This window comes from Somniosus microcephalus, chromosome 9, assembly GCF_052327205.1.
Source record: "Somniosus microcephalus isolate GS21.2 chromosome 9, FLI_Smic_1.0, whole genome shotgun sequence".
Classification (NCBI taxonomy): domain Eukaryota; kingdom Metazoa; phylum Chordata; class Chondrichthyes; order Squaliformes; family Somniosidae; genus Somniosus; species Somniosus microcephalus.
In genome coordinates, this window is record NC_140995.1 from 79561655 (window position 1) to 79705833 (window position 144179).

General features: G+C 48.2%; 2 protein-coding genes across 2 annotated transcripts; one reads left to right on the forward strand and one right to left on the reverse strand.

The window, feature by feature from the left end:
• Positions 1 to 4542: 4542 nt before the first annotated feature.
• On the forward strand, positions 4543 to 119330 carry LOC147112494 (adhesion G protein-coupled receptor F5-like). Its single transcript, XM_085998187.1, has 8 exons — positions 4543 to 4578; positions 71465 to 71638; positions 94702 to 95458; positions 100630 to 101252; positions 111586 to 111622; positions 111708 to 111764; positions 116722 to 116772; positions 119266 to 119330. The coding sequence occupies exons 1-8, from the start codon at positions 4543 to 4545 to the stop codon at positions 119328 to 119330; spliced, it is 1800 nt and encodes a 599-aa protein (XP_085854313.1).
• Positions 74744 to 82126, reverse strand: LOC147112495 (uncharacterized). Its single transcript, XM_085996796.1, has 2 exons — positions 81355 to 82126; positions 74744 to 79317 (listed from the first exon to the last, which is right to left on the reverse strand). The coding sequence occupies exon 2, from the start codon at positions 77556 to 77558 to the stop codon at positions 76611 to 76613; it is 948 nt and encodes a 315-aa protein (XP_085852922.1). The 5' UTR covers positions 77559 to 79317; positions 81355 to 82126; the 3' UTR covers positions 74744 to 76610.
• Positions 119331 to 144179: the final 24849 nt, after the last annotated feature.

A 144179-nucleotide genomic window follows, 5' to 3' on the forward strand; every position in this document is an offset into this window, starting at 1 on the left:
TCGACCTTCTTCCACTGTTCTCCAGGAGCGAGGTGATGCATTGTTGCAGGTAGGTTCGAACTTGCTTGTCGCCACTGTTATGTCCGTGTATCTTAATGTTGTGTCCTTCAATAATCAGACAACAGACTGCAGGGAACGATTCAACAGGTGTTTACTGAATGAGGGTTACTCTAGAACTAACTGTACAGATCACTACTCAGGGTTTATATACAGGTGTGGTCACTGCCGGTGCTACAGTATACAAGAGCTGTAAAAAGTAGTTCTCCCCTTAAAGGTACATACATTACACCGCTGTGTGCCTTTCTCTACAGTGTGGGAGTCTGTCTGAAGGAAGATAAACACCAGCAGTTTACTTTTAAAACACTGGGGTGTTTCTTTGCTTCGGGACAGTGAAGATCTCGTGAGGCACAGAGCTGGCATTGCAGTGGTGAGCATATATTTTTCTGACCTTCCACAAGGCAACTTAGGATAGGCATAGGGGTGGGGAGTAAAGTGGGATTTAGTTAAAATTGTGATTTTAGTCGTTTTCCCTCGTTATGCCCGTTTTTCCTCCCCTATCTTAGCAATTTTACCGTAATTACATTGATCATGTGGTGTAGTTTATTTAGTTAATAAAGTTTGACTTTCTTACATCCAGATCATTTGTCCGTTTTTAATATATCATTAATTATAAGTTCCTCCAGTCAGAACTGGAAGGGTGGGTTTAGCGATTCGAAACCGCTGATTGGTATTGGTCTCAGTCTGTGAAACAAAAGGCTGCCTGACCAGGTAAATTACCGTAAACCAGGTAAAGGAAGGTAAATTACCATAAACCAGGTAAAGGATGCCCCCCTACAGTATAGGCATTGGAGGATAGAGCAGATGAATGCGTGGCTAAAGATTTGGTGCAGGAGGGAGGGCTTTAGTTTCTTGGATCACTGGGTCTGCTTCTGGGGAAGGTGGGACCTGTAGAAGTTGGACGGGTTGCACCTGTCCTGGAACGGGACCAACATCCTTGTGTGGAGGTTTGCAAGTACTGTTGGGGGGGGGGGGTTTAAATTAATTTGGCAGAGCGATGGGATACGGAGTGGAGCTATAGTAGGGGGTGATGCACAGTCAAATATAGAGGAAAAAACAAGTCAGCCTGGAAGGCAGAGCAAATATGTAATGGCACAAGGGAGTATGGCATGGCAGGATGGCATTTATTTTAATGCAAGGAGCCTTGCGAGTAAGGCAGATGAATTGAAGGTGTTGATGAACACATGGGAGTATGATATTGTTGCTATCACAGATACATGGTTGAGGAAGGGGCAGGACTGGCAGCTCAATATTCCAGGGTATAGAATCTTCAGGTGAGACAGAGAGGGGTGTAAAAGAGGAGTGGGTGTTGCAATATTAATCAAGGAGTCAATTACTGCTGTAAGGGAGGATGATATCTTAGCAGGTTCCTCTAATGAGGCCATATGGGTAGAACTTAAAAACAAAAAGGGGCAAGCACTTTGCTGGGAGTGTACTATAGGCCCCCAAACAATAAGGGGGAGATAGAGGAACAGATATGTAGGCAAATCTCAGAGAAGTTTAGAAATAATAGGGTAATAATAGTAGGGGATTTCAACTTCCCCAATATTAACTGGGATAGTCAGAGTGTGAAAAGACTTAGAGGGTGCAGAATTCTTAAAGTGCATCCAGGAGAGCTTTTTGAGCCAGCATATAGAAATTTCTACAAGAGAGGGGGCAGGACTGGACCTAATTCTAGGGAATTTAGCCGGGCAAGTGGTAGATGTGTCAGTAGGAGAGCATTTTGGTGACAGTGACCATAATTCGGTGAGATTTAAGGTAGTCATGGAAAAGGACAAAGATGGACCGGAAATAAAGATTCTAAATTGGGGGAAGGCTGATTTTAATATGATAAGGCAGGATCTGGCCAAAATGGACTGGGATCAGCTACTTGTAGGAAAATCCACATCAGAGCAATGGGAGTCTTTCAGAAAGGAAATAGAGAGAGTACAACGCCAACATGTCCCTGTAAAGGTCAAGGGTGAGACCAACAAGTCCAGGGAACCCTGGATGTCAAGGGATATACAAGAATGGATTAGGAAAAAAAGGGAGGCTTTTGGCAGATACAAAGGACTAAAAACAGTGGAAGCCCTAGAGGAGTATAGAAAGTGCAGGGGGCTACTTAAAAAAGAAATTAGGAGAACGAAGAGGGGGCATGAAAAAACACTGGCGGGCAAAATAAAGGAAAATCCCAAGGTGTTTTATGAGTATATTAAGGGCAAGAGGATAACAAGGGAAAGAGCAGGGCCCATTAGGGACCAAAGTGCCAATCTGTGTGTAGAGCCGGAAGATGTAGGTGAGGTTTTAAATGAATATTTTGCATCTGTGTTCACTATGGAGAAGGGTGATGTAGGCATACAAATCAGGCAGGGAGATTGTGATATACTTGAACAAATTAATATTGAGAGGGAGGAGGTGCTAGCGGTTTTAGCGGGCTTAAAAGTGGATAAATCCCCAGGCCCTGACGGGATGTATCCCAGGCTGATGTGTGAGGCAAGGGAGGAGGTCGCAGGGGCTCTGGCACAAATTTTCAGAACGTCTCTGGCCACAGGGGATGTGCCAGAGGACTGGAGAACAGCTAATGTAGTACTATTGTTCAAGGAGGGTAGTAGGGATAAACCAGGGAATTACAGGCCATTGAGCCTAACATCAGTGGTAGGGAAATTATTGGAAAATATTCTGAGGGACAGAATTAGGGGTTGATTTTCATTGACCCGTGGAGTCGGGATTGGAGGCATGCGGGAGGTTAAAGTCCCGAATTCGGGGGTCCCGATACCATCCCGCCCCCAACCCGTCTCCATGTAAGTTTCAAAGGAGGCGGGTACCCGCCCCGCACTGGGACCCGCCTACCCGAGGCGGGAAGGGATTAGTGCCAATTAACTGCCTGTTAACAGGTAGTTAACAGGCAATTTTTAGCCTAATCCCTATTTTAAAGCTTGAAGTGTGGGATTCCCGACGGCTCCAAACCACGCCAAGTTAGAAGAGTCGGGCCGTCGGGTTGAAGGACTTGGAGGGGTCGAGATGTCGGTGTTCAGGTGAGTGATGGGTGCATGAGTGCAAAGATAAGTGTGTTTGGTGTGTCTAAAGTGTGTAAAGATGTTTAAATTACCTGTGCTTACCTTTAAAGCCTTCCTTCCTCTAGGTTTCGGGAGTCCATCACCTAACCGGCACAGAAAGCAGAATGGCTGCGAACTGTCAAAAGTGACAGCCTGCAGCTTTCTGTGCTAGTGAGATTTCTAACTGAGTCTGTGTAGAATGACTCAGGTTAGAAGTAAGACTGTCAGTGTTTGACAGCTTCAAACAGCTGTGAAACATTGATATTTCATTTGTCAAAACATCTTGACAGATGAAATTTCAGTCTGTGACTTTACATGTTGCCGGGTGGCCCTTAATTGGCCTGCTGAGCCCACTGGGCGGGCTCAACAAGGCCAATCAAGTTAAAATCGCGTGGATTGGCCGCATCTCAATGGAGGCGGGACTACAACCCCGAAAGTTGTAGTCCCGCCTCCTCCTTCCCGACTTCTGAATGAAAATCACGCCATAGTCTCCACTTGGAGAGGCAGGGATTAATCAGGAATAGTCAGCATGGTTTTGTCAGGGGGAGATCATGTCTGACCAATTTGATTGAATTTTTCGAGGGGGTGACTAGGTGTGTGGATAAGGGTAGTGTAGTTGATGTAGCCTACATGGATTTCAATAAGGCATTTGACAAAGTCCCACATGGGAGATTGGCCAAGCAGGTAAGAGCTCATGGGATCCAGAGCAATTTGGCGCATTGGATCCAAAATTGGCTTAGTGGCAGGAGGCAGAGGGTGATGGTCGAATGTTGTTTTTGTGACTGGAAGCCTGTGTCCAGTGGTGTACCGCAGAGATTGGTGCTGGGTCCTTTGCTGTTTGTAGTGTACATTAATGATTTAGATATGAATGTAGGAGGTATGATCAGTAAGTTCGCAGATGACACGAAAATTGGTGGAGTGGTAAATAGCGAGGAGGGAAGCCTCAGGCTACAGGACGATATAGATGGGATGGTTAGATGGGCAGAACAGTGGCAAATGGAATTTAACCTTGAAAAGTGTGAGGTGTAGGATTCTCAAAATTAACAGATCTCCCAAAATGAAGGAATACCCTATTAAAATTGACTTTGGATATGTTCTGGCTTGTACAGGAAAAAGGCTGTTACAGAATTTGGGATCTACATCTGTAGTAGACAGTTTGAGTATTCGAGATAGGCAAACTGTTGGGGGGAACCATAAACGTCACTCAGCCCCGTGTTGTATTTTCTCTCTCGAATAAAGATCAAAGTTTTCTTGCACCAAAACCAATTCTCTGCTGCACTTTTGTCACAACCCCCAAATAAAAGTCCAAGGTCTAGAACCAATTCGAACTGCTCATAAGTCAGAGGTGAAGCTGACCCCAAACACCACCCCCTACATAATGGCGACCGCGGCAGGACCTTGGCAAAAGGGATGTGATGCAGTAAACACTGTTTTTGAGGAGAGAACAAAGATGGAAGAGAGGATTTCCTCTTCTGTATTTGAGAAGGTAAATATCACCAAGAAATGGGTGCTCAATCTGTTGCGCGCTGAGCGTCCCATGGATGCTGCAGCCAAATGGACTGAGAGCAAGGATCATAAAAAGTCTGTGGAGAAAGCCATCTGGTTGGTCTGCTCCCAGCAACAGATCTAGCTTTTAGATAAGCACATTGAGGCACTAACGGAAGAGCTGCGGGAGTCAGCTCAGCTGTCTCAAGCAAGGGCTCTAGCAGGGGAAGGATTATTGAAAGAATTAAACGCCCAAAACCAGGAAAAGAGGCAGATAGTGGAAAAGCATAGGAACATACAGGAATACTTTCGGTGTCAGGTCACCGAGGCAAAAAGTAACGAACTAATGTTACAAGAAGAGAATGCCCACCTTGCCAGGCAAATAAAAGAACAGGAGGAGAGGTTGAGAGGTGTACAGGCAGCTTATAAGATAGCAAGCACTAGAGGGTTTGAAGTGGGAGATCACGGTCCCTGTCAGAAGCAGATCCAATGTTTAAACCTTGCTCTGTCCAGGGCAAAAGGCATGGTGTGCCTAATAAGCCCGGGTGCAGCCCGGGTGGACCTGGAAGTGCAAGGGGAAACTGTTCGGACACCACCTGTGGCGCCGGGGAATGACCCGGTTTGGCAGCAGGAGGGATAGACGATTTGTGAGGCCGGCAGGGAGTGCACACCACCACCACCTGTGGTGCCGGGTTTTAACTCGGTTTGGCAGCAGGGCGGGGTGGGCGAACCAGTGCAGGAAAGGTCGGAGCCGGGGCTGATGTGCCCGGTCCGGCAGCAAAAGTTTGGCCCGCCCGGTGGTGGTGGGGGTCAAGGACTCCTTGAAAGCCAATTCGTAGCTCCCCACGGCACCCAACAGCTTAGGGCTATGGTAAACCACCTGAGTAATCTTACCCAAAAGGGGGACCCCTCGGTCCACTTCATGGAAGTGGAACAGGCAGCAGGCATTAACGAGTCCAATGTCTCTGAGATGGCCAAAATGCTCCTTTTCTCTCTGGGTGGCAAATTGTACCAGTCCCTCTCTGCGGAGAGCAAGAAAGGGCAGGGCGGGTACGCTGCCATCCGGGAGGAAGTCCTGGAGGCCATGGGTATGAACGATGATTGTCCTTTCTCCCGGGTGGAGAAGACAACACAGCTAGCAGGGGAGACCCCACAGGCTTTCGCAGACCGACTGTGGCCTGTGTACAAGAGTGCCTGTAATGGAGATCTCAACTGGGCTCACCTGAACCAGGACGAGCTGGCCCACTGGCTCCGAAGCCTGGTGGCAAACAGCTTGCCGCAGATCAGAGTCAAGGTTGAGCTGTGGTTTGACGCAAAAGGCCCCCAGGTTACCGAGGAGAGAGTGGTCAGACAACTGACCCTGGCTTACCGCAACGGTAGAGGGATAGAAGAACACCCACCAAAAGGAAAAGTACATGAAATGAAACCTAGTAATAAGAAAGAGTGGCACCTGGAAGGGGGTAACCCTTCTGACATGAAGCGTAACTGCTTCAGGTGCGGGAAGAATGGGCATTGGAGAAGGGACTGTAGGAATCCATGGAAGGATAACATAGGAAAGAACTCCCCAGCTCCTGCCCCAAGAACTGAAACACCGGCCTCTACCCCCACATTAGACTCAGTCGTAGCTGCGATCCGAGCTTTATTAAATGGCCCAGGGAGGGTAGCCACCGCCAATGATGTTTTAACCCCACCTGCCCCATACAACCCAGACCTATGACTAGAACCAGCGCAGCCTATCTACCTGTGTCCCCTTGAAAGACGCGCCCAGGAAGTGACCTCCCGTAATATGGGGGAATACCTGCTGTGCCAGGTTACGGAGGCCAGGTTAAATGAGCAGGCCTTATGGGAGGAGAACGCAAGATTAACAACGAGAGCTGATGGTTTGGAGGGTCAGCTAAGGGAGATTAAAATAGTTCATAAGGTAGCTAGACGTAGGAGTTATAAAGACTCTGATCACGGTCCCTGCGAAGAAAGGATTAAAAAATTGATCCAAGCCTTGTCTGAGGCCAGAGGCATGGTCTGTTCAATGGCACAAGGGGAAACCCGGGTGGAGTGGGACGAGGAGGGTCAGGAAGCAGAGGATAAGGTTAAGGATAGAGATCCTCAGCCAGCAGCTGTGGCAGATTCACAGACCACACCGGTGGGGGCAGTGGCTTGTGTCACTGGAGGGGCCATCCCACCAATTATTTGGGACACTCCCCCAGTAACCGGAGCCCTAAGAAGGTCTCCTTGCATACCACAGCCTAAACCACCATGGTCACCAGTGTACCAGTTTAAACGGTTTAGCCCCGGAGGGGTCGCAACCCGAAAAAGAATGCCCAAGGTCAGGGATCAGTCTAGAGATGGGGATCCCCAGCCTGCAGCCTCCAATGATGAGGGACTCACAGGAGAGGTAGCGGTGGGCAAAAAGAACGAGAGTGGTCCCCAGCCTGCGGCCTCAGGCTGCAAGGAACCCACAGGACAGGACAGGGACTCAGCAGTCACACCGAAGAGGGTAGTGTGCTGCAGTACAGGAGGGCACACTCCCCCAATCACCTCGGATTCAGGGAAACTCCCAGTTGTATTAAGAAGGACTCTCCGGGTCCGGTGGCACAGGCCACCTTACGTCCAGGTGTACAAGCTGCCCAGAGGCCACAAAAGACAGAGGCCAAACAAGAATTAGCCTGGCCGACCGGAGATGGGCGGCGGATGTATATATCTTTTCTGATGAATGTTAGGTGTTTTTACAGTTTTGGTAGTTTTAGGTTTATTATTATTTAAGATTTTACAATAAGTGAGTTTAAATTTAGGGACTCGATCACTTGTCAAGCCAGAGAACCTTCTCGGGACATGGCTATCTGTTTTGTGTGTCCCTACAGAGAGGAAATCGGCATGAGGAGGGTTCTGCTCCTGCTCGCCCTGGTAGGGGTGAGCATCGGTGACCGAGGTGACGTGGAGGACTCCCAGATCTTTGGGTGCTTGGGAGAGAGAGCATCGATCGTTGCCACTGAGGGTGGCGACCCGGGTGTGGAGGAGCTCGCTATTTACTTCCATGAGGGAAGGTGGCCAGGGTGGCTGGGGTCTAACTCGACACAATACTCCAGCCAGACTGGGTTCACCTACAGGGAGGCCTCCAGCCCGTGCCCCAGGGTACAGGTTGTGGCCACATGGATCAGTGTCACTGAGGGGAAACGTGTGTGCCTCACGTGTAAAGGACGGATTCCTCTGGATAGGTGGTGGTGGCTCAGGAAGCTGAGCAGGGACATAGGGGACTGTACAGCCAACTGGGAACGACTGGGGTACAACACCCACTAGACGATCACAGGGACCCAAGGGGGAGTGAGTTTGTGTTGGGATAAGTGGTGGGAGTCGGAACAGAGAATCTATATCTGCATGTGGGGATCAGCGAGAGCCTGCCCCACAGGCATATCCATCATCTTCTCCAGACAATGGCAAGATACTGGGAAGGGGATGGGGTGGGATTCTAGCCTGCATGCGTGCGCACTCTCACACTCACCGATCCCAGTCAACGCCACCGAACTCGTAGCACGCACCCGAAAGCCCCTGCCCATGACCCCGACATCACAGACATTAATAGAGAGGTGTCCTACCACCACCAAGGAACCAAGGAATGGGTTAGTGCTAGTGCCGACCGAAAAGGTACTATACCAGGGGGTACACTATGCAGTAGCTTCAGTTATCCTAAACCTTACCGAAGTACACTTACCTGAATGGTGCCCTAAGGAGACAGAACAGTTATACCAGGCCCTACTAAAGGAAATGTTTAGGAAATTTTACGAATTTGACTTTGCCAACATAGATAAAGCAGAGCTGTACACTTTACACGCTGAGCATACTATGGGCACGGGGAGACAAAGAAGGGGAACCTGGAACGATATTTTCACCACTTAAAATACAGGACCCTCAGTAATAAATAGCCTGGACGATATAAAACTGCAAACACAGATAAATGGTTTAAAAACCCAATTACGAAAGATCCTAACAGAGGAGAACACAGTGGTAGGCTCAGAGCTACACGAGGACCAAGCTCTGACAGTCCATTTAAAGGAGATCATTGCCGAGCTAGAAAGACACACAAAAACAGTAAATGCACTCATACGGGAGGATAGGAATGCTTCGGATCAGGCTACACAGAATGAGGTGTGTGTGCTATACGGAGCATGGTTGCTGGGCGAGGGCCATAGCAACCTGGAGGATTTAAAATAAGGTTTAGTCCCTTCCTGGATTAGCAACAAGCACCTCGCAGCCCTCCACCCGTTTAGCAATTCGCTGGGCCCGTATCAGCTCCGTCTAGCCTCTGAAGCCTACCCTGTCCCAGTAGATTGTGGACGTTCCAATCACACTATCATGGGGATAATAGTGAGGATGCCGGTCATGGGTGGGACAGCACGACCTGCACCGGTATACAGGGTGGAGAACATTGGAATCATTCAAGGGGGTGCACACGTCCATTTCGCAGTGGTCCCACCTTATGTCATAAAGTGGGAGCACGCTATGACAGGTACAGACCTCTCTGGGTGCCGGAGCCGGGGTGCACACATAATACTGTGTCCCCAGCACTTGAATGCCTATTCTACACCACAGTGCGGTTTAAAGCTGCTGGCGCACAACCTATGAACTGTACCATGGAGGTAATGGTACAAGACCATGTTCCCCCACAGGTAGCATTCATAGGAGGTGCGACATATTGTGTCACCAAAAGTGCGGCCCACTACCAGCATGGACAGCACATCTGGTGTCCGGTAAGTGACAGCAGTTTCTGTTTTAAACCCAAGGCAGAAGTTCAAGTGGCCCAGGAACGGATTGTCCCCATTCCTGAACCCTCCACTGTTCACCTTACTGTAACTGAAAACATCACCAACCTGCAAAACTATGTCACACATTTCGGCTATGAAATTCCCCCTCTACCCGAACATCTTACCGCCCTGCTAAAAGCAGTTGTTATATCACAAAAACATTTCTACACATTAGAACAGAGGACAGTCGAGATAGGGGCCAAGATCTTGGATATCGTAGTTCCACCCTGGTGGGATATTTTTGAAAATATAGAGGTCCCTTCTTGGATCAAAATGGCTTCCCACATTTTAGTAGTCTGCCAGCTCGGTATAGTTTTCTACTTACTATGCACAAAGTGCAAGGGGAGGGATAGAATGCTCCGATCCTGACATGAGAGAGCATGGGACAAGCATCAAAATAAAGTCTATAACCAGGTATGAGATGAGCCTTAATCGTTATTAAAAATAAAGATTGTGACCGTTGTAGTGTATGTAACCGTTCCACCTTTAAGAGAACTATTTTAAGGGTTGCACTACTTTATCTTGGCTGCTGTATACTGTAATACCGGTGGTGACCACACCGGTATATAAGTGCTGTGTAATGATTTATTGGGCAGTTCCGCCCTGACCTTCGACTAGTAAAGACCTGTTAAATTTTACTCTTGTGGTCTGTGTAGTAATTCTCAATATAACACACAGACTTAACAGTGGCGACGAGTACGATCTTACCCTGCGGCAGAGATACATCCATGGCAGTTTAACGGGCGTCGAGAGGAGGCATCCGCCCTCATCATTCTGCTGAGAAAGACTCGGGTCTGCAGAGCAAAGGAAGAATTCTGACACGAAGCCTTCCATCAGCAACAGGCAGTGATCATCCCTTCTATCACGGTGGTGGGTAAGCCGATCAGCGACGAGCAGCAAGTCGGCCACGTTGACTGTGAGTAGGGGAGAAAAAAAAAACGGAGGATATAAGGACGGAGAACTTGACCACGGCCGGGGAAAAGAGCCGGACAGAAGTCGGGGCCAGAGGCGCTGAGACTGGGGCAGCGTAAGGCACGGAAGCCGCGGTGAATGCAAACGCAGCCGGTGCGAAAGACCGGGCTGCAAGTGGGCTGGGAGACGCAACAGCGTCGAGAGAGAGCTCGACCGCGACCGGTGAAAAAGGCCGGGCAGCTACCGAGGCCACGAGGCACAGCGACCGGGTCAGCGTAAGGCGTGGGAGAAAATAAATTTTAAAAAAAACCGCGGAGAACTCAGCCGCAGCCGGGGGAAAGGACCGGACTGCAAGAGGGGCTGGGAGGCACGATTTGAAAACCGCTGGGGGAGGGCGAACACAGCAATACGGCAATCACCATTACAGCCAGCGGGGGAGAAAGGCAAACGCGGGAAGCCGCCATTTTCGGAGGCGGGGGAAGAAGACAAGCGCGGGAAACCGCCATTTTGAAAAAAAAAAATAAAAGAAAAATTTCTTTTTGTTGCTCAAGAAGATTGCGAGGATGCCTAAGCGTGGTAACATCAACGATTTTGATCCCGATGTTGAAGATTGGGCCACGTATGTAGAACGCATAGAGATATATTGTAAGGCAAATAAAATATCAGATGAAGATAAAGCACTAACCTTACTAAACTCAATGGGTGCGAAGACATACGGGCTATTGAAGCATCTTCTATCACCAGCTAAACCGGCGGATCAGACTTTCGCTAAAATTGTTGCTGTCCCGAAGAATCATTTGAACCCCACACCGCTGATGTTAGCGGAACGATTTAAATTTTATGCGAGAACGCAACTGAAAGAGGAAAGCAACGCGGAGTATTTAATTGAACTGCGTAAGCTAGCGAAATACTGTCAGTTTGGGGAAAGCCTGACAGAGGCACTGAGAGACAAATTCGTGTGTGGGTTGTCGAAAGAAGGAACACAAAAGCGGCTACTTGAAGAGAATGATCTTACACTTGATAAGGCTGTCACTATTGCAGCATCGCACGAAGCCGCAGCGAGAGGCACTGCAGAAATGCAGCTGAAGGCAGCGGTACTCAACGTAGATCAAATGGCTTTGGGTACAACGAAATGTTATCGTTGTGGAAAGACAACACACGATCAGAACCAATGCTGGTTTAAAAACCAGGAATGTAGAAAATGTGGCAAGCTTGGTCACATAGCTAAAGTATGCCGGTCAGGAAAGAAGACCAGCAACAAAAAGTCACCACAGGAAAAGTGCAGAAAGGTACATAAAGTGGCTGAGAAGAGTTCGGATGAACAGAATTCGGATTCAGACTCCAACAGCAAGGAACTGGGTAGTCTGAGAATTCACAACGTGAGTAAGGAAGCTGACCGACAAACTATCTGGGTCACACTGCAGATAGCAGGGGTCCAAGTGAAGATGGAATTGGACACCGGATCGGCATTGACGGTCATGAATAAGCAAGATTACAAAAAGTTATTCAAACATATTCCCCTACGGGATACGGAGATAGTATTGCAGACATACACGGGGCAAAGAGTATACCCCATCGGAAAGATAAAAGTCAAGGTGATACACAAGGGCAAAGAACACCAAGGAATGGACTTATATGTACTACCTGAGGGAGGTCCACCACTTCTGGGACGGGAGTGGATCAGGAAAATAAATATGGACTGGCACTCCCTAAACGCAATAACGGTAGATTCCGGAAAAAAAGATGTCAAACCTGAACGATTGTCCAGAATATTGGATGAGGCTAAAGAGGTGTTCCAACAGGGACTGGGAACACTGAGAGGAATTAAGGCAAAAATCAAGATTGCAGAACATGCAAACCCAAAATTCTTCAAAGCCAGACCGGTACCTTATGCGATACGACCTGCTGTGGAAGCTGAGCTGGAAGGGCTGGAACGTTCAGGAGTATTGTCTAAGGTGGACTGGAGTGAGTGGGCCACGCCCATTGTTCCCGTCATGAAGCGTTCATCGAGTAACAAGCCAGGGGAACTGGGGAAGGTCCACATCTGTGGAGACTTCAAGATCACAGTTAATCCGGTGCTTCACACGGTGCAATATCCGCTTCCGCGGATTGAGGATATCTTTGCTTCATTGTCTGGCGGGAAACGCTTCACCAAGATAGACCTGGCACAAGCATACTTACAGATGGAAGTTGAGGAAGAGTCGCGCCAGTATCTCACAATCAACACGCACAGAGGCTTGTATCGATATAATAGATTGGTTTTTGGAGTGGCTTCGGCTCCAGCAATTTGGCAGAGGGCCATGGAGCAGGTATTACAGGGAATTCCAAGCACTCAATGTTACTTGGATGATATCCCGATTACAGGAGATGACGATGAGGAACACCTTGCAAATTTGAAACTGGTGCTCACCAGGTTGAAGGAATATGGCCTTTGAGTTAATCGCCAGAAATGTGAGTTCTTTCAGAAACGGATCTCGTACTGTGGTCATGTCATTGACCAGGAGGGGCTGCACAAGTCACCTGACAAGATCGAAGCTGTTGTGAAGGCTCCCGCTCCGGAAAATGTATCCCAGTTGAGATCGTTCCTAGGGTTGATTAACTATTACCATAAGTTTCTGCCAAATCTATCCACGGTGCTGCACCCGCTGAATGCTCTTTTGCAGAAAGAAGTACCATGGAAGTGGAGCGAGGACTGTAGAAGGCCTTTTGCAAAAGCAAGACATTGATCACCTCAGAGGAAGTGTTGGCTCACTTCAACCCAACGCTACCTATTCGTTTAGCTTGTGATGCTTCTCCTTATGGTATTGGAGCAGTACTCTCACACAAGTTGCCAAATGGCTCGGAAAGGCCAGTCGCATTTGCATCCAGATCATTGACCTCCGCTGAGCGCAACTATGCTCAGATAGATAGGGAGGCTCTCAGCCTGGTGTGGGGAGTAAAGAAGTTTAATCATTACCTGCAGGGCCAGAAGTTTACACTGCTGACAGACCACCAGCCGTTGGTATCCATATTCAACCCTAAAAAGGGCGTTTCCATTATGACAGCGCAAAGGCTACAGAGGTGGTCCCTTTTCCTAGGGGCACACCAATATGACATAGAATACAAAGGATCAAAACAGCATGGGAATGCTGACAGTTTATCGCGCCTACCGTTGCCAACGGTAGAAGAGGCGCCTACAGTGGACCCAGTGGAGATGTTCCACTCAACCATAGTGGAATGTCTACCAGTAACAAATTCTACGATCGAAAAGGAAACAAGAAATGACCCGACTCTCTCATGAGTCTACGATTTAACGGTGAAGGGATGGCCAGCACATGGCGAACCACTGTTGCCAGCATTTTCGCAAAGAAGAGAACAGCTGTCAGTGTGCCGAGGAACTTTGATGTGTGGATCCAGAGTGGTGATTCCACCCAAACTCCAGCATAAAGTGCTAAAGGAGCTTCACGAGGGGCATCTGGGTGGAGTGAAAATGAAGAACCTAGCCAGAGCGTTTGTGTGGTGGCCAGGTATCGATGGAGACATCGAAGAAATGACCAAGAGCTGTCTAGGATGCCAGAAGGTCCAAAACGCCCCACCACAAGCTCCTCTGCATCCATGGGAGTGGCCCTCATCTCCATGGCAAAGGGTACATATCGACTTTGCTGGTCCATTTATGGATTCAATGTTCTTAATCGCGGTGGATGCACACTCCAAGTGGCCGGAGGTAATAAAGATGTCCTCCACCACCACGGAAAAAACCATCACAGTATTAAGGACCATATTTGCCAGGAATGGGCTGCCGGAACAGACCTGTTCTGATAATGGACCGCAATTTGTGTCCGAAGAATTCAGGAAGTTCTTAAAAAACAATGGGGTTAAGCACTACACGTCCGCCCCATACCATCCCGCCACCAATGGATTAGCTGAAAGGTTTGCCCAGACCTTCAAGAAGGCCATAAAGGCCATGGGTAATGAAGACATAAATCTACAACATAAGGTAGATAACTTCTTGTTGGCGTACAGGAATGCAACACATGCGGTCACAAATCAAACTCCCGCCATGATGTTTTTCAATAGAAGCCTAAGATGCCGGCTGGATTTGATCAAGCCAAACATCAGAAGGGACGTAGAGAACCGGCAATTTCAAGGCATGAATGAAAGGCCAACTAGAACCTTCCAGATAGGTCAACAAGTTTTGGCCCGGGACTACCGTACCGAGAAATGGCAGCCTGGAACTATTTGCACACGACTAGGACCGCTGATGTATACCGTGGACATTGATGAAAGCATAATAAGGCACCATGCTGACCAGATCATAGCATCATCCGAAAAGGGACAACCTACACCACAACTCTATAGGCCTAATGATGAAGCAGAGATACCCATAGTATCTAACTCCGATCCGGTGATACTGGAACCAGATGAACCCGACACTGGCATTCAAGCCGAATCGACCTTGCCAAAAGAACCTACTACACCACCGAAAACTACTACACCACCGAGGCGTTATCCGGGCCGAGTCAGGAAGCCTCCAGAGAGACTGAATCTGTGAACTGTTTTTACATGAAGTTGTATATATATGTTATGATGTTATGTTTAATGGGAATATATACTGTTAACCTAAAAAGGGAGGATTGTAGTGTATGTAACCGTTCCACCTTTAAGAGAACTATTTTAAGGGTTGCACTACTTTATCTTGGCTGCTGTATTCTGTAATACCGGTGGTGACCACACCGGTATATAAGTGCTGTGTAATGATTTATTGGGCAGTTCCGCCCTGACCTTCGACTAGTAAAGACCTGTTAAATTTTACTCTTGTGGTCTGTGTAGTAATTCTCAATATAACACACAGACTTAACAACCGTGTATTTTTCTTTTCTACGTATGTATCATGTGTTTTTTCTTCCAAGTGGTGCAGGGGTGTTGGACCCCTCCGCGCTTGGATATGAATGTAACCGAATTTTCTTACCTTTGTACGTATCTGAACACTACACCTAAAGGGGAATGTGTGTTTTGGGGTTTTAGATCGGTAAAATACAGGGCGGGGGGGGAGGTTGGCTCTCGGGGATCAGAAATTTTGCTCACCCAGTATGATACTCTAACGAGTAAAGTATCACAGTGGGGACTGTAGGATTCTCAAAATTAACAGATCCCCCAAAATGAAGGAATACCCTATTAAAAATTGACTTTGGACATGTTCGGGCTTGTACAGAAAAAAGGCTGTTACAGAATTTGGGATCTACATCTGCAATAGACAGTTTGATTATTTGAGATAGGCAAACTGTCAGGGGGAACCATAAACGTCACTCAGCCCCATCAAGAAATTTACATGCTAACAATAGACCCACGGAAGAACAGCCTTACAGGGCCCATCCAAATACATGCATAAAACAAATCGCTTCGCCAACCTACAAAGAATCTCAGGCCCCACAGGAAACTCAAAGCCTGAGGACAATTCACTACAATCAAGTAATAGTTCAACAGCTCAGGATACCATCCCGAAACCACTTCACACATTCTTAAAAACTTCAACAGCCCATGGAACCATCCTGAAACCACTTTAAACAACTTAATATTAATGAGCCCGCCAAAATCTAACAATAAACCTAGACTGATTTGGCACGCAGATTAGGAGGCCCCAATTAGTATAATTGAAGGCCTGTTTTCTCGAGAGTATAGTACAGTTCTGCAAGGTGGGAGTTCAAGAAGTACAAAGCCTGTTTTCTAAAGACAGAGAAGGCAAGAAGTTCGAAAGACTCGTTCAGCAGTTCAGTTCAGCAGTTACACAGTTACAACAAGTTCTCTACAAGCTCTACAATTTTTTGCAGTTCTCAGGAGTTTATCGAGTTCTAAGAAGTTCTCAGTTGTGGAAGCAGGTCAACACACAAGAAGAAACCAGAGCAACAGCTTCAGTGACCATCAGACGCCTCGCGGCAACAAGGGCCTTACGAAACAACCAACCGGGATACGGCAGGCACCAACCAACATATCCAGCGCACCCCGAAACTGCGAACCAGCCCAACTGTCAAGGATTCATTTGGTGAGCATTATCCCTGGTCCTTTAGAGTCCAACTTAGCTAGTAAGGTGGGATTGGGAGGGGTGAGGTATTTTTCTACTGTAATTCCCTCATGTGTATCAAAGTGTTCCCCATTTTATTAGAGTGTTAAGATTATTGTGTTGTATTTTCTTTCTCGAATAAAGATCAAAGTTTTCTTGCACCAAAACCAGTTGTCTGCTGCACTTTTGTCACAACCCCCAAATAAGTCCAAGGCCTAGAGCCAAGGGAGTGGTAGCGATTCGAACCGCTCATAAGTCAGAGGGGAAGCTGAGCCCAAACACCACCCCCTACAGAGTTGATGCATTTTGGGTGGACAAACAAGGCAAGGGAATACACAATGAATGGTAGGATCCTAGGAGGGACAGAGGATCAGTGGGATCTTGGTGTGCATGTACATAGATCCCTGAAGGCAGCAGGACAGGTAGATGAGGTGGTTAAAAAGGCATATGGGATACTTGCCTTCATTAGCCGAGGCATAGAATATAAGAGCAGGGAGGTTATGATGGAGCTGTACAAAACGCTAGTTAGGCTACAGCTGGAATACTGTGTGCAGTTCTGGTCACCACACTATAGGAGGGATGTGATTGCATTGGAGAGGATGCAGAGGAGATTCACCAGGATGTTACCTGGGCTGGAGCGCTTCAGCTTTGAAGAGAGACTGGACAGGCTGGGGTTGTTTTCCTTAGAGCAGAGAATGCTGAGGGGGGACCTGATTGAGATGTACAAAATTATTAGGGGCATAGATAGGGTAGATAGAAAGGAACTTTTCCCCTTAGTAGAGGGGTCAATAGCAAGGGGCATAGTTTCAAGGTAAGGGGCAGAAGGTTTAGAGGGGATTTGAAGAAAAACATTTTCACCCAGAGGGTGGTTGGAATCTGGAACTCACTGCCTGAAAGGGTGGTCAAGGCAGGAACCCTCACAACATTTAAGAAGCATTTAGATGAGCACTTGAAACACCATAGCATACAAGGCTATGGACCAAGTGCTGGAAAATGGGATTAGAATAGACAGGGCTTGATGGCTGGCGTGGACATGATGGGCCGAAGGGCCTCTTTCTGTGCTGGATAACTCTATGACTCTATAAATGTCTGTCTAATATCTACAGGTTCATTATTTGTAGTTTTTAATATTTCAGAAAATAATCCTATGCAAATCACATACTATGCTAACTTCACATTTGATGGAGCTGAATTTAAAGTTGCTGCTGGTTATTTATGCAAATTTCTTTTCCCTTCACTTAACAAAGCTGAATTAAACATTGCCCTGAATATCAGTCAAATTAACATCATTATGAGTACATACAATCTTGATGTCCTCGGGCAGATTTTAACTATAGGGTGTCCGATGGGTGGGGCATGCCAGCTGGCTGCACCATAGTGCCGGTAGGTGGCTCGGTCCATTTTGACGACCGACCCTGATTACCATGACACTGACCGGCTGCGGGCACCAAACTGGTGCAATATCGGGTGGCCCAGAGACTGGCCTAGCCATCAGCAAGTTAAGTCTGGGCGTGGCTGATCACAGAGAGGTTGGTCGGTAGGGGGAGGGTGGAGACCAGCACAGCAACATCCCAAACAATTCTTGTGGAGGTGGGAGGAGCATTCCAGCTCCTCCTGGCCCCACAAAAATCAATTTTCAACTAAATTCATTGGCTGTACTACTGGGTAGAATTGGGTAGAGATTGCACGGTGCACGCTCCACTCAGTTGTCTCCCAAAATTTTAATAGGAGCCTACGTACATCACAGGAGCCCAAATTTGAATATTTAAAGAGCCCTACTACTTCAAAGAGGCAGACGTTCCGGCCGCTAAATAGAATGCCTCTTTCTGGATGGCGTTGGCCGGATTGGGTGCGGGAATCACAGAAATCACAGAAACCCCACAGTGCAGATCGAGGCCATTTCGGCCCATCGAGCCTGCACCGACACATATCCCACCCTATCCCCGTAACCCCACGTATTTAATCCCCCTAACACTAAGGGTCAATTTATCATAGCCAATCAACCTAACCCGCACATCTTTGGACTGTGGGAGGAAACCGGAGCACCCGGAGAAAACCCACGCAAACACGGGGAGAATGTGCAAACTCCACACAGACAGTCGCCCGAGGCCGGATTCGAACCCGGGTCCTTGGTGCTGTGAGGCAACAGTGCTAACCACTATGCCACCGTGGGAATAGGATGGTAAGTTTGTTCCTGTGATATTTAGGGCACTAGCGCCCTGATCCAACCCGATAAACCAGTGAAAATCACATTCCCCCCCGCCAACCCGGCCCCAATTTAACCAGCAAGAGTTGTTATTTAGTGTAATGTTCTGAATGCTGTTTTACTTTGCAGTAACATACAATATAAGGTTCTAGGATATAAGTCTGGACTAGATAACATTCTTAAGACAACAATTGCTATTATCTTTGTGAAATATCTTGAATTTTTAACGTATTTTTTTGTACTCGTTAATATTTCAGGACCTGTACAAAGAAAGTGCACCTTAACCTTGTTGAACCGTTCACCAGAACCCATTTCACTTTCTTCTAAAATTACTGTGTGTAAATACATGAAAAATGGTAGGTTATATTTACTGCTATATAAAAGCAAGAATTATTATAATTTGCTGAGAAACCACTTTCTTTTTCTCTACAATCCATTACTGTTAAATCCGTGAATCTTTAGGTATGGTGTTCTTCAATAAATAGACGGAGACTGCAGAGGAACAATCAACAGGTGTTTACTGGATGAGGGTATTCTAAAAACTAACAGTGCAGATCCCTACTCATGGTTTATATACAAGTGTGGTCACTGCCGGTACTACAGTATACAAGAGCTGTAAAAGTAGTTCTCCTCTTAAAAGTACATACACTACAATTTCTCCCCTTTTAGATTAACAGTACCATAACATTCATTTAACAGTTAACACTTTTAACATGCACATTAACTGAAATAGTTCATTTATAAATTCAGTCTTTGGGGCGGCTTCCTGATCCTTTCTGGATAGCGCCTTTCCTGAGTGTCTTGCTCTTGGTGCGGAGGCGATTCTGGCCCCCTGTCGTCGGTTAGTTCATCAGCTTCCGATGCTACTGTTTCTGGGGTAGATGCTACCGGTATGTCGGTTTCATCACCAGGTACGCGAGACATGGGGTTGACTCGTTCCTGTGACGCTAGGATCTGGTCGACATGGCGTCTCATAATGTTCTCCCCAACATCCACTGTGTACATTAGTGGCCCCTGCCGTGTGCATATCATTCCTGGTTGCCATTTCTGTAGTGTATGTGCCTTTAAGAGCCCCTGTGTACTGTAATGCCGGTAATGGCCACTCGGGCTATATAAGCCTGTATATTGTGTTGTATCAGTTAGTTCCCCTCCAGACTTTGTTCAGTAAACACCTGTGAAACCAACTCCTGTCTTCAGTGTCTCTATTAACACACGGACACAACAGTGACGACGAATTGGAAACGAACTTACCTGCAATTCGGCAGCACCTCAAGAACATCGATTCCTCTGGCGTCCAAAGTTGAAGAAAATCAAGAAAAAGAAAAAGCTGTGGTTTCACCAGCTAGCCAAGCTGGTGACAGGTACTGCAATAATCCTTCCTGGGCATCGGACTGGGGCTCCAGCGGCTGGCTCTGCAGCTAGGCCAAGCAGCGAAGGCGGAGGCAAGCAGTAACAGATGGGGAGGGAGCACTCGGGAGACGGCCGGCGCTGCAAGCAGGTCGGCGTTCAGACCTAGAGAGAGAGTCCGGCGGGAACGAGTCTCCAACTGTAAATAAATAAATAAAAAGAAGGGAAACCCGCGGGAAACAGCGTTGTCATCGGCAGCAGTGGCGGGGAAGTGCGGGAAGCACCATATCTTTTCTGCAGAAAAGAAAGAAAAGCGCGGGAAGCGCCATTTTTTTTCTAGGATGCCTAAGTCTGGCAATATTGAAGCTTTTGATAACGAGATAGAGGATTGGACCACATATGTGGAAAGAGTGGAGGTATATTGCACCGCAAATGGAATAGAAAATGAAAAAAAAGCGTCAGTACTTCTAAATCTAATGGGTGCAAAGACATACGGGCTGTTACGAAACTTAATCACTCCAGCCAAACCAAAGGACAAGAATTTTAAAGAAATTGTTGATACCCTACAGGAGCACTTAAACCCAACACCGCTGCTGATAGCGGAACGATTCAAATTCTTCAAGAGGAATGAACACAAGAATGAAAGTAACGCTGATTACCTCACCGAATTAAGAAAGCTATCAAAGCACTGCCAATTCGGGGCAGGACTATCAGATTATCTTCGAGACAAAGTCATCTGCGGTCTCCTAAGTGAAGGAACACAGAAAAGGCTGCTTTCTGAAAAAGATTTAACACTGGACAAGGCTTTCAGTATGACTGTATCATACGAAGCAGCCGCAAGAGGAGCTGCAGAGATACAACAAAAGACACAGGACTTTGGCACCCATGAAATGACACAGGGTTTCGAGAGATGTTATCGCTGCGGCAGATCCAACCATGACCAGAGGGACTGCTGGTTCAAGGACAAAGCATGCAGGCAATGCGGAAAGATTGGACACATTGCACGGGTATGCCGATCTGGACAAAAAAAATCCACGGACAGGAAAAAAAAAATCAATAAAGAAAAGTACAGAAAGGTACAAATGATGACGGACAGTAGCTCCGAAGACCAGAAGAGCGATAGCGACTCCGAAAAAAAGAGACTAAGCTGTCTCAATGTAATTGCCAAAGAAGATTACCAGACCATTTGGGTTACCCTCACGATAGCAGGGTCCCCAGTTAAAATGGAGCTAGATACAGGATCAGCTCTGACCGTCATAAATCGACGGGATTACGACCGGCTATTTCCGCATATACCTTTAAAAGACACATCCATTATTTTGAAAACATATATGGGGCAGAAAGTATACCCCAAAGGAAAAATAAGGGTGTCTGTTGTATACAACAGCAAGGAAATACAAAAGTTGTATTTATACGTTCTACAAGATGGTGGTCCACCGCTGTTGGGACGTGAATGGATCAGGAAAATACGTTTAGACTGGCACTCCATTCAGGCACTGACGATGACCAGTAAGGAAAAAAACGATGATGACGTCATACCTGAACGATTAAAAGACATCTTGGCCAACGCCAAAGAAGTGTTTCAAGAGAAACTAGGAACCCTGAAAGGCATCACCGCCTCAATAAAAGTGGAAGATGCGGCAATTCCCAAGTTTTTTAAGGCAAGACCGGTGCCATACGCAATTCGTCCAGCAGTCGAGGCAGAGCTGGAGAATTTGGAAAAGGCAGGCGTATTATCCAAAATAGATTGGAGCGAGTGGGCAGCACCCATCGTCCCAGTCATGAAGAAAGCATTGAATAAGGATAAATCTGATGAACAGAGAAATATTCGCATCTGTGGGGACTTCAAGGTGACGGTAAACCCAGTCCTTCACACGGTACAGTATCCTCTTCCGAGGATAGAAGATATTTTCGCCTCACTATCTGGAGGGAAACGTTTCACCAAAATTGACTTGGCACAGGCATATCTAGAGATGGAGGTTGAAGAGGCCTCTGATATACCTATCAATTCGTCCAATGAAAAGCGACGAGTTAGGAAAGTAACTATAGGTTTTTATTGACTAAATAACAGAGCCCACCCTCATGGGTGATCGGATCCAGCAAGGAGGAATACCAGCCAGTCGACTACCTTTATACCTGGGCAGGTAGGTGGAGCCATGGGCGGAGTCAGTGATGGTCAGCCCAGGTATAACAGTGTGACAAGAGGCGACCTCGTATAGTGATACAACAGTGAGAACAGTGAGAACAATATAACAGTGATAACTATAGTGTAACGATAGTGAACGATAAAAGTGGTTTACCACATTCACCCCTTCTTTAGATTTGAGTCCGGCGGGGTGAAGTGTACTACCAGTTCTGGTATGTCAGTCTGTCCGGAGGCCTCGTAAGCCTCTCCGATCGTCGCAGCGGCGGTGTTGCATTATCCGGTGTTAATGCTGGTGTCTGCGTGGTCGGCGAAGGCTCGTGGGGTTCCGGCATGCCGTCTACCTGGGCTGGAATTGGGGGGGTGGTGGGGGGGGGTAAAGGTGGTGTCTCCGGAGTGCCCGAGGGTGCGAGGTCTCGTAAGGAGACAGTATCCTCCCGCCTGTCTGGGTAAGCCACGTAGGCGTACTGGGGGTTGGCGTGCAGGAGGTTCACCATCTCGACCAGGGGGTCCGTTTTATGGGCCCTCACGTGCTTTCGCAGCAGGACGGGCCCCGGAGAGGTCAGCCAGGTTGGTAGAGTGGTTCCCGTAGTCGACTTCCTGGGGAAAACAAACATTCGTTCATGGGGGGTGGCGTTAACGGCAGTGCAAAGTAGTGACCGGATGGAATGCAGCGCTGTCGGGAGGACTTCCTGCCAGCGGGAGGTTGGGAGGCCCTTAGACTTTAAGGCTAAGACGACGGCCTTCCAGACAGTCGCATTCTCTCTTTCCACCTGGCCGTTCCCTCGGGGGTTGTAGCTGGTGGTCCTGCTTGCTGCAATACCTCTCGCTAGTAGGAACTGGCGGAGTTCCTCGCTCATGAAGGAGGAGCCCCGGTCACTATGTATATAGTTCGGGAACCCGAACAAGGCGAAGAGTTCGTTCAGGCATTTAATGACCGTGGTACTGGTCATGTCTGGGCAGGGGAAGGCAAAGGGGAAACGGGAGTACTCATCAACGATGTTGAGGAAGTACACATTACGGTCGGATGACGGTAGGGGCCCCTTAAAGTCGATGCTGAGGCGCTCGAAGGGGCGGGTGGCCTTGATCAGGCTTGCTTTGTCCGGCCTATAGAAGTGCGGTTTGCACTCGGCACAGGTCTGGCAGTTCCTGGTCATGGTCCTGACCTCCTCGATGGAGTAGGTCAGGTTGCGGGCCTTAATGAAATGGTAAAGTCTGGTGACCCCGGGGTGGCAGAGGTCGTTGTGGAGGGTCTGAAGTCTATCAATATGCGCGCTGGCGCATGTAATTCGTGAAAGAGCATCAGGGGGTTCGTTCAGCTTACCTGGCCGGTACAAGATCTCATAATCGTAGGTGGATAGCTCGATTCTCCACCTCAAGATCTTGTCATTCTTGATTTTGCCCCTCAGCTTGTTATTAAACATGAAAGCGACCGAACGCTGGTCGGTGAGGAGGGTAAATCGTTTGCCTGCCAGGTAATGCCTCCAGCGTCGTACCACCTCCACGATCGCCTGGGCTTCCTTCTCGACCGACGAGTGTCGGATCTCAGGGCCCTGTAGGGTCCTTGAGAAGAAGGCCACCGGCCTCCCCTCCTGGTTAAGGGTAGCGGCTAGGGTGAAGTCGGATGCATCGCTCTCCACTTGGAAGGGGATGGACTCATCCACTGCGTGCATTGTGGCCTTGGCTATGTCTCCCTTAATGAGGGAGAAGGCCGCGCACGCCTCCTCCATGAGGGGGAAGGATGTGGACTTCATGAGGGGTCTGGCTTTGTCCGCATAATTGGGCACCCATTGGGCATAGTAGGCGAAGAGTCCCAGGGTTCTCTTAAGTGCCTTAGGACAGTGGGGGAGGGGTAGCTCCATGAGGGGGTGCATTCTTTCGGGGTCGGGGCCGATGACTCCGTTCTCTACTACACAGCCGAGGATAGCATGGCGTGAGGTGTTAAACACACATTTCTCCTTATTGTAGGTGAGGTTCAGCCATTGGGCCGTACGGAGGAATCTCTCCAGATTCACATCATGGTCCTGCCGGTCGCGGCCGCAGATGGTGACGTTATCTAGATAGGGGAATGTGGCCTGCAGTCCGTTCTGGTCAACCATCCGGTCCATCTCCCTTTGGAAGACCGACACCCCGTTGGTGACACCGAAGGGGACCCTAAGGAAGAGGTAGAGGCGCCCGTTCGCCTCGAAGGCGGTATACTGGCGGTCCTCCGGGCTGATAGGGAGTTGGTGGTAGGCCGACTTAAGGTCGATGGTCGAGAATACTCGGTATTGTGCAATCTGATTGACCATGTCAGATATGTGGGGAAGGGGGTATGCGTCCAGCTGGGTGTACCTGTTTATGGTCTGGCTGTAGTCGATGACCAAGCGATTTTTATCGCCGGTCTTAATGACCACGACCTGGGCACGCCAGGGGCTGCTGCTCCCCTCGATGATGCCCTCTTTCAGGAGGCGCCGCACCTCATAGCTAATGAAGGCCCTGTCCCCGGCGCTGTACCGCCTGCTCTTGGTAGCGACGGGTTTGCAGTCGGGGGTTAGGTTAGCGAACAGGGAAGGTGGCGGGACCTTGAGGGTGGATAGGCTGCAGGTGTTACGCGGTGGGCGGTTTAACATCCGCTGGTTGTCGACTGTGAGTGGGGGGAGGGGTCCACCGTATGCTAGGGTGACACTTTGGAGGTGGGATTGGAAGTCCAGCCCTAGTAGGACGGCAGCGCAGAGCTGGGGGAGGACGAGGAGTTTAAAGTTTTTATACTCCGTACCCTTAACCGACAGGGTCACAACACAGTAGCCGCTGATGTCCGTGGCGTGGGACCTTGATGCCATCGAGATTCGGTTGCGCGTTGGCAGGACGGGGAGGGAGTAGTGGCTCACCGTGTCTGGGTGGATGAAGCTCTCCGTGCTTCCGCTGTCGAACAGGCAGGTCGTGGCGTGGCCGTTTACTTTGATGTCCATCATCGACTTGGACAGGTGATGCGGGCGGGCTTGATCCAGAGTGACGGAGGCTAGTGTGTAGCTGAGCGAGTCGTTGTCGTCTGCGGGTGAGGCGGTCGTCGGGTCTGGAGGCACGGTGGCAGTCGAGCGTGGTGGGTAAAATGGCGTCTCCCACGAGGTTGGACAAAATGGCTGCCCCCATAACTCACATGAGGCACTATTGGGGTCGGTTGCCTTGATCAAAGATGGCCGCCCCCATGACTCACATGTGGGGATGCTGGCCTCTGTTGCCTTGAAGGAAGATGGCCGCCCCCACAGTTCGCATGAGGCACTGCTGGCCTCTGAAGATCCACTTCTGCAGGCCTTAGCAAGGTGGCCTTTCTTCCTGCAGGTTGAGCAGGTGGAGTTCCTAGCTGGGCAGCGCGGCCTCGGGTGTTTCTCCTGGCCGCAGAAAAAGCAGCCGCGGGGGTCTGATGTCGGAGCCGGTACCGGGGGTGGCGGTCCCGATCGGGTCTGGGACGCCGACGCTGAGGTAGGTCCCGGGGGCGGCGCGGTGAAGGGTACTGCGGTAGGGGTCGGGCCCGAGTCCCAGGGTCACGAACAGTACCTGGAGAACGCCTCCTGGTCCCGATGGGCCACCTCCAGGGAGAGAGCAAGGGCTGCAGCTTTGTCCAGGTCGAGGTCCTTTGCTTCCAGTAATCGCTGCCATGAGTAGTCGGACCGTAGGCCTTTCACGAAGGCATCGCGGACGTTGTCTTCCGTATTTTCTGCCGCCGTTACTGCTTTAAAGTTACAGTCTCTGTCGAGTGCTTGTAGCACCCGTAAAAATTCCTCCACCGGCTCCCCTGGCAGTTGCGGGCGGGACCTTAGGAGCTGCCTGGTATACATGGGGTTTACCGGGGTTTGGTACTGTCTTTTCAGCCGGTTGATGGCGTCCTCGTATGTTTTAAGGTCCCGGATGAGCGCGAATACTTTAGGGCTCAGTTGGGCGTTCAGAACTCTTAGCTTGGATCTCTGAGGCACGTTGGACTCTTCCAGGTAGGCTTCAAAGCAGCCCAGCCAGTGATCGAAGTCGAGGGCTGCGTTCGCTGCCCGTGGATTTAGATCCAGGTACGGTGGTCTGAGGGCTTGCAGCCAAGCCGGCTGTTGTGATTGTTGCGGCTCGGCGTCTGAAGGCTGCTGTGGCTGTTGTGGCGGGGCATCTGGATGAGACATCTTAAAATTTAGTCAATAAAATTGATATACCTATCAATTCGTCCAATGAAAAGCGACGAGTTAGGAAAGTAACTATAGGTTTTTATTGACTAAATAACAGAGCCCACCCTCATGGGTGATCGGATCCAGCAAGGAGGAATACCAGCCAGTCGACTACCTTTATACCTGGGCAGGTAGGTGGAGCCATGGGCGGAGTCAGTGATGGTCAGCCCAGGTATAACAGTGTGACAAGAGGCGACCTCGTATAGTGATACAACAGTGAGAACAGTGATAACAATATAACAGTGATAACTATAGTGTAACGATAGTGAACGATAAAAGTGGTTTACCACAGCCTCTAAAAAGTATCTCACGATAAATACACACAAAGGTCTGTACCAGTACAATCGACTGGTTTTCGGAATAGCATCCGCTCCAGCTATCTGGCAAAGAGCTATGGAGCAAGTCCTCCAAGGGATTCCGGGGACTCAATGCTACCTAGGCGACATCCTTGTAACAGGAGAAAATGACAACGAGCACCTTGCCAATTTGGAGCAGGTGCTCACTAGGCTGAGAGAACGGGGCCTACGAGCAAATCGCCCCAAGTGCAAATTTTTCCAGAATCAAATATCATATTGTGGCCACATAATTAATAAGGTAGGGTTGCATAAGTCACCTGAAAAAATTGAAGCGGTCATAAAAGCCCCAGCACCTGAAAATGTTTCACAATTAAGGTCGTTCCTGGGATTAATAAATTACTATCATAAATTTTTACCGAACTTATCAACTCTTCTGCACCCTCTTAATGAACTGCTACAAACAGGAGTAATTTGGAAATGGAGCGAAGGCTGTAGACGTGCCTTCCATAAATGCAAAGACTTAATCATGTCCAAAGAAGTTTTGGCTCATTACAACCCATCACTGCCAATCAGATTGGTGTGCGATGCATCCCCTTATGGCGTAGGAGCAGTATTATCGCATAAATTCCCTGATGGCTGGGAACGGCCGATAGCTTTTGCGTCACGCTCATTGAACTCAGCTGAGCGTAACTATGCCCAAATCGACAGGGAAGCACTCAGCCTGGTATGGGGAGTGAAGAAATTCAACCATTACCTACACAGACAAAAATTTACCTTGTTGACTGACCATCAACCCCTCATCTCCATATTCAACCCTAAAAAGGGTGTTCCCATTATGACAGCGCAAAGGCTACAGAGGTGGCCCCTTTTTCTAGGGGCACACCAATATAACATAGAATACAAAGGATCAAAACAGCATGGCAATGCTGATGGGTTATCGCGCCTACCATTGCCAACGGTAGAAGAAGCACCTACCGTAGACCCAGTGGAGATTTTCCACTCTACCATAGTCGAATGTCTGCCAGTAACAAATTCTGCCATTGAAAGGGAAACTAGAAATGACCCGACTCTCTCACGAGTCTATGATTTAACAGTGAAGGGATGGCCAGCACATGGCGAACCACTGTTGCCAGCATTCTCGCAAAGAAGAGAACAGCTGTCAGTGTGCCGAGGAACCTTGATGTGTGGATCCAGAGTGGTGATTCCACCCAAAACTCCAGGATAAAGTTCTAAAGGAGCTTCACGAGGGGCATCTGGGTGGAGTGAAAATGAAGAACCTAGCCAGGGCATTTGTATGGTGGCTAGGTATCGATGGAGACATCGAAGAAATGACCAAGAGCTGCCTAGGATGCCAGAAGGTCCAAAACACTCCACCACAAGCCCCTCTACATCCATGGGAGTGGCCCTCATCTCCCTGGCAAAGGGTACACATCGACTTTGCTGGTCCATTTATGGACTCAATGTTCTTAATCGCGGTTGATGCACACTCCAAGTGGCCGGAGGTAATAAAGATGTCCTCCACCACCACGGAAAAAACCATCACAGTGTGGCGTTGCCACATTGGGGAAACACTGTGTGTATGTAGATAAACCTGTATAATCCCCTTTTAACTGCTGTATTCCCCTCCCCTCGCAAGACAGTTGCAAGCTGAGAGGAATAAGGCACGTTCAGACTTGCCTGCTGCTTAGAGAAGGAAAACCAATCAGGTTCCAGCAGGTGACCAATCCGTGAGTCATCACAGAGTCGCAGGCTTCACAAATTCAGTACTGTATTTTGAGAGTTGGAGTAAAGACCTATTTCTTGTAGCTCGCTGTGTTGCCTATTTCTTTACGTGGGAGACCATAGTCCCCCACAACAGTATTAAGGACCATATTTGCCAGGAATGGGCTGCCTGAACAGATCTGTTCTGATAATGGACTGCAATTTGTGTCCGAAGAATTCAGGAAGTTCTTAAAAAACAATGGGGTTAAGCACTACACGTCCGCCCCATACCATCCCGCCACCAATGGATTGGCTGAAAGGTTTGTCCAGACCTTCAAGAAGGCCATAAAGGCCATGGGTAATGAAGACATAAAACTTCAGCACAAGGTGGATAACTTCTTGTTTGCATGCAGGAATGCAACACATATGGTTACAAACCAAACTCCCGCCATGATGTTCTTCAATAGAAGCCTAAGATGCCGGCTGGATTTGATCAAGCCAAACATCAGAAGGGACGTGGAGAACCGGCAATTTCAAGGCATGAATGAAAGGCCAACTAGAACCTTCCAGATAGGTCAACAAGTTTTGGCCCGGGACTACCGTACCGAGAAATGGCAGCCTGGAACTATCTGCACACGACAAGGACCGCTGATGTATACCGTGGACATCGGAGAAAGCATAATAAGGCGCCATGCTGACCAAATCATAGAGTCATCCGAAAAGGGACAACCTACACCACAACTCTATACGCCTAATGATGAAGTAGAGATACCCATATCTACCTCTGACCTGGTGATACTGGAACCCGATGAACCCGACATTGGCATTCAAGCCGAATCAGCCTTGCCAAAAGAACCTACTACACCACCAGAAACGACTACACCACCGAGGCGTTACCCGGACCGAGTCAGGAAGCCTCCAGAAAGACTGACTTATAATTAATTAACTGCAGCAATGTGTAGACTATTTTTCTTGTAACATGTAATTAATGATTACTTAAAATATTATGCACTGGTTGGCTAAAAGGGGAGGAATTGTAGTGTATGTGCCTTTAAGAGCCCCTGTGTAATGTAATGCCGGTAATGGCCACTGGGGCTATATAAGCCTGTATATTGTGCTGTATCAGTTAGTTCCCCTCCAGACTTTGTTCAGTAAACACCTGTGAAACCAACTCCTGTCTTCAGTGTCTCTATTAACACACGGACACAACAATTTCTCTGTTCGGTAGTCGCGGGCCAAGACTGGTTGTCCTACATTGAAGCTCCTTGTTGGTTTCTCATTGATGTGCTGGAATTGCTTATTCTCAACATTTCTTCGGACATTTGGTCTGAGCAAATCCAGACGAGATCTCAACCTTTGGTTAAAGAACATCATGGCCGGGGTCTGGTTGGTAACTGCATGTGTCGCATTTCTGTAGGCTAACAGGAAATTGTCCACCTTATGCTGCAGTGGAATGTTGTCATCGCACATGGCCCTTACCGCCTTTTTAAAGGTTTGTACGAACCTCTCAGCCAATCCATTTGTGGCTGGATGATACGGGGCGGATGTGTAATGCCTTACCCCATTCCTTCTCATAAATTTCCGAAACTCTTCGGACACAAACTGTGGTCCGTTATCAGAGCAAATCTGCTCTGGCAAGCCGTTCCTGGCAAACATGGTCCGTAGGACTGCAATCGTTTTCTCCGTAGTGGTGGAGGACATTTTGATCACCTCAGGCCATTTCGAGTGCGCATCCACTGCTATTAAGAACATTGAGCATGGACCAGCAAAATCAATATGCACCCGTTGCCATGGAGAGGAGGGCCACTCCCATGGGTGTAGAGGGGCATGTGGTGGTGCATTTTGGACCTTCTGGCATCCTGAGCAGCTCTTTATTAGGTCCTCGATTTGTTGATCGATGCCCGGCCACCACACATAAGCCCTAGCAAGGCTTTTCATTTTCACCCCTCCCAGATGGCCTTCATGAAGCTCATTGAGCACTCTCTCCCTTAACTTGGGTGGAATTACCACTCGGGATCCACACATCAATGTCCCCTGGCATACTGACAGCTGTTCTCTTCTGGATGAGAATGCTGGCAACAGTGAGTCACCATGTGTTGGCCATCCCTTCACCGTCAAATCATATACCCGAGACAGTGTCGGATCATTTCAGGTCTCCTTCTCTATATCCGCGTTAGTTACTGGCAAGCGTTCAATTATAGTTGAATAAAATATTTCGACAGGGTCCACTGCTGGTACTTCCTCTGCAGTAGGCAGTGGCAGGTATGATAGCCCATCAGCTTTTCCATGCAGTTTTGTGCCCTTATACTCTATTTCATATTGGTTCGCCCCTAGAAAAAGGGACCATCTTTGTAGCCATTGCGCAGTCATCACCAGAACGCCCTTCTTTGGATTAAAGGTGGAGACAAGTGGTTGGTGGTCAGTCAGCAAGGTGAACTTCTGCCTATGCAGATAGTGATTGAACTTTTTCACTCCCCACACTAGGCTGAGGGCCTCCCTGTCAATCTGGGCGTAGTTGCGCTCGGCTGAGGTTAGTGACCGAGACGCAAGGCTACTGGCCTCTCCAAACCGTCCGGGAATTTGTGCGACAGTACCGCTCCAATACCATGGGGTGATGCATCACACGCCAACCGAATTGGTAGTGCTGGGTTGAAATGAGCCAACACCTCTTTTGATGTGATCAATTCTTTGCACTTCTGGAAAGCTCGTTTATATTCGTCATTCCACTTCCATGGTACCCCCGTTTGCAGTAGGGTGTTCAGTGGGTGTAATACTGTAGACAAATCTGGCAAGAACTTATGGTAGTAGTTCACCAGCCTGAGGAACGATCTCAGTTGTGACACATTTTCCGGTGCTGGAGCCTTGACTACTGCCTCAATCTTTTCAGGGGACTTATGTAACCCCTCCTCATCAATAACATGGCCACAATACGAGATCTGCTTCTGGAAAAACTCGCATTTGTGGCGATTAGCTCGGAGCCCATATTCCTTCAATCTAGCGAGCGCCTGCTCCAGGTTGGTGAGGTGATCACTGTCATTTTCGCCCATGACCAGGATGTCATCTAAATAACACTGGGTCCCTGGAATCCCTTGCAGGACTTGATCCATTGCCCTTTGCCAAATAACCGGAGCTGATGCTACCCCGAACACCAGCCGGTTGTATTGGTAGAGACCTTTGTGAGTGTTGATCCTGAGGTATTGTTTCGAGGCTTCTTCTACCTCCATTTGCAGGTACGCCTGGGCCAGATCAATCTTAGTGAAGCATTTTCCTCCAGATAGCGAGGCGAAAATATCTTCAATCCGCGGAAGCGGATATTGTACCGTGTGAAGGACTGGGTTCACTGTCACCTTAAATTCCCCACAGATGCGAACCTTCTTTGGTTCCGCAGGCGTATTACTCAACGACCTCTTCATTACAGGAACGATGGGTGTAGCCCACTCGCTCCAGTCCACTTTGGACAGTACTCCTGAACATTCCAAACCTTCCAGCTGTGCTTCGACGGCTGAGCGGATCGCATAAGGCATCGGTCTGGCCTTAAAAAACTTTGGGCTTGCATTTTCCTCCATTTTGATCGTCGCTGTTATGCCTTTTAGTGTTCCGAGTCCCTCCTGGAACACTTCTTGTGCGTCAGTTAGCATTTTTGACAGTCGTCCAGGTGTGACGTCGTCATCCTTTTTGGCCTCTACTGTCAGTGCTTGTATGGAATGCCAATCTAACTGTATCTTCCGGATCCATTCACATCCTAGTAGTGGTGGTCCTCCATCTGGCAATACATATAGGGCCATTTTTGGTGTTTCCTTGCCATTGTATATCACGTTCACCCTTATTTTTCCTTTGGGGTAGACATTTTGCCCCGTGTACGTCTTCAAGACAATCTGTGTATCTCTCAAGGGTATATGTGAGAATAGCCGCTTGTAGTCCCTTTGGTTTATAACTGTTAGGGCTGATCCTGTGTCCAATTCCATTTTCACTTGGACTCCGTCTATCTTGAGCATGACCCAGATAGTTTGGTGATCCTCCATTTTGATTACATTATGTAGTTTCAGACAACCCACCTCCTTGCTTCCGGAGTCTGTATCACTTTTCTGTTCGTCTGAACTACTCTCCGTCACCTTATGTACTTTTTGTACTTCTCCTGTGGAGATTTCTTGATGCTGGTTTTCTTTCCCGACCTGCAGACTCTTGCTATGTGTCCTGCTTTTCCACGCCGTCTGCACACTTGGTCCTTGAACCAACAATCCTTCTGGTCGTGTGCTGTTCTGCCGCAGCGATAACACTTCACTGCTCCATATGACATTTCATTGGTTCCATATTCTTGCGGTCTCCGTTGTATCTCTGCAGCGCACTGTGCGGCTGCTTCGTGTGATACTGCCATGCTGAAAGCCTTGTCCAGCGTAAGATCCTTTTCTGATAGAAGCCGTTTCTGGGTTCCTTCACTTTGAAGCCCACACACAAACTTGTTCCTTAACGTATCTGCTAGTCCCATTCCAAACTGGCAGTGTTTCGATAGCTTGCGCAGTTCCGTTAAATACTCAGCATTACTTTCGTCTTTATGCTGGTTCCTTTTGTGAAACTTAAATCTTTCTGCTATCAGCAGCGGTGTGTGGTTTAAGTGGTCCTGTAGGATTGCCACTATGCTTTCAAAATCCTTATCCATTCCCTGGGGTTACTAGGTTTCGCAGTGAGCCATACGTTTTTGCACCCATGGAATTCAACAATACCAGTGCTTTCCTGACATCTGGCACTTCATTCGCCTTGCAGTACACATCAATGCGTTCCACATATGTCGCCCAATCTTCGACTTCATTGTCGAACGCTGTGACACTGCCACTCTTCGGCATCCCTGGGTGTGGTTAGACTGGCTAAAATGGCGTCTCCCGCGCTCTCCCTTCTTCTACGCTGGCTCAAAATGGCGTCTCCCACGCTTCCCTTTCTTCCCGCGCTCGCCCTTCTTCTCCGCTGCGGCTTCAAAAATGGCGTCTCCCGCGCTTCCTTTCTTCCCCCGCGGACGCTGCTCAGCCCTTGAGCACTGGCTGCGCTCTGCGCGTTTTCCTGTGCGCCTCTCTCGTTGACGCCGCTCGGTCCTGAACCCCAGCTGTGCTTTACCCTCTCTCTCTTTTTGTTTTCCGTCGACGCCGCTCGGTCTTCAACCCCCGGCTGTGCCCTGTGCGCTTTACCCTCTCTCTTACCCCGTCGACGCTGCTCGGCCTTTTCTGTGCCGTTGGTCGGCTCCAGCCGCTGCTGTCCGGGAAGGGTCTGCGCCGTACCTGTTGCCAGCCTGTTGAGCTGGATCATCGTGACTGGAGAACCAAGCCCAGCTCTCAACAGCCTCCCCTGCGATGCTCAATCTCTGCTGGATGACTGGGCGGTTGCTCGTGGTCGACGCCCATGCTTCTGGCCTCGACTTTCTTCCACTGTCCTCTAGGAGCGAATCCCTGGGAGGAAATGCAGAGTTACATAGATACATAGATACATAGAGATAGGAACAGGAGTAGGCCATTCGGCCCTTCGAGCCTGCTCCGCCATTCAATGAGATCATGGCTGATCTTACCAGTTCAGTACCCCATCCCCGCCTTTTCTCCGTAACCCTTAATCCCCTTAGCCTTCAGAAATATATCCAATTCTCTCTTGAAAATATTTATTGAATTAGCCTTCACAGCCCTCTGTGGCAGGGAATTCCACAGGCTCACCACTCTTTGAGTGAAGAAATTCTTCCTCATCTCTGTTTTAAATGATTTGCCCGCTATTTTTAGACTGTGGCCCCTGGTTCTGTGCTCCCCTGCCATTGGAAACATTCTCTCTGAATTCAGCCTGTCCAGGCCTGCCATAATTTTATATGTTTCGATGAGATCCCCTCTCAATCTTCTAAACTCCAGTGAGTACAAGCCCAAACTATTTAATCTCTCTTCGTAGGTCATTCCCGCCATTCCAGGTATCAGCCTGGTGAATCGCCGTTGCACTCTTTCCATGGCAAGAACATCCTTCCGCAGATGGGGCGACCAAAACTGTACACAATACTCCAGATGCGGTCTCACCAGCACCTTGTACAGCTGTAGTAAGGTATCCCTATTCCTATACTCGAACCCCCTTAATATGAAGGCCAACATACCATTTGCCTTCTTAATCGCCTGTTGCACCTGCATGCTCTCCTTCAGTGACTGGTGCACAAGAACACCCAGGTCCCTCTGCACTTCCCCATCTCCCAATCTATTGCCATTTAGATAATAATCTACCCTCCTGTTTTTACCCCCAAAGTGGATAACCTCGCATTTATCCACATTATAGTGCATCTGCCACGTATCCGCCCATTCCCCCAACCTGTCCAAATCGCACTGTAGCCTCCTGACATCCTCATCAGAGCCCACCCCTCCTCCTAGTTTAGTGTCGTCAGCGAATTTGGAAATATTGCATCCAATTCCCTGATCCAGATCATTTATATATATTGTGAACAGCTGGGGTCCCAGGACAGATCCTTGCGGCACCCCACTGGTCACTGCCTGCCACTCCGAAAACGAGCCGTTTATTCCAACTCTCTGTTTTCTATCCGCCAGCCAGTTCTCTATCCACGTTAATACTTTGCCCCCAATTCCATGAGCCTTAATTTTGCATGATAATCTTTTGTGTGGAACCTTATCGAAGGCTTTCTGGAAGTCAAGGTACACCACATCCACTGGCTCTCCCCCATCTATTTTACCAGTTACTTCCTCAAAAAATTCCAGCAGATTAGTCAAACACGATTTACCCTTTGTAAATCCATGTTGACTCTGTCCGATCCTTTCCCCATTTGTCAAGTGCTCCGCTATTTTATCCTTAATAATGGACTCTAGCATTTTGCCCACAACCGATGTAAGGCTTACTGGTCTATAATTCCCTGCTTTCTCTCTACCCCCCTTTTTAAATATTGGGGTAACATTAGCTACCCTCCAATCCACGGGTACTGTTCCCGAGTCAATGGAGTTCCGGAAGATGATCCTTAGAGCATCTGCTATCTCCAGGGCCACCTCCTTAAGTACCCTAGGATGTAGTTTATCAGGCCCCGGGGATTTGTCGGCCTTCAGTCCCCTCAACTTACCCAACACCATATCCCTAGAGATACTAATTTCTGTCAGCTCCTCCCTCTCATTAGTCCCCATGTTTGCCGATATTCCTGGGAGGTTATTTGTGTCCTCCTTTGTGAATACAGAACCAAAGTATGAGTTTAATTGGTCTGCCATTTCCTTATTCTCCATTATATATTCTCCCGAATCGGACTGCAAGGGACCGACTTGGGATTTTACCAGTCTTTTCCTCCTGATATACCGATAAAAGCTTTTGCAGTCTGTCTTTATGTTTGCTGCAAGTTTACTTTCGTATTCTATTTTCCCCTTCCTGATTAATCCCTTTGTCCTCTTTTGCTGTATCCTGTACTGCCCCCAATCTTCCGGTCTGGTGCTTTTTTTTGCCAGTTGATATGCCCTTTTTTTTGATTTTATGCTGTCCCTAATTTCCCTCGTTATCCACGGTTGAGTCACCTTTTTAGGTTTATTTTTATGCCAAACCGGTATAAACCGGTATAAATACCGGTTGCAGGTAGGTTCGAATCTGCCTCGTCGCCACTATTAAATCCGTGAATCTTTAGGTATGGTGTTCTTCAATCAATAGACGGAGTCTGCAGAGGAACAATCAACAGGTGTTTACTGGATGAGGGTATTCTAAAAACTAACAGTACAGATCCCTACTCAGGGTTTATATACAGGTGTGGTCACTGCCGGTACTACAGTATACAGGAGCTGTAAAAGTAGTTCTCCACTACAATTACTGTGTGGAAAATGTCATCTTGATGTGATAAACTCCAACTAACTTCTGATTGGGTGCTTCAGCTCACCTTTGGCAGTAAGTTAAGATGTAATCAGTATTAACGTTTGCAGCATTCTGCAGTTATATCATTAAAAAAGAGATGAAACCTACCATTTTGAGGGTCCAAACCAGGATCAAGGCCTGTTTAAAAGACGGTTGCATCCCTTTAGTAGCTGCACCAGGCCCAATATCCTGCTCCCAACCTGTGAGCTCTTCGCAACTGGCAGATCCCTGAATGGAGCTGGCTTGGAATGACAGGACACTGGAAATTAAGAAAGGAACGGCCGTGCATACCTCAGGTGGGTTCAAAGCCCACTGAGTACTGTTCCCACAGCTGGAGCATGGCCAACAGAAAGTCCACCCCTTGAAGAATTTATACTGCACAAACTTGCAGAGGAACATCCCATGGTGATTATTCTGTTCCAGGGCTTTTAAATCATGCAGCATGACATAGATACATTAACATAGTAACAATGCTCCCTGAAGTCAACTCAATTTTTGATTCTTATTTTACCTTTGAAAGTTAAGTAGGTAATATTTGATCTTTATAGGATAGTCGAGGTGGGAGATACAGCAAGCATGAGTTGCTCAAATAATCAGAATGGAACATTGAGAAAAAGGTGCCTCCCAAATGGAACGTACGGTGCAGAAGGAGACTTTTGTATTTCGCCTGAAATCGACAGCATTCTGCAGGTACTATACATTGTAATTCATTCAGTTCTTTCTCTTACAAGAAATATTTCAGAATACGTTTTGATTTAACTGCTTTTTGTCGTTACATTTGAAAATATTTCCACGGTATAACAAATGTAAATATTTCTGCATGAGGCATTTTATTGAGGCGGGGACATTCCTTGGAGCTGCTCCCACTCTGTTAGTGTAGCCTCGCTATGAGTGCGCTTACAGAGCCCTGGTTAGGCCACACCTGGAGCACGGTGTTCAGTTCTGGGCACCGAACCTTAGGAAGGATATATTGGCCTTGGAGGGAGTGCAATGTAGATTTCCCAGAACTGTTAAGTCCGTGAATGATTGAGACACGGACAAGCAGGAGAGAAACAAAGAGATCTTTACTGGTGAAAGGCATAAACGAAACTAAACAACAGAGGCTCTCTAGCGCCTTTTATACAGGGGTGGTCACTGCCGGTACTGCAGTCTGAGACCAGTTATTCTCTTAAAGGTACATACACAACAATTCCTCCCCTTTTAGATAAACAGTACATAACATTCATTTAACAACTAATGATAACGAATTACAATCACAATTACTGTTGCTAGATACATTGGTTAATTTTAAGCAATTATAAGTTCAATCTTTGAGGAGGCTTCCTGATTCTGTCTGGATAACGCCTCTTTGGAGTATCAGGTTCTTCTGGCAATGTTGAGTCGGAATCAATGTCGTTGTTTGGTTCATCTGCTTCCAATATTACCGGTTCTGCGGTAGCTGCAATTGGAACGTCGATTTCATTACCAGGTGTATCAGATCGTGGTGTGGAGTTGACGTTTTCCAGTGACTCTAGAATCTGGTCAGCATGGCGTCTTACAATGCTCTCCCCAACGTCCACGGTATACATGAGAGGTCCTTGTCGTGTACAAATCGTTCCTGGCTGCCATTTCTCAGTGCGGTAGTCCCGGGCCAAAACTGGTTGACCTATCTTAAAACTCCTGGTCGGCCTTTCATTCATATTCTGAAACTGCCTGTTCTCCACATCTCTTCGGACGTTTGGCTTAACCAAATCCAAGCGGCATCGTAGTCTTCGATTGAAGAACATCATGGCTGGAGTTTGGTTGGTAACCGCATGTGTCGCATTCCGGTAGGCAAACAAGAAGTTGTCCACCTTGTGTTGTAGGGGTATATCTTCATTACACATTGCCTTGATAACCTTCTTGAATGTTTGGACAAACCTCTCGGCCAATCCATTAGTGGCTGGATGATATGGGGCAGATGTGTAATGCTTAACACCATTGTTCTTTAAGAACCTCCGGAACTCTTCAGACACAAACTGTGGTCCATTGTCAGAGCAAATCTGTTCAGGCAGCCCATTCCTGGCAAATATGGTTCATAAAACTGCGATAGTTTTTTCCGTGGTGGTTGAGGACATTTTTATTACCTCTGGCCACTTTGAATGTGCATCCACCGCAATTAAAAACATCGAGTCCATGAAGGGACCAGCAAAATCAATGTGCACCCTTTGCCATGGAGATGAAGGCCACTCCCATGGATGCAGAGGAGCTTGTGGTGGGGCGTTTTGGACCTTCTGGCATCCTGCACAGCTCTTGGTCATCTCTTCGATTTCTCTATCGATTCCCGGCCACCACACAAATGCTCTGGCTAAGCTCTTCATTTTTACCCCACCCAGATGACCCTCATGAAGCTCATTGAGCACTCTATCCGTCAACTTAGGTGGAATTACTACTCTGGATCCACACATCAAGGTTCCTCTGCACACTGACAGCTCTTCTCTTCTTGGCGAAAACGCTGGCAGCAGTGGTTCGCCATGTGCTGGCCATCCCTTCACCGTTAAATCATAGACCCGTGATAGTGTCAGGTCATTCCGTGTTTCCTTTTCTATGTTTGCATTCGTCACAGGGAGACATTCGACTATGGTCGAGTGGAATAACTCCATTGGATCCACTGCAAGGTCTTCTTCTTCCACCGTCGGCAACGGTAGACGTGACAATCCATCAGCATTTCCATGCTGTTTAGTTCCCCTGTACTCGATGTCATATTGGTGTGCCCCTAGGAAAAGGGACCATCTCTGCAGCCGTTGTGCTGTCATTATCGGTACGCCCTTCTGAGGGTTGAAAATGGAGACAAGAGGTTGATGATCGGTTAGTAGAGTAAATTTTTGACCGTGCAGATAGTGATTGAACTTCTTCACCCCCCACACTAGGCTGAGGGCCTCTCTGTCAATCTGGGCGTAGTTACGCTCGGCAGAAGTTAACGAGCGTGACGCAAAAGCTATCGGCCTCTCCAAACCATCAAGGAATTTATGTGACAGTACCGCCCCAATGCCATAGGGAGACGCATCACACGCCAGCCTGATTGGCAGTGCTGGGTTGTAGTGAGCCAATACTTCTTTCGAAGTGATTAAGTCCTTACTCTTCTGAAAAGCACGCTTACAATCATCGCTCCATTTCCATGCTACCCCCGTTCGTAGCAGGGCGTTCAGTGGATGCAGAATTGTCGACAAATTCGGCAAAAACTTATGATAGTAATTCACCAACCCGAGGAATGACCTCAGTTGCAACACATTTTCAGGCGCTGGGGCCTTAACAACGCTTCAATTTTGTCAGGGGACTTATGTAACCCCTCTTCATCAATCACGTGGCCACAATACGATATCTGTTTCTTAAAAAATTCGCACTTGGGGCGGTTGGCTCGCAGCCCATGTTCCCGTAGTCTAGTGAGCACCTGTTCTAGGTTGTTAAGGTGTTCACTGTCATCTTCACCTGTTACAAGGATGTCGTCCAAGTAACACTGAGTCCCCGGAATCCCTTGCAGGGCTTGTTCCATCGCTCTTTGCCATATCGCCGGAGCCGATGCTACTCCGAATACCAATCGATGATACTGGTAAAGACCTTTGTGAGTGTTTATCATGAGATACTTCCTAGAGGACTCTTCAACCTCCATCTGCAAATATGCTTGTGCTAGGTCAATTTTTGTAAAACGCTTCCCTCCAGACAGCGAGGCGAAGATGTCTTCTATCCTTGGAAGAGAATATTGTACTGTGCGAAGGATAGGGTTCACCGCCACCTTGAAATCCCCACAGATGCGAATCTTCCTTGGCTCTCCGGACTTATTGGTTAACGTTTTCTTCATGACAGGAACGATGGGTGTCGCCCACTCGCTCCAGTCGACCTTAGACAACACGCCCGCCTTCTCCAGATTCTCCAGCTCTGCCTCGATGGCTGGGCGAATTGCATATGGTACCGGTCTCGCTTTGAAAAACTTGGGAACAGCATTCTCTTCTATTTTTATCGAGGCGGTTACGCCTTTAAGCATGCCCAGTTCTTGTTGAAATACCTCTTTGGCGTTAGCTAAGATTGTTGACAATCGTCCAGGAGTGACGTCTTCATCTTTTTTACCATCCACCGTCATTGCATGAATGGAATGCCAATCTAAGTTTATCTTCCTGATCCATTCCCATCCCAATAACGGTGGTCCACCATTTGGCAGTATGTAGAGATACAATTTCCGTATTTTCTTGCCATTGTATTCGACAGGCACCTTTATTTTTCCTCTGGGGTATACTTTTTGCCCCGTATACGTCGTCAAGACGATGGATGTCTCTCTCAAGGGTATGTGTGAAAATAGCCGCTCGTAGTCTCGTCGATTCATGACGGTTAGCGCTGATCCTGTATCCAATTCCATTTTAACTTGGGACCCTGCTATCGTGAGAGTGACCCAAATGGTTCGGTGATCCTCTTTTGCAATTACATTGTGAAGTTTGAGACAGCTTAGTCTTCTGTTTCCGGATTCACTATCGTTCATCTGGTCTTCGGAACTACTGTCCGTCATCTTTTGTACTTTCTTGTACGGTTCCTTAGTAGCCTTTTTGTTGTCGCTGGTCTTCTTCCCAGACCTACAAACTCGTGCAATGTGTCCAATCTTCCCGCATTGTCTGCATATTTTGTCTTTGGACCAGCAGTCCTTCTGGTCATGGTTAGTTCTGCCGCAGCGATAACATTTTGCAAATCCCCGTGTCATTTCGTGGGTGCCGTATTCCTGTGGTTTTTGTTGAATTTCTGCAGCTCCCCTGGTTGCTGCTTCATACGATACTGCCACGCTGAAAGCCTTATCTAGCGTCAGCTCTTTTTCTGCGAGTAACTTCTTCTGTGTTCCTTCAGTCAGGAGTCCACAGACAAATTTGTCCCGTAGGGTATCTGCCAGTCCTGCTCCGAACTGGCAGTGCTTTGATAGCTTGCGTAGTTCTGTAAGATACTCAGCATTGCTCTCATCTTTGTGCTGAGTTCTCCTGTGGAATTTAAATCTTTCTGCTATCAACAGCGGTGCAGGGTTTAAGTGCTCCTGTAGAACAGCAACAATTTCGTTAAAACTCTTCGCCTTCGGTTTGGCTGGAGTAATCAGGTCCCGCAATAGGCCGTACGTTCTAGCGCCCATTAAGTTTAACAATATCGATGCCTTTTTCCCCTCCGCTATCTCGTTTGCCTCGAAATATACCTCGACTCTTTCCACATACGTGGTCCAGTCCTCTAATGTATTATCAAAAGCAGTGATACAGCCAGTCTTCGGCATCTTGCAAATCTAAAATGGCGCCTCCCGCGCTTTGCCTTCTTCTCCAATTTAACAAAATGGCGCCTCCCGCACTTTTCCTTCTTCCCCGCTGTTGTTAGCGCTGCTTTCCACGGTTTCTTGCGCGTATTCTTTTTCTTTTATTATTTTCCCGTCGTGGAGCGGACCCTCTGGGACACTTCCCTCCCTCTTCTGAGGTCCGAACGCTGCCCAGCTTCGAAACACTGGCCGCGCCCTGTATGCTCCACCCTCTCTCTCTCTCCTTGCTTCCCGACTCGCTGCCCAGCCCCGTTGCATCCCAGGAAGGATCAGAGCACGACCTGCCACCAGCCCGATTAGCTGGGAAACCACGGACCGAGGAACCCAGCCTGGCTCTGGACAGTCTCTCCTGCAAGTTTTGAAATCGATGATTGACGGTCGACGCCCGTTTCTCGAGTTTCAATGGCCTATTTTTTTTTTTCTTTCTTCTGGCTCCGACCTTCAACACGTCGTCGGAGCTGCTGCTGAGTTGCAGGTAAGTTCGTTTCTAACTCGTCGCCAGTGTTAAGTCCGTGAATGATTGAGACACGGACTAGCAGGAGAGAAACAAAGAGATCTTTACTGGTGAAAGGCATAATCGAAACTAAACAACAGAGGCTCTCTAGCGCCTTTTATACAGGGGTGGTCACTGCCGGTACTGCAGTCTGAGACCAGTTATTCTCTTAAAGGTACATACACAACAAGAACAATACCTGGACTCCAAGGGTTAAATTACGAGGAGAGATTACACAAACTGGGGTTGTATTTCCTGGCATTAGAGGGTTGAGGGCTGATTTGATCATAGTTTTCAAGATATTGATGGTATCTGATAAGGTCAATAGAGAGAAACTATTTCCGCTGGCTGGTGATTCTAGGACGAGGGGACATAGCCTAAAAGTTAGAACCCAGCCTTTCAGGAGCGAAGTTAGGAAACACTTCTACACACAACGGGTAGAAGTTTGGAACTCTGGTCTGGAAACAACAGTTGCCGCTACGTCAGTTGTTAATTTTAAATCTGAGATTGATAGATTTTTGTTAACCAAAGGTATTAAGGGATATGGGCCAAAGGCAGGTCTATGGAGTTAGGTCGCAGATCAGCTGTGATCCCATTAAATGGTAGAACAGGCCTGAGGGGCTAAATGGTCTCCCTCTGTTCCTATGTGGCCCAAACTCAAATTTTAACTCTGGCTGGTTTTGGGCAGGTGGGTGCTGAGCTGAGTTTGAAAACTCGCCCTCTGCTGTGGAAAGCACGCCCAGGTTACTTTAACTCCTGAACCACACCACCATGTCACTGGTCCACTACCTACCTGAAACAGCCGGGAGTGGGCAGGAAGTGGCTGCTGTCCTCCAGAAAATGACCGCCCCTGGCATGTAGGTAGATGTGAGGAAGGGAGTTCTGAGAGGGTTTTGCAGGAGGGAATACAGGCAACGGATGACTAAACTTTACTCATGAGGCCGGGAGGAGCACTTCTCCTGGGTAGAGCTGTTGCTTGAGTGTTCATTATTCTGTAGAAGTATAATCAAAATATTGCTAAGACACGCAGTGAAGTTATTTGAGGTGTCAGCCTTGGCTCAGTTGGCAGCACTCTTGCCTCTGAGTCAGAAGATTGTGGGTTCAAGCCCCACTCCAGAGACTTAAGCACAACATTCTAGCCTGATACTACAGTGCAGTACTGAGGGAGTGCTGCATTATCGGAGGTGCTGTCTTTCGGATGAGACGTCAAACCGAGGCCCCGCTTGCTCTCTCGGGTAGATGTAAAAGATCTCATGGCACTAGTTCAAAGAAGAGCAGGGGAGTTATCCCTGGTACAAAAGCAAAACACTGCGGATGCTGGAAATCTGAAATAAAAACAAAAAATGCTGGAAATACTCAGCAGGTCAGACAGCATCTGTGGAGGGAGAAACAGAGTAAACGTTTCAGGTCGATGACCCTTCATCAGAACTGGAAAAAGCTGGAGATGAAACAGGTTTTTAAGCAAGTGCAGGGACAGGAAAAGGGGGGAGATGAGGAAAGAACAAAAGTGAAAGTATGTGATGGGATGGAAGACAGGAGAGATTAAGAGACATTAAGAGAGATTAAAAGATGGTGCAAGGCAAAAGGAGATGGTAATGGGACAAGTTAAGAAACAAAAGATGGCTCTAGATGAAGTGTAAATGGCACTGGCAGAATGAAAGACAGCTGCCATGTGGGAGAGAGAATTTTTTGTTGTTGAAATAAATGGGAAAAAAAGGGGAGGGGCAGAGGTTATGGTCTGAAATTGTTGAACTCTGTTGAGTCCAGAAGGCTGTAAAGTGCCTAATCGAAAGATGAGGTGCTGTTCCTCGAGCTTACGTTGAGCTTCATTGGAACAATGTAAGAGGCCGAGGACGGTGAGGTCAGAGTGGGAGTGGAGCGGAGAATTAAAGTGACAAGCGACTGGAAGCTCGGGGTCACCCTTACGGACTGAATGGTGGTGTTCCGCAAAGCGGTCATCCGATCTGCGTTTGGTCTCCCCAATGTAGAGGAGACCGCATCGTGAGCAGTATACTAAATTGCAAGTAGTACAAGTATATCACTGCTTCACCTGGAAGGAGAACATAAGAACATAAGAACATAAGAAATAAGAGCAGGAATAGGCCACTTGGCCCCTCGAGTCTGCTCTGCCATTCAATAAGATCATGGCTGACCTTGGGCTCAAAGCCACTTCCCAGCCCGCTCCCCATAACCCTTCACTCCCTTATCTTGCAAAAATGTGTCTATCTCCACCTTAAATGTATTTAATGACCCAGCCTCCACTGCTCTCTGGGGCAGAGAATTCCACAGATTTACAACCCTCTGAGAGAAGAAGTTCCTCCTCATCTCAGTTCTAAAAGGGTGACCCTTTATTCTGAAACTGTGCCCCCGAGTTCTAGATTTCCCCATGAGTGGAAACATCCGCTCTGCATCTACCCTGTCGAGCCCCCTCAGTGTCTTATATGTTTCGATAAGATCACCTCTCATTCTTCTAAATTCCAATGAGTATAGGCCCAGCCTGCTCAACCTTTCCTCATAAATTTAACCCCTCATCTCTGGAATTAACCTAGTGAATCGTCTCTGAACTGCCTCCAATGCAAATATATCCTTCCTTAAATAAGGAGACCAAAACTGTATGCAGTACTCAAGGTGTGGTCTCACCAATACCTTGTACAGTTGTAGCAGGACATCCCTGCTTTTATACTCCAACCCCTTGAAATAAAGGCCAATATTCCATTTGCCTTTTTGATTACTTGCTGTACCTGCATGCTAACTTTTTGTGTTTCATGCACAAGGACTCCCAGGTCCCTCTGAACTGTAGCATTTTGTAATCTCTCTCCATTTAAATAATGGTTTGCTTTTTTATTTTTCCTGCCAATGTGGATAACCTCGCACTTTCCCACATTATATTCCATCTGCCAAATGTTTGCCCACTCACCTAGCCTGTCTATATCCCTTTGCAGATTCTTTGAGTCCTCTGCACAACTTGCTTTCCCACCCATCTTTGTATCATCAGCAAACTTGGCTACATTACACGCGATCCCTTCATCCAAGTCATTAATGTAGATTGTAAATAGTTGGAGCACCAGCACCGATCCTTGTGGCACCCCACTAGTTACCGTTTGCCAACCAGAAAATGACCCATTTATCCCGACTCTCTGCTTTCTGTTAGTTAGCCAATTCTCTATCCATCCATGCTAATATATTACCCCCAACTCCGTGAGCACTTCTCTTATGCAGTAACCTTTTATGTGGCACCTTATCGAATGCCTTCTGGAAATTCAAATACACCACATCCACTGGCTCACCCTGGTTGTTACATCCTCAAAGAACACCACCAAATTTGTTAAACATGATTTCCCTTTCCTAAAACCATGCTGACTCTGTTTGACTGCAGTATGCTTTTCTTAATGCCCTGCTACTGCTTCCTTAATGAAGGACTCCAGCATTTTCCCAATGACAGATGTTAGGCTAACTGGTCTATAGTTTCCTGCTTTCTGTCTCCCTCCTTTCTTAAATAGGGGTGTTACATTAGCGGTTTTCAATCCGCTGGGACCTCTCCAGAGTCCAGAGAATTTTGGTATATTGCAACCAATGCATTCACTATCTCTGCAGCCACTTCCTTTAAGACCCTGGGATGCAAGCCATCTGGTCCTGGGGACTTGTCTTTTAGTCCCATTATTTTACCGAGTACAATTTCCTTAGTGATAGTGATTGTCTTTAGTTCCCCACTCCCTGTGGCCCCTTGATTATCCATTATTGGGATGTTGTTAGTGTCTTCTACCATGAAGACAGAGGCAAAATATTTGTTCAGAGTCTCTGCCATTTCCCTGTTACCCATTATTAATTCCCCAGTCTCATCCTCTAAGGGGCCAACGTTTATTTAGCTACCCTCTTCCTTTTTATATACCTGTAGAAGCTCTTACTATCTGTTTTAATGTTTCTTGCCAGCTTACTCTCATAATTCATCTTCTCTTTCTTTATTATTTTTTTAGTTATCCTTTGCTGGTTTAAAATTTTTTCCCAATCCTCTGGTCTCCCACCAATCTTGGCAACATTGTATGCCTTCATTTTCAATTTGATACCATCCTTTACTTCCTTAGTTAGCCACGGATGGTGCTCCCTTCTCTTAAAATCTTTCTTTCTCACCGGAATATATTTTTGTTGAGAGTTATGAAATATCTCCTTAAATGTCCGCCACTGCATTTCAACTTTCTTACCCTTTAATTTGTTTTTCCAGTCCACTTTATCAAGTTCTGCCCTCATGCCATTATAATTGTCTTTGTTTAAGATCAGGACATTGGTTTGGGATTCAACTTTCTCACCCTCCAACTGAATTTGAAATTCAACCATGCTATGATCATTTGTTCCTAGATGATCCTTTACTATGAGTTCACTTATGAATTCTGTCCCATTACATAGTACCAGGAATGTTTGGGGTCCTGGACAGTGGGAAGGGTGGAGGTAAAAGGACATGTGTTGCATCTCCTGTGCTTGCAAGGGAAGATGCCGGACGAAGGGGAAGGGGTGTTGGGGGTGATTGAGGAGTGGACCAGGGTGTTGCAGAGGGAGCGGTTCCTTCAGAATGCTGAAAGGGGAGGTGAGTGGAAGATGTGTTTGGTGGTGGGATCACACTGGAGGTGGCGGAATTGGTGGGGAATGATCCGTTGAATGTGAAGGCTGGTCGGGTGAAAGGTGAGGACAAGGGGAACTCTATCGTGGTTCCGGGAGGGAGGGGAAGGGGTGAGAGCAGAAGTGCGGGAAATAGAACGGACATGGTCAAGAGCCGTGTCAACCACAGTAGAGGGGAAACCTCGGTTGAGGAAAAGGAAGACATGTCGGAAGCACTAGTATGGAAGGTGGCATCGTCAGAGCAGATGCGGCGGAGATGGAGAAACTGGGAGAATGGAATAGAGTCCTTACAGGAAGCGGGGTGGGAGGAAGTTTAGTCCAGGTAGCTGTGGGAGTCAATGGACTTGTAGTGAATGTTTGTCGATAGCCTATCCCCAGAGATGGAGACAGAGAAGTCGAGAAAGGGAAGGGAAGAGTCGGAGATGGGCCATGTAAAGGTGAGGGAAGGGTGGAAAATGGAAGCAAAGTGAATGAAATTTTCTAGTTCAGGGCGAAAATAGGAAACAGCACCCTTACAGTCATCAAGGTACCGGAAAAAGAGGTGAGGGAGGGGACCTGAGTAGGACTGGAACAATGAATATCCCACGAAAAGGCAGGCATAGCTGGGATCCATACGGGTTCCCATAGCAACACCTTTAATTTGGAGAAAGTGAGTAGAGTCAAAGGAGAAGTTGTTCAATGTGAGAACACGTTCAGCCAGGCGGAGGAGGGTGGTGATGGATGGGTGCTGATTGGGCCTCTGTTCAAGGAAGAAGCGGAGCGCCCTCAGGTTATCCTGGTCGGGGATGGAGGTGTAGAGGGATTGGACGTCCATAGTGAAAAGGAGATGGTTGGGGCCAGGAAACTGGAAACTGTTAAAATGGCGGAGGGCGGAGGAAGAGTCACGGATGTAGGTGGGAAGAGACTGCCCAAGGGGAGAAAAAATAAAGTCGAGATAGGAAGAGATAAGTTCCGTGGGGCAAGAACAGGCTGAAACAATGGGAACGATTTTCTAAGCCCCGAGGAGGCGGGTTTGGAGGTGGGAGTGGTGGGAAAATTGCAGAATCTGGAGGCAGGAACCCATCCCGCTCCCAGCTCGCCTCCGTGCCAATGTCCCAGGAGGCGGGTACCCGACCTGTGGGAGCCGCCTCCCCGAGGCGGGAAGGGGATTAGTGCCAATTAACTGCTTGGTAGTTAACAGGCAGTTTTTTGCCTAATCCCTCTTTTTAACCCTGAAATGTGGGCTGTCCAACGGCTCCGAACTACGCGAAGTTAGCGAGGCGGACCGTCGGTCTGCAGGGGTTGGAGGGGTTGAGATGTCTGGTGTGCAGGTGAGTAATGGGTGCATGTTTGCAGAGGTAAGTGTGTGAGCTAAGTGTAAAGTGTTTTAATAAGTTTTACTTACCTTTACTTTTTCCTGCAGGCTTCCTTCCTTCAGTTCTCGGGAGTCCCTCATCTCACTGGCACAGAAAGCAGAATGGCCGCTGCACTGTCAAAAGCAGCAGCCTCTGCTTTCTGGTCTGGAGAGCTCTCTAACTGAGTCCGAGTAGAAGGACTCAAGTTACAAGACAGATTGCCAGTGTTTGACAGCTTCACAGAGCTGACAAACGCTGATTTGTCATCTGTCAAAAGCTGACGTCACCAGTAACCAGGTGTCCCTTAATTGGCCTGCTGAGCCCGCTGGGTGGGCTTAACAAGGTCAATCAAGGGAAAATAGCGTGGGTTGGCCACAAGTCGATGGAGGCGGGACTACCACCCAAAAAGTGGGAGTCCCGCCTCCAAAAGCTCCACATTGACAAAATCGAGCCCGATGGGTCTACCAGGGCAGCCCTGTTTGTGGATCTTGGGAAGGAGGTAGAAGCAGGCTGTGTGGGGTTGGGGAACTATGAGGTTGGTGGCTGTGCAGGGAAGATTTCCAGAGGAGATGAGGTCAGTGACGGTCTTGGAAATGGTGGCTTGATGTTCGGTAGTGGGGTCACGGTCCAGGCGGAGGTAGGAGGAGGTGTCGGAGAGTTGGCATTCAGCATCCGCTAGATAGAGGTTGGTTCGCCAAAAAACAACAGCACCACCCTTGTCAGCAGGTTTAATGGCAATGTTGGGTTTGGATCTGAGAGAATGGAGTGCTGCAAGTTCAGATGATGGTAGGTTGGAGTGAGTGAGGGGAGCAGAGAAATTGAGACGGCCGATGTCAGGCCGGCAGTTAGCAATGAAAAGATCTAGAGAGGTTAAGAGGCCAGAGGGCAGGGTCCAGGTAGAATGAGAATTCTGAAAACGGGAGAAAGGGTCAGCCGTGCGGGGGGAAGACTCCCGGCCAAAGAAGTGGGCACAGAGATGAAGACGGCGGAAAAAGAGCTCAGCATCATGCCGAGTTATCCCTGGTGTCCTGGCCAATATTTAGCCCTCAATCAACATCACTAAAACAGATTATCACATTGCTGTTTGTGGGACCTTGCTGAGCACAAATTGGCTGCCATATTTCCTACATTACAACAGTGACTAAACTTGAAAAGTACTTCATTGGCAATAAGGAGCCTTGAGTCATCCTGAGGTCATGAAAGGCGCTATATAAATGCAAGTCTTTCTTTTTATTTGAAGGTAAGCAGCTTCTCTTACCTCGTTGTCCCGCAATCTGCTGCTGCAAACTGCAGCTTGAACTGTCTTTTTAAAGGCTGCATAGGAATTTCATAAGAGCATAAGAACATAAGAAATAGGAACAGGAGTAGGCCAATCGGCCCCTCGAGCCTGCTCCGCCATTCAATAAGATCATGGCTGATCTGATCCTAACCGCCAATCCACTATCACAGACCATCTCCTGAATCTAACAGAATTAGACACACGAAATAGGAGCAGGATCAGGCTACACGGCCCCTGGGCCCGCTCCGCTACCCACAGGGCCATGAACGATCCGAACCTAGACTCATGTCCAAATTCCTGCCCGCTCCCCGTAACCCTTAATGCCCTTTACTTCTGGAAACTGTCTATTTCTGTTTTAAATTTATGTAATGATGTAGCTTCTACAGCTTTTTGGGGCAGCATATTCCATGGACCTACCACCCTCTGAGTGAAGTAGTTCCTCCTCATCTCAGTTTTGAAAGAGCAGCCCCTTATTCTAAGATTATGCCCCCTAGTTCTAGTTTCACCCATCATCGGGAACATCTTCCCCGCATCCACCCGATCCAACCCCTTCACAATCTTATATGTTTCAATAAGATCGCCTCTCATTCTTCTGAACTCCAATGAGTAGAGTCCCAATCTACTCTACCTCTCCTCATATGCCCATCCCCTCATCCCCAGGATTAACCGAGTGAATCTTCTTTGTACTGACTCGAGAGCAAGTATGTCCTTCCTTAAGTATGGACACCAAAACTGTACGCAGTATTCCAGGTGCGGTCTCACCAATACCTTGTACAACTGAAGCAATACCTCCCTATTTTTATATTCTATCCCCCTAGCAATGAAAGCCAACATTCTATTGGCCTTCTTAATCACTTGCTGCACCTGCATATTAACCTTTTGAGTTTCGTGCACCAGGACCCCCAGATCCCTTTGTACTTCAGTACTTTCCAGTTTCTTGCCATTAAGATAATAACTTGCTCTACGATTTTTCCTGCCAAAGTGCATAACCTCACACTTTCCAGTATTGTATTCCATCTGCCAAATCTCTGCCCACTTACTTAGCCTGTCGATGTCCCCTTGCAGGTTTTTTGTGTCCTCCTCACTCACTATTTTCCCTCCCATCTTAGTATCATCTGCAAACTTTGATATGTTACACTCGGTCCCCTCCTCCAAATCGTTAATATAGATTGTAAAGAGTTGGGGACCCAGCACTGACCCCTGCGGAACACCACTAGTTACTGATTGCCAGTCTGAGAATAAACCATTTATCCCAACTCTCTGCCTTCTGTTAGATAGCCAATCCTCTATCCATGCCAGAATATTACCCCCAATCCTGTGATTTTTTATCTTAAGCAATAATCTTTTGTGTGGCACCTTGTCAAATGCCTTTTGGAAGTCTAAATACACTACGTCCACTGGTTCCCCTTTATCCACCCTATACGTTACTTCCTCAAAGAACTCCAGCAAATTTGTCAAACATGACTTCCCCTTCATAAAACCATGCAGACTTTGTCCTATTAAATTATGATTATCCAAATGTCCTGTTACTGTCTCCTTAGTAATGGACTCCAAAATTTTACCTACCACAGATGTTAGGCTAACCGGTCTATAGTTTCCAGCCTTCTGTCTACTGCCCTTTTTAAATAAGGGTGTTACATTAGCAGTTTTCCAGTCTGCCGGGACCTTTGCCGAGTCCAGGGAGTTTTGGAAAATTATTACCAATGCATCCACAATCCCTACCGTCACTTCCCTCAAGACCCTAGGATGTAAGCCATCAGGTCCAGGTGATTTATCCGCCTTGAGTCCCATTATTTTACCGAGTACCACTTCCTTAGTGATTTTGATCGTGTTTAGCTCCTCCCCCCCTTTAGCCCCCTGTTTGTCCAGTGTTGGGATATTCTTAGTGTCTTCTGCTGTAAAGACTGGTGTAAAATATTCATTCAGTGTTTTTGCCATCTCCATATTTCCCACCATTAATTTCCCGGTCTCATCCTCTAAGGGACCAACATTTACTTTAGCCACCCTTTTTCTTTTTATATAACTAGAAAAACTCTTACTATCTGTTTTTATATTTTTTGCTAATTTACTTTCATAATCTATCTTCCCTTTCTTAATCAATCTTTTTGTTATTTTTTGCTGTCTTTTAAAGTTTTCCCAATCCTCTATCATCCCACTAGATTTGGCTACCTTATATGCCCTTGTTTTTAGTCGAAAACTATCCTTAATTTCTTTACTTAGCCACGGATGGCTGTCTTTTCTTTTACACCCTTTTCTTCTCAGTGGAATATATTTTTTTTGGAAGTTGTAAAATAACTCCTTAAATGTACACCACTGATCATGTATCGTCTTACCCTTTAATCTATTTTCCCAATCCACTCTACTCAATTCCGCTCTCATACCTTCATAGTCTCCTTTATTCAAGCTTAGCACGCTTGTTTGAGATCCAACCTTCTCACCCTCTAATTGAATATGGAATTCAACCATGTTATGGTCACTCATTCCAAGGGGATCCTTTACTAGGACATTTTTAATTAATCCCATCTCGTTACACAGGACCAGATCTAAGGTTGCTTGCCCCCTGGTCGGTTCAGTTACATACTGCTCAAGAAACCCATCCCTAATACACTCAATGAACTCATCCTCAAGGCTGCCCTGCCCAATTTGATTTGTCTAATTAATATGATAGTTAAAATCCCCCATAATTATAGATGTTCCCTTATTACAAGCCTCAACTATTTCCTGATTGATACTCCGTCCAACAGAGTTGCCACTGTTCGGAGGCCTATAGACTACGCCCACTAGTGTTTTTTTCCCCTTATTATTCCTTACCTCCACCCAAACTGTTTCATTATCCTGATCTTTTGACCCAATATCATTTCTCTGTATTACAGTGATTCCTTCCTTTATTAATATAGCCACCCCACCTCCCCTTCCTTCCTGCCTGTCCTTCCTGATCGTTAAATAACCTGGTATGTTTAATTCCCAGGCATTGTCACCCTGCAGCCATGTTTCTGTAATGGCCACAAGATCATACCCATATGTAGTTATTTGTGCCATTAACTCGTCTATTTTGTTACGAATGCTACGTGCATTCAGATAGAGAACTTTCAAAGATGTTTTGTGACACTTAGTTCCTGCTTTTGCCCTTTTTATTACTTTACCTTTTACTCCATACCTTCTGCCCCTTCCTGACACGCTCTGGTTTTTAATTTCCCCACTGCTACCTAAGTCTATGACCTTCTCTGTTGTCATTTTTATTATTTGCTCTCTAGGAACCTCCCCCCGCACTAGTTAGTTTAAAGCCCTCTCTACAGCCCTAGTTATATGATCCGCCAGGACTCTAGTCCCAGCACTGGCCAAGTGAAGCCCGTCCCAACGGAACAGCTCCCTCCTGCCCCAGTACTGGTGCCAGTGTCCCAGGAAGCAAAACCCATTTCTCCCACACCAGTCTTTGAGCCACGCATTTAACTCTCTAATTTTATTTGTCCTAGCCAAATTCGCTCGTGGCTCAGGTAATAATCCAGAGATTATTACCCTTGTGGTTCTGCTTTTTAATTTGGTCCCTAGCTGCTCAAACTCCCTCAGCAGAACCTCCTTCCTTGTCCTATCTATGTCGTTGGTACCAACATGGACCACGACAACTGGATCCTCCCCCTCCCACTCCAAGTTTCTCTCCAGTCCAGAGGAGATGTCCTTAACCCTGGCACCGGGCAGGCAACGCAGCCTTCGGGACTCTCGCTCTCGGCTGCAAAGAACTCTATCTATCCCCCTAACGATACTATCCCCTACCACTACAACATTTCTTTCAACTCCCCCCACTTGAATGGCCCCCTGCTCCACGGTGCTGTGGCCAGGTTGCTCATCCTCCCTGCAGTCCCTGCTCCTGTCCCCACAGGGAGTAAGAGCCTCGAACCTGTTGGACAAGTGCAAGGGCTGTGGCTCCTCCAACACTACCTCCTGGATCCCCGTACCTGCCTCACTTCTAGTCACACCATCCTGGCCCTGGCCACGGACTACATCTGAATTAATTAATCTAATTGGTGTGACTACCTCGTGATACACAGAGTCCAGGTAACTCTCCCCCTCCCTGATGTGTCTCAGTGTTTGAAGCTCGGACTCCAGCTCCTCAACACGGAGCCGGAGTTCCTCGAGCAGCCAACACTTACTGCAAATGTGATCACCGTGAGCATCAATGGTGTTCACCAGCTCCCACATATTGCAGCAGCAACACATCACCTGATCTCCCATTCTATGTAATTAATTAAATTTATTAATATTATTCTTAAATATCCTCTGCCCCGATTTTAGATGGTGAATATCACACCTTAGAAACTATAAACCAAAGAGATTTAAGCTTAAAAGGGAGAAATACTCACCAACCAATCACTTACCCGCTTTCTGGTGACGTCACACTTGGATTACTTTTTACCTCTCTCCTTCCAGACTGGAGATTGGTACGCCTTACCTGGTCTCTGGGGCCTTTTATAGCCCCGCTCTGCCGCTCGAGATTCCCGCCGATGCTGTGAGGCCTTACCTGGTCTCTGGGGACTTTTATACCCCGCTCTGCCGCTCAGGTTTCCTGCCGACGCTGTGAGGCCTTACCTGGTCTCTGGGGACTTTTATACCCCGCTCTGCCGCTCAGGTTTCCCGCCGACGCTGTAGTTCAGCTGCTTCCACGCATTTTACACCCGTTTTACGCCGATGACTGCACCGATAGGATTGCAAATGAGCAGACCCAGGAAAACCACATCTAACTCCCTCTACAGGCTACCAATGGGGGCAAATTGTCTCTTTAAATGTGCAAAGGGGGCATAATTCACTTTGAGAAAATTCTAGGCCAGTATTTGTAGGATCCCAAAGGCAATTTTCATGATAATATAATTAACTACCATTCATCCAGTGGCCTTTATAATTCACTATGGTACTGCCCTTCACAGTCATTCAATATAAATACGAACATACAAAATTCCAGACAGGAAAACAACTGGTCCATCAAGCCTGCCCCACACATGATGGGTGAAGCATCATGACTAACACTCCCTGCCCCGCCCCACAGCTGGGTCATCTCCTGGGAGAGGCAAACGAAGAGAGAAAACCCAGGGCCAATAGGGAAAAAATACTTGGGAAAATTCCTCTCCCACCCCCTCAGGCAATCGAAACCAGTCCAGGTGATCACCTGGATCAAGTGTTCTCTATACAGACACTATGGGCTCAATTTTCCCAGCCCCGAGGAGGCGGGTTTGGAGGCGTGCGAGTTGTTAAAATCGCCAAAACTGGCGGGCGGTACCGTTCCTGCCTCCATCCCGCCTCCAAGCAATTTTCCCAAGTGCGTGTTTTCTGACCCGCTTTCCAACCCGCCTCCAAGAGGCGGGATAGGCACTTAAGGTCCTTAACAACCACTTAATTGCCTCTATAATCCCATTTTAAGAGGCCTTTCTGATTTTAACACATTTCCCCCATTCTACACGCCTCCTCTGGAACATGCCAGGTAATGCTGGTGGCCTCACTAGTGGATTGCTTATGAACAGCTGCAGCTCCACCATTACAAAGGAATTTTCACCGATGATCATTTGCAGGTGGCAGAACTTTGTTGTCTCAGGTCTGGGGGAACTTTTAGCAGGCATACTCAGTGTTGTGGAAGTTTCGAGCCTGACACCCATCTCCAGTGTGACCTCCTTGGAAAACCCTCTCCCCACCTTGACTAAGCGCTTCCTCAACTGGGGCATATACCAGAAACATGGTGACCATTTAATTCCTTTCCTCCTGGACATCAGATTCAGATGAAGACCAGCCGCGGCAGCAGCAGAACCATGAGCAACAGCAGCACCAACAGTAGGAGCATCAACAGGAGCGCCAAGCTGCTAGTCACCCACCTGAAGATGCACAGGCCAGAAGGTGCCAGAGCGCCACCATATTGCTGCCCGGGATGCAAGGGATGCACTCATCTTGGCCAGATTTGCTTAGCCTGCACAATTAAACACTTTATTCTCGCTCCTTCTTACCAGATCATCGACAATGGAGAAGAACCTACAGAATCCTGTCACTCTGACCACCATTCTGATAATCGCAAGGCGGCCTAAGCCCTCAATGTGAAAGTCCCATTTGCGAACTGACACAGGCCACAACTTCAACAGTTTGCCATCAAAACACTTTATAATACAATCACAATGATGGCTGGTCCAAAAACAAAACAACACAGCACCCAAGTGACTACTTGTGCTTTATCTTCCTCTTACGTGTGCTCCTATGTGGTGCTTCCCCTGTGGCTTCAGCAGATGTGAAATCCCCTTGCTCGCTTTCTTGCTGCTCCTGTCTCGATGCCTTTGGCAGGCATCCTCTGGGGTGGCGAACCTGTGAGGGCTCGCCAACAGTCTGCTGCTCCTACGGCTGTGCAGGGGCTGAGATGCCCATCTCATTTGGATGAGGACTCTGGTGGGGCTCTGACTGAGGACTTTGCTGTGGCATGGTCATGTGAGCACTTGGAGAGGAGCCCCCACTTCCTTGTTGTCTGCCACCAACATCCCTCTCATGGGTCAGCCCCACTTCAGAGGTAACAAGTGGCTTGACAGCACCTTGCTGCACTGCAGGGGGGCCATGTGGACCCATTTCTGCACTGGAAGTCCTACTCCAGGGGACTTGCATGAAGGTCTGCTTTGTTTGCCCAATAGCTGACCATCGCTCCTCAAGAGATGTCATTCTATTCTGAACAATTACCATGTTTTCAATACCCTTGCGACTAAGCTCCTCCATGGACCATGGAAGGAGTGAGTGTAGTGAATGCATAGCATAGAAGGATACAAAGGACCCTCCCTGTGTGTTCACACAGAATCACAGAAACCCCACAGTGCAGATAGAGGCCATTTCGGCCCATCGAGCCTGCACCGACACATATCCCACCCGATCCCCGTAACCCCACGTATTTACTCCCCCTAACACTAAGGGTCAATTTATCATAGCCAATCAACCTAACCTGCATATCTTTGGACTGTGGGAGGAAACCGGAGCACCCGGAGTAAACCCACGCAAACACGGGGAGAATGTGCAAACTCCACACAGACAGTCGCCCGAGGCCGGATTCGAACCCGGGTCCCTGGCGCTGTGAGGCAACAGTGCTAACCACTATGCCACGGTGCTGCATTAAGATTAAGATACATGGATATAACACTTACAACCGTGTTGTAAGTGTTATATCCATGTATCTTAATGTTGTGTCCTTCAATAATCAGACAACAGACTGCAGGGAACGATTCAACAGGTGTTTACTGAATGAGGGTTACTCTAGAACTAACTGTACAGATCACTACTCAGGGCTTATATACAGGTGTGGTCACTGCCGGTACTACAGTATACAGGAGCTGTAAAAAGTAGTTCTCTCCCTTAAGGTATACATTACATACATTACAATTCCTCCCCTTTTAGATTAACAGTACCAAAATACTCATTTAACAATTAAAATTTTTAATATACAATGTTATATGAAAATAGTCCATTCATATATTTAGTCTCTGGGGAGGCTTCCTGATTCTTTCTGGATAACGCCTTTCCTGAGTGTCTCGTTCTTGGTGCGGAGGCGATTCTAGCACCCTGTCGTCAGTTGATTCATCAGCTTCCAATGCTATTGTTTCTGAGGTAGATGCGACCTGTACGTCGGGTTCCTCACCAGGTACGTATGGCCGAGACATGGGGTTGACTCGTTCCTGTGACTCTAGGATCTGGTCAGCATGGCGTCTCACAATGTTCTCCCCAACATCCACTGTGTACATTAGTGGCCCCTGCTGTGTGCATATCGTTCCTGGTTGCCATTTCTCTGTTCGGTAGTCGCGGGCCAAGACTGATTGCCCTACATTGAAGCTCCTTGTCGGCTTCTCATTGATGTGCTGGAATTGCTTACTCTCAACATCTCTTCGTACATTTGGTCTGAGCAAATCCAGACGAGATCTCATCCTTCGGTTAAAGAACATCATGGCCGCGGCATGGTTGGTGACTGCATGTGTCGCATTTCTGTAGGCTAACAGGAAATTGTCCACCTTATGCTGCAGTGGAATGTCATCATCGCACATGGATTTTACTGCTTTTTTAAAGGTTTGTACGAACCTCTCAGCCAATCCATTTGTGGCTGGATGATACGGGGCGGATGTGTAATGCCTTACCCCATTCCTTTTCATAAATCTTCGAAACTCTTCGGAAACAAACTGTGGTCCGTTATCAGAGCAAATTTGCTCTGGCAAGCCGTTCCTGGCAAACATGGTCCGTGGGACTGCAATAGTTTTCTCCGTGGTGGTGGAGGACATTTTGATCACCTCAGGCCATTTCGAGTGCACATCCACGGCTATTAAAAACATTGAGTCCATGAATGGACCAACAAAATCAATATGCACCCATTGCCATGGAGATGAGGGCCACTCCCATGGGTGTAGAGGGGCATGTGGTGGTGCATTTTGGACCTTCTGGCATCCTGAGCAGCTCTTTGTCAGGTCCTCGATTTGCTGATCGATCCCCGGCCACCACACATAAGCCCTAGCAAGGCTTTTCATTTTCACCCCTCCCAGATGACCTTCGTGAAGCTCATTGAGCACTCTCTCCCTTAACTTGGGTGGAATTACCACTCGGGATCCACACATCAAGGTCCCCTGGCATACTGACAGCTGTTCTCTTCTGGATGAGAATGCTGGCAACAGTGAGTCGCCATGTGCTGGCCATCCCTTCACCATCAAATCATATACCCGAGACAGTGTCGGGTCATTTCGGGTCTCCTTCTCTATACCAGCGTTAGTTACTGGCAAGCATTCAATTATAGTTGAATGAAATATTTCGACAGGATCCACTGCTGGTGCTTCCTCCACAGTAGGCAGTGGCAGGCGTGATAGCCCATCAGCGTTTCCATGCTGTTTCGTGCCCTTATACTCAATTTCATATTGGTGTGCCCCTAGAAAAAGGGACCATCTTTGTAGCCGTTGCGCAGTCATCACCGGAACGCCCTTCTTTGGATTAAAGATGGAGACAAGTGGTTGGTGGTCAGTCAGCAAGGTGAACTTCTGCCCGTGCAGATAGTCATTGAACTTTTTCACTCCCCACACTAGGCTGAGGGCCTCCATGTCAATCTGGGCGCAGTTACGCACGACTGAGGTTGGTGACCGAGACGCAAAGGCTACTGGCCTCTCCGAGCCGTCCGGGAATTTGTGCGACAGCACCGCTCCAATGCCATAGGGTGATGCATCACACGCCAACCGAATTGGTAGTGCTGGTTTGAAATGAGCCAACACCTCTTTGATGTGATCAATGCTTTGCTCTTCTGGAAAGCTCGTTTACATTCGTCACTCCACTTCCATGGTACCCCCGTTTGCAGTAGGGTGTTCAGTGGGTGTAGTGCGGTAGACAAATTCGGCAAGAACTTATGGTAGTAGTTCACCAGCCTGAGGAACGACCTCAGTTGTGACACATTTTCCGGTGCTGGAGCCTTGACTACTGCCTCAATCTTTTCAGGGGACTTATGTAACCCCTCTTTAACAATAACGTGGCCACAATACGAGATCTGCTTCTGGAAAAACTCGCATTTGTGGCGATTAGCTCGGAGCCCATATTCCTTCAGCCTAGTGAGCACCTGCTCCAGGTTGGCGAGGTGATCACTGTCATTTTCGCCCGTGACCAGGATGTCGTCCAAATAACACTGGGTCCCTGGAATCCCTTGCAGGACTTGTTCCATTGCCCTTTGCCAAATAGCCGGAGCTGATGCTACCCCGAACACCAGCTGGTTGTATAGGGAGAGACCTTTGTGAGTGTTAGTCGTGAGGTACTGTTTCGAGGCTTCTTCTACCTCCATTTGCAGGTACGCCTGGGCCAGATCAATCTTAATGAAGCGTTTCCCTCCAGCTAGCGAGGCAAAAATGTCTTCAATCCGTGGAAGCGGATATTGTACAGTGTGAAAGACGGGGTTCACTGTCACCTTAAAGTCCCCACAGATGCGAACCTTCTTTGGTTCCGCAGGCGTATTACTCAACGACCTCTTCATTACAGGAACGATGGGTGTAGTCCACTCGCTCCAGTCCACTTTGGACAGTACTCCTGAACGTTCCAAACCTTCCAGCTCTGCTTCGACGGCTGGACTGATCGCATAAGGCACTGGTGTGGCCTTAAAAAACTTTGGGCTTGCATTTTCCTCTATTTTGATCGTCGCTGTTATGCCTTTTAGTGTTCCGAGTCCCTGCTGGAACACTTCTTGTGCATCAGTTAGCATTTTTGACAGTCGTCCAGGTGTGACGTCATCATCCTTTTTGGCATCTACAGTCAGTGCTTGTATGGAATGCCAATCTAGCTGTATCTTCCGGATTCATTCACGTCCTAGTAGTGGTGGTCCTCCATCTGGCAATACATATAGGTCCATTTTTGGTGTTTCCTTGCCGTTATATATAACATTCACCCTTATTTTTCCTTTGGGGTAGACTTTTTGCCCCGTGTACGTCTTCAAGTCAATCTTTGTACCTCTCAAGGGTATATGTGAGAATAGCCGCTTGTAGCCCCTTCGGTTTATGACTGTTAGGGCTGATCCTGTGTCCGATTCCATTTTCACTTGGACTCCTGCTATCTTGAGCGTGACCCAGATAGTTTGGTGATCCTCCGTTTTGATCACATTATGTAGTTTCAGACAACCCAGCTTCTTGCTTCCGGAGTCTGTATCACTTTTCAGTTCGTCTGAACTACTCTCCGTCACCTTATGTACCTTCGTGTACTTCTCCTGTGGAGATTTCTTGCTGCTGGTTTTCTTTCCCGACCTGCAGACTCTTGCTATGTGTCCTACTTTTCCACACTGTCTGCACACTTTGTCCTTGAACCAGCAATCATTATGGTCGTGTGTTGTTCTGCCGCAGCGATAGCACTTCACTGTTCCATATGACATTTCATTTGTGCCAATTTCATGCGGTCTCCGTTGTATCTCTGCAGCACCCCGTGCTGCTGCTTCGTGTGATACTGCAATGCTGAAAGCCTTGTCCAGCGTGAGATCCTTTTCTGATAGAAGCCGTTTCTGGGTTCCTTCACTTTGAAGCCCACACACAAACTTGTCCCTTAAAGTATCTGCTAGTCCCGTTCCAAGCTGGCAGTGTTTCGATAGCTTGCGCAGTTCCGTTAAATACTCAGCATTACTTTCATCTTTATGCTGGTTCCTTTTGTGAAACTTAAATCTTTCTGCTATCAGCAGCGGTGTGGGGTTTAAGTGGTCCTGTACGATTGACACTATGTTTTCAAAATCCTTTTCTACTGGCTTCTCTGGGGTTACTAGGTTTCGTAGTAAGCCATACGTTTTGGCACCCATTGATTTCAACAATACCAGCGCTTTCTTGTCATCTGGCACTTCATTCGCCTTGCAGTATACTTCTATGCGTTCGACGTATGTCGTCCAATCTTCGACTTCATTGTCGAACGCTGTAATACTGCCACTCTTCGGCATTTTTGGGTGTGGTTAGACTGGCTTAAAATGGCGTCTCCTGCACTTTCTTTTCTTCCCCGCTGCGGCTTAAAATGGCGTCTCCCGCGCTTTCCTTTCTTCCCCGCTGCGGCTTAAAATGGCGTCTCTCACGCTGCTGCCAACGCCACTCTCGGCGGTCCTCGTGGCAAATGGCGACACCCTGTGGGTTTCGTGCGCTGCTTCTGCGCTGCTGCCAATGCCGCTCTCTGCGGTCCTCGTGGCAATGGCAGCGCCTCGTGTTTTCCTGCGCGCCTCTCTCCCCCATTGACGCTGCTCGGCCCTTGAACACCGGCTGCGCTCTGCTCTCTCTCGCCTCTCTCCCCCGTTGACGCTGCTTGGTCCTGAACACCGGCTGCGCCCTGTGTGCTCTGCCCTCTCTCTCTCCCCCGTCGACGCTGCTCGGCCTTTTTCTGTGCCGCTCGGTCGGGCTCTAGCCGCCGCTGTCCGGGAAGGGTCTGCGCAGTTCCTGTTGCCGGCCCGTTTCGCTGGACCACCTTGACTGGAAAGCCAAGCCTGGCTCTCGACAGCCTCCCCTGCAATGCTCAAATCTCCGCTGGATGACTGGGCGGTTGCCCGTGGTCGACGCCCGTGCTTCTGGACTCGACCTCCTTCCACTGTTCTCCAGGAGCGAATCCCTGGGAGGTGATGCAGAGTTGCAGGTAGGTTCGAATCTGCATCATCGCCAATGTTATATCCGTGTATCTTAATGTTGTGTCCTTCAATAATCAGACAACAGACTGCAGGGAACAATTCAACAGGTGTTTACTGAATGAGGGTTACTCTAGAACTAACTGTACAGGTCACTACTCAGGGTTTATATACAGGTGTGGTCACTGCCGGTGCTACAGTATACAGGAGCTGTAAAAAGTAGTTCTCTCCCTTAAGGTATATATACATTACATACATTACAGTAAGTTGTTGTTGTCATGGCATCACAGTGATGGGAAGTGTGAGGGCTGCATGGTCGAATAGTTAAGTGAATGTTACCATAGAGAGAGAGGGAATGGGTAAGGGTGCAGGGATGTAAGTGTCAAGTGGCATGTGGAGGAAGAGGTTGGCAAAGCAGAGTGCTGGTGAGGAGAGGCGATGGGGATCAGATTGAGGGTGATGGGATCGTCATACTCACTTTTCTGGTGCGGAAAAGGTCATGAAACCTCTTCCTGCATTGCAGCCAGGTTCTGCGGCTCATTGAAATGGAGTTGACAACCTGGACCACTTGTAGCCACACAGCTTTTGTCTGCTGGGGTGACTTTTTTCTCCCTGAGGAATGGAACAGCACCTCCTTATTACAGCTGGCTCTGTACACCAGAGCTTGGAGGGAGGGCTCATCAAACCAAGGAGCACACTTTTGCTTGATCGTTGACATTTTCCACAATTCAACTCCTTCTTATAAATTGCAGAGCCTTTGCAGTCTCCAGAAAACTCAAGGCTGCTTGCAGGCTTTAAATCCAACAGCATTGATGATGTCATCGGAGGCAACTTTCTGTATGAAAAGACTAATTGGGCCAGGGGTTTCCACATATAGGAAATCAAATGGCCAATTGGGTGAAAATCGCACTTTTTCAACACTTCACTTAGGAGTCGGGGTCCTGACACGATTTCCACCTGACACGCCCCAGCCCGCCCACACTGACAAAATCCAGCCCTATGGGTGTGATCTTGCCAGCCCTGGGGAGGCGGGTATGGAGGCAGGACTGCCGGGAAAATGGCAGAATCAGGGGGCATGTGCCCATCCCACCCGCCTCCATGCCATCTTGCCAGGAGGCGGGTAGCCGACCCGCGCCGGGTCCCATCTCCTTGGAGGCGTGAAGGGGATTAGTGCCACTTATCCGCCAGTTAACAGGTAGTTAACAGGCAGGTAAGAGGATTATTCCCATTTTACCCACTCAAGTACGGGCTTCCTGAACACTGCGAACCCCGCCAGGGTCACCGAGGTGAGCAGTGGGTCTACGGGGGTTGGTGGGGTGCAAAAGTGCACTGTGAATGTAAGTGATGGGTGCAAGTGTGGAGAGGTGAGTATGTGAGGTAAGTGGAAAGTATTAGTAATAGTTTACTTACCTTTGTTTCTTCCTGCAGGCTTCAAGAGTTGGGGATGCAGAGAGTCTCGCATCTCCACGGCAGAGATGACAGATGGCTGCTGCATTTTCCGATGCAACAACCATCTAATTTCTGCTAAAGAAAGAGGTTTGATGAGTCTTGAATTCAAAAACTCATCAAACTATAGAGAATGTCAGTGTTTGACAGCTTCTCAAAGCTGTCAAACAATGACAATTCATTCGTCAAAATTTTTTGACAGATGAAATGTCATATGCTGACGTTCTCTGTAACCAGCTTTCCCTTAATTGGTCTGCTAAGCCCGCTGGGCGGGCTTAACAAGGCCAATCAAGGGAAAATTGCGTGGGTTGGCCAGAAGTCAATGGAGGCGGGACTAAAACCCGACAAGTGGGAATCACGCCTCCAAAAGCTCCCCATTGGCAAAATCCAGCCCAACGGGCTTAGCAGGCCAATTAAGGGAAAGCCAGTTGCAGAGAACGTCAGCGTATGACATTTCATCTGTCAAAAAATTTTGACAGATGAATTCTCATCATTTGACAGCTTTGTGAAGCTGTCAAACACTGACATTCTCTGTAGTTTGATGAGTTCTTGAATTCAAGACTCATCAAACCTCTTTCTTTAGCAGAAATTAGATGTTTGTTGCATTGGAGAATGCAGCAGCCATCTGTCATCTCTGCCGCGGAGATGCGACACTCTCCGCATCCCGACCGTTTGAAGCCTGCAGGAAGAAACAAAGGTAAGTAAACTTTTACTAACACGTTCCACTTACCTCACATACTCAGCTCTCCACACTTGCACCCATCACTTACCTTCAGAGCGCACATTTGCACCCCACCGACCCCCGCAGACACACTGCTCGCCTTGGTGACCCTGGCAGGGTTCGCAGCCTTTGGGAAGCCCACACTTATGTGGGTAAAATGGGGATAATCCTCTTATCTGCCTGTTAATTCACAGAAATCACAGAAATCACAGAAACCCCACAGTGCAGATAGAGGCCATTTCGGCCCATCGAGCCTGCACCGACACATGTCCCACCCGATCCCCGTAACCCCTACACCAACACATATCCCACCCTATCCCCGTAACCCCACGTATTTAATCCCCCTAACACTAAGGGTCAATTTATCATAGCCAATCAACCTAACCCGCACATCTTTGGACTGTGGGAGGAAACCGGAGCACCCGGAGAAAACCCACGCAAACACGGGGAGAATGTGCAAACTCCACACAGACAGTCGCCCGAGGCCGGATTCGAACCCGGGTCCTTGGTGCTGTGAGGCAACAGTGCTAACCACTATGCCACCGTGCTGCTACCTGTTAACAGGCAGATAAGTGGCACTAATCCCCTTCCCGCCTCCAAGGAGACGGGACCCGGCACGGGTCGGCTACCCACCTCCTGGAAAGATGGCATGGAGGTGAGTTGGGGGAGGGATGGGCACCCAATTAAGGTTCATAGTTTATAAAGTTTAGAAGGCCTTAATTTTGTGGTTATAGTTTTTAAGGTCTCTGTTGTGTAGCGGGGAGTGCTAGGAAACAAGGGCCCTTGAGTATATCATTTAATTGTAGTATAATTGCTGGTATTGATTTAATTAAAATTAATTAAAGGGTAAGTCATGGCAGCAAAGCTCGGCCCCATGGCATGCTCCTCCTGCTCTATGTGGGAAATCAGGGACACTTCCTGTGTCCCTGACAACCATGTGAGTGGGACGTGTATACAGCTGCAGCTACTGGCAGACCACATTGCGGCGCTGGAGCTGCGAATGGATACATACTGGAGCATTCGCGATGCTGAGGACGTCGTGGCTATCACAATTAATCAGTTGGTTACACCGCAGGTAAAGGCGGCACAGGCAGGAAGGGAATGGGTGACCGCCAGGCAGAGTAGTAGGCGCAGGCAGGTAGTGCAGGGGTCCCCTGTCGCCATCCCCGTCTCAAGCAGATATACCGCTTTGGATATTGTTGGGGAGGATGGCTTATCGGGGGAAGGCAGCAGCAACCAACTTCCTGGCTGTTGAATCCGTGATTCTTAAAGTATGATGTTTTCCAATAACTAGACGGAGGCTGTAAATTAACAATCAACAGGTGTTTACTGGAGGAGGGTAGTCTAAAGACTAACAGTACAGAGGCATGCTCAAGGCTTATATACAGGTGTGGTCACTGCCGGTACTACAGTATACAGGAGCTGTAAAAGTAGTTCTCTCTTAAAGATACATACACTGCAATTCCTCCCCTTTTAGATTAACAGTACCCATAACATTCAAATAACAGTTAACACTTTAACATGCACATTTAACTAAAATAGTCCATTTATAGATTCAGGGCTAAAAATTCAGTTTGGGGCGCCAAGCTCGCCTGGGCGCAGGAATTACCGCTGCGCGCGGAGCCACTTGCGCCATCGGGATATTCAGTTTCAGCGCCCCAAGTGGAAGCCGGCCGCTAAACAAGGCTTTCGGCGCCCCGCTTGGGGCACTGAAACTGAATATCGGCGCGCAAAGTGCCGCAGCGCCACCCGCTGCGGCACGGCAGGCTGCGGTACTGCAGGCCTTCCTCCCACTGTTAAGGGGGAGGTGCCTGCAACAGCGCGATCCCCGCTCGCGAGTGCCGGCAAATGAGCCCGGCACCAAGGAGAAGTGCCGGGCTCTCGGGAAACAGCCGGCAATGCCGCGGGAGGGGGGGTGTAGGAGGCCGGGGACGGAGCTGCAGGCAGGCGGCCGCCGAAAAAGCAGCCGGCCGCACCTCCACCTTAACTCGCCCCACTACCGCCACAGGTAGGCCCCTGTGTACCGGTCGCTGTTTGCGGCTGGTGCGGAAGAGGCGGGGCTGACCTAATATGGTGCTCGGGGCGGTAGCGGGGCGCTGCGCACACCGATGACGTCATCGGTGGCAGCGCAGCGCTACAGGCTAACGCCGCCATTAGCACCCCACTAAATATCGCGGTGGTTGTGGCCAGAGGCGCTAAAGCCTCTGAGTGGCCTCTTTGGGCGCAAACTGGTGGCGCAAGCAACTGAATTTCTAGGCCTCAGTCTTTGGGGCGGATGCCTGATCCTTTCTGGATAGCGCCTTTCCTGAGGTTCTTGTTCTTGGTGCGGAGGCGATTCTGGCACCCTTTCGTTAGTTAGTTCATCAGTTTCCGCTGCTACTGTTTCTGAGGTAGATGCTACCGGTATGTCGGGTTCATCCCCAGGTACGTGAGACATGGGGTTGACTCGTTCCTGTGACGCTAGGACCTGGTCGACGTGGTGTCTCACAATGTTCTCCCCGACATCCACTGTGTACATTAGTGGCCCCTGTCGTGTGCATATCATTCCGGGTTGCCATTACTCTGTTCGGTAGTCACGGGCCAAGACTGGTTGTCCTACATTGAAGCTCCTTGAAGGCTTCTCATTGATGTGCTGGAATTGCTTATCCTCAACATTTCTTCGCACATTTGGTCTGAGCAAATCCAGACGAGATCCCAACCTTCTGTTAAAGAACATCATGGCCGGGGTCTGGTTGGTAACTGCATGTGTCGCATTTCTGTAGGCTAACAGGAAATTGTCCACCTTATGCTGTAGTGGAATGTCATCATCGCACATGGCCCTTATTGCCTTTTTAAAGGTTTGTACGAACCTCTCAGCCAATCCATTTGTGGCTGGATGATACAGGGCGGATGTATAATGCCTTACCCCATTCCTTCTCATAAATTTCCGAAACTCTTCGGACACAAATTGTGGTCCGTTATCAGAGCAAATCTGCTCTGGCAAGCCGTTCCTGGCAAATATGGTCCGTGGGACTGCAATTGTTTTCTCTGTAGTGGTGGAGGACATTTTGATCACCTCAGGCCATTTCGAGTGCGCATCCATTGCTATTAAGAACATTGAGTCCATGAATGGACCAGCAAAATCAATATGCACCCATTGCCATGGCGAGGAGGGCCACTCCCATGGGTGTAGGGGGGCATGTGGTGGTGCATTTTGGACCTTCTGGCATACTGAGCAGCTCTTTGTTAGGTCCTCGATTTGTTGATCGATCCCCAGCCACCACACATAAGCCCTAGCAAGGCTTTTCATTTTCACCCCTCCCAGATGGCCTTCGTGAAGCTCAGTGAGCACTCTCTCCCTTAACTTGGGTGGAATTACCACTCGGGATCCACACATCACTGTCCCCTGGCATATTGACAGCTGTTCTCTTCTGGATGAGAATGCTGGCAACAGTGAGTCGCCATGTGTTGGCCATCCCTTCACTGTCAAATCATATACCCGAGACAGTGTCGGATCATTTCGGGTCTCCTTCTCTATATCCGCGTTAGTTACTGGCAAGTGTTCAATTATCGACGAATAAAATATTTCGATAGGGTCCACTGCTGGTGCTTCCTCCACAGTAAGCAGTGGCAGGCGTGATAGCCCATCAGCGTTTCCATGCTGTTTCGTGCCCTTATACTCTATTTCATATTGGTTCGCCCCTAGAAAAAGGGACCATCTTTGTAGCCGTTGTGCAGTCTTCACCGGATCGCCCTTCTTTGGATTAAAGATGGAGACAAGTGGTTGGTGGTCAGTCAGCAAGGTGAACTTCTGCCCATGCAGATAGTGGTTGAATTTTTTTACTCCCCATATTAGGCTGAGGGCCTCCCTGTCAATCTGGGCGTAGTTGCGCTCGGCTGAGGTTAGTGACCGAGACGCAAAGGCTACTGGCCTCTCCATTTCGTCTGGGAATTTGTGCAAAAGCACCGCTCCAATACCATAGGGTGATGCATCACACGCCAACCGAATTGATAGTGCTGGGTTGAAATGGGCCAACACCTCTTTTGATGTGATCAATTCTTTGCGCTTCTGCAAAGCTCGTTTACATTCGTCATTCCACTTCCATGGTACCCCTGTTTGCATCAGGGTGTTCAGTGGGTGTAATACTGTAGACAAATTTGGTAAGAACTTATGGTAGTAGTTCATCAGCCCGAGGAACGACCTCAGTTGTGACACATTTTCCGGTGCTGGAGCCTTGACTACTGCCTCAATCTTTTCAGGGGACTTATGTAACCCCTCTTCATCGATGACGTGGCCACAATACGAGATCTGCTTCTGGAAAAACTCGCACTTGTGGCGATTAGCTCGTAGCCCATATTCCTTTAATCTAGTGAGCACCTGCTCCAGGTTGGCGAGGTGATCACTGTCATTTTTGCCCGTGACCAGGATGTTGTCCAAATAACACTGGGTCCCTGGAATCCCTTGCAGGACTTGATCCATTGCCCTTTGCCAAATAGCCGGAGCCGATGCTACCCCGAACACCAGCCAATTGTATTGGTAGAGACCCTTATGAGTGTTGATCGTGAGGTATTGTTTCGAGGCTTCTTCTACCTCCATTTGCAGGTACGCCTGGGCCAGATCAATCTTAGTGAAGCGTTTACCTCCAGGTAGTGAGGTGAAAATATCCTCAATCCGTGGAAGCAGATATTGTACTGTGTGAAGGACTGGGTTCACTGTCACCTTAAAATCCCCACAGATGCGGACCTTCTTTGCTTCCCCAGGCGTATTACTCAACGACCTCTTCATTACAGGAACGACCACTCACTCCAGTCCACTTTGGACAGTACTCCTGAACGTTCCAAACCTTCCAGCTCTGCTTCGATGGCTGGTTGGATCGCATAAGGCACCGGTCTGTCCTTAAAAAACTTTGGGCTTGCATTTTCCTCTATTTTAATTGTCGCTGTTATGCCTTTCAGTGTTCCGAGTCCCTCCTGGAACACTTCTTGTGCGTCAGTTAGCATTTTTGACAGTCGTCCAGGTGTGACATCATCATCCTTTTTGGCCTCAACCTTCAGTGCCTGTATGGAATGCCAATCTAATTGTATCTTCCGGATCCATTCACGCCCTAGTAGTGGTGGTCCTCCATCTGGCAATACATATAGGTCCATTTTGGGTATTTCCTAGCCTTTGTATGTCATGTTCACCCTTATTTTTCCTCTGTAGCTTTCAAGGGTATATGTGAAAATAGCCGCATGTAGACCCTTCAGTTTATGACTGTTAGGGCTGATCCTGCGTCCAATTTCATTTTCACTTGGACTCCATCTATCTTGAGTGTGACCCAGGTAGTCTGGTGATCCTCCACTTTGATTACCTTATGTAGTTTCAGACAACCCAGCTCCTTGCTTCCGGAATCTGTATCACTTTTCTGTTCGTCTGAACTACTGTCCATCACCTTATGTACCTTTTTGTACTTCTCCTGTGGAGATTTCTTGCTGCTGGTTTTCTTCCCTGACCTGCAGACTCTTGCTATGTGTCCTGCTTTTCCACACTGTCTGCACACTTGGTGCTTGAACCAACAATCCTTCTGGTCATGTGTTGTTCTGCCGCAGCGATAACACTTCCCTGCTCCATATGACATTTCATTGGTGCCATATTCTTGCGGTCTCCGTTGTATCTCTGCAGTGCCCCATGCGGCTGCTTTGTGTGATACTACCATACTGAAAGCCTTGTCCAGCATAAGATCCTTTTCTGATAGAAGCCGTTTCTGGGTTCCTTCACTTTGAAGCCCACACACAAACTTGTCCCTTAACGTATCTGCTAGTCCCATTCCAAACTGGCAGTGTTTCGATAGCTTGTGCAGTTCCGTTAAATACTCAGCATTACTTTCGTCTTTATGCTGGTTCCTTTTGTGGAACTTAAATCTTTCTGCTATCAACAGCGGTGTGGGGTTTAAGTGGTCCTGTAGGATTTCCACTATGCTTTTGAAATCCTTATCCACTGGCTTCTCTGGGGTTATTAGGTTTCGCAGTAACCCATAAGTTTTTGCACCCATGGAATTCAACAAAACCAGTGCTTTCCTAGCATCTGGCACTTCATTCACCTTGCAGTACACCTCAATGCGTTCCACATATGTTGCCCAATCTTTGACTTCATTGTCGAATGCAGTGACACTGCCACTCTTTGGCATCCCTGGGTGTGGTTAAACTGTCTAAAATGGCGTCTCCCGTGCTTTCCTTTCTTCCCGCGCTCACCCTTCTTCTCTGCTGCAGCTTCTAAAATGGCATCTCCCGCGCTCTCCCTTCTTCTCCGTTGCTCAAACGGCGTCTCCCGCACTTCCTTCCTTTCCCCGCGGACGCTGCTCAGCTCTTGAGCCCTGGCTGCGCTCTGCACGTTCTCCTGTGCACCTCTCTCATTGCCGCCGCTCGGTCCTGAACCCCGGCTGTGCTTTACCCTCTCTCTCTTTTTGTTTTCCGTCGACGCCGCTCGGTCTTCAACCCCCGGCTGCGCCCTGTGCGCTTTACCCTCTCTCTTACCCCGTCGACGCTGCTCGGCCTTTTCTGTGCCATCGGTCAGCTCCAACCACTGCTGTCCAGGAAGGGTCTGTGCTGTACATGTTGCCAGTCTGTTGCTGGATCGTCGTGGCTGGAGAACCAAACCCAGCTCTCAACAGCCTCCCCTGCGATGTTCACTCTCTGCCGGATGACTGGGCGGTTGCTCGTGGTCGACGCCCGTGCTTCTGGCCTCGACTTTCTTCCACCGTCCTCCCGGAGCGAATCCTTGAAAGGAAATGCAGAGTTGCAGGTAGATTCGAATCGACCTCGTCGCCACTGTTGAATCCGTGATTCTTAAAGTATGATGTTTTCCAATAACTAGGCGGAGGCTGTAAATTAACAATCAACAGGTGGTTACTGGAGGAGGGTAGCCTAAAGACTAACAGTACAGAGGCATGCTCAAGGCTTATATACAGGTGTGGTCACTGCCGGTACTACAGTATACAGGAGCTGTAAAAGTAGTTCTCTCTTAAAGGTACATACACTACACTGGCACCATGGGTGGTTCTGCTGCACGGGACGGGAGGAAAACATGCGAGAGAGCTATAGTGATAGGAGATTCTATTGTAAGGGGAATAGATAGGCATTTCTGCAGCCACAAACGAGACTCTAGGATGGTATGTTGCCTCCCTGGCGCGGGGTCAAGGATGTCTCGGATTAGGCTTATATTCACTAGAGTTTAGAAGAATGAAAGGGGATCTCATTGAAACTTATAAAATTCTAACAGGACTAGACAGACTAGATGCAGGAAGGATGTTCCCGGTGGCGGGGGAGTCCAGAACCAGGGGTCACAGTCTAAAAATAAGGAGTAAGCTGTTGTGTATGTAACCTGTTCCACCTTAAGAGAGCTTAAGCCTGTTCCACCTTAAGAGATGTACTACTTTCTCAGGCTGCTGTAGACGTAATACCGGGGGTGAACACACCGGTATATAAGCACTGTGCAGTAATCTTGTATTCAGAATAGTCCCTACCTCCAACCAGTAAAGACCTGTTTTTGATTGTTATTAATTAGTCTGTGTCTTAATTAACTAGATAACTCACAGATTTAACATAAGCCATTTAGGACTGAGATGAGGAGGAATTTCTTCACCCAGAGACTGGTGAACCTGTGGAATTCTTTACCACAGAAGACAGTTGAGGCCAATTCATTAAATGTATTCAAGAAGGAGTTAGATATATTTCTTAAGGCTAAGGGGATCAAGGGATATGGGGAGAAAGCAGGGACAGGGTACTGAATTTGGATGATCAGCCATGATCGCATTGAATAGCAGAGCAGGCTCGAGTGGCCGAATGGCCTACTCCTGCTCCTATCTTCTATGTTTCTATGCCCCCAGATTCTGCCATTTTCCCGGCAGTCCAGCCTCCATACCTGCCTCCCCAGGGCTGGCAAGATCGCGCCCTATTTGAAATACTATGGGGGTGAATTTCCATGAGGGTCCTCCCATTCTTCTGCCATTTTTTCCCTTGCTTTCCGCGGTTTCTTCACCAAAGCTACGGCGGATAAGTGGGAAATGCCCTGCGGAAATTCGACGGTGTGAGTATTTCTGAGATACTTAATAAGGCGATAATATTTTAAAAAGCCCTTTCTAATATGTGCCAAAGCACAACATTGGTTTATCCTTAAAAATATGTTTTATTCATTTTTTAGTCCACTAAAAACTCAACTGAATTAGCAAAGAATCTTCCCAATCTGGTTGCGCAATTAGCCAACATTTCAATAGGCCTACCAAATGCAACACCTGGAAACCTCGGAGCCACACTTGATATCCTCACGGTCTTTTCATCTGTAACGAATGTTTCTCTTAACCAGTCCATAATGGAGGTAAGAACTGTGCATTGTATAGATCAAAAGTCAAAATACCCGAATATGATGTTAATTATTGCTAAAACTCACTGAAAAAGATAAAGTTCATTGTATTGTGGAGGACCATTGATTCTGCTGTTTCAACCTCAGATCTAATGTTCTTCCTATAACCACGAATATGGTGGCCTGTTTCTGGAGACTCCTTGTGACAATGAGTGATGAAGCAGTGGAGTACTGATTCCAGGACCCTTCACTGTCCATCCACTCACGATGCAGAGCGCACCACAAGTGCACTTCAGCCTTGAAGCCACCAAAGTGGCTGCATTTTCTGTGGAGTCTTACTGAAATAATTTGGAGCATTCTGCCAGCAAGTGTTGCATGGTGCTATTCATTGCAGCTTCATGATAAACAGGAAAGCAGAATATTGCTCCAGGCCTCAAAGGCTTGCAGCAGCTTAAAGATGCCAGAATCAATTTTACTCTTCTCCCTTATGGCACGCAGAGCGCAATCCCCACAGCTACACTGCGATTGCACCCACTATTGCCCTCTAGTGTTGACTCTGCTGTAGTATGCAAAGTCAGTAGAAGGGCACCTGATCTGCATGGAGCCAGTAGGTGCCTGCACCACTAAAGGTGTATCTTTGGCGCCAACCTGCTCCACTGTTGCTGGAAACTTTGCCGCCCACCTGCTCCTCCGGGGAGGAATGCCACGCCCCACTCCCAAGACATGCTTCACGGCCTCTTTCAGCATCCTTACAAAGGGGGCTCATATTACAATTTAAAAAAGGACTAACTGTACCAGCCTCCAGATATATGCAGGTTCCCAGGGAAGTAGGAACTTTCAGCATGTGGGATCCCTGCCCTCGACCTACCCCTTCTGCCCCTTTCGAGGACGAGTGGGAAATCCCAGTTTAGGTCAGGATCGAGATATAATGGCTCGGCCTTTTCTCTGAGCTATTCTGCCAGACTCCCACCAGAGTTGTAGCCAATTTAAGTCGGCCCCCACTAATTTTGATTGCCACGCATCAATAAAAATACCATTTGATTTCTTTACAATATCATCAGGAACTCATAGGTCAGTTGTTCAGCTCATTACCTAGCTTGATTTAAAATTAAAATAGAAAGCAAAATACAGCAAATGATTTTGTTTTCGACTGAAAATTAGCTTTACCTACTGCAAGTGGACCTCTGTCAACCAACCACAGCTGGATGGAGACAAAGATTGGCCAAGAAAACAGTAAATGAGCAATGGCAGGCCTTCGGGGCAGAGATAGTTTGGGTAGAAGCCAAACATATTCTGTTAAGCAGGAAAGATGGGTCATCCAATGCTAGAGATCCCTGGATGACAAAGGAAATAGAGGTTAAAATAAAACAGAAAAAGGAGATTGATGAAAAATGTCAGGTACAGAATACAGTAGAAAAACAGGCAGAATACAGAGTTTGCAGCGGGAAATTGAAAAACGATACAAGAAGAGCGAAGAGAGAATATGAGAAAAGTCATAGGCCTAGAAATTCAGTTGGTTGCGCCAGCCGTTAGCGCCTTAGGAGGAGTAGATTTCGGGCGCTAGGCGGCTAGCGCCCGGGCGAAGCGCGAACTGCGCCTCGCCCCAACTTCACTAGAGATTTGGTGGCGGCGCAAAGTCTTTGCGCGCGCTCAGCTGCGCGCGCAGATCATGACGTCATTTCCTCGTGCAACGCCCTTTGTGCGCCCCCAACCGGAACTTCAGACGCGCCGCCCCATTGTGCGCCTGGCGCCCCTAGCGACTGTTAAGTGGAACGGTGCTCAGCCGATGCGGGGCACGGGGGGCGCAAATTAAAGGGCACTCATCCTGCAATATAAAAGGCTGCCATTTTGCAGCACACCTTCTTGCGAAACGGATCTTTGGAGAGAGACCAAGGTAGATAGCTTTCTGCTTTGGCCCAACACTCGGACAGGTACTTCTGGCTTCAGGCCACAGCTTTCAAAAAGTTTTTGCATTCATTGACATCTCATTGTTTGCCAGCATATTATGGGGGCTGCAATGGGTGTAAACGCTGGCTTTCTCAATTACATCCAAAGGGCTCAGAGACGCCATGAGAGACTGGCAGCCCTGGCTAGACGGAGAGGGGGCAACAGGCGTCGGCAAAGGAGGCCTTACCCACCCAGGGTATACCGCCAGCAGTTCTCCTATCTCAACATGTCTGAGGAGCAGTGTGTTCGGAGGCTGCGATTCAGAAGGGACGTGGTCACAGAGATCTGCCAGCTGCTTGCCGGTGATCTGCAGCCACAGCTGAGGAGCAGGACGTCTCTGTCGGTGGCAGTGAAGGTGACGGTGGCTCTCAACTTTTATGCCACCAGCTCCTTCCAATCCGCTACTGGCGACATTGCCAACATCTCTCAGTTCGCCGTGCATTGCTGCATCCGCCAGGTGACCAATGCCCTTTTCAAAAGGAGACGTCAGTTCATCTCCTTCTCCATGGCCCTTGACAAGCAGCAACAGCGTGCAATGGGCTTTGCAGCATTCGCGGGCTTCCCCATGGTGCAGGGCACCATTGACTGTACACATGTGGCTTTGCGGGCACCTCTGGAGAATGCCGAGGATTACCGCAACCGGAAGGGCTACCATTCGCTGAACGTCCAGCTGGTGTGTGACTACAGGCAGTTCATCCTAGCTGTCAATGCCCGCTTTCCAGGCAGCAGCCACGATGCCTTCATCCTCCGACAGACTTCTGTGGCAGACATGTTCCAGGCCCATCCTCACCCACGAGGATGGCTTATCGGGGACAATGTCTATCCTTTGTGTACCTGGCTGATGGCCCCGCTCCGTGCGCCCAGCACCCCTGCTGAAGAGCGATACAACGAGAGCCATCAAGCGATGAGGAACATCATTGAACAAACAATCGGCATCCTGAAGCAACGGTTCCGCTGTCTCGATCGTTCCGGGGGAGCACTGCAGTATTCGCCGGAGCGAGTCTCCCATTTCGTGGTCGTTTGCTGCATGCTGCACAACCTGGCTATCCGCAGGACTCAGCCACTGCCACCACAGATTGGAGGACCACCTGAGGAGGAGGAGCAGGAGGAGGAGGAGGAGGACCAGCACAGGAGGGAGGCACAAAGTGCAAGGGCCGCCCGTCGCCGGCTTATTGAACGTCGGTTCTAGGCCCCCTCTCAGGGACTGGCTTGTGCCAATGTCAGCAGATGATGTATCCGCTCCACAAGCCCTCAGCCGAGCAGGCCAACCAGGACTTAACCAAAAAACCATGCACACTGCAATTTAACAACAAAAATTTATTGAAAACCTCTGCCCTTCCCACATTACATGCTCATGTGGAGAAGCCCCCACCAAAAACACAAAACTACCAGTCTCGGCCTTACAAAAATAAAGAAAGACACCAGTCTCGGCCTTACACAAATAAAGATATACACCAGTCTCGGCCTTACACAAAAGCAGATAGACACCAGTCTCGGCCTTACACAAAAACAACTGCACAAGTGTCGGCCTTCCAACAAGCACCAGGCATTTGTGCTAGCCAGGGTCGCAGCCCTAGCTGGCTGGGAGCCTTCTCCCCCTGGTGCCAACAGCTTGCACTGTATGATACCTGGCAGCCTGCCGGTTCTCTCGGTTTGCCTCCTTTTCCCTGCCCACTCCTGTGCTGGGGGCAGGTATTCCTTCACCACCCGCTGCTGGTGGCTGCAAATCCTCCTCTCCAGGTCCACAACCTGGTGCCAGCTCCCCCCCTGTGTCTCCTGCAAGAGGGATTGCTATCCCTGCCTCCCCAGGGTCCCACATCATGGGGGGAACCATTCTAGAGGCTGGCTGGGAAGCTGGTCCCTTTAAACAGGCGACAGCGCCTGCGCAAATCTCCTCCCCTGAGTCCCTCGGCAGAGGCTGTGAAGCCTCTGTATTCAAGCAGGTGAGTGCGCCTGCGCAAACCTCCTGAAGAAGAGCCGCGCTGGTCCCGCCGGCAACTGCGCTTGTGTGAACTTCCTCTTCGGAGTCCCGCGGCAGAGGCTGTGAAGCCTTTGGCTTCAAACAGGCGATTGCGCCTGCGCAGGAAAACTTATGAGGAGCCGCTGGGGTCCCGCAGGCAACTGCGCCTGCGCAAACTATCTCGCTAAAAAGGGTTGGAAGAACCGCTGAGTCTTCCAAGCAGGCCGTTGTGCCTGCGTGTATTGTTTGGGAAGCGGGGATCTTTAAACGGCCAACTGCGCCTGTGCGCTCGGCCTCACCGTGAGCAAGAGCAGCTGGGGGTTCCAGGTCCGCGGCTGTGCCTGGGCGAACCCGGTGTTGGGGAACCCATTCCCTCAGCCGCGCGGCTGCGCCTGCATGGCCCTCCTTTTGGCAAAACTCTCCCCTCAGGCGCGCGACTGCGCCTGTGCGGGAAAACTGAGGAAGGTCCGCTGGGGGTACGGGCTGGGGAACCGCGCCTGCGCAAACCTGGTCTTGGGAAATTTCTCCCCTGAGTTGCGCGACTGCGCCTGCGCGAACCTGCTGTTCAGTAGACTGGGGGATTCCTGTCTCCAGACCAGCGACTGCGCATGCGCGGGCAGCCTCCAAGCGATCTGTGAATGGATGGGCAGCAGCCTGCTGATTTCTGATCCCAGGCTGCTGTTTCTCCATTTCTAAGCCACATAACTTTTTCAAATTTGAACTTTGGGCAAAACTAGGATCCCACTGGGGCGTGGAAGTGTCCCAATTTGTGGGCTGGACAACTTTTCCCTAGAACAAGCCACAGTGCCTGTCTTTATAGGTTGTGAACTTGAACTTGCATGGACAGCAAACTCATGTTCCCTTACCTGGGTGGCTTTAAATGGGGAATTTTGGACCTGCCTTTGGTCTGGGGCCAAAACTATCCCCTTTGTGCCTCCCTTGTCCCGGATTTCTGCTACTGGACCTGCTCTACAGGGGTCCCAGAACTCTCCTTCCCTGTTCCCTGGCTTAAACAGCTTACTCTGCCCAGGAATGGCTCCTCCCCCACACAAGCCACAGCACTTGCCTGCGAACTTGAACCTACTGTGGGCTGAGGATTCCTATTCTCAGGCTCACTCCCAGCTGCCTGGTTGGGGTTGATTTTAAACCCCTTTCTTTCCAGTCATTGTGGGGAGGCAGAGGTGGGCGAGGGGGCTGCAGCACCACTGATGGCTGCCCCTTTCCCTGCTTGACCCTCATGAGAGATTTTAACGTCTCCAGGACAGACTCGATTGCATCTGTCTCTGCCTTCTGAGTTGGGGCTGCGGGGTTCCTGGCTGTATCATCTCTCCCAGGCTTTTTACAATCCCTGCGCCAGTGGCCCTCCTCCCCACACTTGTAACAAGTGACCTTGTTCTGGGAGGGATGGCTCCCCTCCTGGCACCACTCTTTCTGATATGGAGCCCCAGGTTTATCTAACTCCCTATACAGCACCGTTCTGGGTGCTGCCTGTGAGATAGTTCTACTTGGGCTGCCAGTAAAATCCGGCTGACCTGCCTTCGGGCTGATCAGGCAAATCATCCCCTTTGCTGCCTTTAAAGCCATGTTAAGGCTTTCTATCTCTGCCCTACAGAGGCCATGATCTGCTTCACTAAACCTTTGGGTGAAGGCCAGCTTATAAGCTGTCTTTACTTCCCTAACCCTTTCCTCCTGCTCTGTTACTTCTGAGGTGAGGCGGGCATTCTCTTCCCACAGTCTCATCTCGCTATCTCTGGCCTCAGTGACTTCCTGCACCAGGCACTCTATAAATGCCTGGCATTTTTCAAACTGCGACTCCCAATTCTTGGCCGCTTTAGCCTCCTCCTGCACCCTCATCTCACCTTTCTTAACCCAGCCACCTATACCATGATAGGTCAGCCTACACGCTGCCGCTAACATCTGCAGGGCTACCCACATACTGAAAACAAGAGAAACAAGAGCTGATGCTTTCTCCAGATCCAGATCACTCATCAAATCAAAAACGGCCTGCAGTCCTGCCGCGGTCGCCATTTTGTAGGGTGCGTCTTTTAACTGGTTTAAGGTAATTTCCCTGGTCTTGCAGCCTTTGCCTGCACTCTGACCAATTCCAATCTTTTACCTGGTTTACGGTAATTCACCTGGTCAGGCAGCCTGCTGCTCCAATATAAACTAAATTCCAATAAACCAATTTTCAAACAGCGGTTTTGAATCGCTACCCCACCTTCCAGTTCTGACTGAAGGACTTATAATTAATGATATTAAAATGGACAAATGGTCTGGATGAGAGAAAATCAAGCTTTATTAACTAGCAGAAACTATAATCAAATATAAAACTATACCACACAAACACAGTAAATTACAGTAAAATTGCTTAAATGGAGGAAGGCTGATGGCAAAAACGAGGGGTAAGTGGCTACAATGTTGATTAAACAATCTTAGCAATATCCCCTTAATTACCATCCCCCAACTCCTTACTAGGTTGCTTTGCTGAGGAGTCAAAAACCCTGCTCACCTGTGGTCCAGTGAAGTAAGAGCTAAGAGAGAGATAGCTTCTCAGGAGCTATCTTTACACCTGGAAAAGTCTATCTGCAAAATTCATGCCCAAAGTTCCAATACACAAGAGAAACGCTGTGATTGGTTGATTCAAAGTGGTTGGGATGGGTTAATGTGTCTGCACTGTGGGGCCGAAATGTTCCTGCCCACATCAGGAGCTCACCTGGGCTAAAACAAAAGGGAATGCAACTGCCCTATTGTCCAGAATGATGGGTGATTCAAAAACCCATTCATTGCTTAAACTGTTCCCTCACAAAATCCGTCCCATGGTTTCAGTATCTCATTGTCTGTGAGTGCTTTGAATGGCTGTGTAAACAGAAGCAGTTTCAATCGATTGTCCTGCAGTTAGTCTCAAGTAGTTGTAATCCCTTATGTCAATAAGCAACTTCAATTGCTTAGAAGGGAACCTCCCTTTGATTGGCAGGTCTTTACACACAGAGCTCACGGGCTGGTTTTTTAAGCCCCAGTATCTGGGCCAATGCTTTCTGTGGCCATTTTAAAACCTTTTGTGATTGCCCAAACTCCAGGGAACAATTTTATTAATAAAAGTACTGTCTTAAGGTGTGTGAATATTTTCCACAGAGCTCCACGACTCCGGTGGTGTCCACGTTCTTTCCATCTCAGAGCAGTCTTTTGCGGTTCTAGGCACATTTTAAAACATTGTAGACAAGTCACATCACCCAATTCTTTGTCCACGATGTGGACCAATATTTTCAATCTTCAGGGAAAAATAGGGGAATTTTGCAAACTTCTACATTCCACCCTTTTGATACTCCCAACTTGATTGAAGTATCAACTCGAAGGAGTGAGCAAAATTTCCAGACCCCCTCACAAACAACCATCCCCTGTATTTACCTGATAGCTATCTGCCACTGATCCCCCCAACCGTCTATTCCCCTAAAATTCGAGAAAAAACCGTGGTACGGTAAGCATCTTACAGATACATCAATTTACAATAAGGGTCTCATACCCCTACACGCTTGTAAAATTACAATGCAATCAACATTTACAATCACTTTTTACATTATAACTTATTACAAAATGTTGCAATCTTAGTTACACAATGTAATCAAAATTATCCCAAGCACAGAGAGGGTCCTACGCCTCTGCTCAACTTGGAGTTGTCACAAAATGATCTCAAGCACAGAGAGGATCCTACGCCTCTGCTCAACTTGGGGCTGTAACACAAAATGATCCCAAGCACGAAGAGGATCCTACGCCTCTGCTCAACTTGGGGCTGTAACACAAAATACAAAAAAAATCTTGAACAACATGCTTAAACAAACCCCAACCATCATGTGCCAATGATGGGTCACAAAATTTGAGTGGGTATTACTCCTCCCACCCGGGCAGTAAATATACCTCCTCCCCCCTTTGATCGTCTTAAACTTTAAAACAGACAGAGTGGATTTACAGACCAGCCTGCTCTGCCAGCCCCGAGCCATTCCCTTGTCCCTTTGTGGAGGTGCGGTACCCCTCATGTTAAAGATTACCTTGGCACAGACCGAGACCGGGGAGTATGGGATCGCGACTCCCAGTCCCTCCCCCTCCCGTCTACCCTTGACTGGCTGCAGAAAATGATGGGTGCCTGTGTGGCAGCTCTCGCTGGCCCCACACTCAAACTTGGATCCCAGATCCGGCCACCCATTCATCCTCCCCAGCCACACTTACACTAACTTTACCCGTGGGCCCCCGGGTGAGTTCCTCCCTCCCCCGACCGCACCCACGCAACTCTTGGGCCTCCCCCTCCCTTTTACAATATTTCCTGGGCCATCACCACCCACCCCCGGGGAACGCGTCACTTTGTGGCAAGGCGCCTGCGCTTCCCCACCATGACTCCTCAACAGCGAGGTCTCCCACAAGTGAAATTCGGTCAGCATAGTGCTGGGTTGGGGGCCGTGCCCCACCCAGCTGGGGCCATCTCTTCCACGTAGGAGGAGTAGGCAAGTTCCTCTGGACCCTGTCTGGTTTCTCCCGAAGGCCGCTGCGGGGTTTCCCTCTGGATTCATCCAGTGGTGAGGTGATCCCCAACATTCTGTATTCATATCTTCATTCGATGCCCAGCTCGGGCTGGGCGAACAGGGCTGCTTCATCGTCCACTCTCCTGCAAAACTTAAAAGGACATGCAGCCAGGTCTTACTGACCTGCTGCCTTAGGTGGAGACATGGTCGGGTCCCTCGACCTCGGACCAAAATACAAACATTTGGCACACATGTAAACTTCTTACTTAAACTCAAAACATTTGAAACATTCTAAACTTAAAATACAAACCTTAAAAGCACGCTATATACACACATAGCTATAATACAAATGCCGCCCGTCTCCGGACGGCCAGGCTAATCTCTGGCACTGTCGCAGATTACTGCTGGCTGCAGCGAAGCTGGACTGCCTCCTGTCTCTGGTCCCTCGCAGCTTATGGCCGCTGGTTGGGGACCTCTGTCCTTTGGCTTCTCCCTGGTTTGGGAGAGCGCCTTACTCCACTGTAAAGTGGGTGACCATCTTGTCTCGGGCTTGCGGACCGAGACCTTCTGAGGGGCGTCTCTGTGGGGGAAACTTTGGCTGGCGGACCCTGAGCCAGGGTCGCAGCCCTAGCTGGCTGGGAGCCTTCTCCCCCTGGTGCCAACAGCCTGCACTGTATAAGATACCTGGCAGCCTGCCGGTACTCTGGGTTTGCCTCCTTTTCCCTGCCCACTCCTGTGCTGGGGGCAGGTATTCCTTCGCCACCTGCTGCTGGTGGCTGCAAATCCTCCTCTCCAGGTCCACAACCTGGTGCCAGCTCCCCCCCGTGTCTCCTGCAAGAGGGATTGCTATCCCTGCCTCCCCAGGGTCCCACATCATGGGGGAACCATTCTAGAGGCTGGCTGGGAAGCTGGTCCCTTTAAACAGGCGACAGCGCCTGCGCGAATCTCCTCCCCTGAGTCCCTCGGCAGAGGCTGTGAAGCCTCTGTATTCAAGCAGGTGAGTGCGCCTGCGCAAACCTCCTGAAGAAGAGCCGCGCTGGTCCCGCCGGCAACTGCGCTTGCGTGAACTTCCTCTTCGGAGTCCCGCGGCAGAGGCTGTGAAGCCTTTGGCTTCAAACAGGCGATTGCGCCTGCGCAGGAAAACTTATGAGGAGCCGCTGGGGTCGCGCAGGTAACTGCGCCTGCGCAAACTATCTCGCTAAAAAGGGTTGGAAGAACCGCCGAGTCTTCCAAGCAGGCCGTTGTGCCTGCGTGTATTGTTTGGGAAGCGGGGATCTTTAAACGGCCAACTGCGCCTGTGCGCTCGGCCTCACCGTGAGCAAGAGCAGCTGGGGGTTCCAGGTCCGCGACTGTGCCTGGGCGAACCCAGTGTTGGGGAACCCCTTCCCTCAGCCGCGCGGCTGCGCCTGCATGGCCCTCCTTTTAGCAAAACTCTCCCCTCAGGCGCGCGACTGCACCTGTGCGGGAAAACTGAGGAAGGTCCGCTGTGGGTACGGGCTGGGGAACCACGCCTGCGCAAACCTGGTCTTGGGAAACTTCTCCCCTGAGTCGCGCGACTGCGCCTGCGTGAACCTGCTGTTCAGAAGACTGGGGGATTCCTGTCTCCAGACCAGCGACTGCGCATGCGCGGGCAGTCTCCAAGCGATCTGTGAATGGATGGGCAGCAGCCTGCTGATTTCTGATCCCAGGCTGCTGTTTCTCCATTTCTAAGCCACATAACTTTTTCAAATTTGAACTTTGGGCAAAACTAGGATCCCACTGGGGCGTGGAAGTGTCCCAATTTGTGGGCTGGACAACTTTCCCCTAGAACAAGCCACAGTGCCTGTCTTTATAGGTTGTGAACTTGAACTTGCATATACAGCAAACTCATGTTCCCTTACCTGGGTGGCTTTAAATGGGGAATTTTGGACCTGCCTTTGGTCTGGGGCCAAAACTATCCCCTTTGTGCCTCCCTTGTCCTGGATTTCTGCTACTGGACCTGCTCTACAGGGGTCCCAGAACTCTCCTTCCCTGTTCCCTGGCTTAAACAGCTTACTCTGCCCAGGAATGGCTCCTCCCCCACACAAGCCACAGCACTTGCCTGTGAACTTGAACCTACTGTGGGCTGAGGATTCCTATTCTCAGGCTCACTCCCAGCTGCCTGGTTGGGGTTGATTTTATACCCCTTTCTTTCCAGTCATTGTGGGGAGGCAGAGGTGGGCGAGGGGACTGCAGCACCACTGATGGCTGCCCCTTTCCCTGCTTGACCCTCATGAGAGATTTTAACGTCTCCAGGACAGACTCGATTGCATCTGTCTCTGCCTTCTGAGTTGGGGCTGCGGGGTTCCTGGCTGTATCATCTCTCCCAGGCTTTTTACAATCCCTGCGCCAGTGGCCCTCCTCCCCGCACTTGTAACAAGTGACCTTGTTCTGGGAGGGATGGCTCCCCTCCTGGCACCACTCTTTCTGATATGGAGCCCCAGGCTTATCTAACTCCCTATCCAGCACCGTTCTGGGTGCTGCCTGTGGGATGGTTCTACTTGGGCTGCCAGTAAAATCCGGCTGACCTGCCTTCGGGCTGATCAGGCAAATCATCCCCTTTGCTGCCTTTAAAGCCATGTTAAGGCTTTCTATCTCTGCCCTACAGAGGCCATGATCTGCTTCACTAAACCTTTGGGTGAAGGCCAGCTTATAAGCTGTCTTTACTTCCCTAACCCTTTCCTCCTGCTCTGTTACTTCTGAGGCGAGGCGGGCATTCTCTTCCCACAGTCTCATCTCGCTATCTCTGGCCTCAGTGACTTCCTGCACCAGGCACTCTATAAATGCCTGGCATTTTTCAAACTGCGACTCCCAATTCTTGGCCGCTTTAGCCTCCTCCTGCACCCTCATCTCACCTTTCTTAACCCAGCCACCTATACCATGATAGGTCAGCCTACACGCTGCCGCTAACATCTGCCGGGCTACCCACATACTGAAAACAACGAGAGAAACAAGAGCTGATGCTTTCTCCAGATCCAGATCACTCATCAAATCAAAAACGGCCTGCAGTCCTGCCGTGGTCGCCATTTTGTAGGGGGGCATCTTTTAACTGGTTTAAGGTAATTTCCCTGGTCTTGCAGCCTTTGCCTGCACTCTGACCAATTCCAATCTTTTACCTGGTTTACGGTAATTCACCTGGTCAGGCAGCCTGCTGCTCCACTGTAAACTAAATTCCAATAAACCAATTTTCAAACAGCGGTTTTGAATCGCTACCCCACCTTCCAGTTCTGACTGAAGGACTTATAATTAATGATATTAAAATGGACAAATGGTCTGGATGAGAGAAAATCAAGCTTTATTAACTAGCAGAAACTATAATCAAATATAAAACTATACCACACAAACACAGTAAATTACAGTAAAATTGCTTAAATGGAGGAAGGCAGATGGCAAAAACGAGGGGTAAGTGGCTACAATGTTGATTAAACAATCTTAGCAATATCCCCTTAATTACCATCCCCCAACTCCTTACTAGGTTGCTTTGCTGAGGAGTCAAAAACCCTGCTCACCTGTGGTCCAGTGAAGTAAGAGCTAAGAGAGAGATAGCTTCTCAGGAGCTATCTTTATACCTGGAAAAGTCTATCTGCAAAATTCGCGCCCAAAGTTCCAATACACAAGAGAAATGCTGTGATTGGTTGATTCAAAGTGGTTGGGATGGGTTAATGTGTCTGCACTGTGGGGCCGAAATGTTCCCGCCCACATCAGGAGCTCACCTGGGCTAAAACAAAAGGGAATGCAACTGCCCTATTGTCCAGAATGATGGGTGATTCAAAAACCCATTCATTGCTTAAACTGTTCCCTCACAAAATCCGTCCCATGGTTTCAGTATCTCATTGTCTGTGAGTGCTTTGAATGGCTGTGTAAACAGAAGCAGTTTCAATCGATTGTCCAGTGGTTAGTCTCAAGTAGTTGTAATCCCTTATGTCAATAAGCAACTTCAATTGCTTAGAAGGGAACCTCCCTTTGATTGGCAGGTCTTTACACACAGAGCTCACGGGCTGGTTTTTTAAGCCCCAGTATCTTGGCCAATGCTTTCTGTGTCCATTTTAAAACCTTTTGTGATTGCCCAAACTCCAGGGAACAATTTTATTCATAAAAGTGCTGTCTTAAGTGTGTGAATATTTTCCACAGAGCTCCATGATTCCGGTGTTGTCCACATTCTTTCCATCTCAGAGCAGTCTTTTGCGGTTCTAGGCACTTTTTAAAACATTGTAGACAAGTCACATCACCCAATTCTTCGTCCACGATGTGGACCAATATTTTCAATCTTCAGGGATAAATAGGGGAATTTTGCAAACCCCTATAACCATCAAGACGCTTGCTTACAACACCACAGTATTGCTCACCTTCACAACTGCCTCAGGCCCTTTACCACTGAAACCCTTATCCAAGCATTTGTTACCTCCAGGCTTGTTGGCCTGTAATCCTTCCCACTCCATGAACTCCATCTTGACCAAAACTCTGTTGCACCGATCCTGTTCCACATTAAGTCCTGCCTATTACCCCATCCTTGCTGATGTACAGTGGCATCCGATCACCCGACACATATCATTTAAATCCCTGTATTTGTTCACAAATCCCTCCATCTCCTTGCCCCATTCTATCTCTGTAATCTCCTGTGAATTACTGCATCTTCCCCAATGCTCTGTTCCTCTGCCTTCAATGCACCCCTCGCTTTGCCCAACCATTGGCAGCAGGTTGTTCAGTTATCTTGGACCTATTCTTTGGAATTATCTCCCGAAACTTCTACCTCTCCATCTCCCGCTGCACCTTTAAAAAGCTCCTCAACACCTATCTCTTTGACCAAGCTTTCAGTCGCCACTGACTATACATTTCCCCACAAGAAAAGGGGGTGTTGCTAAAGCTGGAGATCCGTGTATGAGGAGAAAAATTAGCATTAAAATGAGACTTAAAAGAGGCATATGTCAAATCCAGGGCTAATGATACAAAACAAAGTCAAGCAGAATATCAAAAATATAGAACAGAAGCAAAAATTAAAGAAAGGCTAAGAGCGGATCACAAGAAGAACTGATAGGTAACATAAAGGGAAATAGTAAGGGATTTTATAAACACATAGGGATAAAATTTCCTCTTCACCACCCGATGGTAATCTAGTGGAACGGATGGCCTGCCTGTTATAGAACACGTCCAATTTCATTCTATTGAAATCAACGTAATGAAAACTGGGAGGTTTCTACACAAGAACAGACAATCTGCTGCATTAGATCACTGCCCAAAAGAGGAATGTTTCCCCAATAAAAATTAAATGAGGTTAAAGAATTAAAATGTCCTTTATAGAGGATAAAGGAATGGCAGTAATATTTTACCTCACTTTTCACAGCGGAGTGTATTAGTGGGAATAAAATGGTACAAGAGGAGGTGGAACAATTAGATATGATTACTATTACTTGAAGAAGTAGCACTGAAAAAATCAATGGCAGATATAGTAATCTGGGATGTTATGATTAAGGTTATCCACCAGGTGGTGCTGTAGCCAATGCTGCTGCTAAGGTCAGGGGTTTGCTTCCTGTTAAGGTCAGGGATTTTGCTTCCTGTTAGGTCAGCAAAGGTGGAATGCCAGGATGCTGGATGCAGGCCTGTCTATGTGTTTCCCAGTTGTTAATAAAGTACTCGTGTTAATTCTACTATCTCGCCTCTTCGAGTCCTTGTTCCACTTCATGGATTTATCACATTTGGCGACGAGGTAACAAAAGGACCCTGAATAAAGAAGAAAAGTCTGCCAGGACGTTTAAACAATAAAATCACGAGCTACGGTTAGCTACCAGTTGGAAGAGAGCATGGCTGCCATGGTAGGAATGGTTTCCGCTTTTGATATTCAAGCACAAACCTGGGAGGAATACTGTGAAGTGTTGGGTTATTTTTTCAAAGCAAATGAAATAAATGATGCCGGAAAAAGGAAAGCCATTCTGCTTAGTTCAGTGAGAAGCCAACCCTACAGTTTGATGAAGAATCTGCTCAGTCCTGAAAAGCCTGGAAACAAATCATTTGTTGAATTATTGGCCTTGCTAAAAGAACATTTCAACCCTAAGCCTAGTGAGATTGTACAGTGGTTCAAGTTTAATTCAAGGAACAGAAAAGAGGAAGAGAGCGTAATGGACTATGTAGCGATGTTGCGTAAATTAGCACAAGATTGCAATTATGGGAACAACCTGAAGGAAATGCTGAGAGATAGGCTAGTTTGTGGAATAATGGACGACGGAATGCAGCGCAGATTATTATCCGAGACTGGGCTTACTTATGAAAAAGCATTGGAACTTGCTCAAGCCATAGAGACAGTGAACCGAGATGTTAAAGAAATACAGGGTTCAGACAGGGCTAATGCTAAGCAAGTTGCAGGTCAGGTTGTCGTGCACAAGTTAAACATGCGTCAGAAACCACAACGTGAGCATGGGAAGGCATGTTATAGATGCAAGGGCGATCGCCTGGTGAGTGAATGCCGGTTTCTGGAGGAAAAGTGCTACAAGTGTGAGAAACAAGGACACATAAAACGAGCATGCAGGGCAAAATCACCTGTGGAGGAATCCAAACCAAAAGGGGGAGGAAAGCAAAACCAAGGAAGAGAAGTGAAAAAAAATGGAGCACACCACATCAGTGGGGAAGCTGAGGAAGAAGAGGACATGTTCATAATGTATAGCATGTTAGCGAACATTCCAAAAGTGGCTCCTATCACATTGCAAATGACAGTAAATGGCTCTAAGGTGAACTTTGAAGTGGATACAGGGTGCAGTGTGACCATAATGAACAAGGCAGAGTACTCAAAATTGTGGAACCGTGCAAAAGTTCCAGAGTTAAAGTCTTGCTCCCTGCATCTTAAAACATATACAGGTGAATGAATAGCGACATTAGGTACAGCTAATGTAACTGTGCAACACAGGGACACAGTGGAACAGCTAACTGTAGTTATAGTATCGGGTACCGGACCAAACCTGTTAGGTCGGGGCTGGATAAAAGAACTTAAATTAGACTGGGGAGCAGTAAATCAAATAGATGCGGGCAAACAGTTGACTTTGCAAGAAGTGTTGAGTGAACATGCGAATGTGTTCAAGGAGGAACTTGGCACATTTAATGGCCCCCCAGCTAAGATTTATGTAGACAAGGAGGCACCGCCAAGGTTTTTTAAACAACGACCTGTGCCTTATGCCGTGAAGCCAAAGGTAGAGGCTGAGCTTGACCGTCTATTGAGAGAGAACATACTGGAGCCAGTGAAATGTTCGGAATGGGCAGTTCCCATAGTACCTGTTTTGAATCCGGACAATTTGGTAAGACTCTGTGGAGACTATAAATTGACAGTCAATTGGGTGTCCAAACTCGGGTAATATCCTATTCCCAAAACAGAGGATCTCTTTGCAAACCTGGCTGGAGGAAAGAAATTCACAAAGTTGGCTATGAGTCATGCTTACTTGCAGATTACACTGGATGACGAATCAAAGAAGTATGTCACCATAAATACACACAAGGGCTTGTTTACATATAACCGCTTACCGTTTGGTGTCTCATCTAGTCCAGCTATCTTCCAGAGGACAATCGAAGGTGTACTGCAAGGGATTCCACATGTTTCCAGCTATCTGGATGACATTCTGGTGATGGGAAGAACTGACCAGGAGCATCTGAGCACTCTGAGAGAGGTACTACAGAGATTGGAGAGGGCAGGGTTCTGGCTCAAGAGGAGTAAGTGCACTTTCCTGGGGAATGAGGCAGTGTTCCTGGGACACAGAGTGGACACCACCGGGCTCCATCCACTCAAGGAGAAGGTACAAGCACTGCAGGACGCCCCTGCTCCTACAAATGTGGCTGAGTTAAAAGCTTACCTGGGTCTGCTGAACTATTATAACAGGTTTTTACCAAACTTGTCAACTGTGTTAGCACCTCTTCACAAATTACTGCACAAGGAGACACAGTGGCAGTGGAGAGAGGACCAGGGGGTTTCATTTGAACAGTCCAAGAAACTGATGCTGTCGTCGGATGTGCTGGTTCACTACAATGCAGAGAAAGACATCATTCTCTCTTGTGACGCTTCACCTTACGGGGTGGGGGCAGTTCTTTCACACTGCATGGAAGATGGAACTGAAAGACCAATAGGGTTTATGTCCCGAACTCTAACACCAGTGGAAAAAAACTATTCACAGTTAGACAAAGAGGGGTTAGCAGTAATGTTTGGGTTACAGAGGTTCCACAAGTACATATATGGCAGGAAGTTCACCATATGCACCGATCATAAACCTCTTCTCTCTCTTTTCAATGAAGTGAAAGCAGTTCCACAGATGGTGTCACCCCGGATCCAGAGGTGGGCCGTGACGTTGAGGGCATATGAGTATGTCATCGTCTACAAGGCGGGCAAGTACCATGGGAACACAGATGCCTTGAGCCGTCTTCCACTGCCAGGCACACCTATCCGTGCAGCTCCAGAGGACAGAGTGTTGATGATGGAGGACACTGACATGGCACTTGTGACTGCAGAGCAAGTAAGAACATGGACAGGTAAAGATCCAGTACTGTCTAGATTTTGCAAATATGTGGTGAGGGGATGGCCACAGCATCCGGAAGGGGCTGACTTCAAACCCTACAGTGTCAGGAAAACAGAGCTGAGTGTGCAGGATGGTTGTGTGTTGTGGGGAGCATGAGTGATTATTCCACAGCCAGCACGACAGTCTATCCTAGAGCAACTACATCAGTGTCATCCTGGGGTCTCGTGTATGAAAGCCTTGGCTAGGAGTTACTTGTGGTGGCCAAAGCTAGATGAGGAGATAGAAAATCTAGTCAAGACATGCAGCACTTGTCAGGAACACTGGGAGGCACCAGCAGTGGCTCCTCTCCACCCCTGGGAGTGGCCGGATAAACCATGGGGAAGATTGCACTTAGATTATGCTGGTCCATTCATGGGGAAGATGTTCCTCATAATCATTGATGCACATTCCAAATGGATGGATGTTTATCCTGTAAATTCTGCTTCCGCCACTACTACTATAGACTGCCTGCATCGGAGCTTCAGTAATCAAGGGCTACCGGAGATCATGGTAAATGACAATGCCACTTGTTTTGTGAGTACAGAGACAAAAGAGTTCTTGAGAAAAAATGGCATAGTGCAGGTGACCTCGGCTCCATATCATCTGTCCTCAAATGGACTTGCGGAGAGAGCCGTACAAACATTTAAAGAGATGATGAAAAAAAGTGCAGAAGGAAGTTTAGCAGCCAAAGTGTCACGGGTTCTGTTCAGCTACAGAATAACACCTCAATCCACCACAGGACTCTCTCCTGCTGAGATGTTATTAGGTCATAGACTACGCTCCACTCTTGACCTTGTCCACCCAGACCTAAAAAGGAAAATGGAAAACAGACAAAACAAACCAAAAGAGAACCATGACAAAAGAACAAAGAGCTGAAGTTGTGGAGAAGGAGATGCCGTCCTTACCAGGAATTTCAGTTATGGACCCAAGTGGATTCCTGGCTTCATAGACTCAATGACCGGCCCCGTATCATACAAGGTCATGTTGGGTGATGGTAGGGTAGTACGCAGACATGTAGATCAGATACTTACCAGACAAGGGGAAATTGAAATGAAGTTTCCAGATGCAATGGCTGAGGACAGGTTTGCCCCCAGTTATCCAAATGCATCTGTGGTGCCACCACCAAGGACAGAGACAATTCCAAAGGAACCCATTTGTCAAGAGGAAACCATTGTTGCAGGGTCAGATACTCCGAGCACTTCTCAGGAGCAGCTGGTGGCTTCACCACAAACAAGCAGGGACTTTACTTTCAGACGTTCACAAAGGACTCGCAAGCCACCAGAGATACTGACCTGTTAGATTCGTCAAGTATGGAACATGGTGAATGGAGACTTCTTATGTGACCCTTGGGAATGGTTGTTGGTTAAGAAATTCATACTGAAAGCTTAAGTGGGGAGGGATATAGTAATCTGGGATGTTATGATTAAGGTTATCCACCAGGTGATGCTGTAGACAATGCTGATGCTAAGGTCAGGGGTTTGCTTCCTGTCAAGGTCAGGGGTTTTGCTTCCTGTTAGGTCAGCAAAGGTGGAATGCCAGGATGCTGGATGCAGGCCTGTCTGTATGTGTTTCCCAGTTGTTAGTAAAGTACTCATGTTAATTCTACTACCTTGCCTCTTCGAGTCCTTGTTCCACTTCATGGATTTATCACAGCAATCAAATGAAAAATGCAGCTCGCCCTAATGGCAGGCATGCTAGAATGTTGAGGGAAGTCAGGGAGGATATTACAGCAGCTCTGAGCACTATCTTTCAAACTTCCTTCCTTCAATATAGAAGTTTTGTCAGAGGACTATAGGGTTTTCAATCTAACACATCTATTCAGGGAGAAAAGGAGAACCCAAGTAACTAAAGACACAGCGATTTACTTGTACTTCTTGCAATCTAGTATACTGCATTTGCTGCTCACGATGTGGTCCCCTCTACATTGGGGAGACCAAACTCAGATTGGGTGACCGCTTTGCAGAACACCTCCGTTCAGTCCGTAAGGGGGACCCCAAGCTTCCGGTCGCCTGTCACTTTAATTCACCACCCGATTCCCACTCAGACCTCACTGTACTCGGGCTCTTGCATTGTTCCATGGAAGCTCAACGTAAACTTAAGGAACAGCACCTCATCTTCCGATTAGGCACTTTACAGCCTTCCGGACTCAACATCGAGTTCAATAATTTCAGATCCTAACCTCGGCCCCCTTTACATTTTTGCTTATATTTTATCCACATCTTTGTTTTGGCCCTTTCCCCCCCTTTTTTTTCTCTCCCACATGGCAGCTGTCTCTCATTCTGCCAGAACATTTCACACCTAATCTAGAGCCGTCTTTTGTCTCCACTAGTCCTATCGCCATCTCGTCTCATTTTGAATACCTCTTAATGTCTCTTCACTTCTTTTGTTCTCTCCCAGCCCTGCCTTGCGATCTATTTCATTTCCTTTCCAGTTTTGAAAAAGGGTTAGACCCGAAACGTCGACTCTATTTTCTCTCCACGGATGTTGCCTGGCCTGCTGAGTTTTTCCAGCATTTTCTGTTGTTATTTATAACTAAAGACCAGTCAGCCTAACATTGGTGGTGGGTAAGTATTGAAAGGCCATAAAATGGAATAAACTTAATACTCTTTTAGAAAGACATGGGCTAATTAAAGACAGCCCATATGGATTTGTAAAAGGAAAGTTATGGCCCAGAAATTCGGGTCTCCACGGGTGAGTACGCACGGGGTACTCACCCGTAAGCCCAATGGAAGTGCCAGTTTCCTGCATGCACTGCGCATGTGCGAGAAACCGGCACTTCCGTTCCCCTGATAGAAGGGGTTCAGAGGTCGAATGCGTTCGCAGGAGAGGCAGTGCGTGCGCATCGAACTTGCGTTTTTTTTGCAGGTTTTCCCGGGAGGGTAAGTCTCCAGAAGTTAGACATATAAAAAGCAGTCGCAAGGTCTGCTTTTTACAAGGTAAGTGGTGAATTAATTAAAATTAAAACATTTTTTCCACAGGTTTATTATTTTTAAATACTTTAAAGAAAGGTAAGTTTATTTTTAGCCCCGTTAGAAAATAAAATTATTTTTTCAAAAATTTAAATTATTGTTTAAAATAGTTATTTCATGTAATTTATAGATTATTTAAAAAAGTGATGATTTTTTAAAATTTATTTGAAGATTTAGTGATGTTTTGGGGCTTATAGTATTTATAAGTTTGACAGCCCTTCCTGTCAAACTTATGAATGAAGCATTCCCTGCTACCATTGGCTCCCCATGGCCCACGTGATCCCAGGGGACGCTTTGAACTAACTGCGCCCCTGGGATACGCAAGCACTGCGAGCAGGCCCAGGATTGCAATTCCACGGGAGCCCACAGCTCAACGGCCGCGCGCAAGGTAAATGCAGGTCGGGGGCTTGCACCCACGGGAAGCCCCTGAACCGAATTTCTGGGCCAATGTCTGACAAAAGGTCACGTCCTCCCAATTTGCCTACGCACCCATTATCCCTACTCTCTGCCTCCTATCTCCTAACCAATTCCCTAACCAAGCCAATAGGTTGCTTCCAATTCCATGCGCTCTCATTTTTGTTAACAGTCTCTTATGTGGAACCTTGTCGAATGTCTTCTGGAAGTCCATATAACTAACATCCACGGACACTCCCTTATCTATCATGTTAGTTACCTCCTCAAAAAATTTAACTAGCTTCATTAGACATGACTTACCCTTTACAATTCCATGCTATCTCTCTCTGGTCAGCTCATATTTGTCCAAATGCTCAGTCACGCTGTCCCTAATAACAGATTCTGTTCCAAAAAATCCGGAAGGAGGAGTGAGGGATGCAGACCAGTCTCACAGTTGCAGGCCTCTCAGTCCTGCAGTTGTACCTGTGAACACACCCAATTTCATGGCCTGTGCAACCTGGCCATGCTAATGACCTAGCCCACCAAATATGGGTGCTCAGAAGCCTGGATGGGTAAAGTGTACATTGGGTGTGAGCTGCATGCCCATCACCCAGTCAAAGTGAGGGGAAGAGGTGGAATATTGGGAACACGCATTAAATGGTAAAACTTTAAAAGTGGTCGAGACACTAATAGATTCAGATACGTTAGTCTTTAAAAGTGAGAGAACAAGTTGAGAACTTAGTTACGAGGAAGCATTAGATTAACTGGGACTCTTCATTAGAGCAAGGAGGATAAGATAAAATCTAAAAAGTCACACAACACCAGGTTATAGTCCAACAGCTTTATTTGAAATCACAAGCTTTCGGAGCGCTGCTCCTTCTTCAGGTGAAGTGGAGAAATGCATAAAGACACAGCTTATATAGTCAGAGAATCATGTCAGATGTTTACAGGTAACCTTTCCAACTGCCATTAATCACACCTCGGCAGAGAGATAATCACAGCAGTCAAAGGTGTGAATGGTGTCCAAACAGGTCAGTCAGGGAAACATTACATCAAAGAACAATGAGGTGGGGTCACAAGGGGTCAAATATTGCAGATGCTGGGGTCTGTATGAAAAACAAAAAAACAGATTGCCTGTTTTTTTGTTTTTCATACAGACCCCAGCATCTGCAATATTTGACCCCTTGTGACCCCACCTCATTGTTCTTTGATGTAATGTTTCCCTGACTGACCTGTTTGGACACCATTCACACCTTTGACTGCTGTGATTATCTCTCTGCCGAGGTGTGATTAATGGCAGTTGGAAAGGTTACCTGTAAACATCTGACATGATTCTCTGACTATATAAGCTGTGTCTTTATGCATTTCTCCACTTCACCTGAAGAAGGAGCAGCGCTCCGAAAGCTTGTGATTTCAAATAAAGCTGTTGGACTATAACCTGGTGTTGTGTGACTTTTTACATTTGTCCACCCCAGTCCAACTCCGGCATCTCCACACCAAAGATAAAATCTGATAGCGGTGTTAAAATTATGAGGGGCTTTGATAAGGTAAATAGAGAAAAACTATTTACAATGGTTGATGAATCGGTAATTCGCCAGCATAAATTTGATGTCATCATATCACAAAAGGAACGAAGGGAGAGGTAAGGAGGTAAGGAGGAATACTTTTTACAAAGAGTTGTTAGGACATAGAATGCCAAATCAGATACAGTGGGAGCTGAATCCATAATAGCTTTTAAAGGGGAAATGGATAAATATTTGAAAAAAAATTATAGGGCATGAGGAATGGGCAAGGAAATGGGATTAAGTGCCTATTACTTTGAGAGTTAGCACAAGCATTATGGACCGAATGGCCTCCTCTTGTGCTGTAAAATTCTCTGATTCTACCTATTTATAAAGTGCCTTCAGATGTGTCTTTTTTTTCAAATGCTAACTAAATGCAAGTTGTTGTTCATTTCCCCCCCTTTATTTTCCTTTTGGTGCTACCATTTTCCAGCTTGTTACCCCCATGATCAAGGATTATCGTCCCCAAGACGTAAATGGCTTAACAGTCTGCCACTGAAATATGGTTGAGCCAGTGTGGGACCAGCATTTTCTTCAATCTCCCAATCATGCAACTTTGCTGATTCATAGAATTAAATAGGATTTACAACACAGAAACAGGCCATTCCTCGCAACAGGTCTATGCCGGTGTTTATGCTCCACACGAGCCTCCTCCTACCTTAATTCATCTCACCCTATCAATATATCCTTCAGTTCCTTTCTCCCTCATGTACTCATCTAGCTTCCGCTTAATGCAGCTATGCTATTCGCCTCAATCACTCCATGTGGTAGCAAGTTCCACATTCGTGCATGCGCTTCAGTGCACATGCAAATATTGACAACCTGTGCACGCGTGCAGATCTCCACATGTTCATGCACGCACACAGTAAAACTTCAGGGTCTCCCGGCACATCCTGGCTCACTCTGACTCTTCTGCGGCTCCATGTTGGGAGCAGGGGATACAGGTCAATTGTTTCAAATGAGGAGGTGCAGGCCACACATTTTAGTGGGTCAAATGAAATTCCAAGCAGGCCACATTTAGCCAAATTTAAGGATCGTACACACCCGTCCTCCGATAGCTTTTACAGGGTTATCCTGGTTACAGGCCTATGCTAATAAAGGTTAGTATGGTAGTTCAGGGGTTAGAGAGGAGAGGGGAACCACCTTCAGTCATCAGGGAGCTGGCTAAATGAAGCTATGTCTTATGATTCCAGGTTTTCCTCAAAGCAATAAATACTCTGGTCGATGTATCCTGGATGCCAGCCTGGAAAAAAGTGCAAAATGAAAAGAAGGACAACTCCAGCTCCAAATTATTAAAGTCAGTAGAAGGATTTACCAGGTTATTGTTTTCAACTGAAGGAACTTTCAACATCATAAAACCAAATATTCAACTGAAGGGGGTGAAGGTTGACACCACTTCTATCAAGCCATATAATGTGGACTTCAGTGAGATAAAGATCAGAAATCAATCCTTAAATAGTGCTGTGATCATTGACGAAAGTGAATTGGGAATGCTTCCAAACAACTCCCTTGTTATCAGCATTGCATATGCAACAATGATTGATATCTTAGACCAAACAAGTGATTCTAGTGACTCCAAATTGAATGGTCTTGTTCTAACAACAACTGCAGAAGACAGTTCAACTAGTATTGAGATGTATTTCATGCCACTGGATGCCACACTTCATCTAGCCAGTGTTCAATGTGTGTTTTGGAACTTTAGTCTTAACAGTACTAGAGGATGGGATGGAATGGGATGCAGGCCTGAAACAAATGGGAACAATATTGTTTGCAAGTGTAACCACCTGACATCTTTTTCTATACTGATTTTCCATTCTAACCTGAAAGGAGAACACAAAGGTTTGAGTTATATAACCTTCATTACAATTGGCATATCTTTGGGAAGCTTGGTAATCAGCGTTATTATAGAGGCAGTTGTATGGAAGCATGTGACCAAAACTAAAACCTCACATTGTAAGAATTCGCAATAATTTACAGTTCTCAAGATCAATTTTTTTTGATTAAAGAATCCCTGGGCGTTGTGCTTTTAAATTTCCAGGGATAAAAATGGCTGTCGCACCACATGGCCGAATGACAGAAGAGGCTTGGAATGCAGCTTTCTGTGTCTGGAAGTAAGGTGGCATAGTGGTTAGCACTGTTGTCTCACAGCGCCAGGGACCCGGGTTCGAATCTGGCCTCGGGTGACTGTCTGTGTGGAGTTTGCACATTCTCCCCGTGTTTGCGTGGGTTTCCTCCGGGTGCTCTGGTTTCCTCCCACAGTCCAAAGATGTGCAGGTTAGGTTGATTGGCTATGATAAATTGACCCTTAGTGTTAGGGGGATTAAATACGTGGGGTTACGGGGATAGGGTGGGATATGTGTTGGTGCAGGGGTTACAGGGATTGGGTGGGATATGTGTCGGTGCAGGCTCGATGGGCCGAAATGGCCTCTATCTGCACTGTGGTGATTCTGTGAAGACAAAGGACAATGCTTTGTTTACAAAGCAATTGAATGCTATTAGCATTTGTTTGTATATCGAGTGGATACATCTAAACTGCAGAAGAGACTTTTGTACCTTGAATGGGAAACGTTTAACAATTGAATGGGTTTTAAATCTCCCAGCACTGGACAATAGGGCTGTTGCATTCTTTTGTTTCAGCCCAGGGAGCTCCGGAAGACACAATAACCCAGTCTAACCACTTTGAGTTAGCCAATCACAGCTTTCTCTTGTGTATTGGACCCTTTGGGTGGGGAATTTTGCACACAGCCCTTGCAAGGCAGAACGGCAGGGGCCTCACCAGGTATAAAGATAGTGGCTGAGAAGCTATCTCTCTCTCTTACTTCGCTGGACCACAGGTGAGCAGGGTGTTCTGACTCCTCAACAAGGCAACCTGGCAGGAGTTTGGGGTGGTGATTTAAGGGAATTGCTAAGATTGTTTAAATAACATTGTAGCCATTGTATCCCTCGTTTTTGCCGTCTGCAACCCCGTTATATAGTTTTACTGTAATTACTGTGTTCGTGTGCCATAGTTTATTCTTTGGATTGTAGTTTATTTAGGTAATAAAACTGGATTTTTCTCTCATCCAAATCACTTGTTCCATTTTAAAATCATTAATTATAAGTTCCTCCACTCAGAACTAGAGGAGGGGTAGCGATTCGGAACCGCTGTTTTAAAATTGATTTTATTGGAATTGGAGTGCAGGCAAAGGCTGCAAGACCAGGAAAATTACTTTAAACCAGTTTAAAGAAGCCCCCAAACCCTTACAATGGCGAGCCAGCCAGGAGTGGAGGCAGTTTTTGATTTAATAAGTGGTCTGGATCTGGAGAAAGCATCAGCTCTTGTTTCTCTCGTTGTTTTCAGTATGTGGGTAGCCCTGCGGATGTTAGCAGCAGTGTGTAGGCTGACCTATCGGGGTATAGGTGGCTGGGTTAGGAAGGGTGTGAAGAAAGAGCAGGAGGAAAGGTTTGAGGAAGCAGATCATGGCCCCTGTAGGGCAGAGATAGAAAGCCTTAACTTGGCTTTAAAGGCATTAAAGGGAACGATTTGTGTGATCAGCCCGAAGGCAGGTCAGCTGGATTTTACCAGCAGCCCAAATCAAACCACCCCACAGGCAACACCCAGGGAAAGGCTGGCTAGGGAATTAGAGATCCCAAGACAGCAGCCCACAGCTCCGGGTTTTGAGGAGCTCTGGCAGCAAGGAGGGGTGGAAAATGGGGTGGTAGGAGAACGCCAGCAGGTCCCGCTAGGCAGGCGGGGACCAGGACCAGTGTATCCCCTCCAACAACGGAGGTACGGTCCGCCCGTGAGGAGTGAGCCTGAGAATAGGAATCCTCAGCCCACAGCAAGTTCGAGTTCACAGGCAAGCACTGTGGCTTGTGTGGGGGGAGGAGCCATTCATGTTCAGAGTAAGCTGTTTAAGCAGGGGAACAGGGAAGGAGAGTTCTGGGACCCCTGTAGAGCAGGTCCAGTAGCAGAAATCCAGGACAAGGGAGGCACACAGGGGATAGTTTTGGCCCCAGAAAAAAGGCAGGTCCAAAATTCCCCAGTTAAAGCCACCTGGGTGAGGGAACATGAGTTTGCTGTCCAGGCAAGTTCAAGTTCACCGCCTGTAAAGACAGGCACGGTGGCCCGTTTAAAGGGACCAGCTTCCCAGCCCGCTTCTAGAGTGGTCCCCCCCATGATGTGGGACCCTGCGGGGGCAGGGATAGCAATCCCTCTTGCAGGAGACATAGGGAGGGAGCTGACACCAGGTTTTATACATGGGGAGGAAAATTTCCAGCCACCAGCAGCGGGTGGTGAGAGTATACCTGCCCCCAGCACAGGAGTGGGCAGGGAAGAGCAGACAAACCCAGAGAGAGATTTGCACCGGCAGGCTGCCTGGTACATTATACAGTGCGGGCTATTTGGACATGGGGGAGCAGGTTCCCAGCCAGCTGGAGCTGTGACCCAAGCTCAGGGTCCACCAGCCAAAGTTTCCCCCATAGAGACACCCCTCAGAAGGTCTCAGCGGGTGCCCCAGCCTAAGAAAGCATGGTCACCCACTTTACAGTGGAGTAGGGCGGTCTCCCGAGCCAGGGAGAAGCCAGAGAACAGAGGCCCCCACTCAACAGCCATAAGCTGTGAGGGACCAGAGACAGGAGGCAGTCCAGCTTCGCTGCAGCCAGCAGCAATCTGCGACAGTACCAGAGATTAGCCTGGCCGTCCGGAGACGGGCGGCATTTGAATTATAGCTATGTGTGTGTATATAGCTTGCTTTAAGGTGTATTTTAAGTTTTGTTGATTTAACTGGTAGTTTAAAGAGTTTAAGTTTACATGTGTGCCGAATGTTTGTGTTTTGGTCCGAGGTCGAGGGACCCGACCATGTCTCCACCTAAGGCAGCAAGTCAGTGAGACCTGGCTGCATGTCCCTTTTAAGTTTTTGCAGGAGATGGGAAAATGAAGCAGCCATGTTCGCCCAGCCCGAGCTGGACATCGAATGAAGATACGGAATGTTGGGGATCACCTCGCCACTGGACGAATCCAGGAGACCCCGCAGTGATCTTCGGGAAAAACCGGACAGAGTCCGGAGGAATTTGCCTACTCCTCCTACGGGGAGGAGATGGCCCCAACTGGGTGGGGCACGGCCCCCAACCCAGCACCATCCTGACCGAAGGTCACTTGCGGGAGACCTCGCTGTTGAGGAGTCACGATGGGGAAGCGCGGGCGCCTGGTCATAGGGACGCGTTCCTCGGGGGCGGGTGGTGATGGCCCAGGAATGATTGTATAGAGGAGGGGGAGACCCATTGAGTCACGTGGGTGCGGTCGGGGGAGGGAGGAACTCACCCGGGGGCCCACGGGCAGTGAGGGTCAGTGTGGCTGGGAAGGATGAGTGGGTGGCCGGATCAGTGTGGGGCCAGGGAGAGCCGCCACACAGGCACCCATCATTTTCTGCAGCCAGTCGAGGGAAGACGGGAGGGGGAGGGACTGGGAGTCATGAGATCCCATACTCCCTGGTCTTGGTCTGTGCCAAGGTAATTTTAAACATGGGTACCCCGCCTCCATGAAAGGACAAGGGAACGGCTCGGGGCTGGCGGAGCAGGCTGGTCTGTAAATCCATTCTGCCTGTTTTAAAGTTTAAGATGATCAAAGGGGGGAGGAAGGTACTTTTACTGCCCGAGTGGGAGGAGCAATACCCACTCGAATTTCGCGATCCATCATCGGCACGTGATCGGGGTTCATTTAAGCATGTTGTTTAATGATTTTTTGTATTTTGTGTTGCAGCCCCAAGTTGAGCAGAGGCGTCGGACCCTCTCCGTGCTTGGGACCAGTTTGTGACAACTCCTAGTTGAGCAGAGGCGTAGGACCTCTCCGTGCTTGGGATCTTTTTGAGTACATTGTGTAACTAAGATTGCAACATTTTGTAATAACTTATGATGTAAAAAAGTGATTGTAAATTTGGTTTACACTGTATAATTTTACAAGTGTGTAGGGGTATGAGACCCCTTGTTGAAAACTGAAGTATCTGTAAGATGCCTACCGTATCATGGTTTTTTTCTTGAATTTAAGGGGAATAGATGGGACGGGGATCAGTGGCAGATAGCTATTAGGTAAATACAGGGGATGGTTGTTTGTGAGGGGTCAGAAATTATTGCTCATTTCTTCAAGAGGATACTACAAGCAAGCTGGATGTATCCAAGGGCGGACTGTAAGAATTCGCAATAATTTACAGTTCTCAAGATCAATTTTTTTTGATTAAAGTATCCCTGGGCGTTGTGCTTTTAAATTTCCAGGGATAAAAATGGCTGTCGCCACATGGCCGAAGACAAAAGAGGCTTGGAATGCAGCTTTCTGTGTCTGGAAGTAAGGTTCAATGAAGACAAAGGACAATGCTTTGTTTACAAAGCAATTGAATGCTATTAGCATTTGTTTGTATATCGAGTGGATACATCTAAACTGCAGAAGAGGCTTTTGTACCTTGAATGGGAAACGTTTAACAATTGAATGGGTTTTAAATCACCCAGCACTGGACAATAGGGCTGTTGCATTCTCTTTTGTTTCAGCCCAGGGAGCTCCGGAAGACACATTAACCCAGTCTAACCACTTTGAGTTAGCCAACCACAGCTTTCTCTTGTGTATTGGACCCTTTGGGTGGGGAATTTTGCACACAGCCCTTGCAAGGCAGAACGGCAGGGGCCTCACCAGGTATAAAGATAGCGGCTGAGAAGCTATCTCTCTCTCTTACTTCGCTGGACCACAGGTGAGCAGGGTGTTCTGACTCCTCAACAAGGCAACCTGGCAGGAGTTTGGGGTGGTGATTTAAGGGAATTGCTAAGATTGTTTAAATAACATCGTAGCCATTGTATCCCTCGTTTTCGCCGTCTGCAACCCCGTTATATAGTTTTACTGTAATTACTGTGTTCGTGTGCCATAGTTTATTCTTTGGATTGTAGTTTATTTAGGTAATAAAACTGGATTTTTCTCTCATTTTCAACCGTTTTAAAATCATTAATTATAAGTTCCTCCACTCAGAACTAAAGGAGGGGTAGCGATTCGGAACCGCTGTTTTAAAATTGGTTTTATTGGAATTGGAGTGCAGGCAAAGGCTGCAAGACCAGGAAAATTACTTTAAACCAGTTTAAAGAAGCCCCCAAACCATTACAACATGTTCGTCATATTACAATGCTGAATATTGTTCTATCTCTACTGACTGCTGATGTATGGTTCATCTTATCTGAATATCTGAAGCCAAATACAGTGGCCTGCATAGTGACTGTTTTATTCATTCACTTTTTCAACCTTGCCTTGTTTTTCTGGATGTTCACTCTAGCCCTACTGTTTCTTTATCATTTGATTTTTCTTTTCAATGATTTCAGCAAATCAGTTATGATGATAATCTCATTTACCCTGGGCAACCTGTCCCCATTAATAATTTCCATCAGTAGATTTATAGTTGCCTATGCAAGAAATCATTACATGAAACAGGATAAATGCTGGCTTAACACGGACGAGATCTACCTTTACCTTACTTTTGTTGTGCCGCCATTGACCATCGTTACAATCAACATTTTCATTACATTAGTAGCCGTATTTAAGATGCTGCGACCAACCATCGGGGAGAAGCCCAGCAGCCATGCAAAGGATAAAAATCCACTCAAACAAATAGTGAGAAGCGTTGCTATCCTAACCCCACTCCTGGGTCTCACTTGGGCACTTGGATTTGCATTTCTGCAGAAAAATACCCCCATTGCCATCCATTATGTATTTAATATTCTCAATGGACTTCAGGTATGTATTATATAATGACAGTAACTTTAGATATTTTTGCTCGTTAGTCTGATGCAAGTTATACCTGTAAAATATTATCAGCTGAACATGTTGTATGGGTATAATATGTTAAGAGGCCAGAATGCAACACAAGCAGATCAACAGCAGTGTAGAAGTAAGCAAAGGCCCATTATGCTTGAGAATCTCAATTTTGCTGTATTTACATAGTTGAACTTATGCTTGCCCAAGACACATGGAAGCACCCACACGGGACATAGAAAGTGTCATGCACAGGGAACCACACCTTAAAACTGATAGGTTACCAATTGCACATTCGGGTCAGTCAGCTGCATTTAAAGGAAGCATCCTTGCCCTTAAAGGGGAGTCACTTTCTTGCTGTACAGAACAACATTTAAACTGCAGAATCATGGCTGGAGGGGCAACTTGGACAAAAGTCTCTCATTCAGTGATGTAATCCTGGAGGTAGCTCTTAGGGGGGCAGAGGGCCACCCACCAGTAAAGGTGATATTTAGATCCGTGTATTTTTGATGTTGTGTGTCCTTCAATAACTAGACACGAGACTGCAGGAACAATCAACAGGTATTTACTGGATGAGGGTTACTCTAAAAACTAAACATACAGATCCCTACTCAGGGTTTATATACAGGTGTGGTCATTGCCTGTACTACAGTATACAGGAGCTGTAAAACGTAGTTCTCCCCTTAAAGGTACATACACTACAATGCCTCCCCTTTTAGATTGACAGTACCATAACATTCATTTAACAATTAACACTTTTAACATGCACATTAACTGAAAATAGTCCATTTATAAATTCAGTTTTGGGGCGGCTTCCTGATCCTTTCTGGATAGCGCCTTTCCTGAATGTCTTGTTCTTGGTGCGGAGGCCCCTTGTCGTCAGTTGGTTCATCAGCTTCCGATGCTACTGTTTCTGGGGTAGATGCTACCTGTATGTCGGGTTCATCACCAGGTGCGCGAGTCATGGGGTTGACTCATTCCTGTGACTCTAGGATCTGGTCGACATGGCGTCTCACAATGTTCTCCCCAACATCCACTGTGTACATTAGTGGCCCCTGCCGTGTGCATATCGTTCCTGGTTGCCATTTCTCTGTTCGGTAGTCACGGGCCAAGACTGGTTGCCCTACATTGAAGCTCCTTGCCGGCTTCTCATTGATGTGCTGGAATTGCTTATTCTCAACATCTCTTCGTACATTTGGTCTGAGCAAATCCAGACGAGATCTGAACCTTCGGTGAAAGAACATCATGGCCGGGGTCTGGTTGGTGACTGCATGTGTCGCATTTCTGTAGGCTAACAGGAAATTGTCCACCTTATGCTGCAGTGGAATGTCATCATCGCACATGGATTTTACTGCTTTTTTAAAGGTTTGTACGAACCTCTCAGCCAATCCATTTGTGGCTGGATGATACTGGGCGGATGTGTAATGCCTTACCCCATTCCTTTTCATGAATCTTCAAAACTCTTCGGACACAAACTGTGGTCCGTTATCAGAGCAAATCTGCTCTGGCAAGCCGTTCCTGGCAAATATGGTCCGTAGGACTGCAATAGTTTTCTCCGTGGTGGTGGACGACATTTTGATCACCTCAGGCCATTTCGAGTGCGCATCCACGGCTATTAGAAACATTGAGTCCATGAATGGACCAGCAAAATCAATATGCACCCGTTGCCATGGAGATGAGGGCCACTCCCATGGGTGTAGAGGAGCATGTGGTGGTGCATTTTGGACCTTCTGGCATCCTGAGCAGCTCTTTGTCAGGTCCTCGATTTGCTGATCGATCCCCGGCCACCACACATAAGCCCTAGCAAGGCTTTTCATTTTCACCCCTCCCAGATGGCCTTCGTGAAGCTCATTGAGCACTCTCTCCCTTAACTTGGGTGGAATTACCACTCGGGATCCACACATCAAGGTCCCCTGGCATACTGACAGCTGTTCTCTTCTGGATGAGAATGCTGGCAACAGTGAGTCGCCATGTGTTGGCCATCCCTTCACCGTCAAGTCATATACCCGAGACAGTGTCGGGTCATTTTGGGTCTCCTTCTCTATATCAGCGTTAGTTACTGGCAAGCGTTCAATTATAGTCGAATGAAATATTTCGACAAGGTCCACTGCTGGTGCTTCCTTCGCAGTAGGCAGTGGCAGGTGTGATAGCCCATCAGCGTTTCCATGCTGTTTCGTGCCGTTATACTCGATTTCATATTGGTTCGCCCCTAGAAAAAGGGACCATCTTTGTAGCCGTTGCGCAGTCATCACCGGCACGCCCTTCTTTGGATTAAAGGTGGAGACAAGCGGTTGGTGGTCCGTCAGCAAGGTGAACTTCTGCCCGTGCAGATAGTGGTTGAACTTTTTCACTCCGCACACTAGGCTGAGGGCCTCCCTGTCAATCTGGGCGTAGTTACTCTCGACTGAGGTTAGTGACCGAGACGCAATGGCTACCGGCCTCTCTGAGCCGTCCTGGAACTTGTGCGACAGCAACGCTCCAATGCCATAGGGTGATGCATCACACGCCAAACGAATGGGTAGTGCTGGGTTGAAATGAGCCAACACCTCTTTTGATGTGATCAATTCTTTGCACTTCTGGAAAGCTCGTTTACATTCGTCATTCCACTTCCATGGTACCCCCGTTTGCAGTAGGGTGTTCAGTGGGTGTAGTACTGTAGACAAATTCGGCAAGAACTTATGGTAGTAGTTCACCAGCCCGAGGAACGACCTCAGTTGTGACACATTTTCCGGTGCTGGAGCCTTGACTACTGCCTCAATCTTTTCAGTGGACTTATGCAACCCCTCTTCATCAATAACGTGGCCACAATACGAGATCTGTTTCTGGAAAAACTCGCATTTGTGGCGATTTGCTCGGAGCCCATATTCCTTCAATCTAGTGAGCACCTGCTCCAGGTTGGCAAGGTGATCACTGTCATTTTCGCCCGTGACCAGGATGTCGTCCAAATAACACTGGGTCCCTGGAATCCCTTGCAGGTCTTGATCCATTGCCCTTTGCCAAATAGCCGGAGCTGATGCTACCCCGAACACCAGCTGATTGTATTGGTAGAGACCTTTATGAGTGTTGATCATGAGGTACTGTTTCGAGGCTTCTTCTACCTCCATTTGCAGGTACGCCTGGGCCAGATCAATATTAGTGAAGCGTTTCCCTCCAGATAGCGAGGCGACAATATCTTCAATCCGTGGAAGCGGATATTGTACCGTGTGAAGGATTGGGTTCACTGTCACCTTAAAGTCCCCACAGATTCGAACTTTCTTTGGTTCCCCAGGCGTATTACTCAACAACCTCTTCATTACAGGAACGATGGGTGTGACCCACTCGCTCCAGTCCACTTTGGACAGTACTCCTGAATGTTCCAAACCTTCCAGCTCTGCTTCGACGGCTGGGCAGATCGCATAAGGCACCGGTCTGACCTTAAAAAACTTTGGGCTTGCATTTTCCTCTATTTTGATCATCGCTGTTATGCCTTTTAGTGTTCCAAGTCCCTCCTGGAACACTTCTTGTGCGTCAGTTAGCATTTTTGACAGTCGTCCAGGTGTGGCGTCGTCATCCTTTTTGGCATCTACAGTCAGTGCTTGTATGGAATGCCAATCTAGCTGTATCTTCCGGATCCATTCACGTCCTAGTAGTGGTGGTCCTCCATCTGGCAATACATATAGGTCCATTTTTGGTGTTTCCTTACCGTTATATACAACGTTCATCCTTATTTTTCCTTTGGGGTAGACTCTTTGCCCCGTGTACGTCTTCAAGACAATCTCTGTATCTCTCAAGGGTATATGTGAGAATAGCCACTTGTATTCCCTTCGGTTTATGACTGTTAGGGCTGATCCTGTGTCCAATTCCATTTTCACTTGGACTCCAGCTATCTTGAGCGTGACCCAGATAGTTTGATGATCCTCCGTTTGGATCACCTTATGTCGTTTCTTGTACTTCTCCTGTGGAGATTTCTTGCTGCTGGTTTTCTTTCCCGACCTGCAGACTCTTGCTATGTGTCCTACTTTTCCACACTGTCTGCACACTTTGTCCTTAAACCAGCAATCATTATGGTCGTATGTTGTTCTGCCGCAGCGATAACACTTCACTGTTCCGTATGTCATTTCATTTGTGCCATATTCTTGTGGTCTCTGTTGTATCTCTGCAGCGCCCCGTGCAGCTGCTTCGTGTGATACTGCCATGCTGAAAGCCTTTTCCAGCGTAAGGTCCTTTTCAGATAAAAGCCGTTTCTGGGTTCCTTCACTTTGAAGCCCACACACAAACTTGCCCCTTAAAGTATCTGCCAGTCCCGCTCCAAACTGGCAGTGTTTCGATAGCTTACGCAGTTCCGTTAAATACTCAGCATTACTTTCATCTTTATGCTGGTTCCTTTTGTGAAACTTAAATCTTTCTGCTATCAGCAGCGGTGTGGGGTTTAAGTGGTTCTGTAGGGTTGACACTATGTTTCCAAAATCCTTGTCCACTGGCTTCTCTGGTGTTACTAGGTTTCGCAGTAAGCCATACGTTTTTGCACCCATGGAATTCAACAATACCAGCGCTTTCCTCTCATCTGGCACTTCATTCGCCTTGCAGTACACTTCTGTGCGTTCGACATATGTTGTCCAATCTTCGACTTCATTGTCGAACGCTATGATACTGCCACTCTTCGGCATCCCTGGGTGTGGTTAGACTGGCTCAAAATGGCGTTTTCCCGCGCTTCCCTTCTTCTCCGCTGCGGCTCAAAATGGCATTTTCCCGCGCTCTCCCTTCTTCTCCGCTGCGGCTAAAAATGGCATTTTCCCGCGCTCTCCCTTCTTCTCCGCTGCGGCTCAAAATGTCATTTCCCGCGCTCTCCTTTCTTCTCCGCTGCGGCTGCTCGGCCCTTGAACACCGGCTGCGCTCTGTGCGTTTTCTTTTGCGCCTCTCTCTCTTCTCCCGTCGACGCCGTTCGGTCCTGAACACTGGCTGCACCCTTTGCGCTCTACCGTCTCTCTTCTCCCATCGACGCCGTTTGGTCCTGAACACCGGCTGTGCCCTGTGCGCTCTACCCTCTCTCTTCTCCCGTTGACGCTGCTCGGCCTTTTCTGTGCCGTCGGTCGGCTCTAGCCGCCGCTGTCCGGGAAGGGTCTGCGCCGTACCTGTTGCCAGCCCGTTTCGCTGGACCACCGTGACTGGAGAACCAAGCCCAGCTCTCAACAGCCTCCCCTGCGATGCTCAATCTCTGCTGGATGACTGGGCGGTTGCTCATGGTCGACGCCCGTGCTTCTGGCCTCAACTTTCTTCCACTGTTCTCCAGGAGCGAATCCCTGGGAGGTAATGCAGAGTTGCAGGTAGGTTCGAATCTGCCTCGTTGCCACTGTTAGACCTGTGTATTTTTGATGTTGTGTGTCCTTCAATAACTAGACACGAGACTGCAGGAACAATCAACAGGTATTTACTGGATGAGGGTTACTCTAAAAACTAAACATACAGATCCCTACTCAGGGTTTATATACAGGTGTGGTCACTGCCGGTACTACAGTATACAGGAGCTGTAAAAAGTAGTTCTCCCCTTAAAGGTACATACACTACAGTGATAGCTCAGACTTTCTGACAGAAGACCACCTCACTGCAGTGGTGGGGAAGGTTTTACTCAAAGGCAGAGTAACATGGAATGAATGGCTTTTTCACAGTATTCCGCAAGGAAATCCCAAAGCAGTAAGAGACTAAGCTCAGAACAGCGCTCTCATGAGTGCTGTTACTGCTGCGATTGAAACCTTGGACACTCACTAACGGGAGTCTGTCTCTGCGAGATTGGAGTAATTTACAGATCATTTGGGCTTGGACTGAGAGAGCAGAAGTAAAGGACCTAAATTTTAAAAATTGCTCAGCAACATGTTTCTTTCCTTCTGCTACATCTGTTTTAAGATCGCAAGCTATGGTGGTCCATGGTTATTTCCTGCTAAGACAGGACCTTTATCTGTCAATGTGCCTGCATATTTATTAGATATTGGTAGGTAAAATGTAATGGCTATTGGTTTGAGATTTTACAGCTGCTGCTCAGTTTTAAACTTTGCCACTGGCTGCCAAGGCAGTTGGGGAGCATAAGCCATGGTATACGGTTTTATTCTACCAGGGCTACACTCACGGAAGTGTCCAAACAATGGGCTCCCCAGCTACAGACCTGCGAAAGGCAATGTGTGCTTATTCAGCTATCTCATTAGCAGATCAGCTCAAGCTGCCGGAGTTGATTCATCAGCTCCCTATGTAGCTGCCGGCAACCTCAGAGACCCTTCTGGCTGCACTTTGAGATTATCGGTGAGGTGTTTTCCATGAAATTAACAACACCTTGTATTTATATAGCACCTTTAAAGTAGCCAAATGTCCTAAGACACTTCACAGGAGCATCATCAGACCCAATATGACAACAAATATGGTACCAACGATATAGGTAAAAAGCGGGATGAGGTCCTAAAAGCTGAATATAGGGAGTTAGGAGGTAAATTAAAAAATAGGACCTCAAATGTAGTAATCTCAGGATTGTTACCAGTGCCACATGCTAGTCAGAGTAGAAATAGAAGGATATTTCAGATGAATACGTGGCTAGATGAATGGTGCAAGGGGGAGGGATTCAAATTCCTGGGACATTGGAACCGGTTCTGGGGGAGGTGGGACCAGTACAAACCAGACGGTTTGCACCTGGGCAGGGCTGGGACCGATGTCCTAGGGGGAGTGTTTGCTAGTGCTCTGGGGGAGGGTTTGAACTAAAATGGCAGGGGGTTGGGAACCTGAGCAAGGGGACAGAGGAAAGAGAAACAAGGATAAAAGCAAAAGATAGGAAGGAGAAAAACAAACGTGGCAGTCAGAGAAATCAACGGTTTAAATCAAACATGCCCACAGTAAATAATACTTCTAATAGGTCTAAGAGCATTAAAAAAACAAGCCTGAAGGCTTTGTGTCTTAATGCAAGGAGCATTCGTAATAAGGTGGATGAATTTGCTGCGCAAATAGAGGTAAACAAATATGATTTGATTGGGATTACGGAAACATGACTCCAGGGTGGCCAAGGATGGGAACTCAATATCCAGGGGTATTCAATATTCAGGAAAGATAGGTAAAAAGGAAAGGGAGGTGGGGTAGCACTGCTGGTTAAAGAGGGGATTAACACAATTGTAAGGAAGGATATTAGCTCTGATGATGTGGAATCCGTATGGGTAGAAATGACAAATACCAAGGGGCAGAAAACGTTAGTGGGAGTGGTATATAGACCTCCAAACAGTAATGCAGTGGTTGGGGATGGCATTAAAAGGGAAATTAGAGAAGCGTGCAATAAAGGCACAGCAGTTATCATGGGTGACTTTAATCTACATATAGATTGGGCTAACCAAATTAGTAACAATACTGTGGAGGAGGAATTCCTGGAGTGTTTACGCGATGGTTTCCTGGACCAATATGTCAAGGAACGAACTAGTGATCAGGCCATCTTAGATTGGGTATTATTTAATGAGAAAGGATTAATTATGTTGTACGAGGCCCTTGGGTCGGAGCGATCATAATATGATAGAATTCTTCATTAAGATGGAGAGTGAAGTAGTTGACTCAGAGACTAGGGTCCTGAATTTAAATAAAGGAAACTACAATGGCATGAGGCGCAAGTTGGGTAGGATGGCTTGGGGAATGTCACTCAAAGGGTTGATGGTCGATAGGCAATGGCAAACATTCAAAGACCGCATGGATGAACTACAGAATTTGTTCATCCCAGTTTGGCATAAAATAAAACAAAAAATGTGACTCAACCATGGCTAACAAGGGAAATGAGGGATAGCATAAGATCCAAGGAGAGGACCTATAAATTGGCCAGAAAAAGCAATAATTGGGAGCAGTTTAGGATTCAACAAAGGAGGACAAAGGGATTAATTAAGAAGGGGAAAATAGAGTATGAGAGTAAGCTGGCAGGGAACATAAAAACTGACTGTAAAAGCTTTTATAGATATGTGAAGAGAAAAAGATTGGTGAAGTCAAGCGTAGTTCCATTGCAGTCAGAGTCAGGGGAATTTGTAATGGGGAACAAAGAAATGGCTGACTATTAAGTACATATTTTGGTTCTGTCTTCACAAAGGAGGACACAAATAACCTCCAAGAGATGTCAGGGAACATAGGGTCTGATGAAAGGGAGGAACTGAAAGAAATCAGTATTTGTAGGGAAATGGTGTTAGGGAAATTGACGGGATTGAAGGCCGATAAATCCCCAGAGCCTGATAATCTACATCCTAGGGTACTTAAGGAAGTGGCCCTAGAAATAGTAGATGCATTGCTGATCATCTTCCAACATTCGATGGAATCTGGAACAGTACCCATGGATTGGAGGGTAGCTAATGTTACCCCACTATTCAAAAAAGGTGGTAGAGAGAAAATGGGGAATTACAGACCAGAAAGCCTGACATTGGTAGTGGGGAAAATGCTAGAGTCCATTATAAAAGATGTAATAGCAGAGCACTTGGAAAACAGTGACCAGATCGGACAAAGTCAACATGGATTTACAAAAGGTAAATTGTGCTTGACTAATCTACTGGAATTTTTTGAGGATGTAACTGGTAAAATAGATAAGGGAGAACCAGTGGATGTGGTGTATTTAGACTTTCAAAAGGCGTTCGATAAGGTCCCGCATAAGAGATTAGCGTGTAAAGTTAAGGCACATATGATTGGGGGCAAAGTATTGACTTGGATAGAGAATTGGTCGGCAGACAGAAAGCAAAGAGTTGGAATAAATGGGTGTTTTTCTGAGTGGCAGGCAGTGACTACCGGGGTATCGCAGGGATCGGTCCTTGAACCCCAGCGATTCACAATATATATTAATGATCTAGACGAGGGAATTAGATGTAATATCACCAAATTTGCAGATGACACAAAGCTGGGTGGACGTGTGTGCTGTGAGGAGGATGCTGAGAAACTCCACGATGATTTGGACAGGTTGGGTGATTGGGCAGAAGCATGGCAGATGCAATATAACATGGATAAATGCAAGGTTATCCACTTTGGTGTCAAAAACAGGAAGACAGATTATTATCTGAATGACAATAGATTGGGAGAAGGGGAAGTGCAATGAGAGCTGGGTGTCCTTGTGCACCAGTCGCTGAAGGTAAGCATGCAGGTGCAGCAGGCGGTTAAGAAGGCAAATGGTATGTTGGCCTTCATAGCAAGAGGGTTTGAGTACAGGAACAAGGATGTCTTGCTGCAGTTGTACAGGGCCTTGGTGAGGCCACATCTTGAGTATTGTGTGCAGTTTTGGTCGCCTTATCTGAGGAAGGATGTTCTTGCCATGGAGGGAGTTCAGCGAAGATTCACCAGGCTGATACCTGGGATGGCAGGAATGACGTATGAGGAGAGATTGGGTCGATTGGGCTTATATTCGCTGGAGTTTAGAAGAATGAGAGGGGATCTCATTAAAACTTATAAAATTCTGTCAGGACTGGACAGACTAGATGCAGGTAGGATATTCCCGATGGTCAGGGAATCCAGAACCATGGGTCACAATCTAAGGATAAGGGGTAAGCCATTTAGGACAGAAATGAGGAGGAATTTCTTCACCCAGAGAGTGGTGAACCTGTGGAATTCTCTACCACAGAAGGCAGTAGAGGCCAATTCATTAAATATATTCAAGAAGGAGTTGGATATATTTCTTAAGGCTAAAGTGATCAAGGGATATGGGGAGAAAGCAGGGACAGGGTACTGAGTTTGGATGATCAGCCATGGTCTCATTGAATGGCGGAGCAGGCTCGAGGGGCCGAATGGCCTACTCCTGCTCCTATCTTCTATGTTTCTATGTACCAAGGCACATGAGGAGATATTAGGACAGGTGACCTTAAGCTTGTTCAAAGAGGTAGGTTTTAAAGAGCGAACTAAAGGAGTAGAGAGAGGTAGAGAAGAGGTAGAGAACCAACAAGAATTTTATCATAGGGCTGATTGATGGTTTGTCAACCACTGTAATGGCCATCAATTTTTAAGTAAAGTACCTCCCTTATCAGATTGGAAAATTATTTTGTGTGTGCACACTTTTCTGCTAATACATAATAATAGTACATACAGCCCATGGGTGAGTAGAGAAGCTATAATTCACAAGCTAAGGGAGGGTGTTGGCAGTGGGAGTTGGGGAGTGTACAACTAGTTAAATGATGAACAAAATCTATGATTCCAGCTACACCCCTGCTGGCTACTGCTGGTTGGAAACGCTTGCCCAAGTGTATTACTTCAGTCAGAGTAAAGTGGCCGAACAGTACAAACATTCTATAATTGCTAGTACAGCATTCTGTATGATTTGTTAAGATTTGTTTATCTGTTGAATGATATTTTTCTTTTTTCCCAGGGAATCTTTATTTTGGTTTTTGGCATAATCATGGACAGTAAGGTAAGTTACAATCACCAGTTCCCCCCAACTTCACCTGTTTTCCACCTCACTTAAACTCTTTTGCTCTGTTATTACATCAGGTCCAAGAAGCCCTAACACAGAAGTTCTCGTTGTCACCAGCTTCTTCCCAAAAGTCGGTAAGTATATGTTCAGTTTCCGTCAGAGTGTAGCGCTGCACATTCTAAGTTCAATACCGTATGTACTTGTGTAGAAGACAAGCCCACCTCCTAAGTTTCACGTAACAACTTGTATTTACAGAACACACTGCTCAGATAACCATGACGCTTGGAGAAATTACTCACCTTTGTATTAATTGGGGTCCACAAGTACATTCGCTCTCTGTCATTTTCTATCAGCTGATGCTGTGCTGTATTACAGTGACATAGAATGGCAACTCTCCCTCCTAACATGAGTCGTGGTGCCCATTAGTAATTGTAAATCTCTTCTCTGGGAGCCTGGACTGGAGTCAGGATGGAGATTCCCCATTTGAATATTACAATGGTGAATCAGCACAACAATAGCAGATAGGAAAGCGTTTGCATGGTGCTGCTGATGGGCCCACCATCTTTGTAGAAAGTGTTCCACCAGGAGGGAAGCCTGAGAGACGATATGACCCACCTTTAAGGTGACCTCTCAACTTTTAGCCCAAAACATTTCTCATTCTGTACATTGACATATGTAGTGCTTCTGTGGATATTTTGGAATAGTTTAGCTGCATTCCCTGCACTTCAAAGCCAGAATAATGCTATTTTGACTTGGCAGGATGTGGGTAGTGGTGCACCCCAGAGATCAGGAACCTCTTTGGCTTTCCATTAATATAAATGGTTTGGACATAGGTATAAGGGAAATCGAATAAAAGCTTGCTGATGATATCAAATTTAAGGGCATGGAAAACTATGAAAATTGAGGCGTTTGGCAGATGAAATGCTAAAATAAATCTCCAACCTACTGACCTCCCCAAGTCACACAACTCGATTTTCAAGAGAGCCTGAAAATGGACAGCCACTGCTCCCACCTGAAATAGGCAGGAGCCTTATTTCAATGTTTAAATTGAGGTAGAGGCTATAGTGTCATTTAAAAGGGGCTGTCTTCTGCGGAGCCTCTGCTCCATATTGCCAGATCCGACTTTCACCTCTGACACCTTGAGGGTAATGAATGAAGGAGTAGCTCACATATAAAGAGACTGCAAGGATGGTTCAATGGAAGCAGGTTGTTGGCTTTGAGAGCTCTGATGAGGTTGTTGAACTGTAAAGAAGTCTTGGGGTTCACAAAGGTGGCATTCGCTGCCACAACTAACTCCTTCCACAGAGTGAGTACCACATTCTTGGCAGGTTTCTGGCCCCCGACTCCAAACAGCCTGTGACAACCTGCTTTGCATCTCTGTTAGGAGGGTGTCCCTGTCAGAGTCTATATCATTGGCTGCTCTTCCTTTGGATCTGGTCACCACCCTTGTCACCCAGGTTGCTATTTGCCTTTAAGCAGCAGCAGATTTTACATCGTGCTGTTGAATCATGTCTCTGCCTCTTTAGCTACGTTCTCCTCCCTGTGTCAGCCATTCAGGGGCCATTTGGGCTTTGTCTCCTGTCTCTTACCCAGTGTTCCACTACACCTACCCTGCCTAGCATATCTGAGATGTTGCAGGGTCAGGTCGCCTCCTCATGGCAGGCGGAATTTCCAACTCACCTCACTTCCATCAGTGCAGCAGCGCCAGAAGAATTTCAGGCACAAGTATCCTGGCATTTGCTTCACTGAATAAGAGATTCTTTGTATAACAACAGAAAATGCTGGAAAAACTTAGCAGGCCAGGCAACATCCGTGGAGAGAAAATAGAGTCGACGTTTTGGGTCTAACCCTTTTTCAAAACTGGAAAGGAAATGAAATAGATCGAAAGGCAGGGCTGGGAGAGAACAAAAGAAGTGAAGAGACATTAAGAGGTATTCAAAACGAGACGAGATGGCGATAGGACTAGTGGAGACAAAAGATGGCACTAGTTTAGGTGTGAAATGTTCTGGCAGAATGAGAGACAGCTGCCATGTGGGAGAGAAAAAAAAAGGGGGGGGGGAAGGGCCAAAACAAAGATGTGGATAAAATATAAGCAAAAATGTAAAGGGGGCCGAGGTTATGATCTGAAATTGTTGAACTCGATGTTGAGTCCGGAAGGCTGTAAAGTGCCTAATCGGAAGATGAGGTGCTGTTCCTCGAGTTTATGTTGAGCTTCTGTGGAACAATGCAAGAGCCCGAGTACAGTGAGGTCTGAGTGGGAATGGGGCGGTGAATTAAAATGACAGGCGACCGGAAGCTCGGGGTCACCCTTACGGACTGAACGGAGGTGTTCCGCAAAGCGATCACCCAATCTGCGTTTGGTCTCCCCAATGTAGAGGAGACCACATCGTGAGCAGCGAATACAGTATACTAGATTGCAAGAAGTACAAGTAAATCGCTGTTTCACCTGGAAGGGGTGTTTGGGGCCCTGGATAGTGGGAAGGGGGGAGGTATAAGCGCAGGTGTTGTAACTCCTGCGCTTGCATGGGAAGGTGCCGGGCAATGGGGAAGGGGTGCTGAGCGTGATAGAGGAGTGGACTAGGTTGTCTCAGAGGGAGCGGTCCCTATGGAATGCTGAAAGGGGAGGGGAGGGGAAGATGCGTTTGGTGGTGGGATCTCTTTGGAGGTGGCGGAAATGGCAGAGGATGATCCGTTGAATGTGGAGGCTGGTGGGGTGAAAGGTGAGGACAAGGGGAACCCTATCGTGGTTCAGGAGGGAGGGGCAGGGGTGAGGACAGAAGTGCGGGAGGTAGAACGGACACGGTCGAGGGCAGTGTCAACCACAGTAAAGGGGAATCCTTGGTTGCGGAAAAAGGAAGACATGTCGGAAGCACTGGTGTGGAAGGTGGCATCATCGGAGCAGATGCGGCGGAGATGGAGAAACTGGGAGAATGGAATAGAGTACTTACAGGAGGCAGGGTGGGAGGAAGTGTAGTCCAGGTAGCTGTGGGAGTCAGTGGGCTTGTAGTGAATGTTGGGCAATAACCTATCCCCAGAGATGGAGACGGAGAAGTCGAAGAAGGGAAGGGAAGAGTGGGAGATGGACCATGTGAAGGTGAGGGAAGGGTGGAAGTTGGAGGCAAAGTGAATGAAATTGTCTAGTTCAGGGCGAGAGCAGGAAACGGCACTGATACAGTCATCAATGTACTGGAAGAAGAGGTGAGGGAGGGGACCCGAGTAGGACTGGAACAAAGAGTGTTCAACATATCCCACAAAAAGGCAGGCATAGCTAGGACCCATGTGGGTACCCATAGCAACACCTTTGATTTGGAGGAAATGAGTGGAGTCAAAGGAGAAGTTGTTCAATGTGAGAACAAGTTCAGCCAGGCGGAGGAGGGTAGTGGTGAATGGGGACTGGTCGGGCCTCTGTTCAAGGAAGAAGCGGAGCGCCTTCAGGCCATCCTGGTGGGGGATGGAGGTGTAGAGGGATTGTACGTCCATGGTGAAAAGGAGGCGGTTGGGGCCAGGAAACTGGAAAATTTTAAAGTGGCAGATGGCGTCCGAAGAGTCACGGATGTAGGTGGGAAGAGACTGGACAAGGGGAGAAAAGATAGAGTCGAGATAGGAAGAGATAAGTTTGGTGGGGCAAGAACAGGCTGAAACGATGGGTCTACCAGGGCAGTCCTGTTTGTGGATCTTGGGAAGGAGGTAGAAGCGGGCTGTGCGGGGTTGGGGAACTATGAGGTTGGTGGCCGCGGGGGGAAGATCGCCAGAGGAGATGAGATCAGTGACAGTCTTGGAAACGGTGGTTTGATGTTCAGTAGTGGGGTCATGGTCCAGGTGGAGGTAGGAGGAGGTGTCAGAGAGTTGGCGTTCAGCTTCCGCTCGGTAGAGGTCGGTGCGCCAAACAACAACAGCACCACCCTTGTCAGCAGGTTTAATGACAATGGCCCAGAACTTGGTGTCGGGGGCTTGCCGCGCGTGCAAGCCCCCGATGTGCGCTCACCCTGCGCGCCGACATCTGAAACCTGGCCCGCAGTGGATTTCCTTTCAGTGGCCAGGTTCTGATGTTGGCGCGCTGTGCTAACCTGACCCAGCGGCGTAGTTAGTGCGATGTGCCAGCTGGGGTCAGGTGAGCACTGTTCAGCCAATCAGGGGAGGGGAAACTTAATTCATAAGTTTGAGAGTAAGAACTGTCAAACTCATGAGAAGTTCTGCACCCCAAAACACTACTTAAACTTTAAATAACATTTTAAAAAACATCCCAATCATTAAATTAAGTATAAATAAGTTAAAAAAAATAATTTAAACAATAATTTTTTTTTTTGAAAAAATAAATTTTTAATAAAAAGGGTCTAAAACTAAACTTACCTTATTGTAGATTCTTTAAAATAATAAACCTGTGGAAAAAAAAATTCAAAATTGCACTAAAACACCACTTACCTGTAAAAATAAATACTTACGTGTGCTTTTTACAAGCGTAAAGACCGGAGGCCTTTACACATGCGCAAATCCCCCAAAACAGAGGAAATCCAAGACGCATGCGCTGCCCCCTACAGCGCACGCGCTAGCCTCTTCAACTCTTGGGTGAGAGGAGAGGAAATGCCGGTTTTCAGCGCATGCGCTGTGCATGCTGAAAACCGGCATTTCCTCCGGCCAGACGCGTGAGTACCCCTTCCGTACTCACGCGTTTGGGGAGGAATTTCTGCCCCATTGTCAGGGTTGGATCTAAGAGTGCTGCAAGTTCAGAGGGAGGTAGGTTGGAGTGAGTGAGGGGAGCAGAGAAATTGAGACGGCTGATGTCACGGCGGCAGTTAGCGATGAAAAGATCTAGAGAGGGTAAGAGGCCAGGGGGAGGGGTCCAGGTAGAACGGGAATTCTGAAAGTGGGAGAAAGGGTCAGCCATGCGGGGGGAAGACTCCTGGCCAGAGAAGTGGGCACGGAGATGAAGGCAGAGGAAAAAGATTCTTTGCCCTGGATTATAGCTCACACATTAGTCCATTTCTATCACTCGGTCCCACACTGATCTTTTGAATGAATGGTTACAGACGAAAGGCTGTTGCCTTTAAATTCCTCGCATATTCTTCTGATCTCTTGTCATAATTCTGGCAGGAGACCCATGCAACCACGAGGAAAAGGCTGTTTCCCGGGAAGTGTGCGAGGGTGAGTTCTGCCCGTCTCCCACTGGAGTTACGATGGGAGACCAGGAGAACTCTCATGGATTTTCAGGTCCTTTATCTGCAAATAATTTGGAATCTACTGTCAGGCTCACTTTCATTCCGCTACAATGTTTATGAAGTATTTGCTACATTGTACTTTGGAACCGTTATTCCAGGATTTCCATGGCTCTTCCACTGGAGTTAAGATGGACCAGCAGGAGAATCCCTGCGGAAATTTGCCACTATCTTTCTATGCAATATCATTCTGTCAAATTTGATTTCTGGAAATCACTTTATTCAATAGAGTACCCAACTGTAAAACTTGTTGCTTGCTATAGAAGGATAGTTCTGAACTGAAGTGGTTTGATTTTTGTTTTCTATGAAATGACTGATAGTTTAGAGGTGTCGTGCTTTTTTGGTAAACAGAAGTGTGCAGTGACTGAATGACAACACTGGAAACGCAAATTTTGTTGATTCAAATGTTACTAATTTCGATAAAAGGCAGTTAAAGCCAGGTAGGGCACAGGTATTATAAAGGCTCATCATCACAATCACCCTTCAGTCAGCTACTGCAGCTGCCTGTCCCATTGTCCCTCATCCATTCAGGTCTCCAGGATTTTTTTATTCGTTCCTGGGATGTGGGCATCACTGGCAAGGCCAGCATTCATTGCCCATCCCTAATTGCCCTTGAGAAAGTGGTGGTGAGCCGCCTTCTTGAACCGCTGCAGTCCGTGTAGTGATGGTACTCCCACAGTGCTGTTATGTAGAGAGTTCCAGGATTTTGACCCAGTGACGATGAAGGAACGGTGATATATTTGCAAGTCAGGATGGTGTGTGACTTGGAGGGGAACTTGGCGGTGGTGGTGTTCTCATGCACCTGCTGCCCTTGCCCTTCTAGGTGGAAGAGGTCGCGGGTTTGGGAGGAGCTGCCGAAGAAGACTTGGTGAGTTTCTGCAGTGCATCTTGTAGATGGTACACACTGCAGCCATGGTGCGCCGGTGATGGAGGGAGTTAATGGCCCAGAAATTTGGGTCGGGGGCTTCCTGCGGGTGCAAGCCCCCAATCTGCACTTAGCTTGCGTGCCGGCCATTGAGCTGTAGGGCCCCGTGGAATTCCAATCTGGGGCCTGGTCCAGCTGCCGGTGCACAGTGCTTGCATATCCCAGGGGCGCAGTTAGTTCGATGCGTCCCCTGGGATCACGTGGGCCATGGGCAGCCAATCGGAGCAGGGAATGCTCCATTCATAAGTCTGACAAGAAGTGCTGTCAAGACTTATAAATACTATGGCCCCAAAATAGCACTAAACCTTCAAATAAATTTAAAAAAAACACATTTTTTAAATAAACTATAAATTACATGAAATAACTATTTTAAACAATAATTTAAATTTTTGAAAAAAATAATTTTATATTCTAACGGGGCTAAAAATAAACTTACCTTGCTTTAAAGTATTTAAAAATAATAAACCTGTGGGAAAAATGTTTTAATTTTAATTAATTCACCACTTACCTTGTAAAAAGCAAGCCTTACGCCTGCTTTTTATATTTCTAAATTCTGCAGGCTTACGTTCCCGGAGAAGTCTGTAAAAAAAACCTGTTTGATGCGCACGCGCAGCCTCCCCCGCGCACGCGTTCGACCTCTGAACCTCTTCGTTCAGAGGAACGAAAGTGCCGGTTTCCCGCACATGCGCAGTGCATGCAGGAAACCGGCACTTCCATCGGGCCTACGGGTGAGTACCCTGGGCGTACTCACCTGTGGAGACCCGAATTTCTGGGCCATTAAGGTGGTGGATGGGGTGCCAATCAAGCGGGCTGCTTTGTTGAGCTTCTTGAGTGTTGTTGGAGCTGCACTAATCCAGGCAAGTGGAGAGTATTCCATCACACTCATTACTTGTGCCTTGTTGATGGTGGAAAGGCTGTTTCCCTCTGGGTTCACCGATCTCCTGCTGAAGTAATGGCAGGAGACCGGGAGAAACCCCACAGAATCTCAGGACCCTTTAGCTCTATCAGCACACATGACTTACTCATTGTAATCGTCTCACTGTAGCACATTCAGTTACTGCACACAGGCCACTGCTAGTCATTACATCAGTCAGTCTTGTTCACTCTGTTAGCCCAGCTGATCCTTATGCCTTCACGCTCACCACGTTCGGCTTACCTACTTCCTATTAAAAAGGAAAGAAAGAGTTGCATTTATATGGTGCCTTTCTTGACTTCAGGATGTCCCAAAGTGCGTTATAGCCAATGATGTACTTCTGAAGTGTAGTCGCTGTTGTAATGTAGGAATATTACCTCAGTCATAATATGGTTCATATTGAACAAAATGAGTAACAAGATGCTCTTCTAAAAGATTCATGTCTTCACTTTGAATCACTCGAGGAAATTTTGAGACTGACAAAAAATAGAAAAAAGTGTAGAATAAAATTGTAGAAAAGTACCAAAAATAAGTGAATAAATAAATAGCTTCAATTGTAAGAGGCAATTTTGTTTATTTTTTAGAATCTACTGACCACTTCAACTTCAAATTCAAATTGAACATCTGGTTAAGAGATATTTTCGAATAAAAGGTCAGTACGATAATGAAATAAACATACTGGGGCCGTAACTGGGGCGATGGCAAGATAATAATCACAGAAATCACAGAAACCCCACAGTGCAGATAGAGGCCATTTCGGCCCATCAAGCCTGCACCGACACATATCCCACCCGATCCCCGTAACCCCTACACCAACACATATCCCACCCTATCCCCGTAACCCCACGTATTTAATCCCCCTAACACTAAGGGTCAATTTATCATAGCCAATCAACCTAACCCGCACATCTTTGGACTAATTGTGGGGAAGTAAAATTGTGACTTATTGCTGGAGGTCTGTCCATTGTGATCTTCAGGTGAACCATCATTTAGGTGACCAGCACTTTTGCCACAAACAGGTGTGGGGCCTAATTGAAATTTTCAAACAGGGCCAACTGAGATTGTCAGGTCCCCCAACACCCTTTTCTGTCACTTGGCATTGCCACCACTACTTCCTCAACCCACCCACAAACCATGGGCAATACAGGTTGGGAGGCAGCCATTACAGCACTTTTTAAAGGCATACTTGTGGCGTACCGATCACAGAATGGACACAATCCGCTTTCCGGTCCGTAGACTATAAATCAGGCGCCATGCCTTTAAGAAGGATCACACCTTTAAGAAACTCGATCTGCATATAGTTAAGCCCAGAGCGGGAGAGGAGCAGTCGAAGCGGTGCACTGATGAAAGGCAGTTGTGCTTTGTGTAGTCTCTGACTCCATTTTGTGTTCAGCATGCAGCCTCAACAATTAAACCTTTTCTGTTGAACCTCTCCGAGTTCAGTATTTTTTGCTAGGAGTACGTAGACTCCTACATTGGTGACCCCGATGCTAAGGACGACTCCTAAGCGTAACCTTGGCTGACACAAACGCAGTTTCTGTGAAGCTGCCGGAGTTCTGGGAGAACCTGGCCGCCACCTGGTTCCTTCAAACCGAATCGCAATTCCGACTCCGCGGCATCACCGCCGACGCAACGATGTACGACTACCTCCTCGCCTCCCTGGGCAGCTCCACAATCACGAAAGTCTGGACAACACTACAAAACCCTCCGGAGGAAGGCAAGTACGCACATCTCAAGGCCGCGCTCATTAAAAAATTCACAGCCTCCCAATTCTTGCGCAACTGCCACCTCCTCGACCTCCCGGGCCTCGGTGACTCCACGCCGTCAGACTTGCTCTCACACATGCTTGCTCTGACCGACGAGAAACTGCCCGGCTCCCTCTTCCGCACGCTCTTTATCCGCCAACTACCTCCCAGCATCCGCCCGGCGATCGTGGCGTCCAGCCTCACGGACCTCGAGGCCCTGGCCGACGAAGCCGATAAGCTCCTGTCTGCCAGCTCCAACCACACCATCACCCCCGACCTGGCCTCCGCAGCGTCGGCGCGCACTCCACCCTCTATTGCGCGGCCACACAGCTCGGCCACGAGGCCCCCGAGGCCCCCACGTCCCCCAAGCCCTCCGACCCAGGGCTACTGCTACTTCCATACCCGGTTCGGCGCATGGGCACGCCGCTGCAGCCATCCCTGCACGTTTCCAACCGCCCCCACACCGGCCTACACGATGGCCGTGGGGCAAGCAGGCGCGCTGCTGTACGTTACGGGCAGCGCTTCCGGACGCCGTTTCCTATGCGACACGGGCGCGCAGTGCAGCATCATCCCCGCATCCGCCCTCGTGATCCAGCGAGGCGGCCGCGGCCCTGCGCTGGCTACCGCCAATGGCACCGACATCCGGATGTACGGCACCTGCACCATCACCATCGACCTCGCAGGCCACCGCTACCACTGGGAGTTTATCACCGCCAAGGTGCTCTCCCCGCTCCTCGGTGCGGATTTCCTGTGCGCCCACGGCCTGTTGGTCGACATGCCTCGGCGCCGTCTCGTGGACATGAACACCATGCCACCTGTCCCGGGCGCCATGGCCCCCCCCAACCCGCCGAAATGGTGTGGCAGCGCCGTGCCCGTTCAACGGACGACTACTCAGCACTCCTGGCTGAGTTCCCAGCCCTCACCAACCCGACCTTCTCCGCGAAGGTTGCTAAGCACGGGGTAGAACATTTCATCCCCACCACAGGCCCACCGGTGTATGCCCATGCCCGCAGGCTGGACCCGGCTAAGCTGGAGATCGTGTGGGCCGAGTTCGCCACAATGGAACAGCTCAGCATCATCCTCCACTCCAACAGCCCCTGGGCCTCCCCACTTCACATCGTCACCAAACCCGACGGGGGATGGCGCCCCTGCGGGGACTACCGGCGCCTAAACGACGCCACCACGCTGGATCGGTACCCCATACCGCACATTCAGGACTTCTAGGCTAGACTGGCCGGCTGCTCAGTCTTCTCCAAAGTCGACCTGGTGCGCGGTTACCATCAGGTGCCAGTCCACCCCACGGACGTTCCCAAGACAGCCATAATCACCCCTTTTGGGCTATTTGAGTTCCTCCGAATGCCCTTCGGCCTCAAAAATGCGGCCCAGGCCTTCCAGCGGCTCATGGACTCGGTCCTCCGGGACCTGAATTTCCTCTTTGTCTACCTGGATGACATCCTGGTAGCTAGTTCCTCCAAGCAGGAACACATCGAGCACCTCCGCACCCTGTTCCAGCGGCTCAGTGAGCACGGGCTCATCATCAGCTCAGCCAAGTGCCAATTCAGCCACAGCAGGATCGAATTCCTCGGCCATCACATCACGCAGGACGGAGCCATTCCCCTGCCCGCCAAGGTGCAAGCCGTCCAGCAGTTCCCCCAGCCTACCACCATCAAAGGCCTCCAGGAGTTCTTGGGGATGATCAACTTTTACAACCGCTTCATTCCCGGAGCGGCCTCCCTCATGCAGCCCCTATACGAAGCCCTCCGGGGTAAGAAAGACAGAATGGCGATCGAGTGGTCGGCGGACATGTTGACCGCTTTCGACTCGACGAAAAAGGCGCTCGCCGACGCCACCATGCTCGCTCACCCACAGCCCAACGCCAGGGTGGCCCTCACCACGGACGCCTCCGACCACGCGGTCGGCGCCGTGTACGAACAGTGGGTCGACGGGACCTGGCATCCGCTGGCCTTTTTCAGCCGCCAACTGCGCCCCCTGGAGGCCAAATACAGCGCCTTTGACCGCGAGCTCCTCGCACTGTACCTGGCAGTCCGCCATTTTAGATTTCTACTGGAGGGCCGCCCCTTCACCGCGTTTGTCGACCACAAACCCCTGACATTCGCGAAGGCGAAATCTGCGAACCCGTGATCAGCCAGGCAACAACGCCAGCTCGCCGCGGTGTCCAAATTCACCACAGACATCCGGCACGTCTCCGGTCGAGACAACGTGGTGGCTGACTGCCTATCCCGCCCCGCCATCCACGGCGCCCACCTGGCAGTGGACTATGCTCAACTAGCAGCGGAGCAATGCACCGACCCCGATCTGCTCTCCGCGCCCACAACCCTCCCAGGGCTGCGACTGACCGACATTGCCTGCGGCCCGTCCGCCGTCACAGTCAAATGCGACACATCCTTGGCGCAACCCCGCCCCATAGTCCCGGCGTCCTGGCGAAAACGGGTGTTCGACATCGTCCACGGCCTCTCACACCCCGGCACCCGTGCGTCCATTAGACTGGTGGCCAACCGATTTGTCTGGCGCGGCCTGCGCAAAGATGTGCGCGTCTGGGCCACATCCTGCATAGCTTGCCAGCGTGCCAAAATCCACCAGCACGTCAAAGCCCCACTCGAGGAGTTTACCGTGCCAGAAAGAAGGTTCGACCACGTCCACATCGACCTTGCCGGCCCCCTGCCGCCATCACAAGGTCACACGCACCTGCTGACAATCGTGGACCATACCACCCGCTGGCCCGAGGCCATTCCACTGACGTCCACCACCACCGCTGACATCGCGAGGGCGTTCATCGGTACCTGGGTCGCTCGGTTCGGCGTCCCCTCCGACATGACATCGGATAGAGGCCCGCAGTTCACCTCTGATCTGTGGGCCGCCATCGCCCGAAACCTCGGGGTGGCCGTTCACCGCACCACGGCTTACCACCCCCAAGCCAACGGACTGTGCGAGCGATTCCACAGGTCCATGAAGGCGTCCCTCCGCGCCAGCCTCGAGGACAAGGCTTGGATCGACCGCCTCCCGTGGGTGCCACTCGGCCTACGCTCCACGGTCAAGGAAGACCTGCAAGCCTCGGCGGCGGAACTCGTGTACGGCCAGCCGCTGCGCGTACCCGGAGAGATCTTGCCCACCGCCACGACCCCCTGGTCGGCTGACCAGCAACGCCGCGCTTTCGCCAACCGAGCACAACAGTTTCGCTCCGGTACCTACCGGCCGGCACGGCGAACCAGCAACCCGTGTACCATCTAGCCTGCACATGGCCAAATTTGTTTTTGTGCGCCATGACGCCCACCGAGGACCTCTACGGCCCCCATACGACGGACCCTACAAGGTACTCCAGACGGGGAACAAGTTCTTCCTCCTCGAAGTGGGCGGCAGAACTGACAAGGTGTCGGTCGACCGGCTCAAGCTGGTGCACCTGGAGCCCGATGAACCCGTTCAAGTGGGCCAACACCCACCGCGGGGCAGACCGCCGAAGAGCCCGACGCGTCCGACCGCCCCGCTCCCGACACCAACCGCCAAGAGCAGTTCCGGCCGTGCCATCAAGCCACCACACCGGTTCGTACACTCCCTACTAGCGGATTCTGGGGGGAGCTGTGTGGTGTACCGATCACAGAACGGACACAATCCGCTTTCCGGTCCGTAGACTATAAATCAGGCGTCATGCCTTTAAGAAGGATCACACCTTTAAGAAACTCGATCTGCATATAGTTAAGCCCAGAGCGGGGGAGGAGCAGTCGAAGCAGTGCACTGATGAAAGGCAGTTGTGCTTTGTGTAGTCTCTGACTCCATTTTGTGTTCAGCATGCAGCCTCGACAATTAAACCTTTTCTGTTGAACCTCTCCGAGTTCAGTATTTTTGCTAGGAGTACGTAGACTCCTACATACTCACCGGCTCTCATTTAAAATGCTGCCTAGGTTTGGGAGACATTTTGCTGGTAGTTAGTAGTGGTGTTTGAATACCTAGACGATTTAGAGTGTTTGTAATGGCTTCTCAACCTTCTGAAACCTTAGGAGATTTCTGGCAATTTGTTCTCTGATGCTTAAATGCATCACACTGTGAAAGAGACGGGGGGTCGATTTTCTGCCAGCCGTCGGGCGGCTTTCCAGGCGGCCATGGGCCAAAAATCACCGAAAAAGGCGGGTCGTGTTCCCCCCGCCTGATTCCCCGCCCCGTCCGACTTTCGGACCGCCGTTTCTCCATGACCCACTTCAGTCCCGGCCGCCGCTGGCGGGCTGGTCATTGGAACACTAATGACCAATTATTACCTTGTTGAAGCATATTTTCCGGGGCTGTTGCGAATTTGGGGCTTTCCCAACCTGAAACACGCCTGCGGGGAACCCCGCTGATGAGACCTGGCGTGAAAACAGTTGGCTTGCTTGCTTGCAGCTGCAGGTCAATCGGAGAAGCTGCGATTTAAAGGGACATCACTTGTATGTTGAAGGACCTTGTTGTTGCAGGTTCGGGGCTACTTCTTCAAGGCTTAGGCACAGCTGTGGAAGGTTGGAGCCTCACACACTTCTCCAATGCGATCTCCTGGGAAGCCCCTCTCGCCACCCTCACTCAGCGCTTCCTCAGCGGAGGCATCTACAAGAAGCATGGGACGCTTTTTTTTCCTTCCCTTCTTGCCATTAGAGGATCTCCAGCAGCAGAGGCGGCAGCCGCAGAACCAGGAACAGCAGGATCAGCAACAGGAGCGCCAGGCTGCTGCTCGCTCATCTGAAGCTGCACAGGCCAGAAGGGGCCAATGCTTGGAAGTGGCTTGAGAGCACCTTGCTGTGCTTTAGGGGGCCATGGGGACCCGTTTCTGCACTGGCAGTCCTACTCAGAAGGACTTCCATGAAGATCTGGTTTCTCTGTTCAACAGATGGCCAACGCTCCTCAAGAGATGTCATTCTCTTATGAGCACTCACCATGTTTTCCATACCCTGGCGAGTTATCTCCTCCAAGGAGGTTGCCAACCTTTCCATGGTGATGTGTTCATGCGGCAATGACTCCACAAAGGCTCTGCTCATGGTCACTATGGACTCCTCCATTCACTCCACACTCGCAGCGACCCTGGAGACAAAACCTGCCAGAGACTCCTGCAACTGTGCATGGTGATTCATCACCTCTTCTCTTGCGGATGGACCCAGAGGCAGAGGGTTGACATTCAGCGCAGCTGAGCTGAGCTGGCAGAGTCCTGCGCCCTCCGACGAGGACTCTCCACTGCTGTCCCTGTCTCCAGAATCTGCTGAGGCTCACTTGTGAGCTGTGAAACACCAGGTGACAACACTACTCTATGCCTCGAAGGTCCCCCTGAGGTGTGAGTGTCAGCGCTGGTGCTGGGTGCACTTACTTCTGCTGACGCTGTGCCCTCAGAGGTTGGAGCTTCCTCTGAGGAGTCTGGCTGCACAGCCTCTTCCTCCTCCACAGTGAGGACAGGGGCTCTGGATGGTACTGTGGGGGAGTAAAGGAAGGAGTTAGAGATGTAATGCCAAGGTTCTTCTGGTGTCTCCCAGTGAGTTGGCATCTGCTGACACCTGCATCCATGCAGCATTGGTCTCAGTGGGAGGCCTCTTTTTTTAAATTTGTTTTTTTATTCATTGATGGGATGTGGGCGTCGCTGGCTGGCTAGGCCTGCATTTAGTGCCCATCCCTAATTGCCCTTGAGAAGATGGTGGTGAGCTGCCTTCTTGAACCGCTGCAGTCCATATGGTGTAGGTACACCCACAATGCTGTTAGGAAGGGAGTTCCAGGATTTTGGCCCAGCGACAGTGAAGGAACGGCGATACAGGTCCAAGTCAGGATGGTGTGTGGCTTGGAGGGGAACTTGTAGGTGGTGATGTTCCCATGCGTCTGCTGCCCTTGTCCTTCTAAGTGGTAGAGGTCACAGGTTTGGAAGGTGCTGTTGAAGGAGCTTTGGCGAGTTGCTGCAGTGCATCTTGTGGATGGTACACACTGCAGCCACAGTGCGCCGGTGGTGGAGGGAGTGAATGTTGAAGGTGGTGGATGGTGTGCCAATCAAGCGGGCTGCTTTATCCTGAATGGTGTCGAGCTTCTTGAGTGTTGTTGGAGCTGCACTCATCCAGGCAAGTGGAGAGCATTCCATCACACTCCTGACTTGTGCCTTGTAGATGGTGGAAAGGCTTTGGGGAGTCAGGAGGTGAGACACTCGCCGTAGAATTCCCAGCCTCTGGCCTGGTCTTGTAGCCACAGTATTTATATGGCTGGTCCAGTTCAGTTTCTGATCAATGGTAACCCCCAGGATGTTGATAGTGGGGGATTCAGCAATGGTAATGCCATTGAATGTCAAGGGGAGATGGTTAGAGTCTCGCATGTTGGAGATGGTCATTGCCTGGCACTTGTGTGGTGCGAATGTTACTTGCCACTTGTCAGCCCAAGTCTGAATGTTGTCCAGGTCTTGCTGCATATGGACACGGACTGCGCCAGTATCTGACGAGTCTCGAATGGTGCTGAACAGTGTGCAATCATCAGCAAACATCCCCACTTCTGACCTTATGATGGAGGGAAGGTCATTGATGAAGCAGCTGAAGATGATTGGGCCTAGGACACTGCCCTGAGGAACTCCTGCAGTGATGTCATGTGATTGAGATGAATGACCTCCAACAACCACAGCCAACTTCCTTTGTGCGAGGTATGATTCCAACCAATGGAGAGTTTTCCCCTTGATTCCCATTGACTTCAGTTTTGCTAGGGCTCCTTGATGCCACACTCGATCAAATGCTGTCTTGATGTCAAGGGCAGTCACTCTCACCTCACCTCTTGAGTTCAGCTCTTTTGTCCATGTTTGGACCAAGGTTGTAATGAGGTCAGGAGCTGAGTGGCCCTGGCGGAACTCAAACTGGGCGTCAGTTAGCAGGTTATTGCTGAGTAAGTGCCGCTTGATAGCACTGTCGACGACACCTTCCATCACTTTGCTGATGATTGAGAGTAGACTGATGGGACGGTAATTGGCCGGGTCGGATTTGTCCTGCTTTTTGTAGACAGGACATACTTGGGCAATTTTCCACATTGCCGGGTAGATGCCAGTGTTGTAGCTGTACTGGAACAGCTTGGCTAGGGGCGCAGCTAGTTCTGGAGCACAAGTCTTCAGTACTATTGCCGGAATGTTGTCAGGGCCCATAGCCTTTGCAGTATCCAGTATCTTCAGCCGTTTCTTGACAACACTTGGAGTGAATTGAATGGGCTGAAGACTGGCATCTGTGATGCTGGGGACCTCAGGAGGAGGCCAAGATGGATCATCCACTCGGCACTTCAGGCTGAAGATAGTTGCAAATGCTTCAGCCTTGTCTTTTGCACTCACGTTCTGGGCTCCACCATCATTGAGGATGGGGATATTTTTGGAGCCTCCTCCTCCTGTTAACTGTTTAATTGTCCACCGCCACTCACGATTGGATGTGGCAGGACTGCAGAGCTTTGATTTGATCTGAGGGTTGTGAGATCGCTTAGCTCTGTCTATCACATGTTGCTTCCATTGTTTGGCATGCAAGTAGTCCTGTGTTGTAGCCTCACCAGGTTGACAACTCATTTTTCGGTATGCCTGGTGCTGTTCCCGGCATGCTCTCCTGCACTCTTCGTTAAACCAGGGTTGATCTCCCGGCTTGATGGTAATGGTAGAGTGAGGGATATGCCGGGCCATGAGGTTGCAGATTGTGGTTGAATACAATTCTGCTGCTGCTGATGGCCCACAGCGCCTCATGGATGCCCAGTTTTGAGTTGCCAGATCTGTTCGAAATCTGTCCCATTTAGCACGGTGGTAGTGCCACACAACACGGTGGAGGGTATCCTCAACATGAAGACGGGACTTCGTCTCCACAAGGACTGTGCGGTGGTCACTTCCACCAATGCTGTCATGGACAGATGCATCTGCAACAGGTAGATTGGTGAGGACGAGATCAAGTAGGTTTTACCCTCTTGTTGGTTCCCTCACCACCTGTCGCAGACCCAGTCTGGCAGCTATGTCCTTTAGGACTCGGCCAGCTCAGTCAGTTGTGGTGCTACTGAGCCACTTTTGGTGATGGACATTGAAGTCCCCCACCCAGAGGACATTTTGTGCCCTTGCTACTCTCAGTGCTTCTTCCAATTGGTGTTCAACATGAAGGAGTACTGATTCATCAGTTGAGGGAGGACGGTAGGTGGTAATCAGCAGGAGGTTTCCTTGCCCATGTTTGACTTGATGCCATGGGACCTCATGGGGTCCTGAGTCAATGTTGAGGACTCCCAGGGCTACTCCCTCCCGACTGTATACCACGGTGCCACCACCTCTGGTGGGTCAGGACATACCCAGGGATGGTGATGGTGGTGTCTGGGACATTGGTTGTAAGGTATGATTTGGTAATTATGACTATGTCAGGCTGTTGCTTGACTAGTCTGTGGGACAGCTCTCCCAATTTTGGCACAAGCCCCCAGATGTTGGTAAGGAGGACTTTGCAGGGTCGACAGGGCTGGGTTTGCCGTTGTCGTTTCCGGTGCGAGGTCGATGCCGGGTGGTCCGTCTGGTTTTATTCTTATTGCTTTTCATAGCGGTTATTTACAACTGAGTGGCTTGCTAGGCCATTTCAGAGGGCATTAAGAGTCAACCACATTGCTGTGGGTCTGGAGTCACATGTAGGCCAGACCAGGTAAGGACGGCAGATTTCTTTCCCTAAAGGACATTAGTGAACCAGATGGGTTTTTGCAACAATCGCCATTACTAAGACTAACATTTAATTCCAGAATTAAATTGAATTGAATTTAAATTCCAGCAGCTGCCGTGGTGGGATTTGAACCCATATCCTCAGAGCATTTGACTGAGCCTCTGGCTTACTGGTCTAGTGACATAACCACTACGCCACCGCCTCCCTGATCTAGGGAAGAGGACCTCCCTGTGGGCCCTAACCCCATCCAATAATGCCTGCAGTGAAGCCTTGTCGAATTTGGAGGCAGCTCGGGGTCTGGCACTGGCCACAGCTGCTGCAGGCTCCTCTGCCATCCTGTGTGGTTCGTTTGGCAGCCTTCAGAGGATGCAGTGCTTGCTATGGACCTTGAAAGCACCACGAATGATGACATCATACTGTGGGGATTTCTGACGCGAATTGGACAATTAGCAAGGCTTCCCACATGCTGGGAATTAATTGGCCACTTGAGGGAAAATTGCGTGGAGCTGGCTGACACTTTTTTATGTGTGTCAGAAACCCCACATTCGGGGAAACCCGACCATTTCCCACACAAGCCGAAAATCTACCCCACAATCTCTAAAGCACTAGGAACCCTAGAAAAAAATCAGCTGTTAGTCAGAAGGTAAGAGTATATAAAACACAAACAGAAGCGATGATTTACATAAGTTCTGAGACCGATGTATAGTACCTATTGTTTTAAAATATACCAATCACTTTTGTCTGTGTAAAACTGAGGAATAAATATATTGGAGTACTGCAAATCACTTGGGTTCAGTTGTAATAATAAAGCATTTACAAAATACTATCCAATATTTCTGTACTGTGCAAAATGGTCCTGTCAATGACCCAGTGGTGCCACTGTGCCTTCTCCAAGTCTTTCCGAACCTCCTGTTGTCTCAGAATGCTCCTTGTTGTTGTGCCATCCAACATATCAAAGAGACAAATGCAAAGGAGCAACAGCAGCCTGGGCCATTCTCTTAGTGTGGCATTGAATGACAAGCATGATCAGGGTGCCCACTGCCTGCCTTATGTGTCTCAGGGTGTCTGAACGGAGCCAAATCAGACAGCCTCCTTTCATTGGGTCGCTGGCAGAGGTCTGGAGGTAGGTGGTCGGGGGCGGAGGGAGGGGAGGGAGCTAACATGATACCGAGGTGGTTGAAGACTGGGCTGACAGCGGCCCGCAGTTTGTTTGTGGAGCCAGGAGAAGCACTTCTGCTCCTTCCGGCTCCGCAAAATATTAATTTTTAAAAATAATTCTGGCCATATCCTGATCAGAATGCCGGTACTCATGGGCGGAGAATTCACGACTATAAAATTGCAATTGTGGTCCTAACTACTGTACATCATTAGGACCCCGATTTGCACGGGAAAGAAGTCGACTGCTTGCTTCAGGCTGGCGATTCGGCCGCCCAGCGGTAGGCCTCTGTGAAAGTCACAGCGGGCCCATTGGCGGGGTTAACGGGGCGGTAAGGCTACCGACTACAGGTTTAGGCCCTTACTGCCCCATTTAAGAACATAAGACAAAAATAGGAGCAGGAGTAGGCTGTACGGCCCCTCGAGCCTGTTCCGCCATTTAATAAGGTCATGGCTGAACTTCTGCATCAACTCCACTTTCCTGCCCTATCCCCATTTTCCCCAATTAAAAATTGGCCCTACATTGAACTGACTGTGAAATCAAGTAAAACTCGGTCACATTCTGAAATGTGGCTTCTTGCAGGGTAACTTTGGGTAACTAACCCTGCACTTTAATACCTGACTCTGAATTGTTCTCTGATCCTCATTATGTTTTCTTGTTCTGGACTTATAGGATCCTGTAATGTTACTCAGCATTCATACTCAGGAGATCAAAGCACTTCACAGGACAAGAAAGATTTGCATTTTTACAGTGCTATTAGTTGGATGCGAATCAATTATAATCATGACACACTGGGATTCCAATGCACTGTGCTGCCATTCTGGCGCAGGTTCTGAATGTGGGAATGGACAGTGCAGTGTAATCCTGTTAAAAGCACAAGTTTACTACATCTTGAAACAGCACAGCACACTGCGAAGATGCCATCAATACTGCCTCCAAAGTCTCCAAAGTATGTTGAACACCAGTTTCCCCAAAGTTTGACAAAAAGAAATACATTGATATCGTTGTTTAATCCCTTATGTGAACACCTTGCCTCAAAGAACCTATAAACATTGTTCAAATGTCTAAAAACAATGGCCCCGATTTTCGGCTTGTGTGGGGAATGGTCGGATTTCCCCAAATGTGGGGTTTCTGACACACATAAAAAAGTGTCAGCCAGCCCCACGCAATTTTCCCTCAATTGGCCAATTAATTCCCAGCATGTGGGAAGCCTTGCTAATTGTCTAAATCGAGTCAGAAATCCCCACAGTATGATGTCATCATTCGTGGTGCTTTCAAGGTCCATGGCAAGCACTGCATCCTCTGAAAGCTTCCAAATGAACCATACAGGATGGCAGAGGAGCCTGCAGCAGCTGTGGACAGTGCCAGACCCCGAGCTGCCTTCAAATTCGACGAAGCTTCACTGCAGGCATTATTGGATGGGGTTAGGGCCCACAGGGAGGTCCTCTTCCCTAGGTCACGGAGGAAGAGACCTCCCACTGAGACCAATGCTGCATGGATGCAGGTGTCAGCAGATGCCAACTCGCTGGGAGTCACCAGAGGAACCTTGGCATTACATCTGTAACTCCTTCCTTTACTCCCCCACAGTACCATCCAGAGCCCCCGTCCTCACTGTGGAGGAGGAAGAGGCTGTGCAGCCAGACTCCTCAGAGGAAGCTCCAACCTCTGAGGGCGCAGCCAGCACCAGCGCAGACACTCACACCTCGGGGGGACCTTCGGGACATAGAGTAGTGTTGTCACCTGGGCCTAGAAATTCAGTAAGGCGCTGCAAGCTTTGCGCCCAGTTACCGCCTAAAGAGGGCTTCTGCGCCAGTAGAGGAGGTTGCGCTGATATTGAGCTCGGCGGTAATGGCGGCGGTAGCCGGTAGCGCTGCGCCGGCACCGATGACATCATCGGTGTGCGCAGTGCCCCGATGCCGGCCCGACGCCCATATTCAGTTGCCGCCGCCTCCTCCGTGGCGGCCGCTATTAACATCCAGAGACCAGGGCCTTACTGCAGCCTTAGTGGGGCGCATAAAGGTGGAGGTGCGGCCGGCCGCTTTTTCGGCGGCCGCCTGCCCGCACCTCCTTCCCTGGCCTCCTCCACCACCCCCCCCCGCGGCATTGCCGGCTGCTTTCCGCGAGCCCGGCACTTCTCCGTGGTGCCGGGCTCATTTGCCGGCACAATCCAGCGGCGATCTCCCCGTTGCAGGCACCTCCACCTTAAGAGAAGGAGGAGGCCTGCAGTACCATAGCCTGCCGCACCGCATCGGGTGGCGCAGTGGCACCTAGAGCGCTGAAATTCAGTTTCAGTGCCCCAAGCAGGGGCGGGCACACCCTGGAATAGTGCCCGGTTCCGACTTGGGGCACAAAAAGTGAATATCTGACGGTCGCAAATGGCTCCGCGCCCAGCGCTAACTTTTGGGCGCTAGCCAGCTGGTGGGGCCATAGTGAATTTCTAGGCCCTGGTGTTTCACAGCTGACAAGTGAGCCTCAGCAGATTCTGGAGACAGGGACAGCAGTGGAGAGTCCTCGTCGGAGGGCGCAGGGCTCTGCCAGCTCAGCTCAGCTGCGCTGCATCTCGCCCCTCTGCCTCTGGGTCCATCTGCAAGAGAAAAGGTGATGGATCTCCATGCACAGATGCAGGAGTCTCTGGCAGGTTTTGTCTCCAGGGTCACTGCGAGTGTGGAGTGAATGGAGGAGTCCATAGCGACCATGAGCAGAGCCTTTGTGGAATCATTGGTGCATGAACGCAGCACCATGGAAAGGTTGGCAACCTCCATGGAGGAGATAACTCGCCAGGGTACGGAAAACATGGTGAGTGCTCATAAGAGAATGACATCTCTTGAGGAGCGTTGGCCATCTGTTGAACAGAGAAACCAGATCTTCATGGAAGTCCTTCTGAGTAGGACTGCCAGTGCAGAAACGGGTCCCCATGGCCCCCTAAAGCACAGCAAGGTGCTCTCAAGCCACTTCCAAGCGCTGGCCCCTTCTGGCGTGAGCAGCAGCCTGGTGCTCCTGGTTATCATCCTGCTTGTTAAGTCTGTGGGTTGTGATGTAAGAAAAAGGAGGCTTACCATCAAGTAACTTTAAAGTAAGCTTTAAGTAACTTATAAACACACTATATACAAGAGAGGTCTTTACCATGCCTCTGGTAGAAGCCTCTTACAATACTGAACAGACCAGTATTTATACCAGTCCAACAGGAAGTGACACATGACAGGAAGTGAGGTATGTACACAGTTCATAGTTCATAGTTCACAGTTCACAGGAAGTGATGACATAACTTCCCGGAAGTTATTATTTTTATCACATTCTTCCCTCCTGCAGGTTTAGGAGGCTGTGGTCTACCTTTTGGTCCGCAGCCGCCGAACAAGGAAGAGTCGCACCCGTTTGGATTCCCGTCGTAGAGGGTCGCTGGTCCGCTTACATGCGGTTGGCCATTGGCCAGAGTCCGTGTGGCCTGGATTGCCCTGTGAAGGGTCAGGGAGATCATGGCTTCGAGTACGAGCCCCAATAGGTTCAAAGTCAGACTGCCTCTGTTCAGAGGGAGGTGCAGAGCTGGTCTGTGGCAGACCAGTACTTTCATGCGTGGTGCTGGGAGGGTCGCAACCTTGAGCACGGGGTTCTACCGGCACCAAGCTAGTTGGTGTCCGATCAGGATCCTGGAGAGGGGTACCCGATAGGTCCCAAGAGTTTCCTGGTGAAATGCCATCACCCGATGTCCCACTAGGTCCTGGTGGGCAGGGAGCCAGATCCCGTAATGATACGGTAGATTCTCGGCCGTCGGAATATCGTATGTTTGCATAGGTGGGGTTGGCATCGGTTAGTTCGACCTCGTCTACAAGAGGGTCATTTTTAGACGTCCGAACGTATCTTCGGAGTAATACAGGTCCAGGAGTAGTTAGCCATGACGGGAGTGATGTCCCATGAGATGAGCGACGCTGGAATCCAAAGAACCGCTCATGAGGTGTAGTATTTGTGGCTGTAGAAAGCAGGGACCGTATAGAGTGCAATGCATCCGGAAGCACTGTTTCCCATTGCTGGTCTGGTAGGCCCCGAGATCTTAAAGCGAGACGTACGGAATTCCAGATGATACCGTTATACCTCTCTACCTGCCCATTTCCGATGGGATGGTATGGTGTTGTTTTGCTTGTAGCAATTCCCCGTTCTGAGAGGTAGTCCTTGAGTTCCCTCGACATAAAGGATGGACCCCGATCTGAGTGAATATAAGCCGGCATGCCACAGAGAGAAAATACCTGCTCAAGGCAGCAGATTACTGTGGACGCCAGCATATTGGAGCAGGGGAAGGCAAATGGAAAACGTGAATATTCGTCGATCATGGCGAGCAAATATGTGTTCCGAGTTGAAGAGGGCACTGGGCCCTTAAAATCGATGCTAAGTCGTTGCATCGGTTGGGTTGCATGTATGAGTATACCATCTGAGGGGCGGAAGAACTGAGGTTTTAATTCCGCACAAAGCCGGCATTCTGAGCATATTTTCTTCACATCTCCAGTGGAAAAAGGGAGATTCCGTGATCGTACGAAATGTAGCATGCGCGTAACGCCAGGATGGCACAAACCATTGTGGACATCCATGAGGGTGGAGGATGACATAGTGGAGCAGAATGCCCGTGTGAGGGTGTCCGGGGCCACATTCTCCTTGCCAGGCCGATAGAAAATGGTATAACCAAAAGAGGCCAGTTCCATCCTCCAAAGTTGTATTTTATTATTCTTAATTTTGGTTCGTTTTCGATTATCGAGCATGAAGGCGACTGATCGTTGGTCCGTGATCAATGTAAAGTGCTGGCGAGCTAGAAAATGGTTCCACTTCCGTACTGCCTCTATGATGGCTGTGGCTTCTTTCTCAACCGGAGGATAATGTAGCTCGGCACCTTGTAAGGTCCTGGACATAAATGCTACAGGACGACCTTCCTGATTCAGAGTAGCCGAGATCGCCACCTCCGAGGCATCACATTCAACCACGAAAGGGAGATTCTCATCAATGGAGTGAAGAGCCGCTTTCTCCAACTGTTTTTTGAGAAGGTTAAAGGCTGCAACAGCCGCTGTTCCCAGTGGAAATGATCTAGCATGCAGCAAGGGTTGGATTTTGTCCGAAAAATTAGGAATCCATTTAGCGTAGTATGCAAACAGACCGAGAGCCCGACGTAAAGAAGCCGGATTCTTAGGTGACGGGAGCTCTTGGAGCGGGCGAAGTCTTTCTGGGTCTGGCTTAATGATACCATTGCCTACGCAGTAGCCAAGGATGTTGATGGTCGGTTGCGACTCAACAGATTTGGATTCATTCAGGGTCAAATTACGGCGATGGAGGGCATCCCGAAATTTTTGGAGGTTGGAGTCGTGTTCCTGTTGATCGTGACCTGCAATGGTAATGTTATCAAGATAGGGAAAAGTGTCCCTTAGGTTTTCCTGCTTAACCAGGCCATCCATTGCCCGTTGAAAGACAGCCACTCCATTAGTAACCCCGAATGGGAGGCGACGAAATTGGTACAGCCGTCCATTAGCCTCAAAGGCTGTGTACTGCTTATCTGAGACCTTCAAGGGTAACTGATGATAGGCACTTTTTAAATCGTAAGTTGAGAACACTTTGTATTCGGCCAGTTTATTAACCATATCATCAATGCGTGGCAATGGGTAGGCGTCCAAGTCGGTATATTGATTGATGGTTTGCGAATAATCGATGCATAGTCGCTGTTTGTGAGGTTTTAGAGGGTTCTTGACAATGACGACTTGAGCCCGCCAGGGCGACGAACATGGTTCAATGATATCCTCTGCTAGAAGTCGAGAGATTTCAGCCGCAATAAAAGATTGGTCTTCCTGATTAAAGCGCCGCGATTTCGTTATTATCGGTTGGCATTGAGGCGGAATACTGGCAAATAATGAGGGTTCATCAAGTGAAGCTGCTGATAATGCACAAAATGGTAATTTAGACGGTATATTAGAAATAGTAAGTCCGGGTTTGGATCCACCAAACTCAATGGTGAGTTTCTTATGCTGTTTTTGGAAGTCCAGTCCTAAGAGGAGATCACTACATAAGTCCTTGAGCACCGAAAGTCGGGTGGAGGGATACATACGACCATGAAGTGTCATATCAACAACACAAAAGCCGGAGATTCTGGTATTAAGTGATGACTGGGCCATCGCAATTGCCTGGTCCGATGGGAAGACATGTAGTTTCAATTTCGCAACAATCTGTTCCTTAATGAAACTATCAGTACTTCCTGAGTCAATTAAGGCATCTAAGGTATGCCCTTTAATTGAAATTTTTGTGGCAGCATGAGACAGGTTCTGTGGGCAAGCAGCTGTAATTGGTGTCGTTGCACAGAGAGTGGCTAAAACTCTTGGTGTGCTTCTTCGGGAGAGAGCTCGAGAGGAAGCTTGATAGGTCCTAGCTGGAGCATCTTGATAGGCCCTAATTGGGGCAGTTCGGTAGGCCTTAGCTGGATTGGCCCTCGTAGAGGCCCTTGATAGGCAAACTTTAGCAAAGTGTCCTTTTTTCCCGCAATAACTGCAGATTGCATTGCGAGCAGGGCAGGTTTTCCTAGGGTGAAAAGCATCTCCACAAAAGAAGCATTCCTTCCTAGATTGCCAAGAGGCTGCTAAAGTGGGGTCGTCCTCCTCTTCTTCATCAGAATTATCAGAATTAGATTCCCCCATGATAGGGTTCACCTGAGACCGCTTGAATTGTCTGGTTGCAGCTACAGCAGCAGATCGAGATCTGGGCAGCTGATAGAGGTCTGCATTTCTCTTTGCCAAATCCAGTGAACAAGCTAGGTCAAAAGCTTTTTGTAGCTCAAGTGTTTTACTTTCTAGTAGACGCTGGCGTATAAATGGAGAGGCAATCCCGCAGATGAAAGCATCACGAATCATTTCTTGGCGGTACAGCTCAGCTGAGGCTGCCTGAAAGTTACAATCTACGCTGAGCCTGCGAAGTTCTTGCAGGAATTCGTCAATTGATTCCCCTGGCCCTTGTCGGGCTGTGGCCAGTAGATGTCTAGCATAGACCTCATTTGGGGTCTTGGCATACAGTTTCTTAAGTGCCCGAATCACCTCATCGTAATTATCCCATTCATCAACATATTCGAACACTTTTGGGGTCACATAATTGATAAGTATCTTCAATCTAGCAGGAGCATCCGCTTCACATTCATCCAGAAAATTCTCAAAAGTACGGTACCAATGCTTCCATACCCTGCCAGCTGCTGGTGCATTCGGGTCCAAGTCCAGACGAATAGGTCTAAGGATTTTCTCCATGATGGGTGGTTCCCTGGATCCTTAATTCCGAGTTTGTCCGAAGGTCTAGTATTCGTGAGTGTAAATACTAAGTTACTTAAATTGATGTAAGAAAAAGGAGGCTTACCATCAAGTAACTTTAAAGTAAGCTTTAAGTAACTTATAAACACACTATATACAAGAGAGGTCTTTACCATGCCTCTGGTAGAAGCCTCTTACAATACTGAACAGACCAGTATTTATACCAGTCCAACAGGAAGTGACACATGACAGGAAGTGAGGTATGTACACAGTTCATAGTTCATAGTTCACAGTTCACAGGAAGTGATGACATAACTTCCCGGAAGTTATTATTTTTATCACAGGTTGTATTATAAATAATCACAGACTCCACTGTTAACAAAATAAAACACGTCTTTACTATTCAGAGGCTCAGGCGATTCTGCCCTAGTTAACGTATCACAACCCTTATATACTGGTGTGGTCACTATCGGTATTACAGTATACATGAGCCAATAGATAGTGCCACCCTAAAGTAGTGCTCTTAAAGGCGAACGGTTACATTCTATAGTTCCCTTAAAGGTAAACGGTTACATACACAACACTCCTCCCTTCCTAGCTTATTACTTACAGAATCCCGTTAAACATACAATCTTCAACTTTATATAAACAGTTTGCAGATATACTCTCGATGGAGTCAACGTCATATAACAATTTACAGATATACTCTCAATGGAGTCAACGTCATATAACAGTTTACAAACATACTCTCAGTGGAATCAGTTTACAGGTTCAGTCTCTGTGGGAACAGTTCATAAATTCAGTCTCTGGTATTAATTCGTTCCAGACAGCATCCTCCATAGCCTTTTTTTTTTACAGCTTGTACTTTCGTCCTGTTGAACCAGCAGTGCGGACTTATACAACCCACTGGCTGTCTTGATAATGTCCCTGGATTTTTTTGACAAATTTAGCACCTTTCGTAGTGTTCGGACTGAGGTAGTAGAAGTAATAATATTTTAAACAGTTATTATTTTCTGCTTCTTCTTTTTCTTTTCTGCCTTTTTGAAACTCTCCGAGCTCTTTTCCCGGCTGCCATCTGTAGCGCCACCAACTCTCTATGTTCCTTAGACCTTAAGTGCTTCCTCAGGATTTCAGCACTTTGGGAGTTCCCATCACAATTTGGGCAGACCACATCCTCATAACATTCGGTGTCACTCAACAGGTCAAAACCCTTCTTCAAGCAATCATATTCATCCTGCTCTTCCTCGGATGTCTGCCCTTCCTTCCCTCCTGGCCTCATTTGTGCGTTCAATCCTTTCCCTTCCTTCAGGGATTTCGTTATCAGGCTATTTAATCCTTCTACTGAAGTAGCTGTTTCCCCATTCTCCTGTTCCCCTGGACGTAATTCAGCGTACTCCTCCATTTCATCCATCATTTTCTCCAATGCTTTCATCTTCTCTTCCTCTTGTACTTTGGCTTCCAGTGCTTGGAGAAGTTGCGCCTCGATGCTCTCTAGCTCATGTTCAGGGCCCATTCCCAGTTGAAACTGTTCTTCAAGTCGGTCAACCTCGGTAATTGCCGCCTCATATTTGTCTTGGGCTTCCTTCCATATTTTTATGAGTTCTGCCATGTCTTTCACCTCTACATCCTCATCTATGTATGGAACTTCTACCGATGAGTCTGTCTTGGCCCTGAGCTCCTCAAGAATTTCCTGCAGCCTTTGGACTTCTTGCTCATGTTCAACCTTTAGTTGCTCATATACTTCCAACGAAACTAGCTTTTCGGAGGTTGCTGAGTTAACCCCCTCCAGAATTGTAGTCTGGGCCTGTTCATACTGTTTTTTCAACTTCTCGCACTCTGCTTGTAAGGAGTCGTAGAGAAGAACTGGAATAAAATCCTGGCTTCCTGAAGATTCCTCTTCATTTGTTTCTTTCGCAATTTCCTGTTGGAGTTCAGCCAAGGCTGCTATGCTATCTGCCTCTCGGAGTCTCACTGCCATCAACTCTTCTTTATTCTTGCAGTCCATCTCAGCCATTTCCCGTTTACTTTCATTTAACTGAGTGAGCAGTCCCTTATTTTGGGCTGAGAGATATTGCACCTTCTCATGTAGACCCTTGCACTCCTTCTCTGCTTGACATAGCTGATTACCGCTGATTTGGTTCTGCGTTTCAAGTTCCAACATCCTTTGCTTAGCTTCTTTCAGTTTCGCCCCTATAAGCTCCTCTTGCAACATGGCCACATTATTCTCATCAGGTAAAGAAGCGTTTCTCTTTTCCATGTCCAAGATTTGTTTCTGCATCTCCTTAAGAGCACCCTGTGATTCAACTTCTCTTAACTTTGCCTGCACTAGCTCCATCTCTAATTGCAGAACAAAACCCTCAGTGCAGCGTGATTTGCCCTTCTGCTGTATCTCTAGATCATGCAAATATTCTAACCCCTGAACATCATCAGGGAGATGTGATCGGTAATTGGTCACGATGGCTCTATGGTCGCTCTCTGCTTGAGCCAGTAGGTTCTGTTGTCTTTCCAGACTCTCCCATTCGGTGTCATAGAACTTTTTCATTGTTTTCATCTCTTGTACGAGGCGGTAACTTAATTGTTCTAATTGTTGTTGTACTTTGAAATAGCGTTGAGTTCGAGCCCGGTGTTCCTCCGTAATGCATATGTCTGTAGCTTGAACAGACTCAGAATTCTCTGTCTTTATGCACGCCATCGATTTTCCAACCTTAGTCCGTGAGTTAATGTTAACCTTGTTTTTCATACATAAGCTGGACTTATCGTCTTCCGGCTCAGAGTCTGAGCTGCTTGTCTGCACCGAGTCCTCACTCGTCATTGCTTGTCGGTAGTGCCATTCCATGTCTATTTTCTTGATCCACTCCCGTCCTAGAAGTGGTGGTCCTCCCTCAGGTAGTACGTACAAATTCATTCTTGGGTGTACTTTACCCCTATCTCTCACCTTGACTCTTATTTTCCCCATGGGGTATACGCGATGCCCCGTGTATGTCTGTAATACGAACTTGGTATTTCTTAAGGGTATGTGAGAGAATAGTCGGTGGTAGTCCTTTTGGTTGATGACTGATACAGCTGATTCCGTGTCCAGCTCCATTCGTACTTGGACTCCAGCTATTTTTAGTGTGACCCAGATCGTCTGTAGATCAGTTACTTTATCCACATTGTGGATTCTCAGACTATCCAACTCCTGGCTGTTTGGGTCTGAGTCTGAATTTTGTTCGTCTGAACTCTTTTCAGCCACCTGATGCACCTTGTTGTACTTTTCTTGTGGTGGTGGCTTCCTTTGTTTGTTGGTCTTCTTTCTGGACCTGCATACCTTCGCGATGTGACCCAGTTTGCCACATTTCCTGCACTCTTGATTCTTAAACCAGCACTGATTCTGGTCGTGCGTTGTCTTTCCACAACGGTAGCATTTGGAAGTGCTTGCAGTAATTTGATCCTTCAGCACTGCTACGATCTCTTCGAAGGTCTGGTCCACTGGTTTAACTGGTGCTATTAGATGTTTCAAGAGCCCGTATGTTTTTGCTCCCATCGAATTTAACAAAGTTATTGCCTTGTCGTATATGGCTACGCAATATATTCCTATGCATTCCCCATACGTGGCCCTGTCTTCTATTTCAGCATTAAAATCATTAATATTTCCTCGCTTAGGCATCTTCTTCTCTTTTCGAGTACAGTACAAGTATTACTTTACTTATTATTAATTTTCTTCTCTCTTCTTGAGAACACCACAAGTATTGCTGTACTTATACTTATTTTCCCTCTCTTCTTGAGAACACACCAGCCTTTCTGAAAAATCTTATTACTTTCCTGAAATTCTTAATAATTTCCAAGATGGCGGTTTCCCGCTTCTTCCTTCTTCTTCAGCGGTTTCCCCACGAAAAATGGCGGCTTTCCCGCGCTTCTCGCTCTCCCCGCCCACTTCGATGGCGGTTTTCCCGCGCTTCTCGGCGCTCTCCGCCCACTTCAATGGCGGTTATCACCCGTTCCCCGACGCTGACTTTCAGCCCGAGTGCGGCCCTTATCAGCGGATGCGATCGATGGCCCGGCTGCGCCTCGCACTTGAAAGCGGCCCCCGGCCTCTGGCTCACCCACTCGCGCGGCTCTTGCTCGCTCCCTCCCGGGCTCTGGCTTACCCGCTCGCGCGTTTCACCGCGGCTCTTATCAGGGATTGCGATCGCCCTGTCTTTGCAGCCAACGCTGCGGCTTACCCACGAGGTTATGGAGGCTTCAGGGCCCTAATGCCTGTCGCTTCCAGCCTGTCGGTTCCAGACTGGTGAGGATTGAAACCTCTCTTCAACGTCCTGTCTTCGGACGAAGCCGCCGTGGAACAACTGCCGCAGGGTTCGAATCCCATCCTCGTCGCCAATGTTAAGTCTGTGGGTTGTATTATAAATAATCACAGACTCCACTGTTAACAAAATAAAACACGTCTTTACTATTCAGAGGCTCGGGCGATTCTGCCCTAGTTAACGTATCACAACCCTTATATACTGGTGTGGTCACTATCGGTATTACAGTATACATGAGCCAATAGATAGTGCCACCCTAAAGTAGTGCTCTTAAAGGCGAACGGTTACATTCTATAGTTCCCTTAAAGGTAAACGGTTACATACACAACACTGCTGTTCCGATTCTGCTGCTGCCACCTCTGCTATTGGAGATCCTCTAATGCCAGCAAGGGAAGGTGCCAAAGGCCTCCCATGCTTCTAGCAGCTGCCTTGGTTGAGGAGGTCCTGAGTTAGGGTGGTGAGAGGGGCTTCCCTGGAGCTCACACTGAAGAAGTGTGTGAGGCTCCAACTTTCTGCAGCTGCTCCTAAGGCTTCAAATAGTTCCCCCAAGCCTTGATCAACAAGGTCCTGCAGCCTGCAAATGCTGCCTCTTTAAATCTCTTCAGCCCTCAGAGACCTGCTGCTGCAAGCAAGCAAGCCAGCTGTTTTCACGCCAACTCTCATCGGCGGGGTTCCCCGCAGGCGGGTTTCAGGTGGGGAAAGCCCCAAAGTCGCAACGGCATGGGAAAATCGTCCTTAACAAGGTGATCATTGGTGATTAGTGCTCCGACGAGAAGTCCCGCCAGCGGTGGGCGGGACTGAAGCGGGGCGCGTGGAAACGGCGGTCCGAAAGTCGGACGGGGCGGGGAATCAGGCGGGGGGGGGTCCCGGCCCGCTGTTTCCGCGATTTTCGGACCACGGCCGCATGAAAAGCCGCCCGACAGCTGCCCGAAAATCGGGGCCAATGTGTATGAATGCAGAAATTGAGGAATGTTTCTAAAATATCAGCGTCCAGCCTTGTACTGAAAATGGGGATATGTTGAGGAAAGTTTGGGTGAAAAATTCGGTTGCTTTGCGCCTCCCATTAGCGCCCTAAGAGGGCGTAAAGGAACTAGCTCTTGCTTTGAATCATTGCAAAATAGACAATATTGGTGTTTATTTATATCTTGGCTGCATACAGTAGATATTTGCAGAAAAGTGTGGTTTTATGCTATTGCACATCACAGCATACAGTGCCACCGCCCAATGATTGACCAGGCAACACTCTTTATTTAAGGCCATTTTAATTAATGAATTATTTTAGATGTGTTTTTTTTGTATCTTTCTTCGGTTTAGTCTCAATGATTGTGTTACGTATATTTTACTAAAGTCCATCTCTCCACAGTGGTAAGAATTAATAGTTGATGCAATAGGGGCACTGAATATACATTGAAAAATATTAACACAGATTTGAGGTGTTTAGTTTCTTTCTTCTTTATTTTACATGCCAAATAATAGTGAAAATGAATGAACTTTAGAAATAACAGGAATCTGTAGGGAATTGTACTGATTTTAAAGTTGAGTATTGTATGCACAATACTGCAGCGATAGAGTGAGCAATTTAATTATTTCTATGTTCTGAATACTGCATTAACTTTTAAGTTTTAACATTTGTTTTCAACGTTTGTTTTTAATGTAACTTTTGTGACATATTGTATGTTAATACAAGTAAATGAACATTTACCCAGATAAATAAACAGGAACTGCATCTGGTTAAATGCACTGATGTTGAACTTCTGTGTCATTTTGCTTAAGAGAGTGGGCTCCTATTTATATTGCTTCTATTACACAGATTAATATGTATTTCTGTATCATTATATTCTAATGTATCTCTGATGATTGAAGTCTGTTGGTGGATGGTTGTAATGTTAACTGATTTTAAATACATTTCAGCGCTGTGTCATTTAAAATTAAAAGAGGAACCTTGGATGGAAGGCAAAGTATTGCAGTTGGCAGAGTTTGTGTTATTCATGATGTTGTAGAATTGGGGTCACACTTTATGACTGAGGAAACCTGCAGAAGGGGACAGAGAGCTTTACTCAATACCTAATTCATGCTGTGCCTGATGCTGAGACTGGGTATTGGAATTGAAGCACGTGAAATTAGTCAAAATACTAACAGAGGTAAAACTTTTAGGATTCAGTGGGGTGAATTTTGAGGCCTCTTACCCGACGGAAACTGGGCAGTAGTGACCCCGCAAGTGGTGGGCAATGACCTCCCGCCCTGTTGCTGCCATCGCTGTGACCGCGACAATGATCCCCTGGGTCTACCGCTGGCCAACCGAAGATGAGTCAGGTGGTAGGGCCATTTAATATGCAAATCACGTTCTATGACACAAGACCCCAATTTCCATTCTTGGACTAAACTGGGCGGAACTTGCACCGTGCCCACCGTTGACCTACAC

Coding starts and splice junctions, on each gene's coding strand:
- LOC147112494 (XM_085998187.1), top strand. CDS start 4,543: ATGGAAGAGAGGATTTCCTCTTCTGTATTTGAGAAG. Junction 95,459..100,629: donor GACCAAAACTAAAACCTCAC/ATTGTAAGAATT, acceptor AACCATTACAAC/ATGTTCGTCATATTACAATG. Junction 111,765..116,721: donor CAGCTTCTTCCCAAAAGTCG/GTAAGTATATGT, acceptor TAATTCTGGCAG/GAGACCCATGCAACCACGAG.
- LOC147112495 (XM_085996796.1), bottom strand. CDS start 77,558: ATGGCGACCGCGGCAGGACTGCAGGCCGTTTTTGATTTGATGAGTGAT.